The sequence below is a fragment of the Heptranchias perlo genome, unplaced genomic scaffold (assembly GCF_035084215.1).
Source record: "Heptranchias perlo isolate sHepPer1 unplaced genomic scaffold, sHepPer1.hap1 HAP1_SCAFFOLD_433, whole genome shotgun sequence".
NCBI classification, from domain to species: domain Eukaryota; kingdom Metazoa; phylum Chordata; class Chondrichthyes; order Hexanchiformes; family Hexanchidae; genus Heptranchias; species Heptranchias perlo.
Genome location: NW_027139446.1, coordinates 46,160 through 190,338, shown reverse-complemented (window position 1 = coordinate 190,338; position 144,179 = coordinate 46,160). Strand labels below are relative to the sequence as shown.

Below are 144,179 nucleotides of genomic sequence, written 5' to 3'. Positions count from 1 at the left end.
TCAACACATCCTCAACACATCCTCAACACATCCTCAACACATCCCTCAACACACCCCTCAACACATCCTCAACACATCCTCAACACATTCCTCAACACACCCCTCAACACATCCTCAACACATCCCTCAACACACCCCTCAACACATCCTCAACACATCCTCAACACACCCCTCAACACATCCTCAACACATCCTCAACACACTTTCAACACATCCTCAACACATCCTCAACACATCCTCAACACACTTTCAACACATCCTCAACACATCCTCAACACATCCTCAACACACCCCTCAACACATCCTCAACACATCCTCAACACACCCCTCAACACATCCTCAACACATCCTCAACACATCCTCAACACACCCCTCAACACATCCTCAACACATCCTTCCACAAATCCCTCCACACACCCCTCAACACACCCCTCAACACATCCTCAATACATCCTCAACATATCCTCAACACATCCTCAACACACCCCTCAACACACCCCTCAACACATCCTCAACACATCCTCAATGCATCCTCAACACATCCTTCAACACATCCCTCAACACACCCCTCAACACATCCTCAACACATCCTCAACACATCCTCAACACACCCCTCAACACATCCTCAACACATCCTCATCACATCACTCAACACATCCTCAACACACCCCTCAACACATCCTCAACACATCCCTCAACACATCCTCAACACATCCTCAATACATCCTCAACACATCCCTCAACACATCCTCAACACACCCCTCAACACATCCTCAACACATCCTCAACACATCCCTCAACACACCCTCAACACATCCCTCAACACATCCTCAACACATCTCTCAACACATCCTCAACACACACCTCAACACATACTCAACACATCCTCAACACTCCCTCAACACATCCCTCAACACATCCTCAAAACATCTCTCAACACATCCTCAACACACCCCTCAACACATACTCAACACATCCTCAACACTCCCTCAACACATCCCTCAACACATCCTCAACACTTCCCTCAACACATCCCTCAACACATCCTCAACACACCCTCAACACATCCTCAACACATCCTCAACACATCCTCAACACATTCTCAACACATCCTCAACACATCCCTCAACACACCCCTCAACACATCCTCAACACATCCTCAACACATCCTCAACACATCCCTCAACACACCCCTCAACACATCCTCAACACATCCTCAACACATCCTCAACACATCCCTCAACACACCCCTCAACACATCCTCAACACATCATCAACACATCCTCAACACATCCCTCAACACATCCTCAACACATCCTCAACACACCCCTCAACACATCCTCAACACATCCTCAACACATCCCTCAACACACCCTCAACACATCCTCAACACATCCTCAACACATCCCTCAACACACCCTCAACACATCCTCAACACATCCTCAACACACCCCTCAACACATCCTCAACACATCCTCAACACATCCTCAACACATCCCTCAACACACCCCTAAACACATCCTCAACACATCCTCAACACATCCTCAACACATCCTCAACACACCCTCAACACATCCTCAACACATCCTCAACACATCCTCAACACACCCCTAAACACATCCTCAACACATCCTCAACACATCCTCAACACATCCTCAACACACCCTCAACACATCCTCAACACATCCTCAACACATCCTCAATACATCATTAACACATCCTCAACACATCCCTCAACACACCCCTCAACACATCCTCAACACATCCTCAACACACCCCTCAACACATCCTCAACACATCCTCAACACATCCCTCAACACATCCTCAACACATCCTCAACACATCCTCAACACATCCCTCAACACACCCCTCAACACACCCCTCAATACATCCTCAACACACCCCTCAACACACCCCTCAACACACCCCTCAACACACCCTCAACACACCCCTCAACACACCCCTCAACACATCCTCAACACATCCTCAATACATCCTCCACACACCCCTCAACACATCCTCAACACATCCTCAACACATCCCTCAACACATCCTCAACAAACCCCTCAACACATCCTCAACACATCCCTCAACACATCCTCAACACAACCTCAATACATCCTCAACACATCCCTCAACACATCCTCAACACACCCCTCAACACATCCTCAACACATCCTCAACACATCCCTCAACACATCCTCAACACATCCCTCAACACATCACTCAACACATCCTCAACACTCCCTCAACACATCCCTCAACACATCCTCAACACATCCCTCAACACATCCTTCAACACATCCTCAACACATCCTCAACACTCCCTCAACACATCCCTCAAAACATCCTCAACACATCCCTAAACGCATCCTTCAACGCATCCTCAACACGTCCTCAACACTCCCTCAACACATCCCTCAACACATCCTCAACACATCCTCAACACATCCTCAACACATCCTCAACACATCCCTCAACACATCCTCAACACATCCTCAACACATCCTCAACACATCCTCAACACATCCCTCAACACATCCTCAACACATCCTGAACACATCCCTCAACACATCCTCAACACATCCTCAACACATCCTCAACACATCCTCAACACATCCCTCAACACATCCTCAACACATCCTCAACACATCCCTCAACACATCCTCAACACATCCTCAACACATCCCTCAACACATCCTCAACACATCCTGAACACATCCCTCAACACATCCTCAACACATCCCTCAACACATCCTTCAACACATCCTCGACACATCCTCAACACTCCCTCAACACATCCCTCAACACATCCTCAACACATCCTCAACACATCCTCAACACATCCCTCAACACATCCTCAACACATCCCTCAACACATCCTCAACACATCCTCAACACATCCCTCAACACATCCTCAACACATCCCTCAACACATCCTCGACACATCCTCAACACTCCCTCAACACATCCTCAACACATCCTCAACACATCCCTCAACACATCCTCAACACATCCTCAACACATCCTCAACACACCCCTCAACACATCCTTCAACACATCCTCAACACATCCCTCAACACATCCTCAACACATCCTCAACACATCCTCAACACATCCCTCAACACATCCTCAACACATCCTCAACACATCCCTCAACACATCCTCAACACATCCCTCAACTCATCCCTCAACACACCCCTCAACACATCCTTCAACACATCCTTCAACACATCCTCAACACATCCTCAACACATCCATTCAACACACCCCTCAACACATCCTCAACACACCCCTCAACACATCCTTCAACACATCCTCAACACATCCTCAACACACTCCTCAACACATCCCTCAACACATCCTCAACACACCCCTCAACACATCCTCAACACATCCTCAACACACTCCTCAACACACTCCTCAACACATCCTCAACACACTCCTCAACACATCCTCAACACATCCTCAACACATCCCTCAACACACCCCTCAACACATCCCTCAACACATCCTCAACACCATCTCAACACATTCTCAACACATCCTCAACACATCCCTCAACACACCCCTCAACACATCCTCAACACATCCTCAACACATCCCTCAACACACCCCTCAACACATCCCTCAACACATCCTCAACACATCCTCAACACATCCCTGAACACATCCCTCAATACATCCTCAACACACCCCTCAACACATCCTTCAACACATCCTCAACACATCCTCAACACATCCCTCAACACATCCTCAATACATCCTCAACACACTCCTCAACACATCCTCAACACACTCCTCAACACATCCTCAACACATCCTCAACACATCCCTCAACACACCCCTCAACACATCCCTCAACACACCCCTCAACACATCCTCAACACACCCCTCAACACATCCTTCAACACATCCTCAACACATCCTCAACACACTCCTCAACACATCCCTCAACACATCCTCAACACACTCCTCAACACACCCCTCAACACACCCCTCAACACATCCTCAACACGTCCTCAACACACTCCTCAACACACTCCTCAACACATCCTCAACACACTCCTCAACACATCCTCAACACATCCTCAACACATCCCTCAACACACCCCTCAACACATCCCTCAACACACCCCTAAACACATCCTCAACACATCCCTCAACACACACCTCAACACATCCCTCAACACATCCTCAACACATCCTCAACACACCCCTAAACACACCCCTAAACACATCCCTCAACACATCCTCAACACATCCTCAACACATCCCTGAACACATCCCTCAATACATCCTCAACACACCCCTCAACACATCCTTCAACACATCCTCAACACATCCTCAACACATCCCTCAACACATCCTCAATACATCCTCAACACACCCCTCAACACATCCTCAACACATCCTCAATACATCCTCAACACACCCCTCAACACATCCTCAATACATCCTCAACACACCCCTCAACACATCCTCAACACATCCTCAATACATCCTCAACACACCCCTCAACACATCCTTCAACACACCCCTCAACACATCCTCAACACATCCTCAACACATCCCTCAACACATCCTCAACAAACCCCTCAACACATCCTCAACACATCCCTCAACACATCCTCAACACATCCTCAATACATCCTCAACACATCCCTCAACACTTCCTCAACACACCCCTCAACACATCCTCAACACATCCTCAACACACCCCTCAACACATCCTCAACAAACCCCTCAACACATCCTCAACACATCCCTCAACACATCCTCAACACATCCTCAATACATCCTCAACACATCCCTCAACACATCCTCAACACACCCCTCAACACATCCTCAACACACCCCTCAACACATCCTCAACACATCCTCAATACATCCTCAACACACCCCTCAACACATCCTCAACACATCCTCAACACATCCCTGAACACACCCCTCAATACATCCTCAACACACCCCTCAACACATCCTTCAACACACCCCTCAACACACCCCTCAACACATCCTCAACACATCCTCAATACATCCTCAACACACCCCTCAACACATCCTCAATAAATCCTCAACACACCCCTCAACACATCCTCAACACATCCTCAATACATCCTCAACACACCCCTCAACACATCCTTCAACACACCCCTCAACACATCCTTCAACACACCCCTCAACACATCCTCAACACATCCTCAACACACTCCTCAACACATCCTCAACACATCCTCAACACATCCCTCAACACACCCCTCAACACATCCCTCAACACACCCCTCAACACATCCTCAACACACCCCTCAACACATCCTTCAACACATCCTCAACACATCCTCAACACACTCCTCAACACATCCCTCAACACATCCTCAACACACTCCTCAACACACCCCTCAACACATCCCTCAACACATCCTCAACACGTCCTCAACACACTCCTCAACACACTCCTCAACACATCCTCAACACACTCCTCAACACATCCTCAACACATCCTCAACACATCCCTCAACACACCCCTCAACACATCCCTCAACACACCCCTAAACACATCCTCAACACATCCCTCAACACACACCTCAACACATCCCTCAACACATCCTCAACACATCCTCAACACACCCCTAAACACACCCCTAAACACATCCCTCAACACATCCTCAACACATCCTCAACACATCCCTGAACACATCCCTCAATACATCCTCAACACACCCCTCAACACATCCTTCAACACATCCTCAACACATCCTCAACACATCCCTCAACACATCCTCAATACATCCTCAACACACCCCTCAACACATCCTCAACACATCCTCAATACATCCTCAACACACCCCTCAACACATCCTCAATACATCCTCAACACACCCCTCAACACATCCTCAACACATCCTCAATACATCCTCAACACACCCCTCAACACATCCTTCAACACACCCCTCAACACATCCTCAACACATCCTCAACACATCCCTCAACACATCCTCAACAAACCCCTCAACACATCCTCAACACATCCCTCAACACATCCTCAACACATCCTCAATACATCCTCAACACATCCCTCAACACTTCCTCAACACACCCCTCAACACATCCTCAACACATCCTCAACACACCCCTCAACACATCCTCAACAAACCCCTCAACACATCCTCAACACATCCCTCAACACATCCTCAACACATCCTCAATACATCCTCAACACATCCCTCAACACATCCTCAACACACCCCTCAACACATCCTCAACACACCCCTCAACACATCCTCAACACATCCTCAATACATCCTCAACACACCCCTCAACACATCCTCAACACATCCTCAACACATCCCTGAACACACCCCTCAATACATCCTCAACACACCCCTCAACACATCCTTCAACACACCCCTCAACACACCCCTCAACACATCCTCAACACATCCTCAATACATCCTCAACACACCCCTCAACACATCCTCAATAAATCCTCAACACACCCCTCAACACATCCTCAACACATCCTCAATACATCCTCAACACACCCCTCAACACATCCTTCAACACACCCCTCAACACATCCTCAACACATCCTCAACACATCCCTCAACACATCCTCAACAAACCCCTCAACACATCCTCAACACATCCCTCAACACATCCTCAACACATCCTCAATACATCCTCAACACATCCCTCAACACATCCTCAAAACACCCCTCAACACATCCTCAACACATCCTCAACACATCCCTCAACACATCCTCAACACACACCTCAACACATCCTCAACAAACCCCTCAACACATCCTCAACACATCCCTCAACACATCCTCAATACATCCTCAACACATCCCTCAACACATCCTCAACACACCCCTCAACACATCACTCAACACATCCTCAACACTCCCTCAACACATCCCTCAACACATCCTCAACACATCCCTCAACACATCCTTCAACACATCCTCAACACATCCTCAACACTCCCTCAACACATCCCTTAACACATCCTCAACACATCCCTCAACGCATCCTTCAACGCATCCTCAACACATCCTCAACACTCCATCAACACATCCCTCAACACATCCTCAACACATCCTCAACACATCCCTCAACACATCCTCAACACATCCTCAACACACCCCTCAACACATCCTCAACACATCCTCAACACATCCCTCAACACATCCTCAACACATCCTCAACACACCCCTCAACACATCCTCAACACATCCTGAACACATCCCTCAACACATCCTCAACACATCCTCAACACATCCTCAACACATCCTCAACACATCCCTCAACACATCCTCAACACATCCTGAACACATCCCTCAACACATCCTCAACACATCCTCAACACATCCTCAACACATCCTCAACACATCCCTCAACACATCCTCAACACATCCTCAACACATACCTCAACACATCCTCAACACATCCTCAACACATCCCTCAACACATCCTCAACACATCCTCAACACATCCCTCAACACATCCTCAACACATCCCTCAACACATCCTCAACACATCCTCAACACATCCCTCAACACACCCCTCAACACATCCCTCAACACACCCTCAACACATCCTCAACACACCCCTCAACACATCCTTCAACACATCCTCAACACATCCTCAACACACTCCTCAACACATCCCTCAACACATCCTCAACACACTCCTCAACACACCCCTCAATACACCCCTCAACACATCCTCAACACGTCCTCAACACACTCCTCAACACACTCCTCAACACATCCTCAACACACTCCTCAACACATCCTCAACACATCCTCAACACATCCCTCAACACACCCCTCAACACATCCCTCAACACACCCCTAAACACATCCTCAACACATCCCTCAACACACCCCTCAACACATCCCTCAACACATCCTCAACACATCCTCAACACACCCCTAAACACACCCCTAAACACATCCCTCAACACATCCTCAACACATCCTCAACACATCCCTGAACACATCCCTCAATACATCCTCAAAACACCCCTCAACACATCCCTCAACACATCCTCAACACATCCTCAACACACCCCTAAACACACCCCTAAACACATCCCTCAACACATCCTCAACACATCCTCAACACATCCCTGAACACATCCCTCAATACATCCTCAAAACACACGTCAACACATCCTTCAACACATCCCTCAACACATCCTCAATACATCCTCAACACACCCCTCAACACATCCTCAACACATCCTCAATACATCCTCAACACACCCCTCAACACATCCTCAACACATCCTCAACACATCCCTCAACACATCCTCAACAAACTCCTCAACACATCCTCAACACATCCCTCAACACATCCTCAACACATCCTCAATACATCCTCAACACATCCCTCAACACATCCTCAACACACCCCTCAACACATCCTCAACACATCCCTCAACACATCCTTCAACACATCCTCAACACATCCTCAACACTCCCTCAACACATCCCTCAAAACATCCTCAACACATCCCTCAACGCATCCTTCAACGCATCCTCAACACATCCTCAACACTCCCTCAACACATCCCTCAACACATCCTCAACACATCCTCAACACATCCTCAACACATCCTCAACACATCCCTCAACACATCCTCAACACATCCTCAACACATCCTCAACACATCCTCAACACACCCCTGAACACATCCTCAACACATCCTCAACACACCCTCAACACACCCTCAACACATCCTCAACACATCCTCAACACATCCTCAACACATCATTAACACATCCTCAACACATCCCTCAACACACCCCTCAACACATCCTCAACACATCCTCAACACACCCCTCAACACATCCTCAACACATCCTCAACACATCCCTCAACACATCCTCAACACATCCTCAACACATCCTCAACACATCCCTCAACACACCCCTCAACACACCCCTCAATACATCCTCAACACACCCCTCAACACACCCCTCAACACACCCCTCAATACATCCTCAACACACCCCTCAACACACCCCTCAGCACATCCTCAACACATCCTCAATACATCCTCCACACACCCCTCAACACATCCTCAACACATCCTCAACACATCCCTCAACACATCCTCAACAAACCCCTCAACACATCCTCAACACATCCCTCAACACATCCTCAACACAACCTCAATACATCCTCAACACATCCCTCAACACATCCTCAACACACCCCTCAACACATCCTCAACACATCCTCAACACATCCTCAACACATCCCTCAACACATCACTCAACACATCCTCAACACTCCCTCAACACATCCCTCAACACATCCTCAACACATCCCTCAACACATCCTTCAACACATCCTCAACACATCCTCAACACTCCCTCAACACATCCCTCAAAACATCCTCAACACATCCCTCAACGCATCCTTCAACGCATCCTCAACACATCCTCAACACTCCCTCAACACATCCCTCAACACATCCTCAACACATCCTCAACACATCCTCAACACATCCTCAACACATCCCTCAACACATCCTCAACACATCCTCAACACATCCTCAACACATCCCTCAACACATCCTCAACACATCCTGAACACATCCCTCAACACATCCTCAACACATCCTCAACACATCCTCAACACATCCTCAACACATCCCTCAACACATCCTCAACACATCCTCAACACATCCCTCAACACATCCTCAACACATCCTCAACACATCCCTCAACACATCCTCAACACATCCTCAACACATCCCTCAACACATCCTCAACACATCCCTCAACACATCCTTCAACACATCCTCGACACATCCTCAACACTCCCTCAACACATCCCTCAACACATCCTCAACACATCCTCAACACATCCTCAACACATCCCTCAACACATCCTCAACACATCCCTCAACACATCCTCAACACATCCTCAACACATCCCTCAACACATCCTCAACACATCCCTCAACACATCCTCGACACATCCTCAACACTCCCTCAACACATCCTCAACACATCCTCAACACATCCCTCAATACATCCTCAACACATCCTCAACACATCCTCAACACACCCCTCAAAACATCCTTCAACACATCCTCAACACATCCCTCAACACATCCTCAACACATCCTCAACACATCCTCAACACATCCCTCAACACATCCTCAACACATCCTCAACACATCCCTCAACACATCCTCAACACATCCCTCAACACATCCCTCAACACACCCCTCAACACATCCTTCAACACATCCTTCAACACATCCTCAACACATCCTCAACACATCCATTCAACACACCCCTCAACACATCCTCAACACACCCCTCAACACATCCTTCAACACATCCTCAACACATCCTCAACACACTCCTCAACACATCCCTCAACACATCCTCAACACACTCCTCAACACACCCCTCAACACACCCCTCAACACATCCTCAACACATCCTCAACACACTCCTCAACACACTCCTCAACACACTCCTCAACACATCCTCAACACATCCTCAACACATCCCTCAACACACCCCTCAACACATCCCTCAACACATCCTCAACACATTCTCAACACATCCTCAACACATCCCTCAACACACCACTCAACACATCCTCAACACATCCCTCAACACACCCCTCAACACATCCCTCAACACATCCTCAACACATCCTCAACACATCCCTGAACACATCCCTCAATACATCCTCAACACACCCCTCAACACATCCTGAACACATCCCTCAACACATCCTCAACACACTCCTCAACACATCCTCAACACACTCCTCAACACATCCTCAACACATCCTCAACATATCCCTCAACACACCCCTCAACACATCCCTCAACACATCCTCAACACACTCCTCAACACATCGCTCAACACATCCTCAACACACTCCTCAACACACCCCTCAACACACCCCTCAACACATCCTCAACACGTCCTCAACACACTCCTCAACACACTCCTCAACACATCCTCAACACACTCCTCAACACATCCTCAACACATCCTCAACACATCCCTCAACACACCCCTCAACACATCCCTCAACACACCCCTAAACACATCCTCAACACATCCCTCAACACACCCCTCAACACATCCCTCAACACATCCTCAACACATACCTCAACACATCCTCAACACATCCTCAACACATCCCTCAACACATCCTCAACACATCCTCAACACATCCCTCAACACATCCTCAACACATCCCTCAACACATCCTCAACACATCCTCAACACATCCCTCAACACACCCCTCAACACATCCCTCAACACACCCTCAACACATCCTCAACACACCCCTCAACACATCCTTCAACACATCCTCAACACATCCTCAACACACTCCTCAACACATCCCTCAACACATCCTCAACACACTCCTCAACACACCCCTCAATACACCCCTCAACACATCCTCAACACGTCCTCAACACACTCCTCAACACACTCCTCAACACATCCTCAACACACTCCTCAACACATCCTCAACACATCCTCAACACATCCCTCAACACACCCCTCAACACATCCCTCAACACACCCCTAAACACATCCTCAACACATCCCTCAACACACCCCTCAACACATCCCTCAACACATCCTCAACACATCCTCAACACACCCCTAAACACACCCCTAAACACATCCCTCAACACATCCTCAACACATCCTCAACACATCCCTGAACACATCCCTCAATACATCCTCAAAACACCCCTCAACACATCCCTCAACACATCCTCAACACATCCTCAACACACCCCTAAACACACCCCTAAACACATCCCTCAACACATCCTCAACACATCCTCAACACATCCCTGAACACATCCCTCAATACATCCTCAAAACACCCGTCAACACATCCTTCAACACATCCCTCAACACATCCTCAATACATCCTCAACACACCCCTCAACACATCCTCAACACATCCTCAATACATCCTCAACACACCCCTCAACACATCCTCAACACATCCTCAACACATCCCTCAACACATCCTCAACAAACCCCTCAACACATCCTCAACACATCCCTCAACACATCCTCAACACATCCTCAATACATCCTCAACACATCCCTCAACACATCCTCAACACACCCCTCAACACATCCTCAACACATCCCTCAACACATCCTTCAACACATCCTCAACACATCCTCAACACTCCCTCAACACATCCCTCAAAACATCCTCAACACATCCCTCAACACATCCTCAACACATCCTCAACACATCCTCAACACATCCTCAACACATCCCTCAACACATCCTCAACACATCCTCAACACATCCTCAACACATCCTCAACACACCCCTGAACACATCCTCAACACATCCTCAACACACCCTCAACACACCCTCAACACATCCTCAACACATCCTCAACACATCCTCAACACATCATTAACACATCCTCAACACATCCCTCAACACACCCCTCAACACATCCTCAACACATCCTCAACACACCCCTCAACACATCCTCAACACATCCTCAACACATCCCTCAACACATCCTCAACACATCCTCAACACATCCTCAACACATCCCTCAACACACCCCTCAACACACCCCTCAATACATCCTCAACACACCCCTCAACACACCCCTCAACACACCCCTCAATACATCCTCAACACACCCCTCAACACACCCCTCAGCACATCCTCAACACATCCTCAATACATCCTCCACACACCCCTCAACACATCCTCAACACAACCTCAACACATCCCTCAACACATCCTCAACAAACCCCTCAACACATCCTCAACACATCCCTCAACACATCCTCAACACAACCTCAATACATCCTCAACACATCCCTCAACACATCCTCAACACACCCCTCAACACATCCTCAACACATCCTCAACACATCCTCAACACATCCCTCAACACATCACTCAACACATCCTCAACACTCCCTCAACAGATCCCTCAACACATCCTCAACACATCCCTCAACACATCCTTCAACACATCCTCAACACATCCTCAACACTCCCTCAACACATCCCTCAAAACATCCTCAACACATCCCTCAACGCATCCTTCAACGCATCCTCAACACATCCTCAACACTCCCTCAACACATCCCTCAACACATCCTCAACACATCCTCAACACATCCTCAACACATCCTCAACACATCCCTCAACACATCCTCAACACATCCTCAACACATCCTCAACACATCCCTCAACACATCCTCAACACATCCTGAACACATCCCTCAACACATCCTCAACACATCCTCAACACATCCTCAACACATCCTCAACACATCCCTCAACACATCCTCAACACATCCTCAACACATCCCTCAACACATCCTCAACACATCCTCAACACATCCCTCAACACATCCTCAACACATCCTCAACACATCCCTCAACACATCCTCAACACATCCCTCAACACATCCTTCAACACATCCTCGACACATCCTCAACACTCCCTCAACACATCCCTCAACACATCCTCAACACATCCTCAACACATCCTCAACACATCCCTCAACACATCCTCAACACATCCCTCAACACATCCTCAACACATCCTCAACACATCCCTCAACACATCCTCAACACATCCCTCAACACATCCTCGACACATCCTCAACACTCCCTCAACACATCCTCAACACATCCTCAACACATCCCTCAACACATCCTCAACACATCCTCAACACATCCTCAACACACCCCTCAAAACATCCTTCAACACATCCTCAACACATCCCTCAACACATCCTCAACACATCCTCAACACATCCTCAACACATCCCTCAACACATCCTCAACACATCCTCAACACATCCCTCAACACATCCTCAACACATCCCTCAACACATCCCTCAACACACCCCTCAACACATCCTTCAACACATCCTTCAACACATCCTCAACACATCCTCAACACATCCATTCAACACACCCCTCAACACATCCTCAACACACCCCTCAACACATCCTTCAACACATCCTCAACACATCCTCAACACACTCCTCAACACATCCCTCAACACATCCTCAACACACTCCTCAACACACCCCTCAACACACCCCTCAACACATCCTCAACACATCCTCAACACACTCCTCAACACACTCCTCAACACACTCCTCAACACATCCTCAACACATCCTCAACACATCCCTCAACACACCCCTCAACACATCCCTCAACACATCCTCAACACATTCTCAACACATCCTCAACACATCCCTCAACACACCCCTCAACACATCCTCAACACATCCCTCAACACACCCCTCAACACATCCCTCAACACATCCTCAACACATCCTCAACACATCCCTGAACACATCCCTCAATACATCCTCAACACACCCCTCAACACATCCTCAACACATCCCTCAACACATCCTCAACACACTCCTCAACACATCCTCAACACACTCCTCAACACATCCTCAACACATCCTCAACATATCCCTCAACACACCCCTCAACACATCCCTCAACACATCCTCAACACACTCCTCAACACATCCCTCAACACATCCTCAACACACTCCTCAACACACCCCTCAACACACCCCTCAACACATCCTCAACACGTCCTCAACACACTCCTCAACACACTCCTCAACACATCCTCAACACACTCCTCAACACATCCTCAACACATCCTCAACACATCCCTCAACACACCCCTCAACACATCCCTCAACACACCCCTAAACACATCCTCAACACATCCCTCAACACACCCCTCAACACATCCCTCAAAACATCCTCAACACATCCTCAACACACCCCTAAACACACCCCTAAACACATCCCTCAACACATCCTCAACACATCCTCAACACATCCCTCAACACATCCCTCAACACATCCCTCAACACATCCCTCAACACATCCTCAATACATCCTCAACACACCCCTCAACACATCCTCAACACATCCTCAACACATCCTCAACACATCCCTCAACACATCCCTCAACACATCCCTCAACACATCCTCAATACATCCTCAACACACCCCTCAACACATCCTCAACACATCCTCAATACATCCTCAACACACCCCTCAACACATCCTTCAACACATCCTCAACACATCCTCAACACATCCCTCAACACATCCTCAATACATCCTCAACACACCCCTCAACACATCCTCAACACATCCTCAATACATCCTCAACACACCCCTCAACACATCCTTCAACACATCCTCAACACATCCTCAACACACCCCTCAACACATCCCTCAACACATCCTCAATACATCCTCAACACACCCCTCAACACATCCTTCAACACATCCTCAACACATCCTCAACACATCCCTCAACACATCCTCAACAAACCCCTCAACACATCCTCAACACATCCCTCAACACATCCTCAACACATCCTCAATACATCCTCAACGCATCCCTCAACACATCCTCAACACACCCCTCAACACATCCTCAACACATCCTCAACACCCCCCTCAACACATCCTCAACAAACCCCTCAACACATCCTCAACACATCCCTCAACACATCCTCAACACATCCTCAATACATCCTCAACACATCCCTCAACACATCCTCAACACACCCCTCAACACATCCTCAACACACCCCTCAACACATCCTCAACACATCCTCAACACACCCCTCAACACATCCTTCAACACACCCCTCAACACATCCTCAACACATCCCTCAACACATCCTCAACAAACCCCTCAACACATCCTCAACACATCCCTCAACACATCCTCAACACATCCTCAATACATCCTCAACACATCCCTCAACACTTCCTCAACACACCCCTCAACACATCCTCAACACATCCTCAACACATCCCTCAACACATCCTCAACACACCCCTCAACACATCCTCAACAAACCCCTCAACACATCCTCAACACATCCCTCAACACATCCTCAATACATCCTCAACACATCCCTCAACACATCCCTCAACACATCCTCAACACATCCTCAATACATCCTCAACACATCCCTCAACACATCCTCAACACACCCCTCAACACATCCTCAACACATCCTCAACACATCCCTCAACACATCCTCAACACACCCCTCAACACATCCTCAACAAACCCCTCAACACATCCTCAACACATCCCTCAACACATCCTCAATACATCCTCAACACATCCCTCAACACATCCTCAACACACCCCTCAACACATCACTCAACACATCCTCAACACTCCCTCAACACATCCCTCAACACATCCTCAACACATCCCTCAACACATCCTTCAACACATCCTCAACACATCCTCAACACTCCCTGAATACATCCCTTAACACATCCTCAACACATCCCTCAACGCATCCTTCAACGCATCCTCAACACATCCTCAACACTCCATCAACACATCCCTCAACACATCCTCAACACATCCTCAACACATCCCTCAACACATCCTCAACACATCCTCAACACACCCCTCAACACATCCTCAACACATCCTCAACACATCCCTCAACACATCCTCAACACATCCTCAACACACCCCTCAACACATCCTCAACACATCCTGAACACATCCCTCAACACATCCTCAACACATCCTCAACACATCCTCAACACATCCTCAACACATCCTCAACACATCCTCAACACATCCCTCAACACATCCTCAACACATCCTCAACACATCCTCAACACATCCTCAACACATCCCTCAACACATCCTCAACACATCCCTCAACACATCCTCAACACATCCTCAACACATCCCTCAACACATCCTCAACACATCCTCAACACATCCCTCAACACATCCTCAACACATCCCTCAACACATCCTCAACACATCCTCAACACATCCCTCAACACACCCCTCAACACATCCCTCAACACACCCCTCAACACATCCTCAACACACCCCTCAACACATCCTTCAACACATCCTCAACACATCCTCAACACACTCCTCAACACATCCCTCAACACATCCTCAACACACTCCTCAACACACCCCTTAACACACCCCTCAACACATCCTCAACACGTCCTCAACACACTCCTCAACACACTCCTCAACACATCCTCAACACACTCCTCAACACATCCTCAACACATCCTCAACACATCCCTCAACACACCCCTCAACACATCCCTCAACACACCCCTAAACACATCCTCAACACATCCCTCAACACACCCCTCAACACATCCCTCAACACATCCTCAACACATCCTCAACACACCCCTAAACACACCCCTAAACACATCCCTCAACACATCCTCAACACATCCTCAACACATCCCTGAACACATCCCTCAATACATCCTCAAAACACCCCTCAACACATCCTTCAACACATCCTCAACACACCCCTCAACACATCCTTCAACACATCCTCAACACATCCTCAACACACTCCTCAACACATCCCTCAACACATCCTCAACACACTCCTCAACACACCCCTCAACACACCCCTCAACACATCCTCAACACGTCCTCAACACACTCCTCAACACACTCCTCAACACATCCTCAACACACTCCTCAACACATCCTCAACACATCCTCAACATATCCCTCAACACACCCATCAACACATCCCTCAACACACCCCTAAACACATCCTCAACACATCCCTCAACACACCCCTCATCACATCCCTCAACACATCCTCAACACATCCTCAACACACCCCTAAACACACCCCTAAACACATCCCTCAACACATCCTCAACACATCCTCAACACATCCCTGAACACATCCCTCAATACATCCTCAAAACACCCCTCAACACATCCTTCAACACATCCTCAACACATCCTCAACACATCCCTCAACACATCCTCAATACATCCTCAACACACCCCTCAACACATCCTCAACACATCCTCAATACATCCTCAACACACCCCTCAACACATCCTCAACACATCCTCAACACATCCCTCAACACATCCTCAACAAACCCCTCAACACATCCTCAACACATCCCTCAACACATCCTCAACACATCCTCAATACATCCTCAACACATCCCTCAACACATCCTCAACACACCCCTCAACACATCCTCAACACATCCTCAACACACCCCTCAACACATCCTCAACAAACCCCTCAACACATCCTCAACACATCCCTCAACACATCCTCAACACATCCTCAATACATCCTCAACACATCCCTCAACACATCCTCAACACACCCCTCAACACATCCTCAACACACCCCTCAACACATCCTCAACACATCCTCAATACATCCTCAACACACCCCTCAACACATCCTCAACACATCCTCAACACATCCCTGAACACACCCCTCAATACATCCTCAACACACCCCTCAACACATCCTTCAACACACCCCTCAACACACCCCTCAACACATCCTCAACACATCCTCAAAACATCCTCAACACACCCCTCAACACATCCTCAACACATCCTTCAACACACCCCTCAACACATCCTCAACACATCCTCAACACATCCCTCAACACATCCTCAACAAACCCCTCAACACATCCTCAACACATCCCTCAACACATCCTCAACACATCCTCAATACATCCTCAACACATCCCTCAACACATCCTTAACACACCCCTCAACACATCCTCAACACATCCTCAACACATCCCTCAACACATCCTCAACACACCCCTCAACACATCCTCAACAAACCCCTCAACACATCCTCAACACATCCCTCAACACATCCTCAATACATCCTCAACACATCCCTCAACACATCCTCAACACACCCCTCAACACATCACTCAACACATCCTCAACACTCCCTCAACACATCCCTCAACACATCCTCAACACATCCCTCAACACATCCTTCAACACATCCTCAACACATCCTCAACACTCCCTCAACACATCCCTCAACACATCCTCAACACATCCTCAATACATCCTCCACACACCCCTCAACACATCCTCAACACATCCTCAACACATCCCTCAACACATCCTCAACAAACCCCTCAACACATCCTCAACACATCCCTCAACACATCCTCAACACAACCTCAATACATCCTCAACACATCCCTCAACACATCCTCAACACACCCCTCAACACATCCTCAACACATCCTCAACACATCCCTCAACACATCCTCAACACATCCCTCAACACATCACTCAACACATCCTCAACACTCCCTCAACACATCCCTCAACACATCCTCAACACATCCCTCAACACATCCTTCAACACATCCTCAACACATCCTCAACACTCCCTCAACACATCCCTCAAAACATCCTCAACACATCCCTCAATGCATCCTTCAACGCATCCTCAACACATCCTCAACACTCCCTCAACACATCCCTCAACACATCCTCAACACATCCTCAACACATCCTCAACACATCCTCAACACATCCCTCAACACATCCTCAACACATCCTCAACACATCCTCAACACATCCCTCAACACATCCTCAACACATCCTGAACACATCCCTCAACACATCCTCAACACATCCTCAACACATCCTCAACACATCCCTCAACACATCCTCAACACATCCTCAACACATCCCTCAACACATCCTCAACACATCCTCAACACATCCCTCAACACATCCTCAACACATCCTGAACACATCCCTCAACACATCCTCAACACATCCCTCAACACATCCTTCAACACATCCTCGACACATCCTCAACACTCCCTCAACACATCCCTCAACACATCATCAACACATCCTCAACACATCCTCAACACATCCCTCAACACATCCTCAACACATCCCTCAACACATCCTCAACACATCCTCAACACATCCCTCAACACATCCTCAACACATCCCTCAACACATCCTCGACACATCCTCAACACTCCCTCAACACATCCTCAACACATCCTCAACACATCCCTCAACACATCCTCAACACATCCTCAACACATCCTCAACACACCCCTCAAAACATCCTTCAACACATCCTCAACACATCCCTCAACACATCCTCAACACATCCTCAACACATCCTCAACACATCCCTCAACACATCCTCAACACATCCTCAACACATCCCTCAACACATCCTCAACACATCCCTCAACACATCCCTCAACACACCCCTCAACACATCCTTCAACACATCCTTCAACACATCCTCAACACATCCTCAACACATCCATTCAACACACCCCTCAACACATCCTCAACACACCCCTCAACACATCCTCCAACACATCCTCAACACATCCTCAACACACTCCTCAACACATCCCTCAACACATCCTCAACACACTCCTCAACACACCCCTCAACACACCCCTCAACACATCCTCAACACATCCTCAACACACTCCTCAACACACTCCTCAACACACTCCTCAACACATCCTCAACACATCCTCAACACATCCCTCAACACACTCCTCAACACATCCTCAACACATCCTCAACACATCCCTCAACACATTCTCAACACATCCTCAACACATCCCTCAACACACCCCTCAACACATCCTCAACACATCCCTCAACACACCCCTCAACACATCCCTCAACACATCCTCAACACATCCTCAACACATCCCTGAACACATCCCTCAATACATCCTCAACACACCCCTCAACACATCCTTCAACACATCCTCAACACATCCTCAACACATCCCTCAACACATCCTCAATACATCCTCAACACACTCCTCAACACATCCTCAACACACTCCTCAACACATCCTCAACACATCCTCAACACATCCCTCAACACACCCCTCAACACATCCCTCAACACATCCTCAACACACTCCTCAACACATCCCTCAACACATCCTCAACACACTCCTCAACACACCCCTCAACACACCCCTCAACACATCCTCAACACGTCCTCAACACACTCCTCAACACACTCCTCAACACATCCTCAACACACTCCTCAACACATCCTCAACACATCCTCAACACATCCCTCAACACACCCCTCAACACATCCCTCAACACACCCCTAAACACATCCTCAACACATCCCTCAACACACCCCTCAACACATCCCTCAAAACATCCTCAACACATCCTCAACACACCCCTAAACACACCCCTAAACACATCCCTCAACACATCCTCAACACATCCTCAACACATCCCTCAACACATCCCTCAACACATCCCTCAACACATCCCTCAACACATCCTCAATACATCCTCAACACACCCCTCAACACATCCTCAACACATCCTCAACACATCCTCAACACATCCCTCAACACATCCCTCAACACATCCCTCAACACATCCTCAATACATCCTCAACACACCCCTCAACACATCCTCAACACATCCTCAATACATCCTCAACACACCCCTCAACACATCCTTCAACACATCCTCAACACATCCTCAACACATCCCTCAACACATCCTCAATACATCCTCAACACACCCCTCAAAACATCCTCAACACATCCTCAATACATCCTCAACACACCCCTCAACACATCCTTCAACACATCCTCAACACATCCTCAACACACCCCTCAACACATCCCTCAACACATCCTCAATACATCCTCAACACACCCCTCAACACATCCTTCAACACATCCTCAACACATCCTCAACACACCCCTCAACACATCCCTCAAAACATCCTCAACACATCCTCAACACACCCCTAAACACACCCCGAAACACATCCCTCAACACATCCTCAACACATCCTCAACACATCCCTCAACACATCCCTCAAAACATCCCTCAACACATCCCTCAACACATCCTCAATACATCCTCAACACACCCCTCAACACATCCTCAACACATCCTCAACACATCCTCAACACATCCCTCAACACATCCCTCAACACATCCCTCAACACATCCTCAATACATCCTCAACACACCCCTCAACACATCCTCAACACATCCTCAATACATCCTCAACACACCCCTCAACACACCCCTCAACACATCCTTCAACACATCCTCAACACATCCCTCAACACATCCTCAATACATCCTCAACACACCCCTCAACACATCCTCAACACATCCTCAATACATCCTCAACACACCCCTCAACACATCCTTCAACACATCCTCAACACATCCTCAACACACCCCTCAACACATCCCTCAACACATCCTCAATACATCCTCAACACACCCCTCAACACATCCTTCAACACATCCTCAACACATCCTCAACACATCCCTCAACACATCCTCAACAAACCCCTCAACACATCCTCAACACATCCCTCAACACATCCTCAACACATCCTCAATACATCCTCAACGCATCCCTCAACACATCCTCAACACACCCCTCAACACATCCTCAACACATCCTCAACACACCCCTCAACACATCCTCAACAAACCCCTCAACACATCCTCAACACATCCCTCAACACATCCTCAACACATCCTCAATACATCCTCAACACATCCCTCAACACATCCTCAACACACCCCTCAACACATCCTCAACACACCCCTCAATACATTCTCAACACATCCTCAACACACCCCTCAACACATCCTTCAACACACCCCTCAACACATCCTCAACACATCCCTCAACACATCCTCAACAAACCCCTCAACACATCCTCAACACATCCCTCAACACATCCTCAACACATCCTCAATACATCCTCAACACATCCCTCAACACATCCTCAACACACCCCTCAACACATCCTCAACACATCCTCAACACATCCCTCAACACATCCTCAACACACCCCTCAACACATCCTCAACAAACCCCTCAACACATCCTCAACACATCCCTCAACACATCCTCAATACATCCTCAACACATCCCTCAACACATCCCTCAACACATCCTCAACACATCCTCAATACATCCTCAACACATCCCTCAACACATCCTCAACACACCCCTCAACACATCCTCAACACATCCTCAACACATCCCTCAACACATCCTCAACACACCCCTCAACACATCCTCAACAAACCCCTCAACACATCCTCAACACATCCCTCAACACATCCTCAATACATCCTCAACACATCCCTCAACACATCCTCAACACACCCCTCAACACATCACTCAACACATCCTCAACACTCCCTCAACACATCCCTCAACACATCCTCAACACATCCCTCAACACATCCTTCAACACATCCTCAACACATCCTCAACACTCCCTGAACACATCCCTTAACACATCCTCAACACATCCCTCAACGCATCCTTCAACGCATCCTCAACACATCCTCAACACTCCATCAACACATCCCTCAACACATCCTCAACACATCCTCAACACATCCCTCAACACATCCTCAACACATCCTCAACACACCCCTCAACACATCCTCAACACATCCTCAACACATCCCTCAACACATCCTCAACACATCCTCAACACACCCCTCAACACATCCTCAACACATCCTGAACACATCCTCAACACATCCTCAACACATCCTCAACACATCCTCAACACATCCTCAACACATCCTGAACACATCCCTCAACACATCCTCAAAACATCCTCAACACATCCTCAACACATCCTCAACACATCCCTCAACACATCCTCAACACATCCCTCAACACATCCTCAACACATCCTCAACACATCCCTCAACACATCCTCAACACATCCTCAACACATCCCTCAACACATCCTCAACACATCCCTCAACACATCCTCAACACATCCTCAAAACATCCCTCAACACACCCCTCAACACATCCCTCAACACACCCCTCAACACATCCTCAACACACCCCTCAACACATCCTTCAACACATCCTCAACACATCCTCAACACACTCCTCAACACATCCCTCAACACATCCTCAACACACTCCTCAACACACCCCTTAACACACCCCTCAACACATCCTCAACACGTCCTCAACACACTCCTCAACACACTCCTCAACACATCCTCAACACACTCCTCAACACATCCTCAACACATCCTCAACACATCCCTCAACACACCCCTCAACACATCCCTCAACACACCCCTAAACACATCCTCAACACATCCCTCAACACACCCCTCAACACATCCCTCAACACATCCCTCAACACACCCCTCAACACATCCCTCAACACACCCCTAAACACATCCTCAACACATCCCTCAACACACCCCTCAACACATCCCTCAACACATCCTCAACACATCCTCAACACACCCCTAAACACACCCCTAAACTCATCCCTCAACACATCCTCAACACATCCTCAACACATCCCTGAACACATCCCTCAATACATCCTCAAAACACCCCTCAACACATCCTTCAACACATCCTCAACACATCCTCAACACATCCCTCAACACATCCTCAACACATCCCTCAACACATCCTCAACACATCCTCAACACATCCCTCAACACACCCCTCAACACATCCCTCAACACACCCCTCAACACATCCTCAACACACCCCTCAACACATCCTTCAACACATCCTCAACACATCCTCAACACACTCCTCAACACATCCCTCAACACATCCTCAACACACTCCTCAACACACCCCTCAACACACCCCTCAACACATCCTCAACACGTCCTCAACACACTCCTCAACACACTCCTCAACACATCCTCAACACACTCCTCAACACATCCTCAACACATCCTCAACATATCCCTCAACACACCCCTCAACACATCCCTCAACACACCCCTAAACACATCCTCAACACATCCCTCAACACACCCCTCAACACATCCCTCAACACATCCTCAACACATCCTCAACACACCCCTAAACACACCCCTAAACACATCCCTCAACACATCCTCAACACATCCTCAACACATCCCTGAACACATCCCTCAATACATCCTCAAAACACCCCTCAACACATCCTTCAACACATCCTCAACACATCCTCAACACATCCCTCAACACATCCTCAATACATCCTCAACACACCCCTCAACACATCCTCAACACATCCTCAATACATCCTCAACACACCCCTCAACACATCCTCAACACATCCTCAACACATCCCTCAACACATCCTCAACAAACCCCTCAACACATCCTCAACACATCCCTCAACACATCCTCAACACATCCTCAATACATCCTCAACACATCCCTCAACACATCCTCAACACACCCCTCAACACATCCTCAACACATCCTCAACACACCCCTCAACACATCCTCAACAAACCCCTCAACACATCCTCAACACATCCCTCAACACATCCTCAACACATCCTCAATACATCCTCAACACATCCCTCAACACATCCTCAACACACCCCTCAACACATCCTCAACACACCCCTCAACACATCCTCAACACATCCTCAATACATCCTCAACACACCCCTCAACACATCCTCAACACATCCTCAACACATCCCTGAACACACCCCTCAATACATCCTCAACACACCCCTCAACACATCCTTCAACACACCCCTCAACACACCCCTCAACACATCCTCAACACATCCTCAAAACATCCTCAACACACCCCTCAACACATCCTCAACACATCCTTCAACACACCCCTCAACACATCCTCAACACATCCTCAACACATCCCTCAACACATCCTCAACAAACCCCTCAACACATCCTCAACACATCCCTCAACACATCCTCAACACATCCTCAATACATCCTCAACACATCCCTCAACACATCCTTAACACACCCCTCAACACATCCTCAACACATCCTCAAAACATCCCTCAACACATCCTCAACACACCCCTCAACACATCCTCAACAAACCCCTCAACACATCCTCAACACATCCCTCAACACATCCTCAATACATCCTCAACACATCCCTCAACACATCCTCAACACACCCCTCAACACATCACTCAACACATCCTCAACACTCCCTCAACACATCCCTCAACACATCCTCAACACATCCCTCAACACATCCTTCAACGCATCCTCAACACATCCTCAACACTCCATCAACACATCCCTCAACACATCCTCAACACATCCTCAACACATCCCTGAACACATCCTCAACACATCCCTCAACACATCCTCAACACATCCTCAACACATCCCTCAACACATCCTCAACGCATCCTCAACACATCCTCAACACTCCATCAACACATCCCTCAACACATCCTCAACACATCCTCAACACATCCCTCAACACATCCTCAACACATCCTCAACACACCCCTCAACACATCCTCAACACATCCTCAACACATCCCTCAACACATCCTCAACACATCCTCAACACACCCCTCAACACATCCTCAACACATCCTGAACACATCCTCAACACATCCTCAACACATCCTCAACACATCCTCAACACATCCTCAACACATCCTGAACACATCCCTCAACACATCCTCAAAACATCCTCAACACATCCTCAACACATCCTCAACACATCCCTCAACACATCCTCAACACATCCCTCAACACATCCTCAACACATCCTCAACACATCCCTCAACACATCCTCAACACATCCTCAACACATCCCTCAACACATCCTCAACACATCCCTCAACACATCCTCAACACATCCTCAAAACATCCCTCAACACACCCCTCAACACATCCCTCAACACACCCCTCAACACATCCTCAACACACCCCTCAACACATCCTTCAACACATCCTCAACACATCCTCAACACACTCCTCAACACATCCCTCAACACATCCTCAACACACTCCTCAACACACCCCTTAACACACCCCTCAACACATCCTCAACACGTCCTCAACACACTCCTCAACACACTCCTCAACACATCCTCAACACACTCCTCAACACATCCTCAACACATCCTCAACACATCCCTCAACACACCCCTCAACACATCCCTCAACACACCCCTAAACACATCCTCAACACATCCCTCAACACACCCCTCAACACATCCCTCAACACATCCCTCAACACACCCCTCAACACATCCCTCAACACACCCCTAAACACATCCTCAACACATCCCTCAACACACCCCTCAACACATCCCTCAACACATCCTCAACACATCCTCAACACACCCCTAAACACACCCCTAAACTCATCCCTCAACACATCCTCAACACATCCTCAACACATCCCTGAACACATCCCTCAATACATCCTCAAAACACCCCTCAACACATCCTTCAACACATCCTCAACACATCCTCAACACATCCCTCAACACATCCTCAACACATCCCTCAACACATCCTCAACACATCCTCAACACATCCCTCAACACACCCCTCAACACATCCCTCAACACACCCCTCAACACATCCTCAACACACCCCTCAACACATCCTTCAACACATCCTCAACACATCCTCAACACACTCCTCAACACATCCCTCAACACATCCTCAACACACTCCTCAACACACCCCTCAACACACCCCTCAACACATCCTCAACACGTCCTCAACACACTCCTCAACACACTCCTCAACACATCCTCAACACACTCCTCAACACATCCTCAACACATCCTCAACATATCCCTCAACACACCCCTCAACACATCCCTCAACACACCCCTAAACACATCCTCAACACATCCCTCAACACACCCCTCAACACATCCCTCAACACATCCTCAACACATCCTCAACACACCCCTAAACACACCCCTAAACACATCCCTCAACACATCCTCAACACATCCTCAACACATCCCTGAACACATCCCTCAATACATCCTCAAAACACCCCTCAACACATCCTTCAACACATCCTCAACACATCCTCAACACATCCCTCAACACATCCTCAATACATCCTCAACACACCCCTCAACACATCCTCAACACATCCTCAATACATCCTCAACACACCCCTCAACACATCCTCAACACATCCTCAACACATCCCTCAACACATCCTCAACAAACCCCTCAACACATCCTCAACACATCCCTCAACACATCCTCAACACATCCTCAATACATCCTCAACACATCCCTCAACACATCCTCAACACACCCCTCAACACATCCTCAACACATCCTCAACACACCCCTCAACACATCCTCAACAAACCCCTCAACACATCCTCAACACATCCCTCAACACATCCTCAACACATCCTCAATACATCCTCAACACATCCCTCAACACATCCTCAACACACCCCTCAACACATCCTCAACACACCCCTCAACACATCCTCAACACATCCTCAATACATCCTCAACACACCCCTCAACACATCCTCAACACATCCTCAACACATCCCTGAACACACCCCTCAATACATCCTCAACACACCCCTCAACACATCCTTCAACACACCCCTCAACACACCCCTCAACACATCCTCAACACATCCTCAAAACATCCTCAACACACCCCTCAACACATCCTCAACACATCCTTCAACACACCCCTCAACACATCCTCAACACATCCTCAACACATCCCTCAACACATCCTCAACAAACCCCTCAACACATCCTCAACACATCCCTCAACACATCCTCAACACATCCTCAATACATCCTCAACACATCCCTCAACACATCCTTAACACACCCCTCAACACATCCTCAACACATCCTCAAAACATCCCTCAACACATCCTCAACACACCCCTCAACACATCCTCAACAAACCCCTCAACACATCCTCAACACATCCCTCAACACATCCTCAATACATCCTCAACACATCCCTCAACACATCCTCAACACACCCCTCAACACATCACTCAACACATCCTCAACACTCCCTCAACACATCCCTCAACACATCCTCAACACATCCCTCAACACATCCTTCAACGCATCCTCAACACATCCTCAACACTCCATCAACACATCCCTCAACACATCCTCAACACATCCTCAACACATCCCTGAACACATCCTCAACACATCCCTCAACACATCCTCAACACATCCTCAACACATCCCTCAACACATCCTCAACACATCCTCAACACATCCCTCAACACATCCTCAACACATCCTCAACACATCCCTCAACACATCCTCAACACATCCTGAACACATCCCTCAACACATCCTCAACACATCCCTCAACACATCCTCAACACATCCCTCAACACATCCTCAACACAACCCTCAACACATCCTCAACACATCCCTCAACACATCCTCAACACATCCTCAACACATCCTCAACACACCCTCAACACATCCTTCAACACATCCTCAACACATCCTCAACACATCCTTCAACACATCAACATATCCTCAACACACCCCTCAACACATCCTCAACACATCCTCAACACATCCCTCAACACATCCCTCAACACATCCTCAACACACCCCTCAACACATCCTCAACACATCCTCAACACATCCTCAACACATCCTCAACACATCCTCAACACACCCCTCAACACATCCTCAACACATCCTCAACACATCCTCAACACATCCTCAACACATCCTCGACACATCCCTCAACACATCCCTCAACACATCCTCAACACATCCTCAACACATCCTCAACACATCCCTCAACACACCCCTCAACACACCCCTCAACACATCCTCAACACATCCCTCAACACATCCTCAACACATCCCTCAACACATCCTCAACACATCCTCAACACATCCTCAACACATCCTCAACACATCCTCAACACATCCTCAACACACCCCTCAACACATCCTCAACACATCCTCAACACACCCCTCAACACATCCTCAACACATCCTCAACACATCCTCAACACATCCCTCAACACATCCTTCAACACATCCTCAACACATCCTCAACACATCCCTCAACACATCCTCAACACACCCTTCAACACATCCTCAACACACCCCTCAACACATCCTCAACACATCCTCAACACATCCTCAACACATCCCTCAACACATCCTTCAACACATCCTCAACACATCCTCAACACATCCCTCAACACATCCTCAACACATCCTCAACACACCCCTCAACACACCCCTCAACACATCCTCAACACATCCTCAACACACCCCTCAACACATCCTCAACACATCCCTCAACACATCCTCAACACATCCTCAACACATCCTCAACACATCCCTCAACACATCCTCAACACATCCTCAACACATCCTCAACACATCCCTCAATACATCCTCAACACATCCTCAACACATCCCTCAACACATCCTCAACACATCCTCAACACACCCCTCAACACACACCTCAACACATCCTCAACACATCCTCAACACACCCCTCAACACATCCTCAACACATCCCTCAACACATCCTTCAACACATCCTCAACACATCCCTCAACACATCCTCAACACATCCTCAACACATCCTCAACACATCCCTCAACACATCCTCAACACACCCCTCAACACATCCTCAACACATCCCTCAACACATCCTCAACACATCCTCAACACACCCCTCAACACACCCCTCAACACATCCTCAACACATCCTCAACACACCCCTCAACACATCCTCAACACATCCCTCAACACATCCTCAACACATCCCTCAACACATCCTCAACCGATCCCTCAACACATCCTCAACACATCCCTCAACACATCCTCAATACATCCTCAACACACCCCTCAACACATCCCTCAACACATCCTTCAACACATCCTCAACACACCCCTCAACACATCCCTCAACACATCCTCAACACACCCCTCAACACATCCTCAACACATCCTCAACACATCCTCAACACATCCTCAACACATCCCTCAACACATCCTCAACACATCCTCAACACACCCCTCAACACATCCCTCAACACATCCTTCAACACATCCTCAACACATCCTCAACACATCCTCAACACATCCTCAACACATCCTCAACACACCCCTCAACACATCCTTCAACACATCCTCAACACATCCTCAACACATCCCTCAACACATCCTTCAACACATCCTCAACACATCCTCAACACATCCCTCAACACATCCTTCAACACATCCCTCAACACATCCTCAACACACCCCTCAACACATCCTCAACACATCCTCAACACATCCTCAACACATCCTCAACACATCCTTCAACACATCCTCAACACATCCCTCAACACATCCTCAACACATCCCTCAACACATCCTCAACACATCCCTCAACACATCCTCAACACACCCCTCAACACATCCTCAACACATCCCTCAACACATCCTCAACACATCCTCAACACATCCTCAACACACCCCTCAACACATCCTTCAACACATCCTCAACACATCCCTCAACACATCCTCAACACATCCCTAAACACACCCCTCAACACATCCTCAACACATCCTCAACACATCCTCAACACATCCTCAACACACCCCTCAACACATCCTCAACACACCCCTCAACACACCCCTCAACACATCCTCAACACATCCTCAACACATCCTCAACACATCCTCAACACACCCCTCAACACATCCTTCAACACACCCCTCAACACATCCTCAACACATCCTCAACACACCCCTCAACACACCCCTCAACACATCCTCAACACTCCCTCAACACATCCCTCAACACATCCTCAACACATCCCTAAACACATCCTTCAACACACCCCTCAACACATCCTCAACACATCCTCAACACACCCCTCAACACACCCCTCAACACATCCTCAACACATCCTCAACACATCCCTCAACACATCCTCAACACACCCCTCAACACATCCTCAACACATCCCTCAACACACCCCTCAACACATCCTCAACACATCCTCAACACACCCCTCAACACGTCCTCAACACATCCCTCAACACATCCTCAACACACCCCTCAACACATCCTCAACACATCCTCAACACATCCTCAACACACCCCTCAACACACCCCTCAACACATCCTCAACACATCCTCAACACATCCTTCAACACATACTCAACACACCCCTCAACACATCCTCAACACATCCTCAACACATCCTCAACACAACCCTCAACACATCCTCAACACATCCCTCAACACATCCTCAACACATCCTCAACACATCCTCAACACATCCTCAACACATCCCTCAACACATCCTCAACACACCCCTCAACACATCCTCAACACATCCTCAACACACCCCTCAACACATCCTCAACACATCCCTCAACACATCCTTCAACACATCCTCAACACATCCTCAACACATCCTCAACACACCCCTCAACACATCCTTCAACACATCCTCAACACACCCCTCAACACATCCTCAACACATCCTCAACACATCCTTCAACACATCCTTCAACACACCCCTCAACACATCCTCAACACACCCCTCAACACATCCTCAACACACCCCTCAACACATCCTCAACACATCCTCAACACATCCTTCAACACATCCTTCAACACACCCCTCAACACATCCTCAACACACCCCTCAACACATCCTCAACACACCCCTCAACACATCCTCAACACATCCTCAACACATCCTTCAACACATCCTTCAACACACCCCTCAACACATCCTCAACACACCCCTCAACACATCCTCAACACACCCCTCAACACATCCTCAACACATCCTCAACACACCCCTCAACACATCCCTCAACACATCCTCAACACACCCCTCAACACACCCCTCAACACATCCTCAACACATCCTCAACACACCCCTCAACACATCCTCAACACACCCCTCAACACATCCTCAACACATCCTCAACACATCCCTCAACACATCCCTCAACACATCCTCAACACACCCCTCAACACATCCTTCAACACATCCTCAACACATCCCTCAACACATCCCTCAACACATCCTCAACACACCCCTCAACACATCCTCAACACATCCCTCAACACATCCCACAACACATCCTCAACACACCCCTCAACACATCCTCAACACATCCTCAACACACCCCTCAACACATCCTCAACACATCCCTCAACACATCCTCAACACATCCTCAACACTCCCTCAACACATCCTCAACACACCCCTCAACACATCCTCAACACACCCTCAACACATCCCTGAACACACCCCTCAACGACGCACCTGTTACTGCAGCAATTGACACACCTGGTCAAGACCTGGAAAGCTGCCTTGATGTTTTCTGAAGGTTGGATGTGTTACTCGCTCACTTTACTTCACTCTTGCTTTTGTCCTCCTTTTTAGATCATTAAATAAAGAATGTTGTGAACCATGTAATCCACGTATTGATTGAGTTGTTTCACGCTTGTTATGTGCTTTTTTTGACTCATTAAATGAATAATCACTTTGATTAAAAAAACTACCATGTCAAGGTGGCTTTCTTTGTCTGAACTATTGTCCATGTCCACAAATCTGGGAAAGACACAAATTTCCTGCACAGGTCAGAGTGAGTAAATCAGAGACTGGAGTAACAGGTCAGAGTGAGTAAATCAGAAACTGGAGTAACAGGTCAGAGTGAGTAAATCAGAAACGGGAGTAACAGGTCAGAGTGAGTAAATCAGAAACTGGAGTAACAGGTCAGAGTGAGTAAATCAGAAACTGGAGTAACAGGTCAGAGTGAGTAAATCAGAAACTGGAGTATCAGGTCAGAGTGAGTAAATCAGAAACTGGAGTAACAGGTCAGAGTGAGTAAATCAGAAACTGGAGTAACAGGTCAGAGTGAGTAAATCAGAAACTGGAGTAACAGGTCAGAGTGAGTAAATCAGAAACTGGAGTAACAGGTCAGAGTGAGTAAATCAGAAACGGGAGTAACAAATCAGAGTGAGTAAATCAGAAACGGGAGTAACAGGTCAGAGTGAGTAAATCAGAAACTGGAGTAACAGGTCAGAGTGAGTAAATCAGAAACTGGAGTAACAGGTCAGAGTGAGTAAATCAGAAACTGGAGTAACAGGTCAGAGTGAGTAAATCAGAAACTGGAGTAACAGGTCAGAGTGAGTAAATCAGAGATTGGAGTAACAGGTCAGAGTGAGTAAATCAGAGAATGGAGTAACAGGTCAGAGTGAGTAAATCAGAAACTGGAGTAACAGGTCAGAGTGAGTAAATCAGAAACTGGAGTAACAGGTCAGAGTGAGTAAATCAGAAACTGGAGTAACAGGTCAGAGTGAGTAAATCAGAAACTGGAGTAACAGGTCAGAGTGAGTAAATCTGAAACTGGAGTAACAGGTCAGAGTGAGTAAATCAGAAACTGGAGTAACAGGTCAGAGTGGGGAAATCAGAAACTGGAGTAACAGGTCAGAGTGAGTAAATCAGAAACGGGAGTAACAGGTCAGAGTGAGTAAATCAGAAACTGGAGTAACAGGTCAGAGTGAGTAAATCAGAAACTGGAGTAACAGGTCAGAGTGAGTAAATCAGAAACTGGAGTAACAGGTCAGAGTGAGTAAATCAGAAACTGGAGTAACAGGTCAGAGTGGGGAAATCAGAAACTGGAGTAACAGGTCAGAGTGAGTAAATCAGAAACTGGAGTAACAGGTCAGAGTGAGTAAATCAGAAACTGGAGTAACAGGTCAGAGTGAGTAAATCAGAAACTGGAGTAACAGGTCAGAGTGGGGAAATCAGAAACTGGAGTAACAGGTCAGAGTGAGTAAATCAGAAACGGGAGTAACAGGTCAGAGTGAGTAAATCAGAAACTGGAGTAACAGGTCAGAGTGAGTAAATCAGAAACTGGAGTAACAGGTCAGAGTGAGTAAATCAGAAACTGGAGTAACAGGTCAGAGTGGGGAAATCAGAAACTGGAGTAACAGGTCAGAGTGAGTAAATCAGAAACGGGAGTAACAGGTCAGAGTGAGTAAATCAGAAACTGGAGTAACAGGTCAGAGTGAGTAAATCAGAAACTGGAGTAACAGGTCAGAGTGGGGAAATCAGAAACTGGAGTAACAGGTCAGAGTGAGTAAATCAGAAACGGGAGTAACAGGTCAGAGTGAGTAAATCAGAAACTGGAGTAACAGGTCAGAGTGAGTAAATCAGAAACTGGAGTAACAGGTCAGAGTGAGTCAATCAGAAACTGGAGTAACAGGTCAGAGTGAGTAAATCAGAAACTGGAGTAACAGGTCAGAGTGGGGAAATCAGAAACTGGAGTAACAGGTCAGAGTGAGTAAATCAGAGACTGGAGTAACAGGTCAGAGTGAGTAAATCAGAGACTGGAGTAACAGGTCAGAATGAGTAAATCAGAAACTGGAGTAACAGGTCAGAGTGAGTAAATCAGAAACTGGAGTAACAGGTCAGAGTGAGTAAATCAGAGACTGGAGTAACAGGTCAGAGTGAGTAAATCAGAGAATGGAGTAACAGGTCAGAGTGGGGAAATCAGAGACTGGAGTAACAGGTCAGAGTGAGTAAATCAGAAACTGGAGTAACAGGTCAGAGTTAGTAAATCAGAGACTGGAGTAACAGGTCAGAGTGAGTAAATCAGAAACTGGAGTAACAGGTCAGAGTGAGTAAATCAGAGACTGGAGTAACAGGTCAGAGTGAGTAAATCAGAGAATGGAGTAACAGGTCAGAGTGGGGAAATCAGAGACTGGAGTAACAGGTCAGAGTGAGTAAATCAGAAACTGGAGTAACAGGTCAGAGTTAGTAAATCAGAAACTGGAGTAACAGGTCAGAGTGAGTAAATCAGAGACTGGAGTAACAGGTCAGAGTGAGTAAATCAGAAACTGGAGTAACAGGTCAGAGTGAGTAAATCAGAGACTGGAGTAACAGGTCAGAGTGAGTAAATCAGAAACTGGAGTAACAGGTCAGAGTGAGTAAATCAGAGAATGGAGTAACAGGTCAGAGTGAGTAAATCAGAGAATGGAGTAACAGGTCAGAGTGAGTAAATCAGAAACTGGAGTAACAGGTCAGAGTGAGTAAATCAGAGAATGGAGTAACAGGTCAGAGTGAGTAAATCAGAAACTGGAGTAACAGGTCAGAGTGAGTAAATCAGAGAATGGAGTAACAGGTCAGAGTGAGTAAATCAGAGAATGGAGTAACAGGTCAGAGTGAGTAAATCAGAAACTGGAGTAACAGGTCAGAGTGAGTAAATCAGAGAATGGAGTAACAGGTCAGAGTGAGTAAATCAGAGAATGGAGTAACAGGTCAGAGTGGGGAAATCAGAAACTGGAGTAACAGGTCAGAGTGAGTAAATCAGAGACTGGAGTAACAGGTCAGAGTGAGTAAATCAGAGAATGGAGTAACAGGTCAGAGTGAGTAAATCAGAAACTGGAGTAACAGGTCAGAGTGAGTAAATCAGAAACTGGAGTAACAGGTCAGAGTGAGTAAATCAGAAACTGGAGTAACAGGTCAGAGTGAGTAAATCAGAAACTGGAGTAACAGGTCAGAGTGAGTAAATCAGAAACTGGAGTAACAGGTCAGAGTGGGGAAATCAGAAACTGGAGTAACAGGTCAGAGTGAGTAAATCAGAAACGGGAGTAACAGGTCAGAGTGAGTAAATCAGAAACTGGAGTAACAGGTCAGAGTGAGTATATCAGAAACTGGAGTAACAGGTCAGAGTGAGTAAATCAGAAACTGGAGTAACAGGTCAGAGTGAGTAAATCAGAAACTGGAGTAACAGGTCAGAGTGGGGAAATCAGAAACTGGAGTAACAGGTCAGAGTGAGTAAATCAGAAACTGGAGTAACAGGTCAGAGTGAGTAAATCAGAAACTGGAGTAACAGGTCAGAGTGAGTAAATCAGAAACTGGAGTAACAGGTCAGAGTGGGGAAATCAGAAACTGGAGTAACAGGTCAGAGTGAGTAAATCAGAAACGGGAGTAACAGGTCAGAGTGAGTAAATCAGAAACTGGAGTAACAGGTCAGAGTGAGTAAATCAGAAACGGGAGTAACAGGTCAGAGTGAGTAAATCAGAAACTGGAGTAACAGGTCAGAGTGGGGAAATCAGAAACTGGAGTAACAGGTCAGAGTGAGTAAATCAGAAACGGGAGTAACAGGTCAGAGTGAGTAAATCAGAAACTGGAGTAACAGGTCAGAGTGAGTAAATCAGAAACTGGAGTAACAGGTCAGAGTGGGGAAATCAGAAACTGGAGTAACAGGTCAGAGTGGGGAAATCAGAGACTGGAGTAACAGGTCAGAGTGAGTAAATCAGAAACTGGAGTAACAGGTCAGAGTTAGTAAATCAGAGACTGGAGTAACAGGTCAGAGTGAGTAAATCAGAAACTGGAGTAACAGGTCAGAGTGAGTAAATCAGAGACTGGAGTAACAGGTCAGAGTGAGTAAATCAGAGAATGGAGTAACAGGTCAGAGTGGGGAAATCAGAGACTGGAGTAACATGTCAGAGTGAGTAAATCAGAAACTGGAGTAACAGGTCAGAGTTAGTAAATCAGAAACTGGAGTAACAGGTCAGAGTGAGTAAATCAGAGACTGGAGTAAAAGGTCAGAGTGAGTAAATCAGAAACTGGAGTAACAGGTCAGAGTGAGTAAATCAGAGACTGGAGTAACAGGTCAGAGTGAGTAAATCAGAAACTGGAGTAACAGGTCAGAGTGAGTAAATCAGAGAATGGAGTAACAGGTCAGAGTGAGTAAATCAGAGAATGGAGTAACAGGTCAGAGTGAGTAAATCAGAAACTGGAGTAACAGGTCAGAGTGAGTAAATCAGAGAATGGAGTAACAGGTCAGAGTGAGTAAATCAGAGAATGGAGTAACAGGTCAGAGTGAGTAAATCAGAAACTGGAGTAACAGGTCAGAGTGAGTAAATCAGAGAATGGAGTAACAGGTCAGAGTGAGTAAATCAGAGAATGGAGTAACAGGTCAGAGTGGGGAAATCAGAAACTGGAGTAACAGGTCAGAGTGAGTAAATCAGAGACTGGAGTAACAGGTCAGAGTGAGTAAATCAGAAACTGGAGTAACAGGTCAGAGTGAGTAAATCAGAAACTGGAGTAACAGGTCAGAGTGAGTCAATCAGAAACTGGAGTAACAGGTCAGAGTGAGTAAATCAGAAACTGGAGTAACAGGTCAGAATGAGTAAATCAGAAACTGGAGTAACAGGTCAGAGTGAGTAAATCAGAAACTGGAGTAACAGGTCAGAGTGAGTAAATCAGAGACTGGAGTAACAGGTCAGAGTGAGTAAATCAGAGAATGGAGTAACAGGTCAGGGTGGGGAATTCAGAGACTGGAGTAACAGGTCAGAGTGAGTAAATCAGAAACTGGAGTAACAGGTCAGAGTTAGTAAATCAGAGACTGGAGTAACAGGTCAGATTGAGTAAATCAGAAACTGGAGTAACAGGTCAGAGTGAGTAAATCAGAGACTGGAGTAACAGGTCAGAGTGAGTAAATCAGAGAATGGAGTAACAGGTCAGAGTGGGGAAATCAGAGACTGGAGTAACAGGTCAGAGTGAGTAAATCAGAAACTGGAGTAACAGGTCAGAGTTAGTAAATCAGAAACTGGAGTAACAGGTCAGAGTGAGTAAATCAGAGACTGGAGTAAAAGGTCAGAGTGAGTAAATCAGAAACTGGAGTAACAGGTCAGAGTGAGTAAATCAGAGACTGGAGTAACAGGTCAGAGTGAGTAAATCAGAAACTGGAGTAACAGGTCAGAGTGAGTAAATCAGAGAATGGAGTAACAGGTCAGAGTGAGTAAATCAGAGAATGGAGTAACAGGTCAGAGTGAGTAAACAGAAACTGGAGTAACAGGTCAGAGTGAGTAAATCAGAGAATGGAGTAACAGGTCAGAGTGAGTAAATCAGAGAATGGAGTAACAGGTCAGAGTGAGTAAATCAGAAACTGGAGTAACAGGTCAGAGTGAGTAAATCAGAGAATGGAGTAACAGGTCAGAGTGAGTAAATCAGAGAATGGAGTAACAGGTCAGAGTGGGGAAATCAGAAACTGGAGTAACAGGTCAGAGTTAGTAAATCAGAGACTGGAGTAACAGGTCAGAGTGAGTAAATCAGAGAATGGAGTAACAGGTCAGAGTGAGTAAATCAGAGAATGGAGTAACAGGTCAGAGTGAGTAAATCAGAGAATGGAGTAACAGGTCAGAGTGAGTAAATCAGAAACTGGAGTAACAGGTCAGAGTGAGTAAATCAGAAACTGGAGTAACAGGTCAGAGTGAGTAAATCAGAAACTGGAGTAACAGGTCAGAGTGAGTGAATCAGAGAATGGAGTAACAGGTCAGAGTGGGGAAATCAGAGAATGGAGTAACAGGTCAGAGTGAGTAAATCAGAGACTGGAGTAACAGGTCAGAGTGAGTAAATCAGAAACTGGAGTAACAGGTCAGAGTTAGTAAATCAGAGACTGGAGTAACAGGTCAGAGTGAGTAAATCAGAAACTGGAGTAACAGGTCAGAGTGAGTAAATCAGAGACTGGAGTAACAGGTCAGAGTGAGTAAATCAGAGAATGGAGTAACAGGTCAGAGTGGGGAAATCAGAGACTGGAGTAACAGGTCAGAGTGAGTAAATCAGAAACTGGAGTAACAGGTCAGAGTTAGTAAATCAGAAACTGGAGTAACAGGTCAGAGTGAGTAAATCAGAGACTGGAGTAACAGGTCAGAGTGAGTAAATCAGAAACTGGAGTAACAGGTCAGAGTGAGTAAATCAGAGACTGGAGTAACAGGTCAGAGTGAGTAAATCAGAAACTGGAGTAACAGGTCAGAGTGAGTAAATCAGAGAATGGAGTAACAGGTCAGAGTGAGTAAATCAGAGAATGGAGTAACAGGTCAGAGTGAGTAAATCAGAAACTGGAGTAACAGGTCAGAGTGAGTAAATCAGAGAATGGAGTAACAGGTCAGAGTGAGTAAATCAGAAACTGGAGTAACAGGTCAGAGTGAGTAAATCAGAGAATGGAGTAACAGGTCAGAGTGAGTAAATCAGAGAATGGAGTAACAGGTCAGAGTGAGTAAATCAGAAACTGGAGTAACAGGTCAGAGTGAGTAAATCAGAGAATGGAGTAACAGGTCAGAGTGAGTGAATCAGAGAATGGAGTAACAGGTCAGAGTGGGCAAATCAGAAACTGGAGTAACAGGTCAGAGTGAGTAAATCAGAGACTGGAGTAACAGGTCAGAGTGAGTAAATCAGAGAATGGAGTAACAGGTCAGAGTGAGTAAATCAGAGAATGGAGTAACAGGTCAGAGTGGGGAAATCAGAAACTGGAGTAACAGGTCAGAGTGAGTAAATCAGAGACTGGAGTAACAGGTCAGAGTGAGTAAATCAGAGAATGGAGTAACAGGTCAGAGTGAGTAAATCAGAGAATGGAGTAACAGGTCAGAGTGAGTAAATCAGAGAATGGAGTAACAGGTCAGAGTGAGTAAATCAGAAACTGGAGTAACAGGTCAGAGTGAGTAAATCAGAAACTGGAGTAACAGGTCAGAGTGAGTAAATCAGAGACTGGAGTAACAGGTCAGAGTGAGTGAATCAGAGAATGGAGTAACAGGTCAGAGTGGGGAAATCAGAGAATGGAGTAACAGGTCAGAGTGAGTAAATCAGAGACTGGAGTAACAGGTCAGAGTGAGTAAATCAGAAACTGGAGTAACAGGTCAGAGTGAGTAAATCAGAAACTGGAGTAACAGGTCAGAGTGAGTAAATCAGAGACTGGAGTAACAGGTCAGAGTGAGTGAATCAGAGAATGGAGTAACAGGTCAGAGTGAGTAAATCAGAAACTGGAGTAACAGGTCAGAGTGAGTAAATCAGAGACTGGAGTAACAGGTCAGAGTGAGTGAATCAGAGAATGGAGTAACAGGTCAGAGTGGGGAAATCAGAGAATGGAGTAACAGGTCAGAGTGAGTAAATCAGAGACTGGAGTAACAGGTCAGAGTGAGTAAATCAGAGACTGGAGTAACAGGTCAGAGTGAGTAAATCAGAGAATGGAGTAACAGGTCAGAGTGAGTAAATCAGAAACTGGAGTAACAGGTCAGAGTGAGTAAATCAGAAACTGGAGTAACAGGTCAGAGTGAGTAAATCAGAGACTGGAGTAACAGGTCAGAGTGAGTAAATCAGAAACTGGAGTAACAGGTCAGAGTGAGTAAATCAGAAACTGGAGTAACAGGTCAGAGTGGGGAAACGAGGCCTCCTCCACCATACTCAGTGTGGTGGGATTGGTTAACCCCTCCTACAGGGAGTGTACCGTGACTGCCGAACACTACAGCACAGGAGCGTCCTCCTGTCATCAGGGCAATGCCCTGTCGTCCAATGTGAGACGTTGGTGCTGGGAATCGAACACTTTCAATTTCAGAAGTGTCGTGCCAGAATCAAGCAGGCTCATGGGAGCAAACTCTCGCCTTCCTGCTGGCAGTCGGGAGCAGTGTCAAATCGAGGCAGTGATCTTACTCACCCTTCCAGTGAGCACAGAACAATACAAAACTGCCTCAAACTTTTGTCACAATTATAAATCTTGCTCAAAGCAGCCAGGGAAAATGCCCCATTGGTATCATAAGAACATAAGAACATAAGAAATTGGAGCAGGAGTAGGCCAATCGGCCCCTCGAGCCTGCTCCGCCATTCAATAAGATCATGGCTGATCTGATCCCAACCACAAATCTAAAGAACACAAGAAGTCGGAGCAGGACCCGGCCACATAGCCCCTGGGCCCTCTCCGCCACCCACAGGGCATTGACCGATCCGAACTCAGCTTCATGTCCAATTTCCTGCCCGCTCCCCATAACCCCTAATTCCCTTTACTTCTAGGAAACTGTCTATTTCTGTTTTAAATTTATTTAATGATGTAGCTTCCACAGCTTCCTGGGGCAGCAAATTCCACAGACCTACCACCCTCTGAGTGAAGAAGTTTCTCCTCATCTCAGTTTTGAAAGAGCAGCCCCTTATTCTAAGATTATGCCCCCTAGTTCTAGTTTCACCCATCCTTGGGAACATCCTTACTGCATCCACCCGATCAAGACCCTTCACAATCTTATATGTTTCAATAAGATCGCCTCTCATTCTTCTGAACTCCAATGAGTAGAGTCCCAATCTACTCAACCTCTCCTCATATGTCCGCCCCCTCATCCCCGGGATTAACCGAGTGAACCTTCTTTGTACTGCCTCGAGAGCAAGTATGTCTTTTCTTAAGTATGGAGACCAAAACTGTATGCAGTATTCCAGGTGCGGTCTCACCAATACCTTATATAACTGCAGCAATACCTCCTTGTTTTTATATTCTATCCCCCTAGCAATAAAAGCCAACATTCCGTTGGCTTTCTTGATCACCTGCTGCACCTGCATACCAACTTTTTGATTTTCTTGCAGTAGGACCCCCAGATCCCTTTGTACTGCAGTACTTTCCAGTCTCTCGCCATTAAGAAAATAACTTGCTCTCTGATTTTTCCTGCCAAAGTGCATAACCTCACATTTTCCAATATTATATTGCATCTGCCAAATCTCCGCCCACTCACCCAGCCTGTCTATATCCCCTTGCAGGTTTTTTATGTCCTCCTCACTCTCTACTTTCCCTCCCATCTTTGTATCATCTGCAAATTTTGATATGTTGCACTCGGTCCCCTCCTCCAAATCGTTAATATAGATTGTAAAGAGTTGGGGACCCAGCACCGACCCCTGTGGAACACCACTGGTTACTGGTTGCCAGTCCGAAAATGAACCATTTATCCCAACTCTCTGCTTCCTGTTCGATAACCAATCCTCCACCCATGCCAGAATATTACCCCCAATCCCGTGATTTTTTATCTTAAGTAATAATCTTTTATGTGGCACCTTGTCGAATGCCTTCTGGAAGTCTAAATACACTATGTCCACTGGTTCCCCTTTATCCACCCTATACGTTATATCCTCGAAGAACTCAAGCAAATTTGTCAGACATGACTTCCCCTTCATAAAGCCATGCTGACTTTGTCCTATTAAATTATGTTTATCTAAATGTTCCGTTACTGTCTCCTTAATAATAGACTCCAAAATTTTACCCACCACAGATGTTAAGCTAACTGGCCTATAATTTCCAGCCTTCTGCCTAGTACCCTTTTTAAATAACGGTGTTACATTAGCAGTTTTCCAATCTGCCGGGACCTCTCCTGAGTCCAGGGAATTTTGAAAAACTATCACCAAAGCATCCACAATCCCTACTGCCACTTCCCTCAAGACCCTAGGATGGAAGCCATCAGGTCCAGGGGATTTATCCGCCTTGAGTCCCATTATTTTACTGAGTACCATCTCCTGAGTGATTTTAATCGTATTTCGCTCCTCCCCCCGTAGAGTCCCCTGTTTGTCCAGTGTTGGGATATTCTTAGTGTCCTCTACAGCCGGGATCCATTGTTGGGACATTGTAGAGGGAGCTTTACTCTCCATCTAATCCATGCTATACCAGCCCTGGGAATCCGAACCAGGTCCAATCAAAAGCAGATCCAATCCAAATCAGGTCAGATCCTAAAATAGGCCCAATCCCAAACCAGGTGGAATAGAACAATCCGCAGGCAGAGAATCCCTGGCAATGTCCGTCTGGTGTTGTGTGAGATAATGTCCATGTCACTGTTGATGGCAGCTAGTGATACCCCTGGGGGAGTGGGAGTTGTGCTGAACACCCTGCATATAAGCCGCACTTGAGAAATGTAAAGTCTTTACACCGTCACTGAGTGCAAGTGAGAAATCACTGATGTTTCCCACAATCATTCCCAACACTCCAAAAACACAAACACTGCAAGAAGGTGAAGCGGCTACAGGAAATGATCGTATCCAATAGCTCAGACACACATAATGCTCATACATGTTTATCATCAGTGTGGGAGAAATACACCTTCAGTTACACGCTACAGTCTCTCTCTGGAATCGGTGAATATCAAGCACCGAGCAGGTTTGGCAGTTCACTTCTCCCAAGTCCACTCTGTCTCGATGACCAGCCTGTCTTCATCACTGCTACTGTCCCCATTCTCCACACCCTGCTGTCTCCTTCTCACGTCTAGAGACTTGACTCTTCTCCGCTTGTTTAATAGGAGACCAGTCTGACTGGGGTCAGGTGTCAGGAGACCAGTCTGACTGGCGTTAGGGGTCAGGAGACCAGTCTGACTGGGGTCAGGGGTCAGGAGACCAGTCTGACTGGCGTTAGGGGTCAGGAGACCAGTCTGACTGGGGTCAGGGGTCAGGAAACCAGTCTGACTGGGGTCAGGGGTAAGGAGACCAGTGTGACTGGGGTTAGGGGTCAGAAGACCAATCTGACTGGGGTTAGGGGTCAGGAGGCCAGTCTGACTGGGGTTAAGGGTCAGGAGACCAATCTGACTGGGGTTAGGGGTCAGGAGACCAGTCTGACTGAGGTTAGGGGTCAGGAGACCAGTCTGACTGGGGTTAAGGGTCAGGAGACCAGTCTGACTGGGGTTAGCGGTCAGGAGACCAGTCTGACTGGGGTTAGGGGTCAGGAGACCAGTGTGACTGGGGTTAAGGGTCAGGAGACGAGTGTGACTGGGGTTAGGGGTCAGGAGACCAGTCTGACTGGGGTCAAGGGTCAGGAGACCAGTCTGACTGGGGTCAGGGGTCAGGAGACCAGTCTGACTAGGGTTAAGGGTCAGGAGACCAGTCTGACTGTGGTCAGGGGTCAGGAGACCAGTCTGACTGGGGTTAGGGGTCAGGAGACCAGTCTGACTGGGGTTAGGGGTCAGGAGGCCAATCTGACTGGGGTTAGGGGTCAGGAGACCAGTCTGACTGGGGTCAGGGGTCAGGAGACCAGTCTGACTGGCATTAGGGGTCAGGAGACCAGTCTGACTGGGGTCAGTGGTCAGGAGACCAGTGTGACTGGGGTTAAGGGTCAGGAGACCAATCTGACTGGGGTTAAGGGTCAGGAGACCAGTGTGACTGGGGTTAGGGGTCAGGAGACCAGTCTGACTGGGGTTAGGGGTCAGGAGACCAGTCTGACTGGGGTTAGGGGTCAGGAGACCAGTCTGACTAGGGTTAAGGGTCAGGAGACCAGTGTGACTGGGGTTATGGGTCAGGAGACCAGTCTGACTGGGGTCAGGGGTCAGGAGACCAGTCTGACTGGGGTTAAGGGTCAGGAGACCAGTCTGACTGGGGTCAGGGGTCAGGAGACCAGTCTGACTGGGGTTAAGGGTCAGGAGACCAGTCTGACTGGGGTCAGGGGTCAGGAGACCAGTCTGACTGGGGTTATGGGTCAGGAGACATGTTTGCTGAAGGAATTTCTGTATATCAGTCTCCAAAGATTCTGATTGGTTAAACTGTGCGACAGGACTTGGGGCAGGAGGTTTGGTGCCGAGGTCAGCGTTTCCACATATTATCAGACCAGGGCAGGCGGGCTTTGAGCTCCAAGTATTTTCCACAGCGAGCATCTCTCCAAACATCCACTCCTGGCCTTGATCAACACTGAATGTATTTGAAGGCACATGTGGCTTCTGCAAACTAACATTCACTGTGGGCACTGAGGGGACAGTGGGGACAGTGGGCACTGTGGGGACAGTGGGGACAGTGGGCACTCTGGGGACAGTGGGGACAATGGGCACTCTGGGGACAGTGGGGACAGTGGGCACTGTGGGGACAGTGGGGACAGTGGGCACTGAGGGGACAGTGGGGACAGTGGGCACTGTGGGGACAGTGGGGACAGTGGGCACTGTGGGGACAGTGGGGACAGTGGGCACTGTGGGGACAGTGGGGACAGTGGGCACTGTGGGGACAGTGGGGACAGTGGGCACTGAGGGGACAGTGGGGACAGTGGGCACTGTGGGGACAGTGGGGACAGTGGGCACTGTGGGGACAGTGGGGACAGTGGGCACTGAGGGGACAGTGGGGACAGTGGGCACTGTGGGGACAGTGGGGACAGTGGGCACTGAGGGGACAGTGGGGACAGTGGGCACTGAGGGGACAGTGGGGACAGTGGGCACTGTGGGGACAGTGGGGACAGTGGGCACTGTGGGGACAGTGGGGACAGTGGGCACTGTGGGGACAGTGGGCACTGAGGGGACAGTGGGGACAGTGGGGACAGTGGGCACTGCGGGGACAGTGGGGACAGTGGGCACTGCGGGTACAGTGGGCTCTGTGGGGACAGTGGGGACAGTGGGGACAGTGGGCACTCTGGGGACAGTGGGGACAGTGGGCACTGTGGGGACAGTGGGCACTGTGGGGACAGTGGGGACAGTGGGCACTGTGGGGACAGTGGGGACAGTGGGGACAGTGGGGACAGTGGGCACTGCGGGGACAGTGGGGACAGTGGGGACAGTGGGGACAGTGGGGACCGTGGGGACAGTGGGCACTGTGGGGACAGTGGGGACAGTGGGGACAGTGGGCACAGTGGGGACAGTGGGGACCGTGGGGACAGTGGGGACCGTGGGGACAGTGGGGACAGTGGGGACCGTGGGGACAGTGGGCACTGTGGGGACAGTGGGGACAGTGGGGACAGTGGGCACAGTGGGGACAGTGGGCACTGTGGGGACAGTGGGGACAGTGGGGACAGTGGGCACTGTGAGATGCCGGGGAAGGAGCAGGGAGGAGAGCCCCGCAGGCAGTAAGAGAAGGCTGGGCTGTGGACTCTCTGAGCATGGCACCTCCTTGTCCTTTAATCCACAGATCTGCAGTTGACAGCTGGACGATGGAGGAGCACTCTGGATTTGAAGTGCAGGCAGCAGCAGTAATTGGACCGTCTCACCGTACCCCGTCGGGCTCTGCTTTCCTGGATGCACTGACAATACCACCAGCTGTGATTGGAAAATACAACAGAAATTCATTGAACCCCATCACACCTTAGAGTCGTGCAGTTTAAAAAATAACTTAATAAGATATTATTCACTGTGTATCAGAGCGTGCTAACATATATTTCAGTAAGAAGAACGAGGAGAGGTAATATAAACTAGAGGGCACAACTCTAAAAGGGATACAGGAACAGAGAGATCTGGGGGTATATGTACACAAATCATTGAAAGTGGCAGGGCAGGTTGAGAAAGTGGTTAAAAAAGCATACGGGATCCTGGGCTTTATAAATAGAGGCATAGAGTACAAAAGCAAGGAAGTCATGATGAACCTTTATAAAACACAGGTTTGACCACAACTGGAGTATTGTGTCCAGTTCTGGGCACCGCACTTTAGGAAGGATGTGAAGGCCTTAGAGAGGGTGCAGAAGAGATTCACTGGAATGATTCCAGGGATGAGGGACTTTAGTTACGTGGATAGACTGGAGAAGCTGGGGTTGTTCTCCTTGGAACAGAGACGGTTGCGAGGAGATTTGATCGAGGTATTCAAAATCATGAAGGGTCTAGACAGAGTAGATAGAGAGAAACTGTTCCCATTGGCGGAAGGGTCAAGAACCAGAGGACATAGATTTAAGGTGATTGGCAAAAGAACCAAAGGTGACATGAGGAAAAACTTTTTCACACAGCGAGTGGTTAGGATCTGGAATGCACTGCCCGAGGGGGTGGTGGAGGCAGATTCAATCATGGCCTTCAGAGGGGAACTGGTTAATTACTTGAAAGGAATAAATTTGCAGGGGTACAGGGATAGGGCGGGGGAGTGGGACTAACTGGATTGCTCTTGCAGAGAGCCAGCACGGACTCGATGGGCTGAATGATTCTATATGATTCTATAATAATACACAGTGTGTAATTTTTGTTACAGGCTTCTAATACATATGTTGTAACTTGTGTTACAGGACTATGACACACTGTGTAATATATGTTACAGGATCCCAATACACAGTCCATGTGATATGTTACATAACTCTAATACACACTAGTGTGTAATATATGTTACAAGACTCTTATACAATGTTTGCTATACATGACACTTAAGCACAGTTTGTAATATATGTTACAGGACTTAAATACAAGGTGTGTAATATATGTTACAGGACTCTAATACACAGTGTGTAAACATGTTACTAGACTCTTATACAAAGTTTATAGTATATCTTAGAGGACTCTAATACAAAGTGTGTAATATATGTTACAAGACCCTAATACACAATGCACAGTACATGTTTGATGTTTGATATGTTTGATAAATGTTACAACAATCTAATACTTAGTATGTAACATATGTTACTAGACTGTAATACATGGTGTATAATATATGTTACAAGAACCCAATACCCAATGTGTACTATATGTTATGGGACACTTATATACAATGTGTAATAAATGTTACAGGACCTTATGCACATTGTGTAATGTATGTCACAGGGCAATAATGCTCAGTGTGTAATATATGTTAATGTAAGGAATCTTACAACACCAGGTTATAGTCCAACAATTTTATTTTAAAATCACAAGCTTTCGGAGATTATCCCCTTCATCAGGTGAGTGAGTGAAAGGTTCTCAAATCGCATATCTTATATTAGGCTGGGACACCATCACACCAATCAAAGGTGTCGTTGGTGTTCAGACAGGTTAGCCACGGAAAACAGTTCTGAATACACAATGGGTCAGGTTACAAAGCCAGAGAGAGAAAGAGACCCGAAAGGCAGAGAGAGAGAGAGAGAATGTCCAGTTGTATTAAAAACAGCTAACTTTTTTTTTCCCCTGCTTATGTGTAGCGTGACATGAACTCAAGTTCCCGGTTGAGGCCGTCCTCATGGGTGCGGAACTTGTCTATCAACTTCTGCTCGACGATTTTGCGTTGTCATCTGTCTCGAAGGCCGCCTTGGAGAACGCTTACCCGAAGATCAGTGGCTGAATGTCCTTGACTGCTGAAGTGTTCCCCGACTGGGAGGGAACCCTCCTGTTTGGCGATTGTTGCGCGGTGTCCGTTCATCCGTTGTCGCAGTGTCTGCATGGTCTCGCCAATGTACCATGCTCTGGGGCATCCTTTCCTGCAACGTATGAGGTAGACAACGTTGGCCGAGTCACAGGAGTATGAACCATGCACCTGGTGGGTGGTGTCCTCTCGTGTGATGGTGGTATCTGTGTCGATGATCTGGCATGTCTTGCAGAGGTTACCGTGGAAGGGTTGTGTGGTGTCGTGGACGCTGTTCTCCTGAAAGCTGGGTAATTTGCTGCGAACGATGGTCTGTTTGAGGTTGCTCACGAGGCTCTACTTTTCCAGCTTCCACCCTAACCACGTCAAAGAGGCCATCCCCTATGGACAGGCCCTGCGAATACACAGGATCTGCTCAGATGAGGAGGAACGCGATGGACACCGACAGACGCTGAAAGACGCCCTCGTAAGAACGGGATATGACGCTCGACTCGTCGATCGACAGTTCCGACGGGCCACAGCGAAAAATCGCATAGACCTCCTCAGAAGACTAACACGGGACGCAACCAACAGAGTACCCTTCGTCGTCCAGTACTTCCCCGGAGCGGAGAAACTACGCCATGTTCTCCGCAGCCTTCAACATGTCATCGATGACGACGAACACCTCGCTATGGCCATCCCCACACCTCCACTACTCGCCTTTAAACAGCCACCCAACCTCAAACAGACCATCGTTCGCAGCAAGTTACCCAGCTTTCAGGAGAACAGCGTCCACGACACCACACAACCCTGCCACGGCAACCTCTGCAAGACATGCCAGATCGTCGACACTGATACCACCATCACACGAGAGGACACCACCCACCAGGTGCATGGTTCATACTCCTGTGACTCGGCCAACGTTGTCTACCTCATACGTTGCAGGAAAGGATGCCCCAGAGCATGGTACATTGGCGAGACCATGCAGACACTGCGACAACGGATGAACGGACACCGCGCAACAATCGCCAGACAGGAGGGTTCCCTCCCAGTCGGGGAACACTTCAGCAGTCAAGGACATTCAGCCTCCGAACTTCGGGTAAGCGTTCTCCAAGGCGGCCTTCGAGACACACGACAACGCAAAATCGTCGAGCAGAAATTGATAGCCAAGTTCCGCACCCATGAGGACGGCCTCAACCGGGATCTTGGGTTCATGTCACGCTACACGTTACCCCACCAGCAGGAAAATAAAGTTATCTGTTTTTAATACAACTGGACATTCTCTCTCTCTCTCTCTGCCTTTCGGGTCTCTTTCTCTCTCTGGCTTTGTAACCTGACCCATTGTGTATTCAGAACTGTTTTCCATGGCTAAACTGTCTGAACACCAACGACACCTTTGATTGGTGTGATGGTGTCCCAGCCTAATATAAGATATGCGATTTGAGAACCTTTCACTCACTCACTCACCTGACGAAGGAGATAATCTCCGAAAGCTTGTGATTTTCAAATAAAACTGTTGGACTATAACCTGGTGTTGTAAGTTTCTTACATTTGTCCACCCCAGTCCATCACCGGCATCTCCACATCATAATATATGTTAGACTCTGAAACACAGTGTGTAACATATGATATTGGACATTTATTCACAGTGTGTAATATGTGTACCAGGACGTCAATACACAGTGTGTAATATATATTACAGGACTCTAATACACAGTGTGTAATATATATTACAGGACTCAAATACACAGTGTGTACTATATATTACAGGACTCTAATACACAGTGTGTAATATATATTACAGGACTCTAATACACAGTGTGTACTATATATTACAGGACTCAAATACACAGTGTGTACTATATATTACAGGACTCAAATACACAGTGTGTACTATATATTACAGGACTCTAATACACAGTGTGTAATATATATTACAGGACTCTAATACACAGTGTGTAATATATATTACAGGACTCTAATACACAGTGTGTACTATATATTACAGGACTCTAATACACAGTGTGTAATATATGTTGCAGGACTCTAATACACAGTGTGTAATATATATTACAGGACTCTAATACACAGTGTGTAATATATATTACAAGACTCTAATACACAGTGTGTAATATATATTACAGGACTCTAATACACAGTGTGTAATATATATTACAGGACTCTAATACACAGTGTGTAATATATATTACAGGACTCTAATACACAGTGTGTAATATATGTTGCAGGACTCTAATACACAGTGTGTAATATATATTACAGGACTCTAATACACAGTGTGTAATATATATTACAGGACTCTAATACACAGTGTGTAATATATATTACAGGACTCTAATACACAGTGTGTACTATATATTACAGGACTCTAATACACAGTGTGTAATATATATTACAGGACTCTAATACACAGTGTGTAATATATATTACAGGACTCTAATACACAGTGTGTAATATATATTACAGGACTCTAATACACAGTGTGTAATATATATTACAGGACTCTAATACACAGTGTGTAATATATGTTACAGGACTCTAATACACAGTGTGTAATATATATTACAGGACTCTAATACACAGTGTGCAATATATATTACAGGACTCTAATACACAGTGTGTAATATATATTACAGGACTCTAATACACAGTGTGTAATATATGTTACAGGACTCTAATACACAGTGTGTAATATATGTTACAGGACATTTATTCACAGTGTGTAATATATGATGCTGGACATTTATTCATGGTGTGTAATATATGTTACAGGACTCAAATACACAGTGTGCAAACATGTTACAAGACTCTTCTACAAAGTTTATAATAAATGTAAGGGGACTCCAATACACAGTATGCAATATATGTTACAGCTCTAATACGCAATGTGTAATATAGGTCACAGTACACTAATACACAATTTGTTAAATATATGTTACAGGACTCATTGTGTAATCATAGTCATAGAAAGGTTACAGCATGGAAGGAGGCCATTTGGCCCATCGAGTCCATGCCGGCTCTCTGTCAGAGCAATCCAGCTAGTCCCACTCCCCCACCCAAACAGCTGTAGCCCTGCACATTTTTTCCTTTCAAGTCCTTATCCAGTTCCCTTTTGAAGGCCATGATTGAATCTGCCTCCACCACCCCCTCGGGCAGTGCATTCCAGATCCTAACCACTCGCTGTGTAAAAAAGTTTTTCCTCATGTCACCTTTGGTTCTTTTGCCAATCACCTTAAATCTATGTCCTCTGGTTCTTGACCCTTCCGCCAATGGGAACAGTTTCTCTCTATCTACTCTGTCTAGACCCTTCATGATTTTGAACACCTCGATCAAATCTCCTCTCAACTGTCTCTGTTCCAAGGAGAACAACCCCGGCTTCTCCAGTCTATCCACGTAACTAAAGTCCCTCATCCCTGGAATCATTCCAGTGAATCTCTTCTGCACCCTCTCTGAGGCTTTCACATCTTTCCTAAAGTGCGGTGCCCAGAACTGGACACAATATTCCAGTTGTGGTCAAACCTGTGTTTTATAAAGGTTCATCATGACTTCCTTGCTTTTGTCCTCAATTGGGGGAAAAATTGGATAAGGGGCTTTTTTGGGCGTGGGTAGCGTGATGCGCCCAATGACCCCTGTGCAGGCAGGACGCGAGTTTCGGATGGCCCGAGGACTCACCTGCAATCAGTGTTCCTTTCCGGGCCTTGCATGTGGAATCAATGCAATTTGCACATTCCACCACCAGGGGGAGCTCAACCTCTTAAAGGGAGGATGTTTCTCCGAAATCTCTTAAAGGTAGCTGGTACCTGTTATTTGCTGTAAATAACAGTCTGCTGTCTGCATGGAGTCTGAATAGAGATCAGACATCACACACGTAAAACACAGCTGCAGGTCCCATCCCTATGTTTACACACTGATGAGTTATGTTAAAACATTGAATAAAGGTTGCCCGCCAGACCTCACCAATCTGCCGATCTGAGTTGGTACCAGTCCTGCGAGAGTGAATGCACCTTGGTCTAAGAGGTGGACAGAAGGAGGGACATCCTATATCCGCAGTGGGGGGGGGGGGGGATATAAGGAGGCCCCCCAGACATATACCCAAAAGGCAGTAGGAGGCAGCGGGGGACGAAGTCAATGCCAAGCAAACAGCATCATGAACATGGATGCGGTGCAGGAAGGAGTTCAATGCTTTGACACGAGTGGTCAAGGTGAGTGAGGTCAACTGTCATGTGGCGTCTCCTACCAACTGCACCACACACTACGCCCCCCCATCACCAACAAACCAACAAACTCTTTCCATCAGTACTCAACTCTTCCAACCAGATGCTTCCTTACACATTACCACTGTTGCAAGCAGCCCACTCACAACTCACAGGCCACACACACTGGCAGCTATTCAACCATAACAGGCACATCACCCAGACACACGTCCCGTTTTCTTGCAGGAGAAGGTGGAGCATATCAGGAGGCAGCAAGTGGCAGTGGCATTTAGCCCCTCGAGCCTGTTTCACCATTCAATGAGATCATGGTGGACCTGTGATCTAACTCCATACACCCTCCTTAGCCCCATATCCCTTAATACCATTGGTTCACAGAAAGCTATCAATCTCAGATTTAACATTCACAAGTGAGCGAGCATCAACTGTCGTCTGCAGAAGAGCATTCCAAATGTCTCCCACCCATTTCCTAACTTCACTCCTGCACGTCCTGGCTCTAAATATTAGGCTATGTCCCTGTGTCCTAGTATTGAAGTCTAGGAGACCTCCAAAAACAGTGACAACTATCTCGGCAGTCAGAAGCAATAATCCAGTCACTAACCTGTAAATCCTGCATGGTCCCATTAAATAGCGCTGGTGGGGGGAGCGGTCCTCCAGGCACTCTAGGACAGGTTCAGGTGGTCGGGGTTAAGACTGTGGGTTGAGTTGAGTGTTAATGTCCCAAAATGGCGTCTATCACTTTAAATCTGATTGAAGCCATTTTCTCCCTACTTTAATGATTCCAATGATCGTTATCTGCGCCTGCGCTAACTCCTGCGTCCGGCGCACATCACGCTGGAAACATGCATGCGCATCCAACACTCCATCTTGGATGTCAGAGAGACCGTGTAACGCCGAAAACAACAGGCGCTACACGGTCCAATTTAGCGCCCATCTACTTTCAGTAGAGCCAGCATTTCTAGTACCTCCTCTTTATCAATTTAGTGCCCTGAGCCTCTATTTATAAAGCCCAGGATCCCGTATGCTTTTTTAACCACTTTCTCAACCTGCCCTGCCACCTTCAATGATTTGTGTACATATACCCCCAGATCTCTCTGTTCCTGTACCCCTTTTAGAATTGTGCCCTTTAGTTTATATTGTCTCTCCTTTCTCTTCCAACCGAAATGTATCACCTCGCATTTTTCTGCGTTAAATTTCATCTGCCACGTGACCGCCCATTCCACCAGCCTGTCTATATCCTCTTGAAGTCTATCACTATCCTCCTCACTGTTCACTACACTTCCAAGTTTTGTGTCATCCACAGATTGGGAAATTGTGCCCTGTACACCCAAGTCCAAGTCATTAATATATATCAAGAAAAGCAGTGGTCCCAGCACTGACCCCTGGGGAACACCACTGTACACCTCCCTCCAGTCCGAAAAACAACCGTTCACCACTACTCTCTGTTTCCTGTCCTTTAGCCAATTCTGTATCCATGTTGTCACTGCCCCCTTTATTCCATGAGCTTTAATCTTGATGATAAGCCTACCATGCGGCACTTTATCAAACTCCTTTTGAAAGTCCATATCCACCACATCAACTGCATTGCCCTCATCGACCCACTCTGTTACCTCATCAAAAAACTCTATCAGGTTAGTTAAACACGATTTGCCTTTAACAAATCCATGCTGTCTTTCCCTAATTAATCCACACTTGTCCAAGTGACTGTTAATTCTGTCCCAGATTATTATTTCTAAAAGTTTCCCCACCACTGACGTTAAACTGACTGGCCTGTAGTTGCTGGGTTTATCCTTACCCCCTTTCTTGGGTGTAACATATATTACACAATGGAGGCTGAATCGGGCCAGCCTAGTGCCCGTTCTGTAGGCACTATGTGGACATGTCAGCCCCGAAAATGGCGTCCGATATAAGTGTGACATACGCAGGACGCCATATTGGTAAAGGTGTTTGCGCGCACGCACCTACCGAACGCCATAGTGTGCAAAGTAGGGAGATTGGACGGTACGTGTGTTACGCTGAGTTAAGGGAAAGATGCGATTTTGGAACTCAATGCTCCAGTCAACTCACTGTCTGAACCTCGACCAGCTGAACAGGTCGTAGACAGCTGGAGGACCCCGTACCATCGCTATTTAAAGGGACCATGCAGGATTTACAGGTTCGTTACTGGATTATTGCTTCTGGCTGTTGATGCAATTGTACCTGTTTTTGGAGGTCTCCTGTACTCGAATACCAGGACTAGGGAACATAGTCTAAAAATTAGAGCCAGGTTTTGCAGGAGTGAAGTTAGGAAACGCTTCTACACACAAAGGGTTGGAGAAATTTGTAACGCTCTTCTGCAAATGGCAGTTGATGCTAGCTCAATTATTAATTTTAAATCTGAGATTGATAGATTTTTGTTAACTAAAGGTATTAAGGTATAGGGGGCTAAGGTGGGTATATGGAGTTAGGTCACAGATCAACCATGGTCTCACTGAATGGTGCAACAGGCTCGAGGGGCTAAACGGCCTACTCCTGTTCCCATCTTCCTACAATAAAGTTTCAATACTCTACAGGGATTGGGCTGACTCGCTGACAAGCAACAAGGGCACTTGCAGAGTGGCAGGGGTGGGACAGGAATGCTGTCATCCTGAGAGAGGACAGCAGGTTCATGTTCCATGGAGCCACTACCACTTGCTGCCTCCTGCTATGCGCCACCTCCTCCTGCAAGAAAGCGGGATGTGTGTTGGTGAGTGTCCTGCAAGATGTTTGGGTGATGTGCCTGTTGTGGTTGAATAGCTGCCAGTATGTGTGAGGCTTGCAAAGGTGATAATGTGTGAGGGTGAGAAGAAGAATCTGATTGGAAGAGTTGAGTACTGATGGAAAGAGCTTGTTGGCAGGTGGGTGATGAGGGGTGTAGTGCGTGAAGCAGTGGATGCGGCTCGTGGTGCAGTCGGTAGGAGATGCCACTTGACAGTTGACCTCACTCACCTTGACCACTTGTGTCAAAGCATTGAACTTCTTCATGCACTACATCCATGTTCATGGTAAAGTGCGCCTGGCATTGACTTCATCCCCTACTGCCTCTCTCTGCCTCGGGAGCATATGTCTGGAGGGCCCCCCTTGCGGATATAGGATGCCCCTACTTCTGTCCACCTCCTGCACCAAGGTCTCCAGTGCATCATCAGAGAACCTTAGTGCACACTCTCTCGCAGGCCCGGTACAAACTCAGATCGACAGATTGGTGAGGTCTGGCGTGCAGATTGGAGGACGTGGGATTTAATTTTGTGAAACCTTTATTCAATGTTTTAACATAATTCAACGCTGAGAGGAGCCGAGCCGAGCGGAGGGAGCGTCCGATAAAAGGTGGGATTTCAGAGCGCTGAGAGGAGCCGAGCCGAGTGGAGGGAGCGTCCGATAAAAGGTGGGATTTCAGAGCGCTGAGAGGAGCCGAGCCGAGCGGAGCTGCGACCGAGTTCGAAGTGACGTCAGGAATCAGATCGGGACGCGACACAGGGGAGGCACCTGATTGGTGAGTAGGTTCAGGTGAGTATTTCTACTGATCGACAGTAACTGAAGTAAAAGGAAAGGGAAGGTCTGCAGGTCTTATAGGAAGTAGCGTTTATTTTTTAGTGAATCAAGGTCCCCAGTGTAGTTAACATTCTCTAAATTGAGAATAATTTAAAGGAGTGAACTCCTTAAAGGGAGTGGTAAGTAGTTTTACTTTCCTTTTTTTTCTCTTGACATTGCAGTTGTTGTTAAGCTAACTTAAGGGTTAAGTCATGGCAGGAGATCCCACAGCCATGTCATGTTCCTCTTGTGGGATGTGGGAATTCAGGGCTCCTTCCTGTATCCCTGATTCCTTCACCTGCGGGAAGTGTGTCCAGCTGCAGCTATTGTTTGACCGCTTGACGGCTCTGGAGCTGCGGATGGACTCACTTTGGAGCATCCGCGATGCTGAGAAAGTCGTGGATAGCACGTTCAGTGAGTTGGTCACACCGCAGATAAAAATTACTGAGGGAGATAGTGAATGGGTGACCAACAGACAGAGGAAGAGTAGGAAGGCAGTGCAGGGGTCCCCTGCGGTCATCTCCCTCCAAAACAGGTATACCGTTTTGGATACTGTTGGGGGAGATGGCTCACCAGGGGAAGGTGGCAGTGGCCAGGTTCATGGCACCGTGGCTGGCTCTGCTGCACAGGAGGGCAGGAAAAAGAGTGGCAGAGCTATCGTGATAGGGGACTCGATTGTAAGGGGAATAGACAGGCGTTTCTGCGGACGCAACCGAGACTCCAGGATGGTATGTTGCCTCCCTGGTGCAAGGGTCAAGGATGTCTCGGAGCGGCTGCAGGACATTCTGGAGGGGGAGGGTGAACAGCCAGTTGTCATGGTGCATATAGGCACCAACGATATAGGTAAAAAACAGGATGAGGTCCTACAAGCTGAATTTAGGGAGTTAGGAGTTAAACTAAAGAGTAGGACCTCAAGGGTAGTAATCTCAGGATTGCTACCAGTGCCACGGGCAAGTCAGAGTAGGAATGACAGGATAGCAAGGATGAATACGTGGCTTGAGAGATGGTGCAAGCTGGAGGGATTCAAATTCCTGGGCCATTGGAACCGGTTCTGGGGGAGGTGGGACCAGTACAAATTGGACGGTCTGCATCTGGGCAGGACTGGAACCAATGTCCGAGGGGGAGTGTTTGCCAGTGCTGTTGGGGAGGGTTTAAACTAATGTGGCAGGGGGATGGGAACCGATGCAGGAAGTCAGTGGGAAATAAAATGGTGACAGAAACAAAAGGCAGTAAGGGAGAGTGTACAGAACATGACCGGACAGATGGTCTGAGAAAGCAGGGCAAAGACCAAAGGAAGTCTAGATTAAACTGCGTTTATTTCAATGCAAGAAGTCTGATGGGCAAGGTAGATGAACTCAGGGCATGGATGGGTACATGGGACTGGGATGTTATAGCTATTACTGAAACATGGATAAGGGAGGGGCAGGACTGGCAGCTCAATGTTCCAGGGTACAGATTCTATAGGAAAGATAGAGCAGGAGGTAAGAGAGGAGGGGGAGTTGCGTTCTTGATTAGGGAGAACATCACGGCAGTAGTGAGAGGGGATATATCCGAGGGTTCGCCCACTGAGTCTATATGGGTAGAACTGAAAAATAAGAAGGGAGAGATCACTTTGATAGGATTGTACTACAGACCCCCAAATAGTCAACGGGAAATTGAGGAGCAAATATGTAAGGAGATTACAGACAGCTGCAAGAAAAATAGGGTGGTAATAGTAGGGGACTTTAACTTTCCCAACATTGACTGGGACAGCCATAGCATTAGGGGCTTGGATGGAGAGAAATTTGTTCAATGTATTCAGGAGGAATTTCTCATTCAGTATGTGGATGGCCCGACTAGAGAGGGGGCAAAACTTGACCTCCTCTTGGGAAATAAGGAAGGGCAGGTGACAGAAGTGTTAGTGAGGGATCACTTTGGGACCAGTGATCATAATTCCATTAGTTTTAAGATAGCTATGGAGAAGGATAGGTCTGGCCCAAAAGTTAAAATTCTAAATTGGGGAAAGGCCAATTTTGATGGTATTAGACAGGAACTTTCAGAAGTTGATTGGGAGAGTCTGTTGGCAGGCAAAGGGACGTCTGGTAAGTGGGAGGCTTTCAAAAGTGTGTTAACCAGGGTTCAGGGTAAGCACATTCCTTATAAAGTGAAGGGCAAGGCTGGTAGAAGTAGGGAACCTTGGATGACTCGGGAGATTGAGGCCCTAGTCAGAAAGAAGAAGGAGGCATATGACATGCATAGGCAGCTGGGATCAAGTGGATCACTTGAAGAGTATAGAGATTGCCGGAGTAGAGTTAAGAGAGAAATCAGGAGGGCAAAAAGGGGATATGAGATTGCTTTGGCAGATCAGGCAAAGGTGAATCCAAAGAGCTTCTACAAATACATAAAGGGCAAAAGAGTAACTAGGGAGAGAGTAGGACCTCTTAAGGATCAACAAGGTCATCTATGTGCGGAACCACAAGAAATGGGTGAGATCCTGAATGAATATTTCACATTGGTATTTACGGTTGAGAAAGGCACGGATGTTAGGGAACTTGGGGAAATAAATAGTGATGTCTTGAGGAGTGTACATATTACAGAGAGGGAGGTGCTGGAAGTCTTAACGCGCATCAAGGTAGATAAATCTCCGGGACCTGATGAAATGTATCCCAGGACGTTATGGGAGGTTAGGGAGGAAATTGCGGGTCCCCGAGCAGAGATATTTGAATCATCCACCGCTACAGGTGAGGTGCCTGAAGATTGGAGGGTAGCAAACGTTGTGCCTTTGTTTAAGAAGGGCGGCAGGGAAAAGCCTGGGAACTACAGACCAGTGAGCCTGACATCTGTAGTGGGTAAGTTGTTAGAGGGTATTCTGAGGGACAGGATCTACAGGCATTTGGAGAGGCAGGGACTGATTAGGAACAGTCAGCATGGTTTTGTGAGAGGAAAATCATGTCTCACGAATTTGATTGAGTTTTTTGAAGGGGTAACCAAGAAGATAGATGAGGGCTGTGCAGTAGACGTGGTCTACATGGACTTCAGCAAAGCCTTTGACAAGGTACCGCATGGTAGGTTGTTACATAAGGTTAAATCTCATGGGATCCAAGGTGAGGTAGCCAATTGGATACAAAATTGGCTTGACGACAGAAGACAGAGGGTGGTTGTAGAGGGTTGTTTTTCAAACTGGATGCCTGTGTCCAGCGGTGTGCCTCAGGGATCGGTGCTGGGTCCGCTGTTATTTGTTATTTATATTAATGAATTGGATGAGAATTTAGGAGGCATGGTTAGTAAGTTTGCAGATGACACCAAGATTGGTGGCATTGTGGACAGTGAAGAAGGTTATCTAGGATTGCAACGGGATCTTGATCAATTGGGCCAGTGGGCCGATGAATGGCAGATGGAGTTTAATTTAGATAAATGTGAGGTGATGCATTTTGGTAGATCGAATCGGGCCAGGACCTACTCCGTTAATGGTAGGGCGTTGGGGAGAGTTATAGAACAAAGAGATCTAGGAGTACAGATTCATAGCTCCTTGAAAGTGGAGTCACAGGTGGATAGGGTGGTGAAGAAGGCATTCGGCATGCTTGGTTTCATTGGTCAGAACATTGAATGCAGGAGTTGGGATGTCTTGTTGAAGTTGTACAGGGCATTGGTGAGGCCACACTTGGAGTACTGTGTACAGTTCTGGTCACCCTATTATAGAAAGGATATTATTAAACTAGAAAGAGTGCAGAAAAGATTTACTAGGATGCTACCGGGACTTGATGGTTTGACTTTTCGGGAGAGGTTGGATAGACTGAGACTTTTTTCCCTGGAGAGTAGGAGGTTAAGGAGTGATCTTATAGAAGTCTATAAAATAATGAGGGGCATAGATAAGGTAGAGAGTCAAAATCTTTTCCCAAAGGTAGGGGAGTCTATAACGAGGGGGCATAGATTTAAGGTGAGAGGGGAGAGATACAAAAGGGTCCAGAGGGGCAATTTTTTCACTCAAAGGGTGGTGAGTGTCTGGAACGAGCTGCCAGAGGCAGTAGTAGAGGCGGGTACAATTTTGTCTTTTAAAAAGCATTTGGACAGTTACATGGGTAAGATGGGTATAGAGGGATATGGGCCAAGTGCAGGAAATTGGGACTAGCTTAGTGGTATAAACTGGGCGACATGGACATGTTGGGCCGAAGGGCCTGTTTCCATGTTGTAACTTCTATGATTCTATGATTCTATGAACAGTTTGTAAACATACGGACGGGACCCACATCTGTGTTTTACGTGTGCGATGTCTGATCTCCATTCACACTCCGGGCGGACCCGTATCTTATATTTTGAAAATATCAGAATCCCGCAAACATTGAGCAGCCAAGTTGTTCCTCATTAAAAATTCCAGAGTTCCCATCATCACCATTGCCTGAGGTTGTCAAGGTAAACGTGGAGCTTAGTTTTTACGGCTCTGGCTGCTTTCAGGCTGCTGCTGGTGATATAAGCAACATCTCGCAGTTTGCAGAGCATTGCTGTATAAGGCAGGTCATGGAAGCTCTGTACGCACTCCGAAACAGATTGCCTCTTGATAGAGACAAGCAGTAGGAGCGGGCACGAGGGTTTGCTCGCATTGCAGGCTTCCCCATGGTGCAGGGTGCCATTGACTGAACCCATGCGTGCTCCACATCTGAACTCGGCCATATTCATGAACAGAAAGGGATTCCACTCCCTCAATGTGCAGCTGGTGTGTGACCACATGAGCGCATCATGCAGCTCAAACCCTCCACCCTGGCAGCAGTCACAATTCATTCATTCTGTGGCAGTCCTACGTGCCACCTATATTTCAACCAGCACGGCAAGTCAAAGGCTGCCAATGGGCAACAAGGGTTATCCCCTCATGAAGTGGCTCATGACTGGTCTGGAACCCACGCACACGTGCACAGCAGGTGTACAACGAGAGCCATGCTGCCACAAGGAACATCATAGAGCACACCATAGGCGTCCTCAAGCAAAGCTTTCACTGCCTGGACCACTCTGGAGGAGTCCTCAGTACACAGCTGAGCGGGTATCAAGATTTGTCGTTGTATGCTGCATGCTCCACATGGGGGAACAGCCCTTGCCACCGCCTATCAGGCAAGAACCTGAGTCAGAGGCAGAGGAAGAGGAGGAAGAGGCAGAGGAGGAGGAAGTGCAGCAGAAAGTGGAGGAAGAGGCAGGGAGGTTACAACATTAACATGCCCTTTCTGCCGGGGCTCTGCGTGATCAGATGATTAATGAACGATACCAGTAACCTCAAAGGCACCTCCCCATTCACCAATAGTCCCACACTCCTTGCCTTTACTCTCTCACATGACCATCAAATTGCCCTCCTTATGATTACACATTGCTTCCTCCCTCAGCTCACTGTAGAAATAAAAACCGCCACCAAATGCAAATTCAAATCCACATTTATCAATTCACACATGAAATGATTGAAACAACATGAGACTATTCACCCTTGTGCATTCCCTCAGTGCCTGTTGTTTGTGTATCTTTACCTTTCTTAGTGTTCCTACGAGGTCCATCCCCAGTGGCTGGAGTGGGTGGTGGAAAGCTGCTGACCTTCAATTGAGGAGCCTACAGAGGGCCTTGGAGGACGACCTCGAGCAGCTCTGGGCCAGGAGGGCCCAGCTTTAGACAGCACCATCTCAGCCTGGGCTGCAGCAGTCTGGCCTGGCTGGCTGACAGGCAACAGCAAGGGCACTGGCGGAGTGGCAGGGGTGGGAGCAGGAATGCTGACGGAATGAGAGAGGACAGCAGGTTCACTTTCCATGGCGCCACTGCCACTGTCCCGTGGCAGTGCTTCAGCAATCCTGGTGATCAGCTGGAGAACCGAATGCTGGAGTCCCGGTCTACAGTGGTCCCCTGAGCCACGATAGCAGCATTCTGAGCTTCAAGGCAGCAGTCAGACCTTTGATGACATCGGTTTGTGCTGAAATGGAAGCTGTGATATTGGTCATCAGACGCTGCATCATGGTGGGTTCCAGATGTGTGCAGATGGAGGTGACCACCTGTTCCATGTGGGAAAGGATGGGCTCCAAGCTCTGCACAAAGCCCTGTGCCAAGTTGGAGCTGGACTCCTCCATGTTCCTTGAAATTGTCCACAGGCTTTCTGGCAGGCTTTCCAGAGCACCAAGCATTTGGTCGTGTACACCCATCAGCCTTCTTCTGCAACCTGGCCCATCAAAATCATCATCCGACTCCTCTGCAGCAGAACTAGTGTATGACCTCGCCCTCCGGCGAGCTGGCACGTGTGATATCCGTTCCCCCAACCCAGGCTCCTGCGCTTGTGCCTGGTATCTCACCACGTGCAGATCCCTCTTCTATCCTAGTCTCTAAACTACGCGCAGAGTCAGTCTCTGAGCTGGTGGCTGCAAACGTAAGATTGTGTGACGGTGTGTCTATATCATCATTGTCTTCTTCCTCTGCCTCCTCTGACTGGGCAGGTTCCAGTTCTTGGGTATCTGAAATGACAAAGGGACACGGGTTGAGTTGTGATGCGGGGAGAGGAGAAAGTAAGACATGCGTGTTTACACCATCTGCAGCACGCAAGTCAGAAAAGGTTGTGGGATGAGGGAGAAGTGGGAAGCGAGAAGGAGGATTAGGTATGCAGAGATCCTCATCATTGATGCCTCCAGCACCACCAGTGGCTACGACCTCAGCGATGGCCCTTCCCATGATGGCCGGCGCTGTCTCCTCCATGGGGGTAAGGATGTGTAGGCGCGCCTGTCCTCCTCCAGTTCTTTCTTGCTGCCTACTGTTATGCGCCACCTTCTCCTGCAAGAAAGTGGGACATGTGTTGGTGAGTGTCCTGCAAGATGTTTGGGTGATGTGGCTGTCATGGTTGAATAGCTGCCAGTGTGTGTGACCTGTGAGTTGTGGAAGTGTGGCTTGCAGGAGTGGTAACGTGTGAGGGTGAGATGAAGCATCTGATTTCAAGAGTTGCCGACTGATTGAAAGAGTTTGTTGGTAGGTGGGTGATGGGGGGTTTAGTGCGTGGTACATTTGGTAGGAAATGCCACTTGAAACTTGACCACTCACCTTGACCACTCGTGTCAAATCATTGAACTTCTTCCTGCGCTGCATCCATGTGCGTAGTGCAATGCTCCTGGCATTTACCTCATGCGCAACTTCCTCCCACTGCCTCTTCAGCGTGTGTCTGGAGAGCCTCCTGCCCCTGTGTGGATATAGAATGCCCCTCAGTGCGTGCATCTCTTGCACCAAGGCCTCTAGTGCATCGTCCAAGAACCTTGGTGCACGCTCTCTCACAGGCCCAGCCATTTCTCACTTTCCTGTAGCACAGAGTTAGTTGACAAACCAATTCCAGCTCTTCCTGCAGCCACAGTGCACCTCCCCTTTAAGAGGTGCAGGCTGCCTTTAAGTAATGCTGGCCACTCCTGATATCTGGACCCCCTGCTGGTGCGTGCAGCCAATCAACAGCGCAGGTAGGGCTGTTGCACGCAGAAATCATGTAAATCATCAGGCAGCACGCATGTTATGTGCTGCCTGCATCACAACGAATGGGCGCAGGTTAAGAACATAAGAAATAGGAGCAGCAGTAGGCCATTCGGCCCCTCGAGCCTGCTCCCCCATTCAATCAGATGATGGCTGATCTACAAACTCAACTCTATTTTCCCGCCCAATCCCCATATCCCTTGATTCCCCTAGAGTCCAAAAATCTATCACTCCCAGCCTTGAATATACTCAATGACTCAGCATCCACAGCCCTCTGGGGTGGAGAATTCCAAAGATTCACAAACCTCTGAGTGAAGAAATTCCTCCTCATCTCAGTCTGAAATGGTCGACCCCTTATCCTGAGACTATGCCCCTAGTTCTGGACTCTTCAGCCGGGGAAAACAACCTCTCAGTATCTACCCTGTCAAGCCCCCTCAGAATCTTATATGTTTCAATGAGATCACCTCTCATTCTTCTAAACTCCAGAGAGTATAGGCCCATTCTACTCAATCTCTCCTCATAGGACAATCCTCTCATCCATTTCATTGTGCACCATGATCACAGCGAACATTTTCGGGGTCAATCAATTTAAACCCCTGTGTATTAGAGTCCTGTATCATACATTACACACAGTGTATTACTGTCCTGTATCATATATTACACACTGTGCATTAGAGTCCTGTAACATATATTACACACTGTGTATTAGAGTCCTGTATCATATATTACACACAGTGTATTACTGTCCTGTATCATATATTACACACTGTGTATTACAGTCCTGTAACATATATTACACACAGTGTATTAAAGTCCAGTAACACATATTAGACACTGTGTATTAAAATTCTGTAAGATATATTACACACTGTGCATTAGAGTCCTGTAACATATATTACACACTGTGCATTAGAATCCTGTAACATATATTACACACTGTGTATTAGAGTCCTGTAACATATATCACACACTGTGTATTAGAGTCCTGTAACATATATTACACACAGTGTAGTGGAGGCCTGTAACATATATTACACACTGTGTATTAGAGTCCTGTAACATATAATACAAACTGTGTATTAGAGTCCTGTAACATATATTACACACTGTGTATTGGAGTCCTGTAACATATATTACACACTTTGCATTAGAGTCCTGTAACATATAATACACACTGTGTATTGGAGTCCTGTAACATATATTACACACTGTGTATTAGAGTCCTGTAACATATATTACACACTGTGTATTAGAGTCCTGTAACATATATTACACACTGTGTATTAGAGTCCTGTAACATATATCACACACTGTGTATTAGAGTCCTGTAACATATATTACACACTGTGTATTAGAGTCCTGTAACATATATCACACACTGTGTATTAGAGTCCTGTAACATATAATACACACTGTGTGGTATAGTCCTGTAACATATATTACACACTGTGTATTAGAGTCCTGTAACATATATTACACACTGTGTAGTATAGTCCTGTAACATATATTACACACTGTGTATTAGAGTCCTGTAACATATATGACACACTGTGTATTGGAGTCCTGTAACATATAAAACACACTGTGTATTAGAGTCCTGTAACATATATTACACACTGTGTATTAGAGTCCTGTAACATATATTACACACTGTGTATTAGAGTCCTGTAACATATATTACACACTGTGTATTAGAGTCCTGTAACATATATTACACACTGTGTATTAGAGTCCTGTAACATATATTACACACTGTGTATTAGAGTCCTGTAACATATATTACACACTGTGTATTGGAGTCCTGTAACATATAAAACACACTGTGTATTAGAGTCCTGTAACATATATTACACACTGTGTGGTATAGTCCTGTAACATATATTACACACTGTGTATTAGAGTCCTGTAACATATATTACACACTGTGTATTGGAGTCCTGTAACATATAAAACACACTGTGTATTAGAGTCCTGTAACATATATTACACACTGTGTATTGGAGTCCTGTAACATATAATACACACTGTGTATTAGAGTCCTGTAACATATATTACACACTGTGTATTGGAGTCCTGTAACATATAATACACACTGTGTATTAGAGTCCTGTAACATATATTACACACTGTGTATTAGAGTCCTGTAACATATAATACACACTGTGTATTAGAGTCCTGTAACATATAAAACACACTGTGTATTAGAGTCCTGTAACATATAAAACACACTGTGTGGTATAGTCCTGTAACATATATTACACACTGTGTAGTATAGTCCTGTAACATATATTACACACTGTGTATTAGAGTCCTGTAACATATATTACACACTGTGTATTGGAGTCCTGTAACATATAAAACACACTGTGTATTAGAGTCCTGTAACATATATTACACACTGTGTATTGGAGTCCTGTAACATATAATACACACTGTGTATTAGAGTCCTGTAACATATATTACACACTGTGTATTGGAGTCCTGTAACATATAATACACACTGTGTATTAGAGTCCTGTAACATATATTACACACTGTGTATTAGAGTCCTGTAACATATAATACACACTGTGTATTAGAGTCCTGTAACATATAAAACACACTGTGTATTAGAGTCCTGTAACATATATTACACACTGTGTATTGGAGTCCTGTAACATATAATACACACTGTGTATTAGAGTCCTGTAACATATATTACACACTGTGTATTGGAGTCCTGTAACATATAATACACACTGTGTATTAGAGTCCTGTAACATATATTACACACTGTGTATTAGAGTCCTGTAACATATATTACACACTGTGTATTAGAGTCCTGTAACATATATTACACACTGTGTATTAGAGTCCTGTAACATATATTACACTCTGTGTATTAGAGTCCTGTAACATATATTACACACTGTGTATTAGAGTCCTGTAACATATAATACACACTGTGTATTAGAGTCCTGTAACATATATTACACACTGTGTATTAGAGTCCTGTAACATATATTACACTCTGTGTATTAGAGTCCTGTAACATATATTACACACTGTGTATTAGAGTCCTGTAACATATAATACACACTGTGTATTAGAGTCCTGTAACATATATTACACACTGTGTATTAGAGTCCTGTAACATATATTACACTCTGTGTATTAGAGTCCTGTAACATATATTGCACACGGTGTATTAGAGTCCTGTAACATATATTACACACTGTGTATTAGAGTCCTGTAACATATATTACACACTGTGTATTAGAGTCCTGTAACATATATTACACACTGTGTATTAGAGTCCTGTAACATATATTACACTCTGTGTATTAGAGTCCTGTAACATATATTACACACTGTGTATTAGAGTCCTGTAACATATATTACACACTGTGTATTAGAGTCCTGTAACATATATTACACACTGTGTATTAGAGTCCTGTAACATATAATACACACTGTGTATTAGAGTCCTGTAACATATATTACACACTGTGTATTAGAGTCCTGTAACATATATTACACACTGTGTATTAGAGTCCTGGAACATATATTACACACTGTGTATTAGAGTCCTGTAACATATATTACACTCTGTGTATTAGAGTCCTGTAACATATATTACACACTGTGTGGTATAGTCCTGTAACATATATTACACACTGTGTAGTATAGTCCTGTAACAAATATTACACACTACGTATTAGAGTCGGATAACATATATTACACAATGTGTATTAGTGTCCTGTAACATATATTACACACTGTGTATTAGAGTCCTGTAACATATATTACACACTGTGTATTAGAGTCCTGTAACATATATTACACACTGTGTATTAGAGTCCTGTAACATATATTACACACTGTGTATTAGAGTCCTGTAACATATAATACACACTGTGTATTAGAGTCCTGTAACATATAATACACACTGTGTATTAGAGTCCTGTAACATATAATACACACTGTGTATTAGAGTCCTGTAACATATAATACACTCTGTGTATTAGAGTCCTGTAACATATATTACACACTGTGTATTAGAGTCCTGTAACATATATTACACACTGTGTATTAGAGTCCTGTAACATATAATACACACTGTGTATTAGAGTCCTGTAACATATATTACACACTGTGTGTTAGAGTCCTGTAACATATATTACACACTGTGTATTAGAGTCCTGTAACATATATTACACACTGTGTATTAGAGTCCTGTAACATATATTACACACTGTGTATTAGAGTCCTGTAACATATATTACACACTGTGTATTAGAGTCCTGTAACATATATTACACACTGTGTATTAGAGTCCTGTAACATATAATACACACTGTGTATTAGAGTCCTGTAACATATAATACACACTGTGTATTAGAGTCCTGTAACATATATTACACACTGTGTATTAGAGTCCTGTAACATATATTACACACTGTGTATTAGAGTCCTGTAACATATATTACACACTGTGTATTAGAGTCCTGTAACATATAATACACACTGTGTATTAGAGTCCTGTAACATATATTACACACTGTGTATCAGAGTCCTGTAAAATATATTACACTCTGTGTATCAGAGTTCTGTAACATATATTACACACTGTGTATTAGATTCCTGTAACATATAATACACACTGTGTATTAGAGTCCTGTAACATATATTACACACTGTGTATTAGAGTCCTGTAACATATATTACACACTGTGTATTAGAGTCCTGTAACATATAATACACACTGTGTATTAGAGTCCTGTAACATATATTACACACTGTGTATTAGAGTCCTGTAACATATATTACACACTGTGTATTAGAGTCCTGTAACATATATTACACACTGTGTATTAGAGTCCTGTAACATATATTACACACTGTGTATTAGAGTCCTGTAACATATATTACACACTGTGTATTAGAGTCCTGTAACATATATTACACACTGTGTATTAGAGTCCTGTAACATATAATACACACTGTGTATTAGAGTCCTGTAACATATATTACACTCTGTGTATTAGAGTCCTGTAACATATATTACACACTGTGTATTAGAGTCCTGTAACATATATTACACACTGTGTATTAGAGTCCTGTAAAATATATTACACACTGTGTATTAGAGTCCTGTAACATATATTACACACTGTGTATTAGAGTCCTGTAACATATATTACACACTGTGTATTAGAGTCCTGTAACATATATTACACACTGTGTATTAGAGTCTCGTAAAATATATCACACACTGTGTATTAGAGTCCTGTAACATATATCACACACTGTGTATTAGAGTCCTGTAACATATATTACACACTGCGTATTAGAGTCCTGTAACATATAATACACACTGTGTATTAGAGTCCTGTAACATATATCACACACTGTGTATTAGAGTCCTGTAACATATATTACACACTGTGTATTAGAGTCTCGTAAAATATATCACACACTGTGTATTAGAGTCCTGTAATATATAATACACACTGTGTATTAGAGTCCTGTAACATATATTACACACTGTGTATTAGAGTCCTGTAACATATATTACACACTGTGTATTAGAGTCCTGTAACATATATTACACACTGTGTATTAGAGTCCTGTAACATATATTACACACTGTGTATTAGAGTCCTGTAACATATATTACACACTGTGTATTAGAGTCCTGTAACATATATTACACACTGTGTATTAGAGTCCTGTAACATATATTACACACTGTGTATTAGAGTCCTGTAACATATATTACACACTGCGTATTAGAGTCCTGTAACATATATTACACACTGCGTATTAGAGTCCTGTAACATATAATACACACTGTGTATTAGAGTCCTGTAACATATATTACACACTGCGTATTAGAGTCCTGTAACATATATTACACACTGCGTATTAGAGTCTCGTAAAATATATCACACACTATGTATTAGAGTCCTGTAACGTATATTACACACTGCGTATTAGAGTCTCGTAAAATATATCACACACTGTGTATTAGAGTCCTGTAATATATATTACACACTGTGTATTAGAGTCCTGTAACATATAATACACACTGCGTATTAGAGTCCTGTAACATATATTACACACTGCGTATTAGAGTCCTGTAACATATATTACACACTGTGTATTAGAGTCCTGTAACATATATTACACACTGTGTATTAGAGTCCTGTAACATATATTACACACTGTGTATTAGAGTCCTGTAACATATAATACACACTGTGTATTAGAGTCCTGTAACATATATTACACTCTGTGTATTAGAGTCCTGTAACATATATTACACACTGTGTATTAGAGTCCTGTAACATATATTACACACTGTGTATTAGAGTCCTGTAACATATATTACACACTGTGTATTAGAGTCCTGTAACATATAATACACACTGTGTATTAGAGTCCTGTAACATATATTACACTCTGTGTATTAGAGTCCTGTAACATATATTACACACTGTGTATTAGAGTCCTGTAACATATATTACACACTGTGTATTAGAGTCCTGTAACATATATTACACACTGTGTATTAGAGTCCTGTAACATATAATACACACTGTGTATTAGAGTCCTGTAACATATATTACACTCTGTGTATTAGAGTCCTGTAACATATATTACACACTGTGTGTTAGAGTCCTGTAACATATAATACACACTGTGTATTAGAGTCCTGTAACATATATTACACACTGTGTATTAGAGTCCTGTAACATATATTACACTCTGTGTATTAGAGTCCTGTAACATATAATACACACTGTGTATTAGAGTCCTGTAACATATATTACACTCTGTGTATTAGAGTCCTGTAACATATAATACACACTGTGTATTAGAGTCCTGTAACATATATTACACACTGTGTATTAGAGTCCTGTAACATATATTACACTCTGTGTATTAGAGTCCTGTAACATATATTACACTCTGTGTATTAGAGTCCTGTAACATATATTACACTCTGTGTATTAGAGTCCTGTAACATATATTACACACTGTGTATTAGAGTCCTGTAACATATATTACACACTGTGTATTAGAGTCCTGTAACATATAATACACACTTTGCATTAGAGTCCTGTAACATATATTACACACTGTGTATTAGAGTCCTGTAACATATAATACACACTGTGTATTAGAGTCCTGTAACATATATTGCACACTGTGTATTAGAGTCCTGTAACATATATTACACTCTGTGTATTAGAGTCCTGTAACATATAATACACACTGTGTATTAGAGTCCTGTAACATATATTACACTCTGTGTATTAGAGTCCTGTAACATATAATACACACTGTGTATTAGAGTCCTGTAACATATATTACACACTGTGTATTAGAGTCCTGTAACATATATTACACACTGTGTATTAGAGTCCTGTAAAATATATTACACTCTGTGTATCAGAGTTCTGTAACATATATTACACACTGTGTATTAGATTCCTGTAACATATAATACACACTGTGTATTAGAGTCCTGTAACATATATTACACACTGTGTATTAGAATCCTGTAACATATAATACACACTGTGTATTAGAGTCCTGTAACATATAATACACTCTGTGTATTAGAGTCCTGTAACATATATTACACACTGTGTATTAGAGTCCTGTAACATATATTACACACTGTGTATTAGAGTCCTGTAACATATAATACACACTGTGTATTAGAGTCCTGTAACATATATTACACACTGTGTATTAGAGTCCTGTAACATATATTACACACTGTGTATTAGAGTCCTGTAACATATATTACACACTGTGTATTAGAGTCCTGTAACATATATTACACACTGTGTATTAGAGTCCTGTAACATATATTACACACTGTGTATTAGAGTCCTGTAACATATATTACACACTGTGTATTAGAGTCCTGTAACATATAATACACACTGTGTATTAGAGTCCTGTAACATATATTACACTCTGTGTATTAGAGTCCTGTAACATATATTACACACTGTGTATTAGAGTCCTGTAACATATATTACACACTGTGTATTAGAGTCCTGTAACATATATTACACACTGTGTATTAGAGTCCTGTAACATATATTACACACTGTGTATTAGAGTCTCGTAAAATATATCACACACTGTGTATTAGAGTCCTGTAACATATATCACACACTGTGTATTAGAGTCCTGTAACATATATTACACACTGCGTATTAGAGTCCTGTAACATATAATACACACTGTGTATTAGAGTCCTGTAACATATATCACACACTGTGTATTAGAGTCCTGTAACATATATTACACACTGTGTATTAGAGTCTCGTAAAATATATCACACACTGTGTATTAGAGTCCTGTAACATATATTACACACTGTGTATTAGAGTCCTGTAATATATAATACACACTGTGTATTAGAGTCCTGTAACATATATTACACACTGTGTATTAGAGTCCTGTAACATATATTACACACTGTGTATTAGAGTCCTGTAACATATATTACACACTGTGTATTAGAGTCCTGTAACATATATTACACACTGTGTATTAGAGTCCTGTAACATATATTACACACTGTGTATTAGAGTCCTGTAACATATATTACACACTGTGTATTAGAGTCCTGTAACATATATTACACACTGTGTATTAGAGTCCTGTAACATATATTACACACTGCGTATTAGAGTCCTGTAACATATATTACACACTGCGTATTAGAGTCTCGTAAAATATATCACACACTATGTATTAGAGTCCTGTAACGTATATTACACACTGCGTATTAGAGTCTCGTAAAATATATCACACACTGTGTATTAGAGTCCTGTAATATATATTACACACTGTGTATTAGAGTCCTGTAACATATAATACACACTGCGTATTAGAGTCCTGTAACATATATTACACACTGCGTATTAGAGTCCTGTAACATATATTACACACTGTGTATTAGAGTCCTGTAACATATATTACACACTGTGTATTAGAGTCCTGTAACATATATTACACACTGTGTATTAGAGTCCTGTAACATATAATACACACTGTGTATTAGAGTCCTGTAACATATATTACACTCTGTGTATTAGAGTCCTGTAACATATATTACACACTGTGTATTAGAGTCCTGTAACATATATTACACACTGTGTATTAGAGTCCTGTAACATATATTACACACTGTGTATTAGAGTCCTGTAACATATAATACACACTGTGTATTAGAGTCCTGTAACATATATTACACTCTGTGTATTAGAGTCCTGTAACATATATTACACACTGTGTATTAGAGTCCTGTAACATATATTACACACTGTGTATTAGAGTCCTGTAACATATATTACACACTGTGTATTAGAGTCCTGTAACATATAATACACACTGTGTATTAGAGTCCTGTAACATATATTACACTCTGTGTATTAGAGTCCTGTAACATATATTACACACTGTGTGTTAGAGTCCTGTAACATATAATACACACTGTGTATTAGAGTCCTGTAAAATATATTACACACTGTGTATTAGAGTCCTGTAACATATATTACACTCTGTGTATTAGAGTCCTGTAACATATAATACACACTGTGTATTAGAGTCCTGTAACATATATTACACTCTGTGTATTAGAGTCCTGTAACATATAATACACACTGTGTATTAGAGTCCTGTAACATATATTACACACTGTGTATTAGAGTCCTGTAACATATATTACACTCTGTGTATTAGAGTCCTGTAACATATATTACACTCTGTGTATTAGAGTCCTGTAACATATATTACACTCTGTGTAATAGAGTCCTGTAACATATATTACACACTGTGTATTAGAGTCCTGTAACATATATTACACACTGTGTATTAGAGTCCTGTAACATATAATACACACTTTGCATTAGAGTCCTGTAACATATATTACACACTGTGTATTAGAGTCCTGTAACATATAATACACACTGTGTATTAGAGTCCTGTAACATATATTACACACTGTGTATTAGAGTCCTGTAACATATATTACACTCTGTGTATTAGAGTCCTGTAACATATAATACACACTGTGTATTAGAGTCCTGTAACATATATTACACTCTGTGTATTAGAGTCCTGTAACATATAATACACACTGTGTATTAGAGTCCTGTAACATATATTACACACTGTGTATTAGAGTCCTGTAACATATATTACACACTGTGTATTAGAGTCCTGTAACATATATTACACTCTGTGTATTAGAGTCCTGTAACATATATTACACTCTGTGTATTAGAGTCCTGTAACATATATTACACACTGTGTATTAGAGTCCTGTAACATATATTACACTCTGTGTATTAGAGTCCTGTAACATATATTACACACTGTGTATTAGTGTCCTGTAACATATATTACACACTGTGTATTAGAGTCCTGTAACATATATTACACTCTGTGTATTAGAGTCCTGTAAAATATATTACACACTGTGTATTAGAGTCCTGTAAAATATATTACACACTGTGTATTAGAGTCCTGTAACGTATATTACACACTGTGTATTAGAGTCCTGTAACATATATTACACTCTGTGTATTAGAGTCCTGTAACATATATTACACACTGTGTATTAGAGTCCTGTAACATATATTACACACTGTGTATTAGAGTCCTGTAACATATATTACACTCTGTGTATTAGAGTCCTGTAACATATATTACACTCTGTGTATTAGAGTCCTGTAAAATATATTACACACTGTGTATTAGAGTCCTGTAATATATATTACACACTGTGTATTAGAGTCCTGTAACATATATTACACTCTGTGTATTAGAGTCCTGTAACATATAATACACACTGTGTATTAGAGTCCTGTAACATATATTACACACTGTGTATTAGAGTCCTGTAACATATATTACACTCTGTGTATTAGAGTCCTGTAACATATATTACACTCTGTGTATTAGAGTCCTGTAACATATATTACACTCTGTGTATTAGAGTCCTGTAACATATATTACACACTGTGTATTAGAGTCCTGTAACATATATTACACACTGCGTATTAGAGTCTCGTAAAATATATCACACACTGCGTATTAGAGTCCTGTAACATATATTACACACTGTGTATTAGAGTCCTGTAACATATATTACACACTGTGTATTAGAGTCCTGTAACATATAATACACACTGCGTATTAGAGTCCTGTAACATATATTACACACTGTGTATTAGAGTCCTGTAACATATAATACACACTGTGTATTAGAGTCCTGTAACATATATTACACACTGTGTATTAGAGTCCTGTAACATATAATACACACCATATATTAGAGTCCTGTAACATATATTACACTCTGTGTATTAGAGTCCTGTAACATATATTACACACTGTGTATTAGAGTCCTGTAACATATATTACACACTGTGTATTAGAGTCCTGTAACATATAATACACACTGTGTATTAGAGTCCTGTAACATATAATACGCACTGCGTATTAGAGTCCTGTAATATATATTACACACTGCGTATTAGAGTCTCGTAAAATATATCACACACTGTATATTAGAGTCCTGTAACATATATTACACACTGCGTATTAGAGTCCTGTAACATATATTACACACTGTGCATTAGAGTCCTGTAACGTATATTACACACTGCGTATTAGAGTCCTGTAATATATATTACACACTGTGTATTAGAGTCCTGTAACATATATTACACACTGTGTATTAGAGTCCTGTAACATATATCACACACTGCGTATTAGAGTCTCGTAAAATATATCACACACTGTGTATTAGAGTCCTGTAACATATATTACACACTGTGTATTAGAATCCTGTAACATATATTACACACTGCGTATTAGAGTCTCGTAAAATATATCACACACTGTGTATTAGAGTCCTGTAACATATATTACACACTGTGTATTAGTGTCCTGTAACATATATTACACACTGTGTATTAGAGTCCTGTAAAATATATTACACACTGTGTATTAGAGTCCTGTAAAATATATTACACACTGTGTATTAGAGTCCTGTAACGTATATTACACACTGTGTATTAGAGTCCTGTAACATATATTACACACTGTGTATTAGAGTCCTGTAACGTATATTACACACTGTGTATTAGAGTCCTGTAACATATATTACACACTGTGTATTAGAGTCCTGTAACATATATTACACACTGTGTATTAGAGTCCTGTAACATATATTACACACTGTGTATTAGAGTCCTGTAACATATATTACACACTGTGTATTAGAGTCCTGTAACATATAATACACACTGCGTATTAGAGTCCTGTAACATATATTACACACTGTGTATTAGAGTCCTGTAACATATATTACACACTGTGTATTAGAGTCCTGTAACATATATTACACACTGCGTATTAGAGTCTCGTAAAATATATCACACACTGTATATTAGAGTCCTGAAACAAATATTACACAATGTGTATTAGTGTCCTGTAACATATATTACACTCTGTGTATTAGAGTCCTGAAACATATATTACACATTGTGCATTGGAGTCCTGTAACATATATTACACACTGTGTATTAGAGTCCTGTAACATATATTACACACCGTGTATTAGAGTCTTGTAACATATATTACACACTGTGTATTAGAGTCTTGTAACATATATTACACACTGTGTGTTAGAATCCTGTAACATATATTACACTCTGTGTATCAGAGTCTTGTAACATATATTACACAGTGTGTAGTATAGTCCTGTAACATATATTACACACTGTGTAGTATAGTCCTGTAACATATATTACACACCATGTATTAGCATCCTGTAACATATATTACACACTGTATTAGAGTCCTGTATCGTATATTACACACTGTGTATTGTAGGCCTGAAACATAGATTACACACTATGTATTGGAGTCCTGTAACATATATTACACACTGTGTATTAGAATCCTGTAACATATATTACACACTGCGTATTAGAATCTTGTAACATTTCTTACACACTGTGTATTCGAGTCCTGTAACATATATTACACACTATGTATTAGAGTCCTGTAACATATATTACACACTGTGTATTAGAGTCCTATAACATATATTACACACTTTGTAGTATAGTCCTGTAACATATATTACACACTGTGTAGTATAGTCCTGTAACATATATTACACACTGTGTAGTATAGTCCTCTAACATATATTACACACTGTGTAGTATAGTCCTGTAACATATAATACACACTGTGTCGTGAAGTCCTGTAACATATATTACACACTGTGTAGTATAGTCCTGTAACATATAATACACACTGTGTATTAGAATCCTGTAACATACATTGCACACTGTGTAGTATAGTCCTGTAACATATATTACACATTGTGTAGTATTGTCCTGTAACATATATTACACACTGTGTATTAGATGCCTGTAACATATATTACACACTGTGTAGTATAGTCCTGTAACATATATTACACACTGTGTAGTATAGTCCTGTAACATATATTACACACTGTGTAGTATAGTCCTGTAATATATATTACACACTGTGTATGAGAGTCCTGTAACATATATTACACACTGTGTATTCGAGTCCTGTAACATATATTACACACTGTGCATTAGAGTCCAGTAACATATATTACACAATGTGTATTGGAGTCCCGTAACATGTACTACACACTGTGTATTAGAGTCCTGTATCATATATTACACACTGTGTATTAGAATCCTGTAAGATACATTGCACACTGTGTATTGGATTCCTGTAACATATATTACACACTGTGTAGTATAGTCCTGTAACATATATTGCACACGGTGTATTAGAGTCCTGTAATATATATTACACACTGTGTATTAGAGTCCTGTAACATATATTACACACTGTGTATTAGAGTCCTGTAACATATATTACACACTGTGTATTCGAGTCCTGTAACATATATTACACACTGTGTATTGGAGTCCTGTAACGTATATTACACACTGTGTCTTAGAGTCCTGTAACATGTATTACACACTGTGTAGTATAGTCCTGTAACGTATATTACACACTGCATATTAGAGTCCTGTAACATATATTACACACTGTGTAGTATAGTCCTGTAACGTATATTACACACTGTATATTGGAGTCCTGTAACATATATTACACACTGTGTAGTATCGTCCTGTAACATATATTACACACTGTGTAGTATCGTCCTGTAACATATATTACACACTGTGTATTAGAGTCCTGTAACATATATTACGCACTGTGTAGTATCGTCCTGTAATATATATTACACACTGTGTAGTATCGTCCTGTAACGTATATTACACACTGTATATTAGAGTCCTGTTACATATATTACACACTGTGTAGTATCGTCCTGTAACATATATTACACACGGTGTATTAGAGTCCTGTAACATATATTACACACTGTGTATTAGAGTCCTGTAATATATATTACACACTGTGTAGTATCGTCCTGTAACATATATTACACACTGTGTAGTATCGTCCTGTAACATATATTACACACACTGTATTAGAATGGGTGTGTGGCTGGGGTAGCCTCTGGGGGAAGGTGCTGGGCTGTGGGATGTGTAGGGGGCTGGGGGTGTGGCCCGGGATTGGCTGCTGAAGAACTGGGTGGAGGGTCTGGAGATGGTGAGGGGGAGGGGCTGGAGATGGTGAGGGGGAGGGGCTGGAGATGGTGAGGGGGAGGGGCTGGAGATGGTGAGGGGGAGGGGCTGGAGATGGTGAGGGGGAGGGGCTGGAGATGGTGAGGGGGAGGGGCTGGAGATGGTGAGGGGGAGGGGCTGAAGATGGTGAGGGGAGGGGCTATAGATGGTGAGGGGGAGGGGCTGGAGATGGTGAGGGGGAGGGGCTGGAGATGGTGAGGGGGAGGGGCTATGGATGGTGAGGGGGAGGGGCTGGAGATGGTGAGGGGGAGGGGCTGGAGATGGTGAGGGGGAGGGGCTGGAGATGGTGAGGGGGAGGGGCTGGAGATGGTGAGGGGGAGGGGCTGGAGATGGTGAGGGGGAGGGGCTGAAGATGGTGAGGGGGAGGGGCTGGAGATGGTGAGGGGGAGGGGCTGGAGATGGTGAGGGGGAGGGGCTGAAGATGGTGAGGGGAGGGGCTATAGATGGTGAGGGGGAGGGGCTGGAGATGGTGAGGGGGAGGGGCTGGAGATGGTGAGGGGGAGGGGCTATAGATGGTGAGGGGGAGGGGCTGGAGATGGTGAGGGGGAGGGGCTGGAGATGGTGAGGGGGAGGGGCTGGAGATGGTGAGGGGGAGGGACTGGAGATGGTGAGGGGGAGGGGCTGGAGATGGTGAGGGGGAGGGGCTGGAGGTGGTGAGGGGGAGGGGCTGGAGATGGTGAGGGGGAGGGGCTGGAGATAGTCGGGGAAGGGGCTCGAGATGGTGAGAGGGAGGGGCTGGAGACGGGGCTGGGGCAGGGCCTGGTGATGGTGAGGGGGAGGGGCTAGAGATGTTGAGGGGGATGGACTCGAAATGGTGTGGGGGAGGGGCTATAGATGGTGAGGGGGAGGGGCTGGAGATGGTGAGGGGGAGGGGCTGGAGATGGTGAGGGGGAGGGGCTGGAGATGGTGAGGGGGAGGGGCTGGAGATGGTGAGGGGAGGGGCTGGAGATGGTGAGGGGGAGGGGCTGGAGATGGTGAGGGGGAGGGGCTGGAGATGGTGAGGGGGAGGGGCTGGAGATGGTGAGGGGGAGGGGCTATAGATGGTGAGGGGGAGGGACTGGAGATGGTGAGGGGGAGGGGCTGGAGAGGGGGAGGGGGAGGGGCTGGAGAGGGGGAGGGGCTGGAGATGGTGAGGGGGAGGGGCTGGAGATGCTGAGGGGGAGGGGCTATAGATGGTGAGGGGAAGGGGCTGGAGATAGTCAGGGGAGGGGCTCGAGATGGTGCAGGGGGAGGGGCTGGAGATGGTGAGGGGGAGGGGCTGGAGATAGTCAGGGGAGGGGCTCGAGATGGTGAGGGGGAGGGGCTGGAGACAGGGCTGGGGGGAGGGGCTGGGCGGAGGGGCTGGGGACGGGGCAGGGGGGAGGGGCTGGGGAGGGGCAGGTGATGGTGAGGGGTCGGGGCTGGGGACGGGGCAGGGGGAGGGGCTGGGGTCGGGGCTGGGGGGAGGGGCTGGTGACGGGGCAGGGGGGAGGGGCAGGTGATGGTGAGGGGGAGTGGCTGGGGACGGGGCTGGGGGAGGGGGAGGGGCTGGGGAGGGTCAGGTGATGGTGAGGGGGAGGGGCTGGGGACGGGGCTGGGGGAGGGGGAGGGGCTGGGGAGGGTCAGGTGATGGTGAGGGGGAGGGGCTGGGGGAGGGGGAGGGGCTGGAGATGGTGAGGGGGAGGGGCTGGAGATGCTGAGGGGGAGGGGCTATAGATGGTGAGGGGGAGGGGCTGGATATGGTGCAGGGGGAGGGGCTGGAGATAGTCAGGGGAGGGGCTCGAGATGGTGCAGGGGGAGGGGCTGGAGATGGTGAGGGGGAGGGGCTATAGATGGTGAGGGGGAGGGGCTGGGGACGGGGCTGGGGGAGGGGGAGGGGCTGGGGAGGGTCAGGTGATGGTGAGGGGGAGGGGCTGGGGACGGGGCTGGGGGGAGGGGCCCTCGAGGTCCGTCCTGCCCTCCAGTGTCCAGTGCTGTCCGTGAGGTTGGAGGCTGCTCAGATCCCTGTGAGACATTGTGTAAGCCAGTGCAGGCTCCCATTAGTTGATCCACAGGTCGTGAGGGGCTCTGAGATATTTGTAATCAACAGAGAAAATAAGGGCCCCAGAATTCCTCTTCAATGGAAACAGGTCAATTTTGCACCTGAATTGTTTCGAACTCCTGCTGTGGGCCTTGTGACCCAGACACTCTGAACTTGTTGCTTTAACACAAACCCTCGGCAGGACACTCGGGGAAAAACTTCTCCCCATCAAGAAAAACTATAAATTACAGCCTCCCCAAAACCTTGAGCTAAAAATGATTAGAAAGAAAGACTGTCACGAGTTCAGGACGTTCCCACTGTGCTTTACTGCCCCTGAAGTACAGTGTAGTCACTGTTGTAATGTAGGAAGCACAGCAGCCAATCTGTGCACAGTAAGATCCCACGAACAGTAACGTGATTTTTTTATTATTTGTTCATGGGATGTGTGCGTCGCTGGTGAGGACGGCATTTATTGCCCATCCCTAATTGCCCTTGATAATGACCAGATGTTTTAATGATGATGTTTTAAGGAAAGGGAATTAGGGGTTATGGGGAGCGGGCAGGAAATTGGACATGAAGCTGAGTTCGGATCGGTCAAGGCCCTGTGGGTGGCGGAGAGGGCCCAGGGGCTGAGTGGCCGGGTCCTGCTCCGACTTCTTGTGTTCTTAACCAGGCGGGGACTATTTTTCATACAGTGAGTTGTTATGATCTGGACTGCGCTCCCTGAAAGGGCGGTGGAAGCAGATTTAAGAATAACTTTCAAAAGGGAATTGGATAAATACTTGAAGCGAAAAGATTGACAGGACTATGGGGAAAGAGCAGGGGAATGGGACTGATTGGGTAGCTCTTTCAAAGAGCCGCCACAGGCATGATGGGCTGAATGCTGTAAGATTCTATGATTCTATGATTGAGGGATCAATATTGGCCAGGACTCCCTGCTCTTCTTCAAATAGTGCCCTGCGATCTTTTACATCCGCCTGAGGGGCAGACGGCGCCTCAGTTTAATGTCTCATCCGAAAGACGGCATCTCCGACAGTGCAGCATTCCCTCAGTACTGACCCTCCGACAGTGCAGCACTCCCTCAGTACTGACCCTCCGACAGTGCAGCACTCCCTCAGTACTGACCCTCTGACAGTGCAGCACTCCCTCAGTACTGACCCTCCGACAGTGCAGCACTCCCTCAGTACTGACCCTCCGACAGTGCAGTTCTCCCTCAGTACTGACCCTCCGACAGTGCAGCACTCCCTCAGTACTGACCCTCCGACAGTGCAGCACTCCCTCAGTACTGACCCTCTGACAGTGCAGCACTCCCTCAGTACTGACCCTCCGACAGTGCAGCACTCCCTCAGTACTGACCCTCCGACAGTGCAGTGCTCCCTCAGTACTGACCCTCCGACAGTGCAGCACTCCCTCAGTACTGACCCTCCGACAGTGCAGTGCTCCCGGAGTACTGACCCTCCGACAGTGCGGCGCTCCCTCAGTACTGACCCTCCGACAGTGCAGTGCTCCCTCAGTACTGACCCTCCGACAGTGCAGCGCTCCCTCAGTACTGACCCTCCGACAGTGCAGCACTCCCTCAGTACTGACCCTCCGACAGTGCAGTGCTCCCTCAGTACTGACCCTCCGACAGTGCAGTGCTCCCTCAGTACTGACCCTCCGACAGTGCAGCACTCCCTCAGTACTGACCCTCCGACAGTGCAGTGCTCCCTCAGTACTGACCCTCCGACAGTGCAGTGCTCCCTCAGTACTGACCCTCCGACAGTGCAGCACTCCCTCAGTACTGACCCTCCGACAGTGCAGTGCTCCCTCAGTACTGACCCTCCGACAGTGCAGTGCTCCCTCAGTACTGCACTGGGAGTGTCAGCCTGAATTTTGTCAAGTTTCTGGACTTAAACCCACAATCTTCTGACTCAGAGGCGAGAGTGCTCCACTGGCCGACTCTCCCACTGGCCGACTCTCCCACTGGCCGACTCTCCCACTGGCCGACTCTCCCACTGGCCGACTGCACTCTTGGTGAACACCATGAGTGGACTCACCTCCATCTCATGTGATGCCTTGCTCTGAAGAGGTGCTGTTGATTGTAGGTCTGGAATTGGTTCACTGGGACTTCTCTGTGTTTCTGTAGGGAGTGGCCTCACTTTGCTAGCAGTTGGAGATTGAACAACAGTACTCGCCTTAATTACTGAGCGTGGAGTTTGTGGATCACTGACATTTTCAATGTAAGAGGCAGACGAGGTTGAGAAATCAGACAAGACCTCGTTGTTTGTTTGTTGTGGGACTGCAGCCTGTGAACAACATGGCAACACACAATCTGTGGAGGTGTCTGGGCTGATTAGCTTGTTCAGGTCACTCTTGGCTATTGAGAGGTTGTGCAGCTGGGACATGGCTGAGATTTGAGGAATAGACCACATTACGATCTGTGGGCAAAGGGAGTCAACTGAGGAATGGGAGACTGGCAGTGCCCAAGTAACAACAGAGGTTTTGGAAAGGGACGGGATTTGTGACACAATGGAAGGTGTAGAGATCATTGATGTTGAGATGCTGGAGACGAGTGAGGTAACCACAGAGTCTCCTTGTTGGTAAAGGGTGAAACCAGCAATGGACTGAGGCGTGGGGTCAGTGAAGAGGTTGGAGTGTCGCTCGGAGGCTTGGAGTACAGCTGGACTTGCAGGGATAGTATGAGTCTGTGAGTGGGCTCTCTTCAAGAGATGATGTGTCTCCTTTAAACTCTGTCCTCGATCTAAAGAAAATCAATAAAATGACAGGCTGTGGTGAGTAGTTGTTTGAAGTTACCTGAGACAGGCAAACAATGAAATATCAACAAACATCCCAATGATATGTCCAATGAACATCAGTGGAAGAGACGATACACAGAGAGACCGATCGACAGCTCACAGACTGGGGCCCAGAGTCTCACAGTCTGTGTCCCAGTTCCTCACAGTCTGTGTCCCAGTTCCTCACAGTCTGTGTCCCAGTTCCTCACAGTCTGTGTCCCAGTTCCTCACAGTCTGTGTCCCAGAGTCTCACAGTCTGTGTCCCAGTTCCTCACAGTCTGTGTCCCAGAGTCTCACAGACTGTGTCCCAGAGTCTCACAGTCTGTGTCCCAGTTCCTCACAGTCTGTGTCCCAGTTCCTCACAGTCTGTGTCCCAGAGTCTCACAGACTGTGTCCCAGAGTCTCACAGTCTGTGTCCCAGAGTCTCACAGTCTGTGTCCCAGAGTCTCACAGTCTGTGTCCCAGTTCCTCACAGTGTGTGTCCCAGAGTCTCACAGTCTGTGTCCCAGAGTCTCACAGTCTGTGTCCCAGTTCCTCACAGTCTGTGTCCCAGAGTCTCACAGTCTGTGTCCCAGAGTCTCACAGTCTGTGTCCCAGTTCCTCACAGTGTGTGTCCCAGTTCCTCACAGTCTGTGTCCCAGAGTCTCACAGTCTGTGTCCCAGAGTCTCACAGTCTGTGTCCCAGTTCCTCACAGTCTGTGTCCCAGAGTCTCACAGACTGTGTCCCAGTTCCTCACAGTCTGTGTCCCAGTTCCTCACAGTCTGTGTCCCAGTTCCTCACAGTCTGTGTCCCAGAGTCTCACAGTCTGTGTCCCAGTTCCTCACAGACTGTGTCCCAGAGTCTCACAGACTGTGTCCCAGAGTCTCACAGTCTGTGTCCCAGTTCCTCACAGTCTGTGTCCCAGTTCCTCACAGTCTGTGTCCCAGAGTCTCACAGTCTGTGTCCCAGTTCCTCACAGTCTGTGTCCCAGAGTCTCACAGTCTGTGTCCCAGAGTCTCACAGTCTGTGTCCCAGTTGCTCACAGTCTGTGTCCCAGTTCCTCACAGTCTGTGTCCCAGTTCCTCACAGTCTGTGTCCCAGAGTCTCACAGTCTGTGTCCCAGAGTCTTACAGTCTGTGTCCCAGTTCCTCACAGTCTGTGTCCCAATTCCTCACAGTCTGTGTCCCAGAGTCTCACAGACTGTGTCCCAGTTCCTCACAGTCTGTGTCCCAGAGTCTCACAGACTGTGTCCCAGTTCCTCACAGTCTGTGTCCCAATTCCTCACAGTCTGTGTCCCAATTCCTCACAGTCTATGTCCCAGTTCCTCACAGTCTGTGTCCCAGAGTCTCACAGTCTGTGTCCCAGTTCCTCACAGACTGTGTCCCAGTTCCTCACAGTCTGTGTCCCAGAGTCTCACAGACTGTGTCCCAGAGTCTCACAGTCTGTGTCCCAGTTCCTCACAGTCTGTGTCCAAGAGTCTCACAGACTGTGTCCCAGAGTCTCACAGTCTGTGTCCAAGAGTCTCACAGTCTGTGTCCCAGAGTCTCACAGTCTGTGTCCCAGTTCCTCACAGTCTGTGTCCCAGAGTCTCACAGTCTGTGTCCCAGTTCCTCACAGTCTGTGTCCCAGAGTCTCACAGTCTGTGTCCCAGTTCCTCACAGTCTGTGTCCCAGTTCCTCACAGTCTGTGTCCCAGAGTCTCACAGACTGTGTCCCAGAGTCTCACAGTCTGTGTCCCAGAGTCTCACAGTCTGTGTCCCAGAGTCTCACATTCTGTGTCCCAGAGTCTCACAGTCTGTGTCCCAGTTCCTCACAGTCTGTGTCCCAGAGTCTCACAGTCTGTGTCCCAGTTCCTCACAGTCTGTGTCCCAGTTCCTCACAGTCTGTGTCCCAGAGTCTCACAGTCTGTGTCCCAGAGTCTCACAGTCTGTGTCCCAGTTCCTCACAGTCTGTGTCCCAGAGTCTCACAGTCTGTGTCCCAGTTCCTCACAGTCTGTGTCCCAGAGTCTCACATTCTGTGTCCCAGAGTCTCACAGTCTGTGTCCCAGAGTCTCACAGTCTGTGTCCCAGTTCCTCACAGTCTGTGTCCCAGAGTCTCACAGTCTGTGTCCCAGAGTCTCACAGTCTGTGTCCCAGAGTCTCACATTCTGTGTCCCAGAGTCTCACAGTCTGTGTCCCAGTTCCTCACAGTCTGTGTCCCAGAGTCTCACAGTCTGTGTCCCAGTTCCTCACAGTCTGTGTCCCAGTTCCTCACAGTCTGTGTCCCAGAGTCTCACAGTCTGTGTCCCAGAGTCTCACAGTCTGTGTCCCAGTTCCTCACAGTCTGTGTCCCAGAGTCTCACAGTCTGTGTCCCAGTTCCTCACAGTCTGTGTCCCAGAGTCTCACAGTCTGTGTCCCAGAGTCTCACATTCTGTGTCCCAGTTCCTCACAGTCTGTGTCCCAGAGTCTCACAGTCTGTGTCCCAGAGTCTCACAGTCTGTGTCCCAGTTCCTCACAGTCTGTGTCCCAGAGTCTCACAGTCTGTGTCCCAGTTCCTCACAGTCTGTGTCCCAGAGTCTCACATTCTGTGTCCCAGAGTCTCACAGTCTGTGTCCCAGAGTCTCACATTCTGTGTCCCAGTTCCTCACAGTCTGTGTCCCAGAGTCTCACAGTCTGTGTCCCAGAGTCTCACAGTCTGTGTCCCAGTTCCTCACAGTCTGTGTCCCAGAGTCTCACAGTCTGTGTCCCAGAGTCTCACAGTCTGTGTCCCAGAGTCTCACAGTCTGTGTCCCAGTTCCTCACAGTCTGTGTCCCAGAGTCTCACAGTCTGTGTCCCAGAGTCTCACAGTCTGTGTCCCAGTTCCTCACAGTCTGTGTCCCAGAGTCTCACAGTCTGTGTCCCAGAGTCTCACAGTCGGTGTCCCAGAGTCTCACAGTCTGTGTCCCAGTTCCTCACAGTCTGTGTCCCAGTTCCTCACAGTCTGTGTCCCAGAGTCTCACAGTCTGTGTCCCAGTTCCTCACAGTCTGTGTCCCAGTTCCTCACAGTCTGTGTCCCAGTTCCTCACAGTCTGTGTCCCAGTCACTGCCAGCCAAGCTTGTGCTCCAATGACACCTGATTTTCAAGCAATTCACTGCCAGTAACAGGAAACCCTTGTCTCCTGAGATTTACTGTGGTGAATGTTAAAGCTGATGGGTCTTTTGAAAACTTTCCACCCATAGCCGGGGCCAACAATTCGGGGTAACTTTGTAGCTCTGGTCAATAATTGGTTGTGAGTTTGGAGACAGAGAGTGGGGATGAAGGGAAGGCTCTGTGATTGGCAGGGTGTGACTGGTGGTGTCCCCAGGGTGCTGGTGCCTCAGCCTTTCACTCGATTTGTAAATGACTTGAATGAAAGAATCGAGAGTTAGAATTCATCCAATTAAGGCCTGAGATTGAAGATCAGAGTATTTCTGAAGCTGTGCTGTGAATTGTCTGATTGTGAGGACTCTGATCATTGTTTAATCTCACAATGTCCACAGGCCTGTGGCTCTGACAGTCCATCTCACTTTCCCTCCGCCCACACAAATTTAACAAACTCACTTCGAAGGGCAGTTGGAATCATCTCTGTGGGTCAGGTGAAGGGGCCAGGGTCAAGGTGCACGGCAAGGAGAGGTGTGTCCTGCGTGTAACCCCTGCCCTTATAGACCTGGGATATTAGGAACTCCCCACCTACAGAGCACAAACCAACCCTTGCCATCAATAATGATATCACACCTTGATCATCTCTGTCAGCACACCTTCCACCATCTTCCACAGGAACATTCTCCTCTGGGCATGTCCAGACCTCTGGCTCCATGTGCTTTTCACTGTGCACCTTGGACTTGGTGTGCTTTGTTAAGTTCCCTGAGAAAATGAGAGAGCTTTTTGGTTAATGGTTCCAATGGTTGGTCCCCTCTGACAGGGGTCAACGGTCGGTCCCCTCTGACAGGGGTCAACGGTCGGTCCCCTCTGACAAGGGTCAACGGCCGGTCCCCTCTGACAGGGGTCAACGGTCGGTCCCCTCTGACAGGGGTCAACGGTCGGTCCCCTCTGACAGCGGTCAACGGCCGGTCCCCTCTGACAGGGGTCAACGGCCGGTCCCCTCTGACAGGGGTCTGTCTGCCCTCAGAGAGAGGGCCCCTACCTTTTGTTTTGAAGGAGCAATTGCAGATCTTGCAGTGATGAGGACGCGAGTTGTTGTGAGTCTGTAGGTGGATCTTCAGGGTGCTGGCTTTCTTACAGCACCTCCCACATTCCTGACACGAGCGTTTCCCTCGGCCACGACCTCTCTCACATAACTCATCCACTTTATGTCTGGGAAGAGGATTGGAAGGATGAGCTTTGCAGAGTTAGTGAGAGAAACGGTGCACAAATAAACAACCATCATTCCACCAGCAGAGCTCGCAATCTTGTAGATTATTGTATTCTGACCCTTCACTGACCTCTACCGTTTAACCCTTTCAGTGAGTACAGTTTCACAGTTATTGACTGTCTGGGCGATATTCCAGGAGGTTCCACAGGACCTGCAAACATCCTGGTCCCACCAGTCCAGTAAAACCCAGGCACCAATCAGAACGGGCAAAACAGCTCCAACATGGAAGGGTGCAGCAGCCCCTCGACACACCAGGCTCACTCCCCACTCCCCAGGCTCACTCCCCACTCCCCAGGCTCACTCCCCACTCCCCATTCTCACTCCCCAGGCTCACTCCCCACTCCCCAGGCTCACTCCCCACTCCCCAGGCTCACTCCCCACTCCCCAGGCTCACTCCCCACTCCCCAGGCTCACTCCCCACTCCCCAGGCTCACTCCCCACTCCCCAGGCTCACTCCCCACTCCCCAGGCTCACTCCCCAGGCTCACTCCCCACTCCCCAGGCTCACTCCCCACTCCCCAGGCTCACTCCCCAGGCTCACTCCCCAGGCTCACTTCCCACTCCCCAGGCTCACTCCCCACACCCCAGGCTCACTCCCCACTCCCCAGGCTCACTCCCCACTCCCCAGGCTCACTCCCCACTCCCCAGGCTCACTCCCCAGTCTCACTCCCCAATCCCCAGGCTCACTCCCCAGTCCCCATTCTCATTCCCCATTCTCACTCCCCAGGCTCACTCCCCAGGCTCACTCCCGATTTTCATTCCCCATGCTCACTCCCCAGCTCATTCCCCATTCCCCAGGCTCACTCCCCATTCCCCAGCTCACTCCCCATGCTCACGCCCCAGTCCCCAGGCTCACTACCCAGTCTCATTCCCCAGTCCCCAGGCTCACTCCCCAGGCTCACTCCCCAGTCTGCAGGCTCACTCCCCAGTCTCACTCCCCAGTCGCCAGGCTCACTCCCCACTCCCCATTCTCATTCCCCATTCTCACTCCCCAGGCTCACTCCCAATTTTCATTCCCCATGCTCACTCCCCAGCTCATTCCCCATTCCCCAGGCTCACTCCCCACTCCCCAGGCTCACTCCCCAGGCTCACACCCCACGTCCCAGGCTCACTTCCCACCTCATTCCCCATTCCCCAGGCTCACTCCCCAGTCCCCATGCTCACTCCCCAGGCTCACTCCCCAGTCCCCAGGCTCACTCCCCAGTCTCACTCCCCAGTCCCCAGGCTCACTCCCCAGTCCCCATTCTCATTCCCCATTCTCACTCCCCAGGCTCACTCCCCAGGCTCACTCCCGATTTTCATTCCCCATGCTCACTCCCCAGCTCATTCCCCATTCCCCAGGCTCACTCCCCATTCCCCAGCTCACTCCCCATGCTCACTCCCCAGTCCCCAGGCTCACTCCCCAGTCTCATTCCCCAGTCCCCAGGCTCACTCCCCAGGCTCACTCCCCAGTCCCCATTCTCACTCCCCATTCTCACTCCCCAGGTTCACTCCCCAGGCTCATTCCCCATGTTCACTCCTCATTCTCACACTGCATTCTCACTCCTCAGGCTCGTTCCCCAGGCTCACTCCCCATTCTCACTCCCCATGCTCATTCCCCATGTTCACTCTCCAGGCTCACTCCCCAGACTCACTCCCCAGTCCCCAGGCTCACTCCCCAGGCTCACTCCCCAGTCCCCAGGATCACTCCCCAGTCTCATTCCCCAGACTCATTCCCCAGGCTCACTCCCCAGTCCCCAGGATCACTCCCCAGGCTCACTCCCCAGTCCCTATCTCACTCCGCATTCTCACTCCCCATGCTCATTCCCCATGTTCACTCTCCAGGCTCACTCCCCAAGCTCACTCCCCAGTCCCCAGGCTCACTCCCCAGGCTCACTCCCCAGTCCCCAGGATCACTCCCCAGGCTCACTCCCCAGTCCCCATTCTCACTCCACATTCTCACTCCCCATGCTCATTCCCCATGTTCACTCCCCAGGCTCACTCCCCAGGCTCATTCCCCAGGCTCATTCCCCATGTTCACTCCCCAGGCTCACTCCGCATTCTCACTCCCCAGGCTCACTCCCCATGCTCATTTCTCGAGGGCAATTAGGGATGGGCAATAAATGCTGGCCTTGCCAGCGACGCCCTCATCCCGTGAACGAATAAAAAAATAAAAAATTCCCTATGTTCACTCTCAAGGCTCACTCCCCAGGCTCACTCCCAAGGCCCCAGGCTCACTCCCCATGCTCACTCCCCAGGCTCACTCCCCAGTCCCCAGGCTCACTCCCCATTCTCATTCCCCATGCTCACTCCCCAGGCTCACTCCCCAGTCCCCATGCTCACTCCCCAGGCTCACTCCCCAGTCCCCAGGCTCACTCCCCATTCTCATTCCCCAGGCTCACTCCCCAGGCTCACTCCCCAGTCCCCAGGCTCACTCCTCAGGCTCACTCCCCAGTCCCCATTCTCACTCCCCAGGCTCACTCCCCAGGCTCACTCCCCAGTCCCCATTCTCATTCCCCAGGCTCACTCCCCAGGCTCACTGCCAAGTCCCAGGCTCACTCCCCATTCTCACTCCCCATTCTCACTCCCTTGCTCATTCCCCATGTTCACCCTCAAGGCTCACTCCCCAGGCTCACTCCCAAGGCCCCAGGCTCACTCCCCATGCTTACTCCCCAGGCTCACACCCCAGTCCCCAGGGTCACTCCCCATTCTCATTCCCCAGGCTCACTCCCCAGGCTCATTCCCCAGTCCCCAGGCTCACTCCTCATTCTCATTCCCTAGACTCACTCCCCAGGCTCACTCCCCAGTCCCCAGGCTCACTCCCCAGGCTCACTCCCCAGGCTCACTCCCCATTCTCATTCCCCAGGCTCACTCCCCAGTCCCCAGGCTCACTCCCCAGGCTCACTCCCCAGTCCCCAGGCTCACTCCCCAGGCTCACTCCCCATTCTCATTCCCCAGGCTCACTCCCCAGTCCCCAGGCTCACTCCCCAGGCTCACTCCCCAGTCCCCAGGCTCAGTCCCCATTCTCATTCCCCAGTCTCACTCCCCAGGCTCACTCCCCATTCTCATTCCCGAGTCTCACTCCCCAGGCTCACTCCCCAGGCTCATTTCAATTAGCTTGTCTTGTGTTACAGAGCTCGAAAACAAAAAGCCTCTGTGTGCTGACCTGCGGTCGGTGTCTGTCGAATATCTGTGCCGTCTCCCTGGGTTTCTGCTCCTCTCCTCAGTGGTAACCAGTGCCCTGGAAACAGGCCTCTGTCTGGAGTGGGTCCAGGGTGCAATCTGCAGCTTCTCAAGCTGTGAACAAAAATGGCATTAATCCACATCGGACTAATGGAGGGAATTGCAACAATCAGACATACAGGCAGAGTTCCTCTCCTCTCTATACAGGAACAGTCTGGACTAATAAATACAAGCCAGCTCAGATTTGTTAAATGAAAATCGTGTTTGACTAACTTGATTGAGTTCTTTGATGAAGTAGCGGAGAGGGTTAATGAGGGTAGTGCGGTTGATGTTGTGTATATGGACTTTCAAAAGGCATTTGATAAAATACCACATAACAGACATGTTAGCAAAATTAAAGCCCATGGAATTAAAGGGACAGTGGCAGCATGGATACAAAATTGGCCAAGGGACAGAAAACAGAGTTTGCTTTGCTGATTTTCCAGCCTTTTTGTGACACACTGTTGGTTACACTGAAAGCTGGAGAAATTATATTTATTTTTATAAATTTAGTGGTGAACGTTTGTTTTTCAGACTGGAGGGAAGTATATAGTGGTGTTCCCCAGGGGTCGGTATTAGGACCACTGCTCTTTTTGATATATATTAATGACCTGGACTTGGGTATAGAGGGTATCATTTCAAAGTTTGCAGATGACACGAAACTCAGAAATGTAGTAAACAATGAGGAGGATAGTAACAGACTTCAGGAGGACAGAGACAGACTGGTGAAATGGGCAGCACATGGCAGATGAAATTTAACAAAGAGAATTAAGAAGTGATACATTTTGGTGGGAAGAATGAGGAGAGGCAATATAAGCTAAATGGTACAATTTTAATACAGGAACAGAGAGACCTGGGGGTGTATGTACACAAATCTTTGAAGGTGGCAGGACAAGTTGAGAAGGCTGTTAAAAAAGCATTGGGGATCCTGGTCTTTATTAATAGAGGCGGAGAACACTGAATCATGGAAGTTATGCTAAACCTTTATAAAACACTGGTTCGGCCACAACCGGAGTATTGTGTCCAGTTCTGGGCATCACACTTTAGGAAAGATGTGAAAGCCTTAGAGAGGGTGCAGAAGAGATTTACTGGAATGATTCCAGGGATGAGGGACTTTAGTTACGTGGATAGACTGAGCACAGTTCTCTCGATAGAAACATAGAAAATAGGAGCAGGAGTAGACCATTCGGCCCTTCGCCATTCAATATGATCATGGCCGATCCTCTATCTCAATACCATATTCCCGTTCTCTCCCCATACCCCTTGATGCCTTCTGTGTCTAGAAATCTATCTAGCTCCTTCTTAAATATATTCAGTGATTTGGCCTCCACAGCCTTCTGTGGTAGAGAATTCCACAGGTTCACCACCCTCTGAGTGAAGAAATTTCTCCTCATCTCAGTTCTAAATGTCCTACCCCGTATCCTGAGACTGTGACCCCTCGTTCTGGACCCCCCAGCCAGGGGAAACATCCTCCCTGCATCCAGTCTGTCTAGCCCTGTCAGAATTTTATATGTTTCAATGAGATCCCCTCTCGTTCTTCTAAACTCGAGTGAATACAGGCCGAGTCGACCCAATCTCTCCTCATACGACAGTTCTGCCATCCCAGGGATCAGTCTGGTGAACCTTCGCTGCACTCCCTCCATGGCAACTATATCCTTCCTTAGGTAAGGAGACCAAAACTGCACACAATGCTCCAGGTGTGGTCTCACCAAGGCCCTGTATAACTGCAGTGAGACATCCCTGTTCCTGTACTCAAATCCTCTGTTTTTCCTTCCGAAGTGGATAACTTCACATTTATCCACATTATATTGCATCTGCCATGTATTTGCCCACTCACTCAACTTGTCTAAATCGCCTTGAAGCCTCTTTGCATCCTCCTCACAACTCACGATCCCACCTAGTTTTGTGTCGTCAGCAAACTTGGAAATATTACATTTGGTTCCCTCATCCAAATCATTGATATATATTGTGAATAGATGGGGCCCAAGCACTGATCCCTGCGGTACCCCACTAGTCACTGCCTGCCACCCCGAGAAAGACCCATTTATTCCTACTCTCTGTTTCCTGTCTGTCAACCAATTTTCAATCCATGCCAGTATATTACCTCCAATCCCACGTGCTTTAATTTTGTACACTAACCTCTTATATGGGACTTTATCAAATGCCTTCTGAAAATCCAAATAAACCACATCCACTGGTTCTCCCTTATCTATTCTACCAGTTACATCCTCAAAAAACTCCAGTAGGTTTGTCAAACATGATTTCCCTTTCATAAACCCATGTTGACTTTGTCTAATCCCGTTGATATTTTCTAAGTGTCCTGTTATCACATCCTTTATAATAGACTCTAGCATTTTCCCCACTACTGATGTTAGGCTAACCGGTCTGGAATTCCCTGTTTTCTCTCTCCCTCCTTTTTTAAATAGTGGGGTTACATTTGCCACCCTCCAATCTGCAGGAACTGTTCCATAATCTATAGAATTTTGGAAGATGACAACTAATGCATCCACTATTTCCATGGCTATCTCTTTTAGTACTCTGGGATGCAGATTATCAGGCCCTGGGGATTTATCGGCTTTCAGTCCCATTAATTTCTCCAGCACTATTTTTTTACTAATACTAATTTCCTTTAATTCCTCCTTCTCACTAGTCCCTTGGTTCCCTAGCATTTCTGGGAAGTTATTTGTGTCCTCTTCCGTGAAGACAGAACTAAAGTATTTGTTTAATTTCTCTGCCATTTCCTTGTTCCCCATTATAAATTCTCCCGTTTCTGACTGTAAGGGACCTACATTTGTCTTCACTAATCTTTTTCTTTTTACATACTTGTAGAAGCTTTTACAGTCCACTTTTTATGTTCCTTGCAAGTTTACTCTCATACTCTATTTTTCCCTCTTAATCAACCTCTTGGTCCATTTTTGCTGAATTCTAAACTGCTCCCAATCCTCAGGCTGGCTACTTTTTCTGGCAACTTTATATGACTCCTCTTTGGATCTAATACTATCCTTAATTTCTTTTGTTAGCCATGGTTGGGCCGCTTTTCCTTTTGTGTTTTTGTGCCAGAAAGGAATGTATAATTGTTTCAATTCATGCATTCGTTCCTTAAATGTCAGTCGTTGCCTCTCCACCATCATGCCTTTTAATGAAGCTTCCCAATCTATCATAGCCAACTCACTCCTCATACCTTCGTAGTTTCTTTTGTTTAGATTTAGGACCTTGGTTTCAGATTGGACTACTTCACTTTCCATCTCAATAAAGAATTCTATCATGTTATGGTCACTCTTCCCTAAAGGACCCTGCACAACAAGAATATTAATTAACCCCTTCTCATTGCACAATACCCAATCTAGGATAGCCTGTTCCCTGGTTGGCTCCTCAACATATTGGTCTAAAAATCCATCTCGTACACACTCCAGGAGTTCATCCTCCACAGTATGATTGCTAATTTGGTTTGGCTATCTACTCTGTCTAAACCCTTCATGATTTTGAACACCTCTATCAAATCTCCTCTCAACCTTCTCTGTTCTCCTTAGAGGGGTCTGGACAGAGTAGATAGAATCATAGAATCATAGAATCATAGAAGTTACAACATGGAAACAGGCCCTTCGGCCCAACATGTCCATGTCGCCCAGTTTATACCACTAAGCTAGTCCCAATTGCCTGCACTTGGCCCATATCCCTCGATACCCATCTTCCCCATGTAACTGTCCAAATGCTTTTTAAAAGACAAAATTGTACCCGCCTCTACTACTGCCTCTGGCAGCTCGTTCCAGACACTCACCACCCTTTGAGTGAAAAAATTGCCCCTCTGGATCCTTTTGTATCTCTCCCCTTTCACCTTAAATCTGTGCCCCCTCGTTATAGACTCCCCTACCTTTGGGAAAAGATTTTGACTATCGACCTTATCTATGCCCCTCATTATTTTATAGACTTCTATAAGATCACCCCTTAATCTCCTACTCTCCAGGGAATAAAGTCCCAGTCTGTCTAACCTCTCCCTGTAAGTCAAACCATCAAGTCCCGGTAGCATCCTAGTAAATCTTTTCTGCACTCTTTCTAGTTTAATAATATCCTTTCTATAATAGGGTGACCAGAACTGTACACAGTACTCCAAGTGTGGCCTCACCAATGCCCTGTACAACTTCAACAAGACATCCCAACTCCTGCATTCAATGTTCTGACCAATGAAACCAAGCATGCTGAATGCCTTCTTCACCACCCTATCCACCTGTGACTCCACTTTCAAGGAGCTATGAATCTGTACTCCTAGATCTCTTTGTTCTATAACTCTCCCCAACGCCCTACCATTAACGGAGTAGGTCCTGGCCCGATTCGATCTACCAAAATGCATCACCTCACATTTATCTAAATTAAACTCCATCTGCCATTCATCGGCCCACTGGCCCAATTTATCAAGATCCCGTTGCAATCCTAGATAACCTTCTTCACTGTCCACAATGCCACCAATCTTGGTGTCATCTGCAAACTTACTAACCATGCCTCCTAAATTCTCATCCAAATCATTAATATAAATAACAAATAACAGCGGACCCAGCACCGATCCCTGAGGCACACCGCTGGACACAGGCATCCAGTTTGAAAAACAACCCTCGACAACCACCCTCTGTCTTCTGTCGTCAAGCCAATTTTGTATCCAATTGGCTACCTCACCTTGGATCCCATGAGATTTAACCTTATGTAACAACCTACCATGCGGTACCTTGTCAAATGCTTTGCTGAAGTCCATGTAGACCACGTCTACTGCACAGCCCTCATCTATCTTCTTGGTTACCCCTTCAAAAAACTCAATCAAATTCGTGAGACATGATTTTCCTCTCACAAAACCATGCTGACTGTTCCTAATTAGTCCCTGCCTCTCCAAATGCCTGTAGATCCTGTCCCTCAGAATACCCTCTAACAACTTACCCACTACAGATGTCAGGCTCACTGGTCTGTAGTTCCCAGGCTTTTCCCTGCCGCCCTTCTTAAACAAAGGCACAACATTTGCTACCCTCCAATCTTCAGGCACCTCACCTGTAGCGGTGGATGATTCAAATATCTCTGCTAGGGGACCCGCAATTTCCTCCCTAACCTCCCATAACGTCCTGGGATACATTTCATCAGGTCCCGGAGATTTATCTACCTTGATGCGCGTTAAGACTTCCAGCACCTCCCTCTCTGTAATATGTACACTCCTCAAGACATCACTATTTATTTCCCCAAGTTCCCTAACATCCATGCCTTTCTCAACCGTAAATACCGATGTGAAATATTCATTCAGGATCTCACCCATCTCTTGTGGTTCCGCACATAGATGACCTTGTTGATCCTTAAGAGGCCCTACTCTCTCCCTAGTTACCCTTTTGCCCTTAGAGAGAAACTGTTCCATTGGTGGAAGGGTCAAGAACCAGAGGACATAGATTTAAGGTAATTGGCAAAAGAACCAAAGGTGACATGAGGAAAAACTTTTTTACACAGCGAGTGGTTAGGATCTGGAATGCACTGCCCGAGGGGGTGGTGGAGGCAGATTCAATCATGGGCTTCAAAAGGGAACTGGATAAGGACTTGAAAGGAAATAAATTTCAGGACTACAGGGATAGGGCAGGGGAGTGGGACTAGCTGGATTGCTCTTGCAGAAAACCGGCACGGACTCGATGGGTTGAATGGCCTCCTCCTCCTTTGCTGTATCCTTTCTATGATTCTATGATTGCATGACCTAGTATGATAGTATAATATCTGTGATTTTCAGTCATGTACTGAACACAGGAACACAGGCAGACAGCTTCTCCTCTCCATTGAATAGTTATAAATGGTATCCCACCTAACCTAAGGAGTGGATTGAACATCAAGGTTGTCTGAAAAAGAGGAGACTTTAGGGGGACATCTGGAAAACACCAGAAGCGGTAAAGAAGCAATGGAAGATGACCTGTCAGGCCAGCTCACAGACTGAGGATCAGCTGGAGCCTAAGTCTTGAGTGTCAGTCTCCAAGTTCAGTTTCATGAATAAAGTTAATCTAGAATTGAGAAAATAACGTCCGTTTATCTCTCTGGCCATAATCGCTCGTCCCTACGGAGAGACCAATTTAGGACCCTCAGCTCCATGTCCACCCTGTTAGGGCACGTGATTAGACATTAGAAGAGCTGGGTAAAGTTAAATAGATGTAGAAGACCCAGACGGAGGCAGCCTGGATTTAGTAATCATTATAAGCAACGGCAGGCAGATAATACAAGGAAAATGGAAAAGTTATAAGAAAGGGTTAAAGATTTGGACTGCCAATCAGATAAGGAGTTATAGGAAAGAAAGGAAGTGAGCAGGGGGAAGGTGTATCCAGGGGTTGGAGAGGCATGTCGAATCTTTCCAACTGTGGGAAATAAAGAAGGCGATAGATTCGAGTCTTCGGTGATCATTGTTTGGACAAACGATTCAAGTGCTCTCAATTTAAAGAGACAACTTCTCCACAGCCATGGGTTTGATTACACAGTTCCTTCTGATAATTGTCTGGGCCAGAGGAGAGACACATCTCTGTATCTGAGGGAGAGAAACACCTGCCTCTGGGGGGGGGAGACCCCTGTCATTGAGGGGAGAGACCCCTGTCATTGAGGGGAGAGACCCCTGTCATTGAGGGGAGAGACCCCTGTCATTGAGGGGAGAGACCCCTGTCTCTGAAGGGAGAGAGACCCCTGTCTCTGAAGGGAGAGAGGCCCCTGTCTCTGGGGAGAGAGACCCCTGTCTCTGGGGAGAGTGGCCCCTGTCTCTGGGGAGAGAGACCCCAGTCATTGAGGGGAGAGACCCCTGTCTCTGGGGAGAGTCACCCCTGTCTCTGAGGGGAGAGACCCCTGTCACTGAGGGGGCAGTGGCCCCTGTCTCTGGGGGGAGAGAGACCCTTGTCTCTGAGGGGGGAGACCCCTGTCTCCGGGGGAGAGAGACCCTTGTCTCTGGGGGGGGGGGGAAACCCCTGTCTCTGAGGGGAGAGAGACCCCTGTCTCTGGGGGGAGAGAGACCCCTGTCTCTGAGGGGAGAGACCCCTGTCTCTGGGGGGAGAGACCCCTGTCTCTGAGCGGAGAGACCCCTTTCTCTGGGGGGAGAGACCCCTGTCATTGAGGGGAGAGACCCCCGTCTCTGAGGGGAGGGTGGCCCCTGTCTCTGGGGGGAGAGACCCCTGTCTCTGAGCGGAGAGACCCCTGTCATTGAGGGAAGAGACCCCTGTCTCTGGGGGGAGAGAGACCCTTGTCTCTGGGGTGAGAGACCCCTGTCATTGAGGGGGGAGACCCCCGTCTCTGAGGGGAGGGTGGCCCCTGTCTCTGAGCGGAGAGACCCCTGTCATTGAGGGAAGAGACCCCTGTCTCTGAGGGGAGAGACCCCTGTCTCTGGGGGGAGAGAGACCCCTGTCAGTGGGGGGAGAAAGCCCTGTCTCTGGGGAGAGAGACCCCTGTCATTGAGGGGAGAGACCCCTGTCTCTGAGGGGAGAGAGACCCCTGTCTCTGGGGAGAGACCCCTGTCTCTGAGGGGAGAGACCCCTATCTCTGAGGGGAGAGAGACCCCTGTCTCTGGGGAGAGACCCCTGTCTCTGAGGGGAGAGAGACCCCTGTCTCTGGTGAGAGACCCCTGTCTCTGAGGGGAGAGACCCCTGTCTCTTAGGGGAGAGACCCCTATCTCTGAGGGGAGATAGGCCCCTGTCTCTGAAGGGAGAGAGACCCCTGTCTCTGAGGGGAGAGACCCCTGTCTCTGGGGGAGAGAGACCCTTGTCTCTGGCGGGGGGGAAACCCCTGTCTCTGAGGGGAGAGAGACCCCTGTCTCTGAGGGGAGAGACCCCTGTCTCTGGGGGGGAGAGACCACTGTCTCTGAGCGGAGAGACCCCTTTCTCTGGGGGGAGAGACCCCTGTCATTGAGGGGAGAGAGCCCCGTCTCTGAGGGGAGGGTGGCCCCTGTCTCTGGGGGGAGAGACCCCTGTCTATGAGGGGAGATACCCCTGTCATTGAGGGAAGAGACCCCTGTCTCTGGGGGGAGAGAGACCCTTGTCTCTGGGGTGAGAGACCCCTGTCATTGAGGGGGGAGACCCCCGTCTCTGAGGGGAGGGTGGCCCCTGTCTCTGAGCGGAGAGACCCCTGTCATTGAGGGAAGAGACCCCTGTCTCTGAGGGGCGAGACCCCTGTCTCTGGGGGGAGAGAGACCCCTGTCAGTGGGGGGAGAAAGCCCTGTCTCTGGGGAGAGAGACCCCTGTCATTGAGGGGAGAGACCCCTGTCTCTGAGGGGAGAGAGACCCCTGTCTCTGGGGAGAGACCCCTGTCTCTGAGGGGAGAGACCCCTATCTCTGAGGGGAGAGAGACCCCTGTCTCTGGGGAGAGACCCCTGTCTCTGAGGGGAGAGAGACCCCTGTCTCTGGTGAGAGACCCCTGTCTCTGAGGGGAGAGACCCCTGTCTCTTAGGGGAGAGACCCCTATCTCTGAGGGGAGATAGGCCCCTGTCTCTGAAGGGAGAGAGACCCCTGTCACTGAGGGGAGAGACCCCTATCTCTAGGGAGAGACCCCTGTCACTGAGGGGAGAGACCCCTGTCTCTGGGGGGAGAGACCCCTGTCACTGAGGGGAGAGACCCCTGTCGCTGAGGGGAGAGAGACCCCTGTCTCTGGGGGGAGAGACCCCTGTCTCTGGGGGGAGAGACCCCTGTCACTGAGGGGAGAGACCCCTGTCGCTGAGGGGAGAGAGACCCCTGTCTCTGGGGGGAGAGACCCCTGTCTCTGGGGGGAGAGACCCCTGTCACTGAGGGGAGAGAGACCCCTGTCAGTGGGGGGATAAATCCCTGTTACTGGGAGGGACCCCTGTCACTGAGGGGGGAGACCCCTGTCCCTGAGGGGAGAGAGACCCCTGTCAGTGGGGGGATACATCCCTGTTACTGGGAGGGGAGACCCCTGTCATTGAGGGGAGAGAGACCCCTGTCAGTGGGGGGCGAGACCCCTGCCACTCGGGGTAGAGACCCCTGTCTCTTGGGAGCGAGACCCTTGTCACTGGGGAGAGAGACCCCTGTCTCTGAGGGGAGAGAGACCCCTGTCTCTGAGGGGAGAGAGACCCCTGTCTCTGAGGGGAGAGACCCCTATCTCTGAGGGGAGGGTGGCCCCTGTCTCTGAGCGGAGAGACCCCTGTCATTGAGGGAAGAGACCCCTGTCTCTGAGGGGAGAGACCCCTGTCTCTGGGGGGAGAGAGACCCCTGTCAGTGGGGGGAGAAAGCCCTGCCACTCGGGGTAGAGACCCCTGTCTCTGAGCGGAGAGACCCCTGTCATTGAGGGAAGAGACCCCTGTCTCTGGGGGGAGAGAGACCCTTGTCTCTGGGGTGAGAGACCCCTGTCATTGAGGGGGGAGACCCCCGTCTCTGAGGGGAGGGTGGCCCCTGTCTCTGAGCGGAGAGACCCCTGTCATTGAGGGAAGAGACCCCTGTCTCTGAGGGGAGAGACCCCTGTCTCTGGGGGGAGAGAGACCCCTGTCAGTGGGGGGAGAAAGCCCTGTCTCTGGGGAGAGAGACCCCTGTCATTGAGGGGAGAGACCCCTGTCTCTGAGGGGAGAGAGACCCCTGTCTCTGGGGAGAGACCCCTGTCTCTGAGGGGAGAGACCCCTATCTCTGAGGGGAGAGAGACCCCTGTCTCTGGGGAGAGACCCCTGTCTCTGAGGGGAGAGAGACCCCTGTCTCTGGTGAGAGACCCCTGTCTCTGAGGGGAGAGACCCCTGTCTCTTAGGGGAGAGACCCCTATCTCTGAGGGGAGATAGGCCCCTGTCTCTGAAGGGAGAGAGACCCCTGTCTCTGAGGGGAGAGACCCCTGTCTCTGGGGGAGAGAGACCCCTGTCTCTGGGGGGGGGAAACCCCTGTCTCTGAGGGGAGAGAGACCCCTGTCTCTGAGGGGAGAGACCCCTGTCTCTGGGGGGGAGAGACCACTGTCTCTGAGCGGAGAGACCCCTTTCTCTGGGGGGAGTGACCCCTGTCATTGAGGGGAGAGAGCCCCGTCTCTGAGGGGAGGGTGGCCCCTGTCTCTGGGGGGAGAGACCCCTGTCTCTGAGCGGAGAGACCCCTGTCATTGAGGGAAGAGACCCCTGTCTCTGGGGGGAGAGAGACCCTTGTCTCTGGGGTGAGAGACCCCTGTCATTGAGGGGGGAGACCCCCGTCTCTGAGGGGAGGGTGGCCCCTGTCTCTGAGCGGAGAGACCCCTGTCATTGAGGGAAGAGACCCCTGTCTCTGAGGGGAGAGACCCCTGTCTCTGGGGGGAGAGAGACCCCTGTCAGTGGGGGGAGAAAGCCCTGTCTCTGGGGAGAGAGACCCCTGTCATTGAGGGGAGAGACCCCTGTCTCTGAGGGGAGAGAGACCCCTGTCTCTGGGGAGAGACCCCTGTCTCTGAGGGGAGAGACCCCTATCTCTGAGGGGAGAGAGACCCCTGTCTCTGGGGAGAGACCCCTGTCTCTGAGGGGAGAGAGACCCCTGTCTCTGGTGAGAGACCCCTGTCTCTGAGGGGAGAGACCCCTGTCTCTTAGGGGAGAGACCCCTATCTCTGAGGGGAGATAGGCCCCTGTCTCTGAAGGGAGAGAGACCCCTGTCACTGAGGGGAGAGACCCCTATCTCTAGGGAGAGACCCCTGTCACTGAGGGGAGAGACCCCTGTCTCTGGGGGGAGAGACCCCTGTCACTGAGTGGAGAGACCCCTGTCGCTGAGGGGAGAGAGACCCCTGTCTCTGGGGGGAGAGACCCCTGTCTCTGGGGGGAGAGACCCCTGTCACTGAGGGGAGAGACCCCTGTCGCTGAGGGGAGAGAGACCCCTGTCTCTGGGGGGAGAGACCCCTGTCTCTGGGGGGAGAGACCCCTGTCACTGAGGGGAGAGAGACCCCTGTCAGTGGGGGGATAAATCCCTGTTACTGGGAGGGACCCCTGTCACTGAGGGGGGAGACCCCTGTCCCTGAGGGGAGAGAGACCCCTGTCAGTGGGGGGAGAAAGCCCTGCCACTCGGGGTAGAGACCCCTGTCTCTGAGCGGAGAGACCCCTGTCATTGAGGGAAGAGACCCCTGTCTCTGGGGGGAGAGAGACCCTTGTCTCTGGGGTGAGAGACCCCTGTCATTGAGGGGGGAGACCCCCGTCTCTGAGGGGAGGGTGGCCCCTGTCTCTGAGCGGAGAGACCCCTGTCATTGAGGGAAGAGACCCCTGTCTCTGAGGGGAGAGACCCCTGTCTCTGGGGGGAGAGAGACCCCTGTCAGTGGGGGGAGAAAGCCCTGTCTCTGGGGAGAGAGACCCCTGTCATTGAGGGGAGAGACCCCTGTCTCTGAGGGGAGAGAGACCCCTGTCTCTGGGGAGAGACCCCTGTCTCTGAGGGGAGAGACCCCTATCTCTGAGGGGAGAGAGACCCCTGTCTCTGGGGAGAGACCCCTGTCTCTGAGGGGAGAGAGACCCCTGTCTCTGGTGAGAGACCCCTGTCTCTGAGGGGAGAGACCCCTGTCTCTTAGGGGAGAGACCCCTATCTCTGAGGGGAGATAGGCCCCTGTCTCTGAAGGGAGAGAGACCCCTGTCTCTGAGGGGAGAGACCCCTGTCTCTGGGGGAGAGAGACCCTTGTCTCTGGGGGGGGGGAAACCCCTGTCTCTGAGGGGAGAGAGACCCCTGTCTCTGAGGGGAGAGACCCCTGTCTCTGGGGGGGAGAGACCACTGTCTCTGAGCGGAGAGACCCCTTTCTCTGGGGGGAGTGACCCCTGTCATTGAGGGGAGAGAGCCCCGTCTCTGAGGGGAGGGTGGCCCCTGTCTCTGGGGGGAGAGACCCCTGTCTCTGAGCGGAGAGACCCCTGTCATTGAGGGAAGAGACCCCTGTCTCTGGGGGGAGAGAGACCCTTGTCTCTGGGGTGAGAGACCCCTGTCATTGAGGGGGGAGACCCCCGTCTCTGAGGGGAGGGTGGCCCCTGTCTCTGAGCGGAGAGACCCCTGTCATTGAGGGAAGAGACCCCTGTCTCTGAGGGGAGAGACCCCTGTCTCTGGGGGGAGAGAGACCCCTGTCAGTGGGGGGAGAAAGCCCTGTCTCTGGGGAGAGAGACCCCTGTCATTGAGGGGAGAGACCCCTGTCTCTGAGGGGAGAGAGACCCCTGTCTCTGGGGAGAGACCCCTGTCTCTGAGGGGAGAGACCCCTATCTCTGAGGGGAGAGAGACCCCTGTCTCTGGGGAGAGACCCCTGTCTCTGAGGGGAGAGAGACCCCTGTCTCTGGTGAGAGACCCCTGTCTCTGAGGGGAGAGACCCCTGTCTCTTAGGGGAGAGACCCCTATCTCTGAGGGGAGATAGGCCCCTGTCTCTGAAGGGAGAGAGACCCCTGTCACTGAGGGGAGAGACCCCTATCTCTAGGGAGAGACCCCTGTCACTGAGGGGAGAGACCCCTGTCTCTGGGGGGAGAGACCCCTGTCACTGAGTGGAGAGACCCCTGTCGCTGAGGGGAGAGAGACCCCTGTCTCTGGGGGGAGAGACCCCTGTCTCTGGGGGGAGAGACCCCTGTCACTGAGGGGAGAGACCCCTGTCGCTGAGGGGAGAGAGACCCCTGTCTCTGGGGGGAGAGACCCCTGTCTCTGGGGGGAGAGACCCCTGTCACTGAGGGGAGAGAGACCCCTGTCAGTGGGGGGATAAATCCCTGTTACTGGGAGGGACCCCTGTCACTGAGGGGGGAGACCCCTGTCCCTGAGGGGAGAGAGACCCCTGTCAGTGGGGGGATACATCCCGGTTACTGGGAGGGGAGACCCCTGTCATTGAGGGGAGAGAGGCCCCTGTCAGTGGGGGGCGAGACCCCTGCCACTCGGGGTAGAGACCCCTGTCTCTGGGGAGCGAGACCTTTGTCACTGGGGAGAGAGACCCCTGTCTCTGAGGGGAGAGAGACCCCTGTCTCTGAGGGGAGAGAGACCCCTGTCTCTGAGGGGAGAGACCCCTATCTCTGAGGGGAGAGAGACCCCTGTCTCTGGTGAGAGACCCCTGTCTCTGAGGGGAGAGGCCCCTGTCTCTTAGGGGAGAGACCCCTTTCTCTGAGGGGTGATAGGCCCCTGTCTCTGAAGGGAGAGAGACCCCTGTCTCTGAGGGGAGAGACCCCTATCTCGAGGGAGAGACCCCTGTCGCTGAGGGGAGAGACCCCTGTCTCTGGGGGGAGAGACCCCTGTCTCTGGGGGGAGAGAGAACCCTGTCAGTGGGGGCATAAATCCCTGTTACTGGGAGGGGAGACCCCTGTCAGTGGGGGGAGAGACCCCTGCCACTCGGGGTAGAGACCCCTGTCTCTGGGGAGAGAGACCCTTGTCACTGGGGGGAGAGACCCCTGTCACTGGGGGGAGAGGCCACTGTCTATGAGGGGAGAGACCCTTGTCACTGGGGGGAGAGACCCCTGGCAATGGGGGGAGAGAGACCCCTGTCTCTGGGGGTAGAGGCCACTGTCTCTGAGGAAGAGAGAGACCCCTAACTCTGAGTGGAGAGACCCCTGATACTGAGGGGAGAGACCCCTGTCTCTGAGGGGAGAGAGACCCCTGTCTCTGAGTGGAGAGACCCCTATCTCTGGGGAGAGACCCCTGTCTCTGAGGGGAGAGACCCCTATCTCTGAGGGGAGAGACCCCTATCTCTGGGGAGAGACCCCTGTCTCTGAGGGGAGAGACCCCTGTCTCTGGGGGGAGAGACCCCTGTCACTGAGGGGAGAGTGGCCCCTGTCTCTGGGGGGAGAGAGACCCCTGTCAGTGGGGGGAGAGTGGCCCCTGTCTCTGGGGGGAGAGAGACCCCTGTCAATGGGGGGATAAATCCCTGTTACTGGGAGGGGAGACCCCTGTCATTGAGGGGAGAGAGACCCCTGTCAGTGGGGGGAGAGACCCCTGCCACTCGGGGTAGAGACCCCTGTCTCTGGGGAGAGAGACCCTTGTCACTGGGGGGAAAGACCCCTGTCACTGGGGGGAGAGGCCACTGTCTATGAGGGGAGAGACCCTTGTCACTGGGGGGAGAGACCCCTGGCAATGGGGGGAGAGGGACCCCTGTCAGTGGGGGGATAAATCCCTGTTACTGGGAGGGGAGACCCCTGTCATTGAGGGGAGAGAGACCCCTGTCAGTGGGGGGAGAGACCCCTGTCTCTGGGGAGAGAGACCCTTGTCACTGGGGGGAAAGACCCCTGTCTCTGGGGGTAGAGGCCACTGTCTCTGAGGAAGAGAGAGACCCCTATCTCTGAGTGGAGAGACCCCTGACACTGAGGGGAGAGACCCCTGTCTCTGAGTGGAGAGAGGCCCCTGACACTGAGGGGAGAGAGACCCCTGTCTCTGAGGGGAGAGACCCCTATCTCTGAGGGGAGATAGGCCCCTGTCTCTGAAGGGAGAGAGACCCCTGTCTCTGAGGGGAGAGACCCCTATCTCTGGGGAGAGACCCCTGTCTCTGAGGGGAGAGACCCCTGTCTCTGGGGGGAGAGACCCCTGTCACTGAGTGGAGAGAGACCCCTGTCTCTGGGGGGAGAGAGACCCCTGTCTCTGAGTGGAGAGAGACCCCTGTCTCTGAGTGGAGAGAGACCCCTGTCTCTGAGTGGAGAGAGAACCCTGACACTGAGTGGAGAGACCCCTGACACTGAGTGGAGAGACCCCTGTCTCTGAGTGGAGAGAAACCCTTGTCACTGGGGGGAGAGAGACCCCTGTCTCTGAGTGGAGACAGGCCCCTGACACTGAGGAGAGAGACCCCTGACACTGAGGAGAGAGACCCCTGACACTGAGGAGAGAGACCCCTGACACTGAGAGGAGAGAGGCCCTGTATTTCTGAGGGGAGGAACAGGGACAGGAGCCTATGGGGCATGAGACCGGGGGCGGGAGATGCCACAGGATCGAGTTCATTGCCATTATTGTGAGATTAAAAGACCTGATATAAGGGAGGCATGTGTCCAAGTTGGGCTAAAATTCTAAAGCGAATCATGAAGAATATTGGAAGTGGAGTTGAAAGGACTAAAAGGGAATTTGGGAAATATGAGGACATCTCAGAAAAAGAAACAGTTTGGGCTTTTTTAATCATGTAAAATGTTTTGAAGAAATGGTTGCAGTGAGGGTGGATGGACTCGGGGATATGTGACACAGAGTGCAGTGAGTGAAGTTCGATTCTGACCATGCCATTCACTGTAAACAGGGAGCAGAGTGAGTGCAGGCCAGTGAAGAGCAGCACTGGAGAACACTGAGAGGAATCTGCAGCCTGGACAATACATGGTAGAGGCAGACAACAGGACAGAGAGTGAAGGAGGGAATCATAGCAACACGAATCTACAAGGAAAAAGTGGTTTAATTTGGAGGTATACTTACTGATCGAACACACGGGTCTCGTCCTTTGTGATTTAGTCTGTGAACAGCCAAAATGTCCTTCAGTGCCAGGCTTGGTGTCTCAGAGGGATTATCACAAACACCCCAGGAGGCGTGGGCTGAAGTGAGCTTGTCTTTCTGCGGGGTGTGGAAGGGTACAGTCTTTCTCAGGTAACACCAGGTGAGCTCGGGCTGAGTGTTCATCTTTGGAAAGGGGGAATGTTCAGAGTCTGTCACAGCTGATCGTTGTGTCTGCGGCGGGGTCCTGCTGCCCCACTCCCTCACTGACCTCCGTTGGACCCTCCAGCTACCTGCAACACATGTGGGTTTCTCACATACAGACCCAGACGCCTTTGACCAATCTTTGGAAGCCAGCTCACCACTCAGTTGGAGATTGCTGGCACCTTGTTGGCATTGAGTCACCAATGAATCTGCAGCGTTGCCAGCAGGCGTCGACCTTCCTCGGTCCTCACTGCTCACCGCTGACCAGTGTATGTCGTGAGGTTTGGGAACAGACTGACTCCCAAAAGGCTGCTGGAACCTCCTGTTCATCAAATGAACAAGATTGGTGACAACGGCCGCTGGCCGATTACCCAATGAGAACTGACCACCATCAGAGACAGTGAAGGGACATCCAAATTCACATCGATCAGTTTGCTGCACTTCATTGGCTGTTTTATAAGAAGTTAATGATGGCTGTACAGCTTCCTCTGGTGTGCACTGAGTATGATGGGATGTCTTGGACTCAGCCCATCGGGGAGTACAAGCTTCATTTACAGCATCACTTGTAACTACGATGGAAAACTCGGTTATCTTGCTGTCAGCCGCAATTCCTGCCATCAATGCAGTGCGCATTCTGATCAGGTCCCCCTTTGGCCATTTGAGCTGATATTTTGGAAGAAAATGTTGCTTTTGCAAGTGGGGAACTTGGGGAGATGCTGGTGTAACCTGTTGGGATATGTGTGCTCCCATGTGTAATCTATTGCCAGCTTGCTTTGCCTGAGTTCCAGCTGTATCTAACTGTGACGGTAAGCCCCTTCGGCTAATTACTTCACTCTCCTCCCTTTGGACAGTCTTTCTCTGTTCATCTCTGCCCTCTGAATGTGACAGCAGTGGTACAGGGGAAGATGTAGAAGAAGCTGTGGACTCAGGACAGGACCTTGATCTATCGGAGGTTAGCTGGTCAGGACAGGACCTTGATCTATCGGAGGTTAGCTGGTCAGGACAGGACCTTGATCTATCGGAGGTTAGCTGGTCAGGGTCAGGCCGTTTGTGATGTGTGCTGCTCAATGGAACACTCATTTCTGCAGGTTCTTCAGTCAAGCTTCCAGGCATAGTTGGTAATGAATATTGGTCCACTGAGCTTTGGCCCTCACCCTGCTCTGGGGGGTTGGGAACCTGAAGGTGCCCATAGCTGCCGCCTGATGCCAAGGCACCAACCAACTGGGGCAATCCAGCAGGAACTCGTAAATCGAAGCCAAACTGTAGGCTCTCAGTTGGGCTTCTAACATTGGGTAATTTCAGCCGTTGTTTCTTTTTGGGAGGTTTTTCTGATGGAAAGGCGAAGCTATCATTGTGGACCTGGTGCAAACGAAATTCTTCAGGCCTGTTCTCTTGTTGCTTCCTGGCTTTGACAGACTCTTGTACGGTTTTGCTCTCTGGAACAAGAATACTGTGTTGCCTCACCAACTTTGGATGTGAGAAATGTATCTGCATTGGTCTTTTGGGATTTTGTTCTTTTTGGATGCTTGGTGCAGGCGATGGGGGGTTCACTCTGTGGCCGGTGGTTTCTTGGACTGGGTGTGGTGATGTCACATTGTTCATTGCTTCACCTATAATGAGCATCTCTGCTGAGTTGGAGGTTTCGATAACAGGCACTTCCCAAACACAGTCCTGGATTAACGGAGTCTTTGTCTGCTCTCTGTTATCACGAGGTGCTGGATTTCTCTGTTCTGGTAAAAGCTTGTCCACATTTGTTTGTAAAAAGTGTGTCTGAAACATTTGAGTGTTGAAGGTTGTGACCTTCACTGACCCTAAAAGCAGTGGGTCTGAAAGGTGTTTTCTAACCAGAGATTTGTGGGTTGAAGGGGAGACCTGTGAGTGTGGACCCTCAGTGAGGGCACAGATCTCCCTATTCAGTGCTCCAGCATGGCTGGTACAATTGACTGTCTGAATCTGTGTGGATTGGTTGGCACCCTGCAAGAGAGGTCCTGCTGCACTGATGTTCCTCTTTGATTCTTGGTATTTCTTTCTAAAGGTCTCTTCCCCATACATGGACCACCTTTCATGAGAAAACTTTTTCAGCTTCTTCTGGTTGTTCTTCTTTTCTAGGGCCTTGTGCTTGTTTTTTGACACTTCCTCAATGCCGGAATCACAAGCCTTTCCATCGAGTAGAGGGCCGGGCACCTCCACAATAGGACCACTGGCTGGTAAATCCTCGAGAGCAGTTTGCCTGACCAGAGTTCGATGGTGTGAGGGGGGGAAGTCCAGTGACTGTGATTGTGAGCTCTCTGTAAGCAATGTAGTGGAGAACTTCCTTTGTGAACATTGCTTCTCTGGATGAGAGCTTGAACTGTTAGCTATTTTACTGGATAATGAGCTGCCCTCATCAGGTGGCATGGAATTACTCCTTATAACTGGTAAACAATCACCAAGAGAGCTAACATCAGCAGGCAATGAGAAGAACATTTGCTTTGATTTGCCAGTGGATGAAGGAGTGGACTTTGATAAATTGTAGGAAAGGTTTGATCCCTTCTTGACTTGAATTGGCTTCATGTCAAAGTGGAAGGAGTCCTTAAATGTGTATGGCATTGGTAAATTAATGCTCCCCTGCTTTGAAATAAGACTCTTCCTTGGTCTCACGTTTGCTAATTGTTTGTCATCAACTACAGCCTTATTATCAGAGATGAGCTTCGAAATCCGTTCCCCAAGTTCTTGCTTCCCAAGCTGCATCCTGTCCATTCCGCGGACAGGTGCATCACTGAGGACCGAGCCCCGTCCATCCTGCTCAGCACTAACCAGGCACTGGCTGGACTGAGAGGCCTTTTCTGGTTCAGTGTCAGTGCTCTGATCATGAAGATTCTGCAGTGAGCCCGAGGTCCACAGCTGCTGGTCAGCACTGTCCGAATGGGAGAAGTACCCGGAGTCCGTGCTTTCATTCGTCTGCACACTCGAACTTGAAGACTTGTGAACCCACTGTTTAGCATAATAAGTTGCCTGCTGTCTCTGCAGAACTGTATGTCTGTTTCCTGTTTGACCTTCTTGTGGCTGGACATCTTGTTTCTCTTCATCAGTAATGTCATTCTCTCTTTTCTCACCAGTAGAAGCCCTGCTCCAAAACCTGCCCAACGTTGCAAAGGTTGGAAACCCATGGTGTCCTGAACGGTCCATGCTGGTGGAGTTGGGCACAGGTAGGTCACTGTGACAGTCTCTGCCCCGCTTCTCCTCAGGTTCACAATCAGCACTTGCTCTACAGCGCCCATGGCCCACGTGGCTGAGTGACAGGCCGTAACTGCCGGGCCCTGGCTCACTGCTTCTCTCCAATTCTGCCAAAAGGCGGCTGTTATTCACATGTGTTTGGGTTCTTTTGTGTTTATACAGATTACTCTGAGTTTTAAAGGAAATCCCACAGATTGTGCATGGGAATGGGCGTTCGCCGGTGTGAGACCGGACGTGTTTTTCCAGGACACTGGGCTTGGAGCAGTCTCTCCCACAATGAATACACACATACTTGCTCTGCTTTTTTGCTTTGATTTGATTAATATTCACCAGAAGCTGGTACTGTCTCTGACCTTGGACTGCATGGAGCCCTCCACCTGTCCCAGGGGGAGAAGGTTGGGGCCCTCCACCTGTCCCAGGGGGAGAAGGTTGGGGCCCTCCACCTGTCCCAGGGGGAGAAGGTTGGAGCCCTCCACCTGTCCCAGGGGGAGAAGGTTGGGGCCCTCCACCTGTCCCATGAGGAGAAGGTTGGGGCCCTCCACCTGTCCCAGGGGGAGAAGGTTGGGGCCCTCCACCTGTCCCATGGGGAGAAGGTTGGGGCCCTCCACCTGTCCCAGGGGGAGAAGGTTGGGGCCCTCCACCTGTCCCAGGGGGAGAAGGTTGGGGCCCTCCACCTGTCCCAGGGGGAGAAGGTTGGGGCCCTCCACCTGTCCCAGGGGGAGAAGGTTGGGGCCCTCCACCTGTCCCAGGGGGAGAAGGTTGGGGCCCTCCACCTGTCCCATGGGGAGAAGGTTGGGGCCCTCCACCTGTCCCATGGGGAGAAGGTTGGGGCCCTCCACCTGTCCCAGGGGGAGAAGGTTGGGGCCCTCCACCTGTCCCAGGGGGAGAAGGTTGGGGCCCTCCACCTGTCCCAGGGGGAGAAGGTTGGGGCCCTCCACCTGTCCCATGGGGAGAAGGTTGGGGCCCTCCACCTGTCCCAGGGGGAGAAGGTTGGGGCCCTCCACCTGTCCCATGAGGAGAAGGTTGGGGCCCTCCACCTGTCCCATGGGGAGAAGGTTGGGGCCCTCCACCTGTCCCAGGGGGAGAAGGTTGGGGCCCTCCACCTGTCCCAGGGGGAGAAGGTTGGGGCCCTCCACCTGTCCCATGAGGAGAAGGTTGGGGCCCTCCACCTGTCCCAGGGGGAGAAGGTTGGGGCCCTCCACCTGTCCCATGAGGAGAAGGTTGGGGCCCTCCACCTGTCCCATGGGGAGAAGGTTGGGGCCCTCCACCTGTCCCATGAGGAGAAGGTTGGGGCCCTCCACCTGTCCCAGGGGGAGAAGGTTGGGGCCCTCCACCTGTCCCAGGGGGAGAAGGTTGGGGCCCTCCACCTGTCCCAGGGGGAGAAGGTTGGGGCCCTCCACCTGTCCCATGAGGAGAAGGTTGGGGCCCTCCACCTGTCCCAGGGGGAGAAGGTTGGGGCCCTCCACCTGTCCCAGGGGGAGAAGGTTGGGGCCCTCCACCTGTCCCATGGGGAGAAGGTTGGGGCCCTCCACCTGTCCCAGGGGGAGAAGGTTGGGGCCCTCCACCTGTCCCAGGGGGAGAAGGTTGGGGCCCTCCACCTGTCCCAGGGGGAGAAGGTTGGGGCTGTTCATTTTCATACTGACAGGTTGTGTGGTATTGCGATGCTTGGAGGTCTGATGTAGCACAGGCAGGAGGGATATAAGAGTTCTCAGCCATTCTCTGTGGGCTTGTTGATGAACTCTGATGAGGTGGCTGTTGGGGGACCTGTTGAGCAGATAAAGAATGAAGATTTACCTGCAGGAAGGTGAATGGTAATTACTCTACTTTCCACCATCAACACTAACATCAGAATGGGGTATGGTGTCTGCCAACTCTGGCCAGAGGACAGGACCATGGACCTGTAGAAGGAGACTCTGAGATGGAGTCCATCAACCTTGTCTTCCCCCCTCATCATCCATGTCTGCCTTATTGTCACAAGCTGCAGCCATCATCTTTGGTGTCCTTTTCAAGGTCCTTCCGAGCTCCAGGATGATTCTGAATTAGCTGTAAAATACGAATGGATATCATTAGCAGACGATCGAGCACTTCAGAATGGGCAGGAGATGATATCACACCTGAGTTCTCTTTGCTCTGGATCTCTCGGTATCAGGAAGGTGTGAAAATTGGACCTCAAATCAGTCATATGATGTATTTCTTCCATGAATTTCCAGTATCCCAGCCCTGGGTGAACCTCTCTCTCACTGAGGCCATCGTAGGGCTGGCTAAGCTCCAGGACACACCCTCCATCACAGGGCACCCCAGGGTGTGTTTATAAGCTCAAGGACACATCCTCCATCACAGGGCACCCCAGGGTGTGTTTCTAAACTCCAGGACACACCCTCATCACAGGGCACCCCAGGGTGTGTTTATAAGCTCCAGGACACATCCTCCATCACAGGGCACCCCAGGGTGTGTTTATAAACCCCAGGACACATCCTCCATCACAGGGCACCCCAGGGTGTGTTTCTAAACTCCAGGACACACCCTCATCACAGGGCACCCCAGGGTGTGTTTATAAGCTCCAGGACACATCCTCCATCACAGGGCACCCCAGGGTGTGTTTATAAACCCCAGGACACATCCTCCATCACAGGGCACCCCAGGGTGTGTTTATAAACCCCAGGACACACCCTCCATCACAGGGCACCCTGGGGTGTGTTTCTAAACTGAACTATAACTGGGCTGTAACTGAATAATAACTGGGCTATAACTGGGACAATAAGTGAACTATAACTGGGCTATAACTGAACTATAACTGGGCTGTAACTGAACTATAACTGAACTATAACTGGGCTATAACAGAACTATAACTGGGCTGTAACTAAACTATAACTGGGCGATAACTGAATAATAACTGGGCTGTAACTGAACTATAACTGGGCTATAACTGAATAATAACTAGGATATAACTGAATAATAACTGGGCTATAACTGAACTATAACTGGGCTGTAACTGAACTATAACTGGGCTATAACTGGGCTATAACTGAAATATAACTGGGCTATAACTGATCTATAACTGAACTATAACTGGGCTGTAACTGAACTATAACTGGGCGATAACTGAATTTCTCATTCAGTATGTCGATGGCCCGACTAGAGAGGGGGCAAAACTTGACCTCCTCTTGGGAAATAAGGAAGGGCAGGTGACAGAAGTGTTAGTGAGGGATCACTTTGGGACCAGTGATCATAATTCCATTAGTTTCAAGATAGCTATGGAGAAGGATAGGTCTGGCCCAAAAGTTAAAATTCTAAATTGGGGAAAGGCCAATTTTGATGGTATTAGACAGGAACTTTCAGAAGTTGATTGGGAGAGTCTGTTGGCAGGCAAAGGGACGTCTGGTAAGTGGGAGGCTTTCAAAAGTGTGTTAACCAGGGTTCAGGGTAAGCACATTCCTTATAAAGTGAAGGGCAAGGCTGGTAGAAGTAGGGAACCTTGGATGACTCAGGAGATTGAGGCACTAGTCAGAAAGAAGAAGGAGGCATATGACATGCATAGGCAGCTGGGATCAAGTGGATCCCTTGAAGAGTATAGAGATTGCCGGAGTAGAGTTAAGAGAGAAATCAGGAGGGCAAAAAGGGGATATGAGATTGCTTTGCCAGATCAGGCAAAGGTGAATCCAAAGAGCTTCTACAAATACATAAAGGGCAAAAGGGTAACTAGGGAGAGAGTAGGACCTCTTAAGGATCAACAAGGTCATCTATGTGCGGAACCACAAGAAATGGGTGAGATCCTGAATGAATATTTCACATCGGTATTTACGGTTGAGAAAGGCATGGATGTTAGGGAACTTGGGGAAATAAATAGTGATGTCTTGAGGAGTGTACATATTACAGAGAGGGAGGTGCTGGAAGTCTTAACGCGCATCAAGGTAGATAAATCTCCGGGACCTGATGAAATGTATCCCAGGACGTTATGGGAGGTTAGGGAGGAAATTGCGGGTCCCCTAGCAGAGATATTTGAATCATCCACCGCTACAGGTGAGGTGCCTGAAGATTGGAGGGTAGCAAATGTTGTGCCTTTGTTTAAGAAGGGCGGCAGGGAAAAGCCTGGGAACTACAGACCAGTGAGCCTGACATCTGTAGTGGGTAAGTTGTTAGAGGGTATTCTGAGGGACAGGATCTACAGGCATTTGGAGAGGCAGGGACTGATTAGGAACAGTCAGCATGGTTTTGTGAGAGGAAAATCATGTCTCACGAATTTGATTGAGTTTTTTGAAGGGTAACCAAGAAGATAGATGAGGGCTGTGCAGTAGACGTGGTCTACATGGACTTCAGCAAAGCCTTTGACAAGGTACCGCATGGTAGGTTGTTACATAAGGTTAAATCTCATGGGATCCAAGGTGAGGTAGCCAATTGGATACAAAATTGGCTTGACGACAGAAGACAGAGGGTGGTTGTAGAGGGTTGTTTTTCAAACTGGATGCCTGTGTCCAGCGGTGTGCCTCAGGGATCGGTGCTGGGTCCGCTGTTATTTGTTATTTATATTAATGATTTGGATGAGAATTTAGGAGGCATGGTTAGTAAGTTTGCAGATGACACCAAGATTGGTGGCATTGTGGACAGTGAAGAAGGTTATCTAGGATTGCAACGGGATCTTGATCAATTGGGCCAGTGGGCCGATGAATGGCAGATGGAGTTTAATTTAGATAAATGTGAGGTGATGCATTTTGGTAGATCGAATCGGGCCAGGACCTACTCCGTTAATGGTAGGGCGTTGGGGAGAGTTATAGAACAAAGAGATCTAGGAGTACAGATTCATAGCTCCTTGAAAGTGGAGTCACAGGTGGATAGGGTGGTGAAGAAGGCATTCGGCATGCTTGGTTTCATTGGTCAGAACATTGAATGCAGGAGTTGGGATGTCTTGTTGAAGTTGTACAGGGCATTGGTGAGGCCACACTTGGAGTACTGTGTACAGTTCTGGTCACCCTATTATAGAAAGGATATTATTAAACTAGAAAGAGTGCAGAAAAGATTTACTAGGATGCTACCGGGACTTGATGGTTTGACTTACAGGGAGAGGTTAGACAGACTGGGACTTTTTTCCCTGGAGAGTAGGAGGTTAAGGGGTGATCTTATAGAAGTCTATAAAATAATGAGGGGCATAGATAAGGTAGATAGTCAAAATCTTTTCCCAAAGGTAGGGGAGTCTATAACGAGGGGGCATAGATTTAAGATGAGAGGGGAGAGATACAAAAGGGTCCAGAGGGGCAATTTTTTCACTCAAAGGGTGGTGAGTGTCTGGAACGAGCTGCCAGAGGCAGTAGTAGAGGCGGGTACAATTTTGTCTTTTAAAAAGCATTTGGACAGTTACATGGGTAAGATGGGTATAGAGGGATATGGGCCAAGTGCAGGCAATTGGGACTAGCTTAGTGGTATAAACTGGGCGACATGGACATGTTGGGCCCAAGGGCCTGTTTCCATGTTGTAACTTCTATGATTCTATGATTCTATAACTGGGCTATAACTGGGCTATAACTGATCTATAACTGAACTATAACTGGGCTATAACTGGGCTATAACTGATCTATAACTGGGCTATAACTGGGCTATAACTGGGCTATAACTGATCTATAACTGACCTCTAACTGGGCTATAACTGGGCTGTAACTGATCTATAACTGAACTATAACTGGGCTTTTACTGGGCTGTAACTGAAATATAACTGAGCTGTAACTGAACTATAACTGGGCTGTAACTGAACGATAACTGAGCTGTAACTGAACTATAACTGAGCTGTAACTGAACTATAACTGGGCTATAACTGAACTATAACTGGGCTGTAACTGAACTATAACTGGGCTATAACTGGGCTATAACTGAACTATAACTGGGCAAAAACTGGGCTATAACTGAACGATTACTGGGCTATAACTGGGCTATAACTGAACTATAACTGGGCTATAACTGGGCTATAACTGAACTATAACTGAACTATAACTGGGCTATAACTGAACTATAACTGGGCTGTAACTGAACTATAACTGGGCTATAACTGGGCTATAACTGAACTATAACTGGGCAAAAACTGGGCTATAACTGAACTATTACTGGGCTATAACTGGGCTATAACTGAACTATAACTGGGCTATAACTGGGCTATAACTGAACTATAACTGAACTATAACTGGGCTATAACTGAACTATAACTGGGCTGTAACTGAACTATAACTGGGCTGTAACTAGGCTACAACTGAACTATAACTGGGCGATAACTGGGCTAAAACTGAACTATAACTGGGCTATAACTGGGCTATAACTGAACTATAACTGGGCTACAACTGAACTATAACTGGGCTATAACTGAACTATAACTGGGCAATAACTGGGCTGGAACTGAACTATAACTTGGCTGTAACTGGGCTACAACTGAACTATAACTGGGCTATAACTGGGCTATAACTGAACTATAACTGGGCTATAACTGGGCTATAACTGAAATATAACTGAGCTGTAACTGGGCTATAACTGAACTATAACTGGGCTATAACTGGGCTATAACTGAACTATAACTGGGCTATAACTGGGCTATAACTGAACTATAACTGGGCTACAACTGAACTATAACTGGGCTATAACTGAACTATAACTGGGCAATAACTGGGCTGGAACTGAACTATAACTTGGCTATAACTGGGCTACAACTGAACTATAACTGGGCTATAACTGGGCTATAACTGAACTATAACTGGGCTATAACTGGGCTATAACTGAAATATAACTGAGCTGTAACTGGGCTATAACTGAACTATAACTGGGCTATAACTGGGCTATAACTGAACTATAACTGGGCTATAACTGGGCTATAACTGGGCTGTAACTGGGCTATAACTGAACTATAACTGGGCTATAACTGAAATATAACTGAGCTTTTACTGGGCTATAACTGGGCTATAACTGGGCTATAACTGAACTATAACTGGGCTGCAACTGGGCTACAACTGAACTATAACTGGGCTATAACTGGGCTATAACTGAACTATAACTGGGCTATAACTGAACTATAACTGGGCTGTAACTGGGCTATAACTGAACTATAACTGGGCTATAACTGGGCTGTAACTGGGCTATAACTGAACTATAACTGGGCTATAACTGAACTATAACTGGGCGATAACTGATCTTTAAATGAACTATAATTGGGCTGAAACTGAACTATAACTGAGCTGTAACTGAACTATAACTGGGCTATAACTGGGCTATAACTGAACTATAACTGAACTATAACTGGGCTATAACTGAACTATAACTGAACTATAACTGGGCTGTAACTGGGCTATAACTGAACTTTAACTGGGCTATAACTGAACTATAACTGGGCTATAACTGGGCTATAACTGAACTATAACTGGGCTTTTACTGGGCTATAACTGAACTATAACTGGGCTATAACTGAACTATAACTGGGCTGTAACTGGGCTATAACTGGGCTATAACTGGGCTGTAACTGAACTATAACTGGGCTATAACTGAACAATAACTGGGCTTTTACTGGGCTGTAACTGAACTATAACTTGGCTATAACTGGGCTGAAACTGAACTATAACTGGGCTATAACTGAACTATAACTGGGCTTTTACTGGGCTATAACTGAACTATAACTGGGCTGTAACTGAACTATAACTGGGCTATAACTGGGCTGTAACTGAACTATAACTGGGCTATAACTGGGCTACAACTGAACTATAACTGGGCTATAACTGGGCTGTAACTGAACTGTAACTTGGCTATATCTGGGCTACAACTGAACTATAACTGGGCTATAACTGGGCTACAACTGAACTATAACTGGGCTATAATTGGGCTGTAACTGAACTATAACTGGGCTATAACTGGGCTATAACTGAACTATAACTGGGCTTTTACTGGGCTATAACTGAACTATAACTGGGCTGTAACTGAACTATAACTGGGCCGTAACTAGGCTACAACTGAACTATAACTGGGCTATAACTGGGCTGTAACTGGGCTATAACTGATCTATAACTGGGCTATAACTGGGCTATAACTGAACTATAACTGGGCTGTAACTGGGCTATAACTGAACTATAACTGGGCTATAACTGGGATATAACTGAACTATAACTGAGATTTTCCTGGGCTATAACTGAACTATAACTGGGCTATAACTGAACTATAACTGGGCAATAACTGATCTATAACTGAACTATGATTGGGCTGTAACTGAACTATAACTGAGCTGCAACTGAACTATAACTGGGCTATAACTGGGCTATAACTTGGCAATAACTGAACTATAACTGGGCTATAACTGAACTATAACTGGGCTATAACTGGGCTATAACTGAACTATAACTGGGATATAACTGAGCTATAACTGGGCTGTAACTGAACTATAACTGGGCTGCAACTGAACTATAACTGGGCTATAACTGGGCTGTAACTGAACTATAACTGGGCTGTAACTGAACTATAACTGGGCTATAACTGGGCTGGAACTGAACTATAACTGGGCTGTAACTGAACTATAACTGGGCTGTAACTGAACTATAACTGGGCTATAACTGGGCTATAACTCGGCTACAACTGAACTATAACTGGGCTATAACTGGGCTGTAACTGAACTATAACTTGGCTATATCTGGGCTACAACTGAACTATAACTGGGCTATAACTGGGCTACAACTGAACTATAACTGGGCTATAACTGGGCTGTAACTGAACTATAACTGGGCTATAACTGATCTATAACTGAACTATGATTGGGCTGTAACTGAACTATAACTGAGCTGCAACTGAACTATAACTGGGCTATAACTTGGCAATAACTGAACTATAACTGGGCTATAACTGAACTATAACTGGGCTATAACTGGGCTATAACTGAACTATAACTGGGCTATAACTGAGCTATAACTGGGTTGTAACTGAACTATAACTGGGCTGCAACTGAACTATAACTGGGCTATAACTGGGCTGTAACTGAACTATAACTGGGCTGTAATTGAACTATAACTGGGCTATAACTGGGCTGCAACTGAACTATAACTGGGCTATAACTGAACTATAACTGGGCTATAATTGGGCTGAAACTGAACTATAACTGAGCTGTAACTGAACTATAACTGGGCTATAACTGGGCTATAACTGAACTATAACTGAACTATAACTGGGCTTTTACTGGGCTATAACTGAACTATAAATGGCTATAACTGAACTATAACTGGGCTGTAACTGGGCCGTAACTGGGCTATAACTGGGCTGTAACTGAACTATAACTGGGCTATAACTGAACAATAACTGGGATTTTACTGGGCTATAACTGAACTATAACTTGGCTATAACTGGGCTGTAACTGAACTATAACTGGGCTATAACTGAACTATAACGGGGCTTTTACTGGGCTATAACTGAACTATAACTGGGCTGTAACTGAACTATAACTGGGCTATAACTGGGCTGTAACTGAACTATAACTGGGATATAACTGGGCTACAACTGAACTATAACTGGGCTATAACTGGGCTGTAACTGAACTATAACTTGGCTATATCTGGGCTACAACTGAACTATAACTGGGCTATAACTGGGCTACAACTGAACTATAACTGGGCTATAACTGGGCTGTAACTGAACTATAACTGGGCTATAACTGGGCTATAACTGAACTATAACTGGGCTTTTACTGGGCTATAACTGAACTATAACTGGGCTGTAACTGAACTATAACTGGGCCGTAACTAGGCTACAACTGAACTATGACTGTGCTATAACTGGGCTGTAACTGGGCTATAACTGATCTATAACTGGGCTATAACTGGGCTATAACTGAACTATAACTGGGCTGTAACTGGGCTATAACTGAACTATAACTGGGCTATAACTGGGATATAACTGAACTATAACTGAGCTTTTACTGGGCTATAACTGAACTATAACTGGGCTATAACTGAACTATTACTTGGCTATAACTGGGCTAAAACTGAACTATAACTGGGCTATAACTGAGCTATAACTGGGCTGTAACTGAACTATAACTGGGCTGCAACTGAACTATAACTGGGCTATAACTGGGCTGTAACTGAACTATAACTGGGCTGTAACTGAACTATAACTGGGCTATAACTGGGCTGTAACTGAACTATAACTGGGCTGCAACTGAACTATAACTGGGCTATAACTGGGCTATAACTTGGCAATAACTGAACTATAACTGGGCTATAACTGAACTATAACTGGGCTATAACTGGGCTATAACTGAACGATAACTGGGCTATAACTGAGCTATAACTGGGCTGTAACTGAACTATAACTGGGCTGCAACTGAACTATAACTGGGCTATAACTGGGCTGTAACTGAACTATAACTGGGCTGTAAGTGAACTATAACTGGGCTATAACTGGGCTGTAACTGAACTATAACTGGGCTGTAACTGAACTATAACTGGGCTGTAACTGAACGATAACTGGGCTATAACTGGGCTATACTGGGCTATAACTCGGCTACAACTGAACTATAACTGGGCTATAACTGGGCTGTAACTGAACTATAACTTGGCTATATCTGGGCTGTAACTGAACTATAACTGGGCTATAACTGGGCTATAACTGAACTATAACTGGGCTTTTACTGGGCTATAACTGAACTATAACTGGGATGTAACTGAACTCTAACTGGGCCGTAACTAGGCTACAACTGAACTATAACTGGGCTATAACTGGGCTGTAACTGGGCTATAACTGATCTATAACTGGGCTATAACTGGGCTATAACTGAACTATAACTGGGCTGTAACTGGGCTATAACTGAACTATAACTGGGCTATAACTGGGATATAACTGGGCTATAACTTGGCATAACTGAACTATAACTGGGCTACAACTGAACTATAACTGGGCTATAACTGGGCTATAACTGAACTATAACTGGGCTATAACTGAGCTATAACTGGGCTGTAACTGAACTATAACTGGGCTGCAACTGAACTATAACTGGGCTATAACTGGGCTGTAACTGAACTATAACTGGGCTGTAACTGAACTATAACTGGGCTATAACTGGGCTGTAACTGAACTATAACTGGGCTGTAACTGAACTATAACTGGGCTAAAACTGGGCTATAACTGGGCTATAACTGGGCTATAACTGAACTATAACTGGGCTGTAACTGAACTATGACTGGGCTGTAACTGAACTATAACTGGGCTGTAACTGAACTATAACTGGGCTATAACTGGGCTATAACTGAACTATAACTGGGCTATAACTGAACTATAACTGGGCTGTAACTGAACTATAACTTGGCTATAACTGGGCTAAAACTGAACTATAACTGGGCTATAACTGAGCTATAACTGGGCTGTAACTGAACTATAACTGGGCTGCAACTGAACTATAACTGGGCTATAACTGGGCTGTAACTGAACTATAACTGGGCTGTAACTGAACTATAACTGGGCTATAACTGGGCTGTAACTGAACTATAACTGGGCTGCAACTGAACTATAACTGGGCTATAACTGGGCTATAACTTGGCAATAACTGAACTATAACTGGGCTATAACTGAACTATAACTGGGCTATAACTGGGCTATAACTGAACGATAACTGGGCTATAACTGAGCTATAACTGGGCTGTAACTGAACTATAACTGGGCTGCAACTGAACTATAACTGGGCTATAACTGGGCTGTAACTGAACTATAACTGGGCTGTAAGTGAACTATAACTGGGCTATAACTGGGCTGTAACTGAACTATAACTGGGCTGTAACTGAACTATAACTGGGCTGTAACTGAACGATAACTGGGCTATAACTGGGCTATACTGGGCTATAACTCGGCTACAACTGAACTATAACTGGGCTATAACTGGGCTGTAACTGAACTATAACTTGGCTATATCTGGGCTGTAACTGAACTATAACTGGGCTATAACTGGGCTATAACTGAACTATAACTGGGCTTTTACTGGGCTATAACTGAACTATAACTGGGATGTAACTGAACTCTAACTGGGCCGTAACTAGGCTACAACTGAACTATAACTGGGCTATAACTGGGCTGTAACTGGGCTATAACTGATCTATAACTGGGCTATAACTGGGCTATAACTGAACTATAACTGGGCTGTAACTGGGCTATAACTGAACTATAACTGGGCTATAACTGGGATATAACTGGGCTATAACTTGGCAATAACTGAACTATAACTGGGCTATAACTGAACTATAACTGGGCTATAACTGGGCTATAACTGAACTATAACTGGGCTATAACTGAGCTATAACTGGGCTGTAACTGAACTATAACTGGGCTGCAACTGAACTATAACTGGGCTATAACTGGGCTGTAACTGAACTATAACTGGGCTGTAACTGAACTATAACTGGGCTATAACTGGGCTGTAACTGAACTATAACTGGGCTGTAACTGAACTATAACTGGGCTAAAACTGGGCTATAACTGGGCTATAACTGGGCTATAACTGAACTATAACTGGGCTGTAACTGAACTATGACTGGGCTGTAACTGAACTATAACTGGGCTGTAACTGAACTATAACTGGGCTATAACTGGGCTATAACTGAACTATAACTGGGCTATAACTGAACTATAACTGGGCTGTAACTGAACTATAACTGGCCTATAACTGAACTATAACTGGGCTATAACTGGGCTATAACTGAACTATAACTGGTCTATAACTGAACTATAACTGGGCTATAACTGAACTGTAACTGAACTATAACTGGGCTTTTACTGGGCTATAACTGAACTATAACTGGCCTATAACTGGGCTATAACTGAACTATAAATGGGCTATAACTGGCCTATAACTGGGCTATAACTGAACTATAAATGGGCTATAACTGGGCTATAACTGAACTATAACTGGGCTATAACTGAACTATAACTGAACTATAACTGGGCTATAACTGAACTATAACTGGGCTATAACTGAACTGTAACTGAACTATAACTGGGCTATAACTGAACTATAACTGGCCTATAACTGGGCTATAACTGAACTATAAATGGGCTATAACTGGGCTATAACTGAACTATAACTGGGCTATAACTGAGCTATAACTGGGCTATAACTGGGCTACAACTGAACTATAACTGGGCTATAATTGGGCTGTAACTGAACTATAATTGGGCTATAACTGGGCTATAACTGAACTATAACTGGGCTTTTACTGGGCTATAACTGAACTATAACTGGGCTGTAACTGAACTATAACTGGGCCGTAACTAGGCTACAACTGAACTATAACTGGGCTATAACTGGGCTGTAACTGGGCTATAACTGATCTATAACTGGGCTATAACTGGGCTATAACTGAACTATAACTGGGCTGTAACTGGGCTATAACTGAACTATAACTGGGCTATAACTGGGATATAACTGAACTATAACTGAGCTTTTACTGGGCTATAACTGAACTATAACTGGGCTATAACTGAACTATAACTGGGCAATAACTGATCTATAACTGAACTATGATCGGGCTGTAACTGAACTATAACTGAGCTGCAACTGAACTATAACTGGGCTATAACTGGGCTATAACTTGGCAATAACTGAACTATAACTGGGCTATAACTGAACTATAACTGGGCTATAACTGGGCTATAACTGAACTATAACTGGGCTATAACTGAGCTATAACTGGGCTGTAACTGAACTATAACTGGGCTGCAACTGAACTATAACTGGGCTATAACTGGGCTGTAACTGAACTATAACTGGGCTGTAACTGAACTATAACTGGGCTATAACTGGGCTGTAACTGAACTATAACTGGGCTGTAACTGAATTATAACTGGGCTATAACTGGGCTATAACTCTGCTACAACTGAACTATAACTGGGCTATAACTGGGCTGTAACTGAACTATAACTTGGCTATATCTGGGCTTCAACTGAACTATAACTGGGCTATAACTGGGCTACAACTGAACTATAACTGGGCTATAACTGGGCTGTAACTGAACTATAACTGGGCTATAACTGATCTATAACTGAACTATGATTGGGCTGTAACTGAACTATAACTGAGCTGCAACTGAACTATAACTGGGCTATAACTGGGCTATAACTTGGCAATAACTGAACTATAACTGGGCTATAACTGAACTATAACTGGGCTATAACTGAGCTATAACTGGGCTATAACTGGGCTATAACTGAACTATAACTGGGCTATAACTGGGCTGTAACTGAACTATAACTGGGCTGCAACTGAACTATAACTGGGCTATAACTGGGCTGTAACTGAACTATAACTGGGCTGTAACTGAACTATAACTGGGCTATAACTGGGCTGTAACTGAACTATAACTGGGCTGCAACTGAACTATAACTGGGCTATAACTGGGCTATAACTTGGCAATAACTGAACTATAACTGGGCTATAACTGAACTATAACTGGGCTATAACTGGGCTATAACTGAACGATAACTGGGCTATAACTGAGCTATAACTGGGCTGTAACTGAACTATAACTGGGCTGCAACTGAACTATAACTGGGCTATAACTGGGCTGTAACTGAACTATAACTGGGCTGTAAGTGAACTATAACTGGGCTATAACTGGGCTGTAACTGAACTATAACTGGGCTGTAACTGAACTATAACTGGGCTGTAACTGAACGATAACTGGGCTATAACTGGGCTATACTGGGCTATAACTCGGCTACAACTGAACTATAACTGGGCTATAACTGGGCTGTAACTGAACTATAACTTGGCTATATCTGGGCTGTAACTGAACTATAACTGGGCTATAACTGGGCTATAACTGAACTATAACTGGGCTTTTACTGGGCTATAACTGAACTATAACTGGGATGTAACTGAACTCTAACTGGGCCGTAACTAGGCTATAACTGAACTATAACTGGGCTATAACTGGGCTGTAACTGGGCTATAACTGATCTATAACTGGGCTATAACTGGGCTATAACTGAACTATAACTGGGCTGTAACTGGGCTATAACTGAACTATAACTGGGCTATAACTGGGATATAACTGGGCTATAACTTGGCAATAACTGAACTATAACTGGGCTATAACTGAACTATAACTGGGCTATAACTGGGCTATAACTGAACTATAACTGGGCTATAACTGAGCTATAACTGGGCTGTAACTGAACTATAACTGGGCTGCAACTGAACTATAACTGGGCTATAACTGGGCTGTAACTGAACTATAACTGGGCTGTAACTGAACTATAACTGGGCTATAACTGGGCTGTAACTGAACTATAACTGGGCTGCAACTGAACTATAACTGGGCTAAAACTGGGCTATAACTGGGCTATAACTGGGCTATAACTGAACTATAACTGGGCTGTAACTGAACTATGACTGGGCTGTAACTGAACTATAACTGGGCTGTAACTGAACTATAACTGGGCTATAACTGGGCTATAACTGAACTATAACTGGGCTATAACTGAACTATAACTGGGCTGTAACTGAACTATAACTGGCCTATAACTGAACTATAACTGGGCTATAACTGGGCTATAACTGAACTATAACTGGTCTATAACTGAACTATAACTGGGCTATAACTGAACTGTAACTGAACTATAACTGGGCTTTTACTGGGCTATAACTGAACTATAACTGGCCTATAACTGGGCTATAACTGAACTATAAATGGGCTATAACTGGCCTATAACTGGGCTATAACTGAACTATAAATGGGCTATAACTGGGCTATAACTGAACTATAACTGGGCTATAACTGAACTATAACTGAACTATAACTGGGCTATAACTGAACTATAACTGGGCTATAACTGAACTGTAACTGAACTATAACTGGGCTATAACTGAACTATAACTGGCCTATAACTGGGCTATAACTGAACTATAAATGGGCTATAACTGGGCTATAACTGAACTATAACTGGGCTATAACTGAGCTATAACTGGGCTATAACTGGGCTACAACTGAACTACAACTGGGCTATAATTGGGCTGTAACTGAACTATAACTGGGCTATAACTGGGCTATAACTGAACTATAACTGGGCTTTTACTGGGCTATAACTGAACTATAACTGGGCTGTAACTGAACTACAACTGGGCCGTAACTAGGCTACAACTGAACTATAACTGGGCTATAACTGGGCTGTAACTGGGCTATAACTGATCTATAACTGGGCTATAACTGGGCTATAACTGAACTATAACTGGGCTGTAACTGGGCTATAACTGAACTATAACTGGGCTATAACTGGGATATAACTGAACTATAACTGAGCTTTTACTGGGCTATAACTGAACTATAACTGGGCTATAACTGAACTATAACTGGGCAATAACTGATCTATAACTGAACTATGATTGGGCTGTAACTGAACTATAACTGAGCTGCAACTGAACTATAACTGGGCTATAACTGGGCTATAACTTGGCAATAACTGAACTATAACTGGGCTATAACTGAACTATAACAGGGCTATAACTGGGCTATAACTGAACTATAACTGGGCTATAACTGAGCTATAACTGGGCTGTAACTGAACTATAACTGGGCTGCAACTGAACTATAACTGGGCTATAACTGGGCTGTAACTGAACTATAACTGGGCTGTAACTGAACTATAACTGGGCTATAACTGGGCTGTAACTGAACTATAACTGGGCTGTAACTGAACTATAACTGGGCTATAACTGGGCTATAACTCTGCTACAACTGAACTATAACTGGGCTATAACTGGGCTGTAACTGAACTATAACTTGGCTATATCTGGGCTACAACTGAACTATAACTGGGCTATAACTGGGCTACAACTGAACTATAACTGGGCTATAACTGGGCTGTAACTGAACTATAACTGGGCTATAACTGATCTATAACTGAACTATGATTGGGCTGTAACTGAACTATAACTGAGCTGCAACTGAACTATAACTGGGCTATAACTGGGCTATAACTTGGCAATAACTGAACTATAACTGGGCTATAACTGAACTATAACTGGGCTATAACTGGGCTATAACTGAACTATAACTGGGCTATAACTGAGCTATAACTGGGCTATAACTGGGCTATAACTGAACTATAACTGGGCTATAACTGAGCTATAACTGGGCTGTAACTGAACTATAACTGGGCTGCAACTGAACTATAACTGGGCTATACCTGGGCTGTAACTGAACTATAACTGGGCTGTAATTGAACTATAACTGGGCTATAACTGGGCAGCAACTGAACTATAACTGGGCTATAACTGAACTTTAACTGGGCTATAATTGGGCTGAAACTGAACTATAACTGAGCTGTAACTGAACTATAACTGGGCTATAACTGGGCTATAACTGAACTCTAACTGAACTATAACTGGGCTATAACTGAACTATAACTGAACTATAACTGGGCTGTAACTGGGCTATAACTGAACTATAACTGGGCTATAACTGAACTATAACTGGGCTATAACTGGGCTATAACTGAACTATAACTGGGCTTTTACTGGGCTATAACTGAACTCTCACTGGGCTATAACTGAACTATAACTGGGCTGTAACTGGGCTATAACTGGGCTATAACTGGGCTGTAACTGAACTATAACTGGGCTATAACTGAACAATAACTGGGCTTTTACTGGGCTATAACTGAACTATAACTTGGCTATAACTGGGCTGTAACTGAACTATAACTGGGCTATAACTGAACTATAACTGGGCTTTTACTGGGCCATAACTGAACTATAACTGGGCTATAACTGGGCTGTAACTGAACTATAACTGGGCTATAACTGGGCTACAACTGAACTATAACTGGGCTATAACTGGGCTGTAACTGAACTATAACTGGGCTATAACTGGGCTATAACTGAACTATAACTGGGCTTTTACTGGGCTATAACTGAACTATAACTGGGCTGTAACTGAACTATAACTGGGCCGTAACTAGGCTACAACTGAACTATAACTGTGCTATAACTGGGCTGTAACTGGGCTATAACTGATCTATAACTGGGCTATAACTGGGCTATAACTGAACTATAACTGGGCTGTAACTGGGCTATAACTGAACTATAACTGGGCTATAACTGGGATATAACTGAACTATAACTGAGCTTTTACTGGGCTATAACTGAACTATAACTGGGCTATAACTGAACTATAACTGGGCTATAACTGATTTTTAACTGAACTATGATTGGGCTGTAACTGAACTATAACTGAGCTGCAACTGAACTATAACTGGGCTATAACTGGGCTATAACTTGGCAATAACTGAACTATAACTGGGCTATAACTGAACTATAACTGGGCTATAACTGGGCTAAAACTGAACTATAACTGGGCTATAACTGAGCTATAACTGGGCTGTAACTGAACTATAACTGGGCTGCAACTGAACTATAACTGGGCTATAACTGGGCTGTAACTGAACTATAACTGGGCTGTGACTGAACTATAACTGGGCTATAACTGGGCTGTAACTGAACTAAAACTGGTCTGTAACTGAACTATAACTGGGCTGTAACTGAACTATAACTGGGCTATAACTGGGCTATACTGGGCTATAACTCGGCTACAACTGAACTATAACTGGGCTATAACTGGGCTGTAACTGAACTATAACTTGGCTATATCTGGGCTACAACTGAACTATAACTGGGCTATACTGGGCTACAACTGAACTATAACTGGGCTATAACTGGGCTGTAACTGAACTATAACTGGGCTATAACTGGGCTATAACTGAACTATAACTGGGCTTTTACTGGGCTATAACTGAACTATAACTGGGCTGTAACTGAACTCTAACTGGGCCGTAACTAGGCTACAACTGAACTATAACTGGGCTATAACTGGGCTGTAACTGGGCTGTAACTGATCTATAACTGGGCTATAACTGGGCTATAACTGAACTATAACTGGGCTGTAACTGGGCTATAACTGAACTATAACTGGGCTATAACTGGGATATAACTGGGCTATAACTTGGCAATAACTGAACTATAACTGGGCTATAACTGAAATATAACTGGGCTATAACTGGGCTATAACTGAACTATAACTGGGCTATAACTGAGCTATAACTGGGCTGTAACTGAACTATAACTGGGCTGCAACTGAACTATAACTGGGCTATAACTGGGCTGTAACTGAACTATAACTGGGCTGTAACTGAACTATAACTGGGCTATAACTGGGCTGTAACTGAACTATAACTGGGCTGTAACTGAACTATAACTGGGCTAAAACTGAACTATAACTGGGCTAAAACTGGGCTATAACTGAACTATGATTGGGCTGTAACTGAACTATAACTGAGCTGCAACTGAACTATAACTGGGCTATAACTGGGCTATAACTTGGCAATAACTGAACTATAACTGGGCTATAACTGAACTATAACTGGGCTATAACTGGGCTATAACTGAACTATAACTGGGCTATAACTGAGCTATAACTGGGCTATAACTGGGCTATAACTGAACTATAACTGGGCTATAACTGAGCTATAACTGGGCTGTAACTGAACTATAACTGGGCTGCAACTGAACTATAACTGGGCTATACCTGGGCTGTAACTGGACTATAACTGGGCTGTAATTGAACTATAACTGGGCTATAACTGGGCAGCAACTGAACTATAACTGGGCTATAACTGAACTATAACTGGGCTATAATTGGGCTGAAACTGAACTATAACTGAGCTGTAACTGAACTATAACTGGGCTATAACTGGGCTATAACTGAACTCTAACTGAACTATAACTGGGCTATAACTGAACTATAACTGAACTATAACTGGGCTGTAACTGGGCTATAACTGAACTATAACTGGGCTATAACTGAACTATAACTGGGCTATAACTGGGCTATAACTGAACTATAACTGGGCTTTTACTGGGCTATAACTGAACTCTCACTGGGCTATAACTGAACTATAACTGGGCTGTAACTGGGCTATAACTGGGCTATAACTGGGCTGTAACTGAACTATAACTGGGCTATAACTGAACAATAACTGGGCTTTTACTGGGCTATAACTGAACTATAACTTGGCTATAACTGGGCTGTAACTGAACTATAACTGGGCTATAACTGAACTATAACTGGGCTTTTACTGGGCTATAACTGAACTATAACTGGGCTATAACTGGGCTGTAACTGAACTATAACTGGGCTATAACTGGGCTACAACTGAACTATAACTGGGCTATAACTGGGCTGTAACTGAACTATAACTGGGCTATAACTGGGCTATAACTGAACTATAACTGGGCTTTTACTGGGCTATAACTGAACTATAACTGGGCTGTAACTGAACTATAACTGGGCCGTAACTAGGCTACAACTGAACTATAACTGTGCTATAACTGGGCTGTAACTGGGCTATAACTGATCTATAACTGGGCTATAACTGGGCTATAACTGAACTATAACTGGGCTGTAACTGGGCTATAACTGAACTATAACTGGGCTATAACTGGGATATAACTGAACTATAACTGAGCTTTTACTGGGCTATAACTGAACTATAACTGGGCTATAACTGAACTATAACTGGGCTATAACTGATCTATAACTGAACTATGATTGGGCTGTAACTGAACTATAACTGAGCTGCAACTGAACTATAACTGGGCTATAACTGGGCTATAACTTGGCAATAACTGAACTATAACTGGGCTATAACTGAACTATAACTGGGCTATAACTGGGCTAAAACTGAACTATAACTGGGCTATAACTGAGCTATAACTGGGCTGTAACTGAACTATAACTGGGCTGCAACTGAACTATAACTGGGCTATAACTGGGCTGTAACTGAACTATAACTGGGCTGTGACTGAACTATAACTGGGCTATAACTGGGCTGTAACTGAACTAAAACTGGTCTGTAACTGAACTATAACTGGGCTGTAACTGAACTATAACTGGGCTATAACTGGGCTATACTGGGTTATAACTCGGCTACAACTGAACTATAACTGGGCTATAACTGGGCTGTAACTGAACTATGACTGGGCTGTAACTGAACTATGACTGGGCTGTAACTGAACTATAACTGGGCTGTAACTGAACTATAACTGGGCTATAACTGGGCTATAACTGAACTATAACTGGGCTATAACTGAACTATAACTGGGCTGTAACTGAACTATAACTGGCCTATAACTGAACTATAACTGGGCTATAACTGGGCTATAACTGAACTATAACTGGTCTATAACTGAACTATAACTGGGCTATAACTGAACTGTAACTGAACTATAACTGGGCTTTTACTGGGCTATAACTGAACTATAACTGGCCTATAACTGGGCTATAACTGAACTATAAATGGGCTATAACTGGCCTATAACTGGGCTATAACTGAACTATAAATGGGCTATAACTGGGCTATAACTGAACTATAACTGGGCTATAACTGAACTATAACTGAACTATAACTGGGCTATAACTGAACTATAACTGGGCTATAACTGAACTGTAACTGAACTATAACTGGGCTATAACTGAACTATAACTGGCCTATAACTGGGCTATAACTGAACTATAAATGGGCTATAACTGGGCTATAACTGAACTATAACTGGGCTATAACTGAGCTATAACTGGGCTATAACTGGGCTACAACTGAACTATAACTGGGCTATAATTGGGCTGTAACTGAACTATAATTGGGCTATAACTGGGCTATAACTGAACTATAACTGGGCTTTTACTGGGCTATAACTGAACTATAACTGGGCTGTAACTGAACTATAACTGGGCCGTAACTAGGCTACAACTGAACTATAACTGGGCTATAACTGGGCTGTAACTGGGCTATAACTGATCTATAACTGGGCTATAACTGGGCTATAACTGAACTATAACTGGGCTGTAACTGGGCTATAACTGAACTATAACTGGGCTATAACTGGGATATAACTGAACTATAACTGAGCTTTTACTGGGCTATAACTGAACTATAACTGGGCTATAACTGAACTATAACTGGGCAATAACTGATCTATAACTGAACTATGATCGGGCTGTAACTGAACTATAACTGAGCTGCAACTGAACTATAACTGGGCTATAACTGGGCTATAACTTGGCAATAACTGAACTATAACTGGGCTATAACTGAACTATAACTGGGCTATAACTGGGCTATAACTGAACTATAACTGGGCTATAACTGAGCTATAACTGGGCTGTAACTGAACTATAACTGGGCTGCAACTGAACTATAACTGGGCTATAACTGGGCTGTAACTGAACTATAACTGGGCTGTAACTGAACTATAACTGGGCTATAACTGGGCTGTAACTGAACTATAACTGGGCTGTAACTGAATTATAACTGGGCTATAACTGGGCTATAACTCTGCTACAACTGAACTATAACTGGGCTATAACTGGGCTGTAACTGAACTATAACTTGGCTATATCTGGGCTTCAACTGAACTATAACTGGGCTATAACTGGGCTACAACTGAACTATAACTGGGCTATAACTGGGCTGTAACTGAACTATAACTGGGCTATAACTGATCTATAACTGAACTATGATTGGGCTGTAACTGAACTATAACTGAGCTGCAACTGAACTATAACTGGGCTATAACTGGGCTATAACTTGGCAATAACTGAACTATAACTGGGCTATAACTGAACTATAACTGGGCTATAACTGAGCTATAACTGGGCTATAACTGGGCTATAACTGAACTATAACTGGGCTATAACTGGGCTGTAACTGAACTATAACTGGGCTGCAACTGAACTATAACTGGGCTATAACTGGGCTGTAACTGAACTATAACTGGGCTGTAACTGAACTATAACTGGGCTATAACTGGGCTGTAACTGAACTATAACTGGGCTGCAACTGAACTATAACTGGGCTATAACTGGGCTATAACTTGGCAATAACTGAACTATAACTGGGCTATAACTGAACTATAACTGGGCTATAACTGGGCTATAACTGAACGATAACTGGGCTATAACTGAGCTATAACTGGGCTGTAACTGAACTATAACTGGGCTGCAACTGAACTATAACTGGGCTATAACTGGGCTGTAACTGAACTATAACTGGGCTGTAAGTGAACTATAACTGGGCTATAACTGGGCTGTAACTGAACTATAACTGGGCTGTAACTGAACTATAACTGGGCTGTAACTGAACGATAACTGGGCTATAACTGGGCTATACTGGGCTATAACTCGGCTACAACTGAACTATAACTGGGCTATAACTGGGCTGTAACTGAACTATAACTTGGCTATATCTGGGCTGTAACTGAACTATAACTGGGCTATAACTGGGCTATAACTGAACTATAACTGGGCTTTTACTGGGCTATAACTGAACTATAACTGGGATGTAACTGAACTCTAACTGGGCCGTAACTAGGCTATAACTGAACTATAACTGGGCTATAACTGGGCTGTAACTGGGCTATAACTGATCTATAACTGGGCTATAACTGGGCTATAACTGAACTATAACTGGGCTGTAACTGGGCTATAACTGAACTATAACTGGGCTATAACTGGGATATAACTGGGCTATAACTTGGCAATAACTGAACTATAACTGGGCTATAACTGAACTATAACTGGGCTATAACTGGGCTATAACTGAACTATAACTGGGCTATAACTGAGCTATAACTGGGCTGTAACTGAACTATAACTGGGCTGCAACTGAACTATAACTGGGCTATAACTGGGCTGTAACTGAACTATAACTGGGCTGTAACTGAACTATAACTGGGCTATAACTGGGCTGTAACTGAACTATAACTGGGCTGCAACTGAACTATAACTGGGCTAAAACTGGGCTATAACTGGGCTATAACTGGGCTATAACTGAACTATAACTGGGCTGTAACTGAACTATGACTGGGCTGTAACTGAACTATAACTGGGCTGTAACTGAACTATAACTGGGCTATAACTGGGCTATAACTGAACTATAACTGGGCTATAACTGAACTATAACTGGGCTGTAACTGAACTATAACTGGCCTATAACTGAACTATAACTGGGCTATAACTGGGCTATAACTGAACTATAACTGGTCTATAACTGAACTATAACTGGGCTATAACTGAACTGTAACTGAACTATAACTGGGCTTTTACTGGGCTATAACTGAACTATAACTGGCCTATAACTGGGCTATAACTGAACTATAAATGGGCTATAACTGGCCTATAACTGGGCTATAACTGAACTATAAATGGGCTATAACTGGGCTATAACTGAACTATAACTGGGCTATAACTGAACTATAACTGAACTATAACTGGGCTATAACTGAACTATAACTGGGCTATAACTGAACTGTAACTGAACTATAACTGGGCTATAACTGAACTATAACTGGCCTATAACTGGGCTATAACTGAACTATAAATGGGCTATAACTGGGCTATAACTGAACTATAACTGGGCTATAACTGAGCTATAACTGGGCTATAACTGGGCTACAACTGAACTACAACTGGGCTATAATTGGGCTGTAACTGAACTATAACTGGGCTATAACTGGGCTATAACTGAACTATAACTGGGCTTTTACTGGGCTATAACTGAACTATAACTGGGCTGTAACTGAACTACAACTGGGCCGTAACTAGGCTACAACTGAACTATAACTGGGCTATAACTGGGCTGTAACTGGGCTATAACTGATCTATAACTGGGCTATAACTGGGCTATAACTGAACTATAACTGGGCTGTAACTGGGCTATAACTGAACTATAACTGGGCTATAACTGGGATATAACTGAACTATAACTGAGCTTTTACTGGGCTATAACTGAACTATAACTGGGCTATAACTGAACTATAACTGGGCAATAACTGATCTATAACTGAACTATGATTGGGCTGTAACTGAACTATAACTGAGCTGCAACTGAACTATAACTGGGCTATAACTGGGCTATAACTTGGCAATAACTGAACTATAACTGGGCTATAACTGAACTATAACAGGGCTATAACTGGGCTATAACTGAACTATAACTGGGCTATAACTGAGCTATAACTGGGCTGTAACTGAACTATAACTGGGCTGCAACTGAACTATAACTGGGCTATAACTGGGCTGTAACTGAACTATAACTGGGCTGTAACTGAACTATAACTGGGCTATAACTGGGCTGTAACTGAACTATAACTGGGCTGTAACTGAACTATAACTGGGCTATAACTGGGCTATAACTCTGCTACAACTGAACTATAACTGGGCTATAACTGGGCTGTAACTGAACTATAACTTGGCTATATCTGGGCTACAACTGAACTATAACTGGGCTATAACTGGGCTACAACTGAACTATAACTGGGCTATAACTGGGCTGTAACTGAACTATAACTGGGCTATAACTGATCTATAACTGAACTATGATTGGGCTGTAACTGAACTATAACTGAGCTGCAACTGAACTATAACTGGGCTATAACTGGGCTATAACTTGGCAATAACTGAACTATAACTGGGCTATAACTGAACTATAACTGGGCTATAACTGGGCTATAACTGAACTATAACTGGGCTATAACTGAGCTATAACTGGGCTATAACTGGGCTATAACTGAACTATAACTGGGCTATAACTGAGCTATAACTGGGCTGTAACTGAACTATAACTGGGCTGCAACTGAACTATAACTGGGCTATACCTGGGCTGTAACTGAACTATAACTGGGCTGTAATTGAACTATAACTGGGCTATAACTGGGCAGCAACTGAACTATAACTGGGCTATAACTGAACTTTAACTGGGCTATAATTGGGCTGAAACTGAACTATAACTGAGCTGTAACTGAACTATAACTGGGCTATAACTGGGCTATAACTGAACTCTAACTGAACTATAACTGGGCTATAACTGAACTATAACTGAACTATAACTGGGCTGTAACTGGGCTATAACTGAACTATAACTGGGCTATAACTGAACTATAACTGGGCTATAACTGGGCTATAACTGAACTATAACTGGGCTTTTACTGGGCTATAACTGAACTCTCACTGGGCTATAACTGAACTATAACTGGGCTGTAACTGGGCTATAACTGGGCTATAACTGGGCTGTAACTGAACTATAACTGGGCTATAACTGAACAATAACTGGGCTTTTACTGGGCTATAACTGAACTATAACTTGGCTATAACTGGGCTGTAACTGAACTATAACTGGGCTATAACTGAACTATAACTGGGCTTTTACTGGGCCATAACTGAACTATAACTGGGCTATAACTGGGCTGTAACTGAACTATAACTGGGCTATAACTGGGCTACAACTGAACTATAACTGGGCTATAACTGGGCTGTAACTGAACTATAACTGGGCTATAACTGGGCTATAACTGAACTATAACTGGGCTTTTACTGGGCTATAACTGAACTATAACTGGGCTGTAACTGAACTATAACTGGGCCGTAACTAGGCTACAACTGAACTATAACTGTGCTATAACTGGGCTGTAACTGGGCTATAACTGATCTATAACTGGGCTATAACTGGGCTATAACTGAACTATAACTGGGCTGTAACTGGGCTATAACTGAACTATAACTGGGCTATAACTGGGATATAACTGAACTATAACTGAGCTTTTACTGGGCTATAACTGAACTATAACTGGGCTATAACTGAACTATAACTGGGCTATAACTGATTTTTAACTGAACTATGATTGGGCTGTAACTGAACTATAACTGAGCTGCAACTGAACTATAACTGGGCTATAACTGGGCTATAACTTGGCAATAACTGAACTATAACTGGGCTATAACTGAACTATAACTGGGCTATAACTGGGCTAAAACTGAACTATAACTGGGCTATAACTGAGCTATAACTGGGCTGTAACTGAACTATAACTGGGCTGCAACTGAACTATAACTGGGCTATAACTGGGCTGTAACTGAACTATAACTGGGCTGTGACTGAACTATAACTGGGCTATAACTGGGCTGTAACTGAACTAAAACTGGTCTGTAACTGAACTATAACTGGGCTGTAACTGAACTATAACTGGGCTATAACTGGGCTATACTGGGCTATAACTCGGCTACAACTGAACTATAACTGGGCTATAACTGGGCTGTAACTGAACTATAACTTGGCTATATCTGGGCTACAACTGAACTATAACTGGGCTATACTGGGCTACAACTGAACTATAACTGGGCTATAACTGGGCTGTAACTGAACTATAACTGGGCTATAACTGGGCTATAACTGAACTATAACTGGGCTTTTACTGGGCTATAACTGAACTATAACTGGGCTGTAACTGAACTCTAACTGGGCCGTAACTAGGCTACAACTGAACTATAACTGGGCTATAACTGGGCTGTAACTGGGCTGTAACTGATCTATAACTGGGCTATAACTGGGCTATAACTGAACTATAACTGGGCTGTAACTGGGCTATAACTGAACTATAACTGGGCTATAACTGGGATATAACTGGGCTATAACTTGGCAATAACTGAACTATAACTGGGCTATAACTGAAATATAACTGGGCTATAACTGGGCTATAACTGAACTATAACTGGGCTATAACTGAGCTATAACTGGGCTGTAACTGAACTATAACTGGGCTGCAACTGAACTATAACTGGGCTATAACTGGGCTGTAACTGAACTATAACTGGGCTGTAACTGAACTATAACTGGGCTATAACTGGGCTGTAACTGAACTATAACTGGGCTGTAACTGAACTATAACTGGGCTAAAACTGAACTATAACTGGGCTAAAACTGGGCTATAACTGAACTATGATTGGGCTGTAACTGAACTATAACTGAGCTGCAACTGAACTATAACTGGGCTATAACTGGGCTATAACTTGGCAATAACTGAACTATAACTGGGCTATAACTGAACTATAACTGGGCTATAACTGGGCTATAACTGAACTATAACTGGGCTATAACTGAGCTATAACTGGGCTATAACTGGGCTATAACTGAACTATAACTGGGCTATAACTGAGCTATAACTGGGCTGTAACTGAACTATAACTGGGCTGCAACTGAACTATAACTGGGCTATACCTGGGCTGTAACTGGACTATAACTGGGCTGTAATTGAACTATAACTGGGCTATAACTGGGCAGCAACTGAACTATAACTGGGCTATAACTGAACTATAACTGGGCTATAACTGGGCTATAACTGAACTCTAACTGAACTATAACTGGGCTATAACTGAACTATAACTGAACTATAACTGGGCTGTAACTGGGCTATAACTGAACTATAACTGGGCTATAACTGAACTATAACTGGGCTATAACTGGGCTATAACTGAACTATAACTGGGCTTTTACTGGGCTATAACTGAACTCTCACTGGGCTATAACTGAACTATAACTGGGCTGTAACTGGGCTATAACTGGGCTATAACTGGGCTGTAACTGAACTATAACTGGGCTATAACTGAACAATAACTGGGCTTTTACTGGGCTATAACTGAACTATAACTTGGCTATAACTGGGCTGTAACTGAACTATAACTGGGCTATAACTGAACTATAACTGGGCTTTTACTGGGCTATAACTGAACTATAACTGGGCTATAACTGGGCTGTAACTGAACTATAACTGGGCTATAACTGGGCTACAACTGAACTATAACTGGGCTATAACTGGGCTGTAACTGAACTATAACTGGGCTATAACTGGGCTATAACTGAACTATAACTGGGCTTTTACTGGGCTATAACTGAACTATAACTGGGCTGTAACTGAACTATAACTGGGCCGTAACTAGGCTACAACTGAACTATAACTGTGCTATAACTGGGCTGTAACTGGGCTATAACTGATCTATAACTGGGCTATAACTGGGCTATAACTGAACTATAACTGGGCTGTAACTGGGCTATAACTGAACTATAACTGGGCTATAACTGGGATATAACTGAACTATAACTGAGCTTTTACTGGGCTATAACTGAACTATAACTGGGCTATAACTGAACTATAACTGGGCTATAACTGATCTATAACTGAACTATGATTGGGCTGTAACTGAACTATAACTGAGCTGCAACTGAACTATAACTGGGCTATAACTGGGCTATAACTTGGCAATAACTGAACTATAACTGGGCTATAACTGAACTATAACTGGGCTATAACTGGGCTAAAACTGAACTATAACTGGGCTATAACTGAGCTATAACTGGGCTGTAACTGAACTATAACTGGGCTGCAACTGAACTATAACTGGGCTATAACTGGGCTGTAACTGAACTATAACTGGGCTGTGACTGAACTATAACTGGGCTATAACTGGGCTGTAACTGAACTAAAACTGGTCTGTAACTGAACTATAACTGGGCTGTAACTGAACTATAACTGGGCTATAACTGGGCTATACTGGGTTATAACTCGGCTACAACTGAACTATAACTGGGCTATAACTGGGCTGTAACTGAACTATAACTTGGCTATATCTGGGCTACAACTGAACTATAACTGGGCTATAACTGGGCTACAACTGAACTATAACTGGGCTATAACTGGGCTGTAACTGAACTATAACTGGGCTATAACTGGGCTATAACTGAACTTTAACTGGGCTTTTACTGGGCTATAACTGAACTATAACTGGGCTGTAACTGAACTCTAACTGGGCCGTAACTAGGCTACAACTGAACTATAACTGGGCTATAACTGGGCTGTAACTGGGCTATAACTGATCTATAACTGGGCTATAACTGGGCTATAACTGAACTATAACTGGGCTGTAACTGGGCTATAACTGAACTATAACTGGGCTATAACTGGGATATAACTGGGCTATAACTTGGCAATAACTGAACTATAACTGGGCTATAACTGAACTATAACTGGGCTATAACTGGGCTATAACTGAACTATAACTGGGCTATAACTGAGCTATAACTGGGCTGTAACTGAACTATAACTGGGCTGCAACTGAACTATAACTGGGCTATAACTGGGCTGTAACTGAACTATAACTGGGCTGTAACTGAACTATAACTGGGCTATAACTGGGCTGTAACTGAACTATAACTGGGCTGTAACTGAACTATAACTGGGCTAAAACTGAACTATAACTGGGCTAAAACTGGGCTATAACTGAACTATAACTGGGCTGTATCTGAACTATAACTGGGCTGTAACTGAACTATAACTGGGCTATAACTGGGCTATAACTGAACTATAACTGGGCTGTAACTGAACTATAACTGGGCTGTAACTGAACTATAACTGGGCTATAACTGAACTATAACTGGTCTATAACTGAACTATAACTGGGCTATAACTGAACTGTAACTGAACTATAACTGGGCTTTTACTGGGCTATAACTGAACTATAACTGGCCTATAACTGGGCTATAACTGAACTATAAATGGTCTATAACTGGCCTATAACTGGGCTATAACTGAACTATAAATGGGCTATAACTGGGCTATAACTGAACTATAACTGGGCTATAACTGAACTATAACTGAACTATAACTGGGCTATAACTGAACTATAACTGGGCTATAACTGAACTGTAACTGAACTTTTACTGGGCTATAACTGAACTATAACTGAACTACAACTGGCCTATAACTGGGCTATAACTGAACTATAAATGGGCTATAACTGGGCTATAACTGAACTATAACTGGGCTATAACTGAACTATAACTGAACTATAACTGGCCTATAACTGGGCTATATCTGAACTATAACTGGGCTTTTACTGGGCTATATCTGAACTATAACTGCCTTTGAGTTTGGTGGGAATCGATAGTTTAGTGAAATGAGTTCGGGTCAGTAAGGAGAGAGATTGTATAGAATGACTGACCCTGACTGCAATAAAAACAGAAAATGCTGGAGAAGCTCAGCAGGTCAGGCAGCAACTGTGGAGAAAGAAACAGAGTTAACGTTTCATAAGAACAGAAGAAATAGGAGCAGGATTAGGCCATACGGCCCCTCGAGCCTGCTCCCCCATTCAATCAGATCATGGCTGATCTCCAACCTCAACTCCACTTTCCCACCCTCTCCCTATATCCCTTGAGTCCCCTCGAGACCAAGATTCCAGGTCGTTGAACTTTCACCAGAACTGGAAGATGTTAAAGAGATAAAGTTTTTGAGCAAATACAGAGTCAGGGAAAGGAGGAAGTGGGGTGGGGAGGAAATAACAAAAGGGAACGTGTGTGATAGGGTGGAGGAGAGGAGTGATTAAATAATAAAAGGGATGATGGTGCGAGGCACGGAGGGTGATAATGGGACAGGTTAAGAAACAAAAGATGGGTCTGGAGGAGCTGTAAATAACAACATCAGAACCAATACCAGCAGATGTTGTACAATAAATAAACTTTATTAAAAATGAGATTGGTTATGATCTGATGTTATTGAAATCAATGTTGTGTCCGGAAGGTTGTAAAGTGCCTAAACGAAAGATGAGGCGCTGCTCCTCGAGCTTCCATTAAGCTTCGTTGGAACAGTATAAGAGGCCGAGGACAGTGAGGACAGGGAATTAAAATGGCAAGTGACCGGAAGTTCAGGGTCACGCTCGCGGACTGAGCGGAGGTGTTCAGCAAAGCGATCACCCAATCTGTATTTGGTCTCCCCAATGTGGAGGAGACAGCATTGTGAGCAGCGAATACAGTATAGTAAATTGAAAGAAGTACAAGTGAATCGCAGTTTCACCTAGAAGGAGTGTTTGGGACTCTGGAAGGTGGGAAGGGAGGAGGTGAAAAGGGAGGTGTTGCATCTCCTGCGCTCGCACAGGAAGGTGCCGTGGGGAGGAGAGTCAGTGTTGGGGGTGATGGAAGAGTGGACCAGGGTGTCGTGGAGGGAGTGGTCCTTTCGGAATGCTGATGGGGAGGGGAGGGAAAGATGTGTTGAGTGGTGGGATCGTGCTGGAGGTGGTGGAAAAGGCGGAGGATGGTACGTTGAACGTGGAGGCTGGTGGGTGAAAGGTGAGGACAAGGGAGATCCTATCATGGTTCTGGGAGGGAGGGGAATGGGTGAGGGCAGAAGTGCGGGAAATAGGACGGACACGGTTGAGGGCCCTGTAAACTACAGTGGTGGGGAATCCTCGGTTGAGGAAAAAGGAAGGCATATTGGAAGCACTGGTGTGGAAGGTGGTATTGTCAGAACAGATGCAACAGAGAAACATAAGGGAGTCCACTTACTGCAGTGGGAGTTGTTTTCAGAGACCTGAGCTGTGTTATCAGTACCATGTAGTGGGTGTGAATCTGTGTCATACCAATGCCGCTGTGTCTCAGCTGATTAACTCACACAGATGAACACTCAAAACCCACCTTCTGAAACTCTCTACAGCATTCATGGACTGATCTCCATTATCTGTCAACCTGAACCACAACCAGCTCATAGTGAGACCAGTCTCTCAGAATAAATACCCTTTCAATCCCCCTCTCTCAGAACAAATACCCTTTCAATCCCCATCTCTCCGAATAAATACCCATTCGATCCCCATCTCTCCGAATAAATACCCATTCAATCCCCATCTCTCTGAATAAATACCCATTCAATCCCCATCTCTCTGAATAAAAACCCATTCAATCCCCATCTCTCTGAATAAATACCCTTTCAATCCCCATCTCTCTGAATAAACACCCATTCAATCCCCATCTCTCTGAATAAATACCCTTTCAATCCCCATCTCTCTGAATAAATACCAATTCAATCCCCATCTCTCTGAATAAATAACCATTCAATCGCCCTCTCATAGGATGAGTGCAGCTCCAACAAAACTCAAGAAGCTCGACACCATTCAGGATAAAGCAGCCCGCTTGATTGGCACCCCATCCACCACCCTAAACATTCACTCCCTTCACCACCGGCGCACAGTGGCTGCAGTGTGCACCATCCACAGGATGCACTGCAGCAACTCGCCAAGGCTTCTTCGACAGCACCTCCCAAACCCGCGACCTCTACCACCTAGAAGAACAAGGGCAGCAGGTGCATGGGAACAACACCACCTGCATGTTCCCCTCCAAGTCACACACCATCCCGACTTGGAAATATATCGCAGTTGCTTCATCATTGCTGGGTCAAAATCCTGGAACTCCCTTCCTAACAGCACTGTGGGAGAACCTTCACCACACGGACTGCAGCGGTTCAAGAAGGTGGCTCACCACCAACTTCTCAAGGGGCAATTAGGGATGGGCAATATATGCCGGCCTCGCCAGCGATGCCCACATCCCAAGAACGAATAAAAAAAAGAATAAATATCCTTTCCATCCTCCATCCTACCGCTCTGCAAAAGTACAAACTCCAACCATCTCTCTCCGAATAAATAACCATTCAATCCAAATCTCTCTGAATAAATAACCATTCAATCCCCATTTCTTGAATAAATACCCATTCAATCCTCATCTCTTTGAATAAATAACCATTCAATCCCCATTTCTTGAATAAATACCCATTCAATCCCCATCTCTCCGAATAAATACCCATTCAATCCCCATCTCTCCGAATAAATAACCTTTCAATCCCCATCTCTCCGAATAAATACCCTTTCAATCCCCAGCTCTTGAATAAATACCCTTTCAATCCCAATCTCTCTGAATAAATACCCTTTCAATCCCAATCTCTTGAATAAATAACCTTTCAATCCCCATCTCTTGAATAAATACCCTTTCAATCCCAATCTCTCTGAATAAATAGCCATTCAATCCTCATCTCTTTGAATAAATACCCTTTCAATCCCCATCTCTCTGAATAAATAACCATTCAATCCCCATCTCTTGAATAAATACCCATTCAATCCCCATCTCTCCGAATAAATACCCATTCAATCCCCATGTCTCTGAATAAATACCCATTCAATCCCCATCTCTCCAAATAAATACCATTTCAATCCCCATCTCTCTGAATAAATACCCTTTCAGCCCCCATTTCTCTGAATAAATATCCATTCAATACCCATATCTCTGAATAAATAACCATTCCATCCCCATCTCTCTGAATAAATAGCCTTTCAATCCCCATCTCTCCGAATAAATACACATTCAATCCTCATCTCTCTGAATAAATGCCCATTCAATCGCCATCTCTCCGAATAAATATCCTTTCAAACCCCATCTCTCTGAATAAATACCCTTTCAAACCCCATGTCTCTGAATAAATACCCTTTCAATCCCAATCTCTCTGAATAAATACCCATTCAATCCCCATATCTCTGAATAAATACCCTTTCAATCCCCATTTCTCTGAATAAATACCCATTTAATCCAGATCTCTCCGAATAATGCCCATTCAATCCCCATCTCTCCGAATAAATACCCATTCAATCCCCATCTCTCCAAATAAATACCCATTCAATCCCCATCTCTCTGAATAAATACACTTTCAATCCCCGTCTGTTCAAATAAAGAACCATTCAATCCCCATCTCTCCGAATAAATACTCATTCAATCCCCATCTCTCCGAATAAATACCCATTCAATCCCCATCTCTCCGAATAAATACCCTTTCAATCCCCATCTCTCCGAATAAATACCCTTTCAATCCCCATTTCTCAGAATAAATACCCTTTCAATCCCGATATCTCTGAATAAATACCCTTTCAATCCCCATTTCTCAGAATAAATACCCATTCAATCCCCATCTCTCCGAATAAATACCCTTTCAATCCCCATCTCTCCGAATAAATACCCTTTCAATCCCCATTTCTCAGAATA

At 46.4% G+C, this 144,179-nt stretch overlaps 1 protein-coding gene across 1 annotated transcript; it reads right to left on the bottom strand.

The window, feature by feature from the left end:
* Positions 1-43,571: 43,571 nt before the first annotated feature.
* On the bottom strand, positions 43,572-109,460 carry LOC137312783 (zinc finger protein 40-like). The gene is made up of 6 exons (XM_067979217.1): positions 106,029-109,460; positions 90,686-90,816; positions 87,314-87,483; positions 86,905-87,033; positions 82,453-83,156; positions 43,572-46,501 (listed from the first exon to the last, which is right to left on the bottom strand). The coding sequence occupies exons 1-6, from the start codon at positions 109,413-109,415 to the stop codon at positions 43,673-43,675; spliced, it is 7,350 nt and encodes a 2,449-aa protein (XP_067835318.1). The 5' UTR covers positions 109,416-109,460; the 3' UTR covers positions 43,572-43,672.
* Between the last annotated feature and the right edge of the window lie 34,719 nt (positions 109,461-144,179).

Excerpts from the sequence above, each read along its gene's own strand:
- LOC137312783 (XM_067979217.1), bottom strand. The coding sequence starts at position 109,415 with ATGGACCGTTCAGGACACCATGGGTTTCCAACCTTTGCAACGTTGGGC. Across the intron at positions 90,817-106,028 it reads GAGACCCGTGTGTTCGATCA|CTTGAGAAGCTGCAGATTGC; the intron begins GTAAGTATACCT and ends TTTTGTTCACAG. Across the intron at positions 87,484-90,685 it reads TCGACAGACACCGACCGCAG|ACATAAAGTGGATGAGTTAT; the intron begins GTCAGCACACAG and ends TCCTCTTCCCAG.